We start from the raw sequence: 144,179 nt of genomic DNA on the forward strand, positions 1-144,179 counted from the left end.
TATACTATTCTCATCCACATGCCCTATGAACACACATTCTCTATGGAGTCCGAGTCAACAACACGCTGGTCGCTATCGATTAACAATCATTATGGGTAGACATGGCTGACCAGTTCATGATCACGATAACCACAGTGAGCTTTGCCATTGTGATTCACCTGTCAACACACCACATCCAATCACCATTCGATATTCAGTCCGCTTCGTCAACGGTCGGTCAAGATCACCATACTTGCCTCGACCTGATTTGTGTAAGGAGTCACGACGTGCTCATTACTGGGACAATCAGTCCAAGTGATAGCTTCGAAGATTGCACACGAGAATAATAGCTGAGCGCAATGGAATCGGTTCAGTAACTTATTCAATGTCCAACACGGAACAATTCACCCGTCGATGATTAGACAGAAGTTCAGACGAGTCGAAGCACCAGTCATCAACCAGTCAGTTGTCGTGCAGGTCACTGCGCAATCAAGTGAACATGACAAGCACTGGTATTAGTAGAAGCATCAGCATCGGCACCGACTGCACCAGTGGTAGAAGCAGCATCGTCGGGTGCAACATAGAGTTGAATAGACGGTTGTTCAAGTGATCACGAGTACGTCAGGCAACATAGCAGTAACCTCAGTCTGACTGATCGGCTACATTCAACTGCACTGATATGCAACGTCAACAACTCAAAGAGAAATGATGTCCACCAATCGGTGGTTGTGAATGTGATTGTGAATTATGTGTGGGTGGTCAGGTGGAGAAGAAGTAATCTCAGTCTGTTCGATCGGTTGCAAGGAACAATTCAGTAGTGGTGGTGGTGCTGGTGGTGGTGCTGCCGCTGCTGCTGCTGCTGCTGCTGCTGCTGCTGATACTTCCGTTACTACTAGTACTACTAATACAAGTACTATTCTTCTTCCTCTTCTTCTCATTCTTATTCTTCTTCTTCTTCTTGATAATGTTAGTATTATTATTATTATTATTATGACCACTACTACTACTACTACTAGTACGACTACTACTGCTACTACTACTACTGCTACTGCTACTGCTGCTGTTGATGCTGTTGCTAATAATGATGGTGTTGACGAAGGTGAAGTTGACGATGCTCATGGTGTTTGTTGTGTTGTTGATGTTATTGTGTGAATGTGCCCCGATTCGACCGGTTCAATGAATCTGGTTTGTAGTGTGTTGATACTGTGACGAATAGTATATGATAGTGTGTGTGTGTGTGTGTATGTGCAGTGTAGATGTTGTTGATACTGGTGACTGGTGAACGTGTAGAGTGCAATAAATGTGTTGTGTTTCACTTCGACCGATGAATAGCGTGCACGATGTGAATGTTGATAAATAGTTAGTTGTTGTTGGTGGGAATGGTGTTTTGATAATTCAAGGATGATTCGATGAGAATGTGGATGTAGTTGTTGATGGATGATGGGGAATGAGGAGAGTAGGATGTGAGAGAGTGTAGGAATTAGTAGTGATAATCATTGTTATTGTTAGTGTGTGTGTTGGTGTGTATCTCATGTGCATGTGCATGTGCATGTGCATGTTCATGTTCATGTGCATGTGTGTGTGTGTGTTGTTGCGGAATACACATTCGGGCATCGGTGGTTCAGTGGTAGAATGCTCGCCTGCCACGCGGGCGGCCCGTGTTCGATTCCCGGCCGATGCAAATCGCCTTTTAATTCGTCACTGTACATGCTCTACACAATCACAATAACACCATCACTCATCATCCCATCTGCATATAGGCAGATATCACTGCAACATCATTCCCGTCGGGAGACGTGCACGCACAAACTCAGCCGCACCGTGCAACTCCCACGACAAACACTACCAACTATACTGACTGCATGTGACCAACGCTCACAGTCATTCGCATTCAGTATACTATTCTCATCCACATGCCCTATGAACACACATTCTCTATGGAGTCCGAGTCAACAACACGCTGGTCGCTATCGATTAACAATCATTATGGGTAGACATGGCTGACCAGTTCATGATCACGATAACCACAGTGAGCTTTGCCATTGTGATTCACCTGTCAACACACCACATCCAATCACCATTCGATATTCAGTCCGCTTCGTCAACGGTCGGTCAAGATCACCATACTTGCCTCGACCTGATTTGTGTAAGGAGTCACGACGTGCTCATTACTGGGACAATCAGTCCAAGTGATAGCTTCGAAGATTGCACACGAGAATAATAGCTGAGCGCAATGGAATCGGTTCAGTAACTTATTCAATGTCCAACACGGAACAATTCACCCGTCGATGATTAGACAGAAGTTCAGACGAGTCGAAGCACCAGTCATCAACCAGTCAGTTGTCGTGCAGGTCACTGCGCAATCAAGTGAACATGACAAGCACTGGTATTAGTAGAAGCATCAGCATCGGCACCGACTGCACCAGTGGTAGAAGCAGCATCGTCGGGTGCAACATAGAGTTGAATAGACGGTTGTTCAAGTGATCACGAGTACGTCAGGCAACATAGCAGTAACCTCAGTCTGACTGATCGGCTACATTCAACTGCACTGATATGCAACGTCAACAACTCAAAGAGAAATGATGTCCACCAATCGGTGGTTGTGAATGTGATTGTGAATTATGTGTGGGTGGTCAGGTGGAGAAGAAGTAATCTCAGTCTGTTCGATCGGTTGCAAGGAACAATTCAGTAGTGGTGGTGGTGCTGGTGGTGGTGCTGCCGCTGCTGCTGCTGCTGCTGCTGCTGCTGATACTTCCGTTACTACTAGTACTACTAATACAAGTACTATTCTTCTTCCTCTTCTTCTCATTCTTATTCTTCTTCTTCTTGATAATGTTAGTATTATTATTATTATTATTATGACTACTACTACTACTACTACTAGTACGACTACTACTGCTACTACTACTACTGCTACTGCTACTGCTGCTGTTGATGCTGTTGCTAATAATGATGGTGTTGACGAAGGTGAAGTTGACGATGCTCATGGTGTTTGTAGTGTTGTTGATGTTATTGTGTGAATGTGCCCCGATTCGACCGGTTCAATGAATCTGGTTTGTAGTGTGTTGATACTGTGACGAATAGTATATGATAGTGTGTGTGTGTGTGTGTATGTGCAGTGTAGATGTTGTTGATACTGGTGACTGGTGAACGTGTAGAGTGCAATAAATGTGTTGTGTTTCACTTCGACCGATGAATAGCGTGCACGATGTGAATGTTGATAAATAGTTAGTTGTTGTTGGTGGGAATGGTGTTTTGATAATTCAAGGATGATTCGATGAGAATGTGGATGTAGTTGTTGATGGATGATGGGGAATGAGGAGAGTAGGATGTGAGAGAGTGTAGGAATTAGTAGTGATAATCATTGTTATTGTTAGTGTGTGTGTTGGTGTGTATCTCATGTGCATGTGCATGTGCATGTGCATGTTCATGTTCATGTGCATGTGTGTGTGTGTGTTGTTGCGGAATACACATTCGGGCATCGGTGGTTCAGTGGTAGAATGCTCGCCTGCCACGCGGGCGGCCCGTGTTCGATTCCCGGCCGATGCAAATCGCCTTTTAATTCGTCACTGTACATGCTCTACACAATCACAATAACACCATCACTCATCATCCCATCTGCATATAGGCAGATATCACTGCAACATCATTCCCGTCGGGAGACGTGCACGCACAAACTCAGCCGCACCGTGCAACTCCCACGACAAACACTACCAACTATACTGACTGCATGTGACCAACGCTCACAGTCATTCGCATTCAGTATACTATTCTCATCCACATGCCCTATGAACACACATTCTCTATGGAGTCCGAGTCAACAACACGCTGGTCGCTATCGATTAACAATCATTATGGGTAGACATGGCTGACCAGTTCATGATCACGATAACCACAGTGAGCTTTGCCATTGTGATTCACCTGTCAACACACCACATCCAATCACCATTCGATATTCAGTCCGCTTCGTCAACGGTCGGTCAAGATCACCATACTTGCATCGACCTGATTTGTGTAAGGAGTCACGACGTGCTCATTACTGGGACAATCAGTCCAAGTGATAGCTTCGAAGATTGCACACGAGAATAATAGCTGAGCGCAATGGAATCGGTTCAGTAACTTATTCAATGTCCAACACGGAACAATTCACCCGTCGATGATTAGACAGAAGTTCAGACGAGTCGAAGCACCAGTCATCAACCAGTCAGTTGTCGTGCAGGTCACTGCGCAATCAAGTGAACATGACAAGCACTGGTATTAGTAGAAGCATCAGCATCGGCACCGACTGCACCAGTGGTAGAAGCAGCATCGTCGGGTGCAACATAGAGTTGAATAGACGGTTGTTCAAGTGATCACGAGTACGTCAGGCAACATAGCAGTAACCTCAGTCTGACTGATCGGCTACATTCAACTGCACTGATATGCAACGTCAACAACTCAAAGAGAAATGATGTCCACCAATCGGTGGTTGTGAATGTGATTGTGAATTATGTGTGGGTGGTCAGGTGGAGAAGAAGTAATCTCAGTCTGTTCGATCGGTTGCAAGGAACAATTCAGTAGTGGTGGTGGTGCTGGTGGTGGTGCTGCGCGCTGCTGCTGCTGCTGCTGCTGCTGCTGATACTTCCGTTACTACTAGTACTACTAATACAAGTACTATTCTTCTTCCTCTTCTTCTCATTCTTATTCTTCTTCTTCTTGATAATGTTAGTATTATTATTATTATTATTATGACTACTACTACTACTACTACTAGTACGACTACTACTGCTACTACTACTACTGCTACTGCTACTGCTGCTGTTGATGCTGTTGCTAATAATGATGGTGTTGACGAAGGTGAAGTTGACGATGCTCATGGTGTTTGTAGTGTTGTTGATGTTATTGTGTGAATGTGCCCCGATTCGACCGGTTCAATGAATCTGGTTTGTAGTGTGTTGATACTGTGACGAATAGTATATGATAGTGTGTGTGTGTGTGTATGTGCAGTGTAGATGTTGTTGATACTGGTGACTGGTGAACGTGTAGAGTGCAATAAATGTGTTGTGTTTCACTTCGACCGATGAATAGCGTGCACGATGTGAATGTTGATAAATAGTTAGTTGTTGTTGGTGGGAATGGTGTTTTGATAATTCAAGGATGATTCGATGAGAATGTGGATGTAGTTGTTGATGGATGATGGGGAATGAGGAGAGTAGGATGTGAGAGAGTGTAGGAATTAGTAGTGATAATCATTGTTATTGTTAGTGTGTGTGTTGGTGTGTATCTCATGTGCATGTGCATGTGCATGTGCATGTTCATGTTCATGTGCATGTGTGTGTGTGTGTTGTTGCGGAATACACATTCGGGCATCGGTGGTTCAGTGGTAGAATGCTCGCCTGCCACGCGGGCGGCCCGTGTTCGATTCCCGGCCGATGCAAATCGCCTTTTAATTCGTCACTGTACATGCTCTACACAATCACAATAACACCATCACTCATCATCCCATCTGCATATAGGCAGATATCACTGCAACATCATTCCCGTCGGGAGACGTGCACGCACAAACTCAGCCGCACCGTGCAACTCCCACGACAAACACTACCAACTATACTGACTGCATGTGACCAACGCTCACAGTCATTCGCATTCAGTATACTATTCTCATCCACATGCCCTATGAACACACATTCTCTATGGAGTCCGAGTCAACAACACGCTGGTCGCTATCGATTAACAATCATTATGGGTAGACATGGCTGACCAGTTCATGATCACGATAACCACAGTGAGCTTTGCCATTGTGATTCACCTGTCAACACACCACATCCAATCACCATTCGATATTCAGTCCGCTTCGTCAACGGTCGGTCAAGATCACCATACTTGCATCGACCTGATTTGTGTAAGGAGTCACGACGTGCTCATTACTGGGACAATCAGTCCAAGTGATAGCTTCGAAGATTGCACACGAGAATAATAGCTGAGCGCAATGGAATCGGTTCAGTAACTTATTCAATGTCCAACACGGAACAATTCACCCGTCGATGATTAGACAGAAGTTCAGACGAGTCGAAGCACCAGTCATCAACCAGTCAGTTGTCGTGCAGGTCACTGCGCAATCAAGTGAACATGACAAGCACTGGTATTAGTAGAAGCATCAGCATCGGCACCGACTGCACCAGTGGTAGAAGCAGCATCGTCGGGTGCAACATAGAGTTGAATAGACGGTTGTTCAAGTGATCACGAGTACGTCAGGCAACATAGCAGTAACCTCAGTCTGACTGATCGGCTACATTCAACTGCACTGATATGCAACGTCAACAACTCAAAGAGAAATGATGTCCACCAATCGGTGGTTGTGAATGTGATTGTGAATTATGTGTGGGTGGTCAGGTGGAGAAGAAGTAATCTCAGTCTGTTCGATCGGTTGCAAGGAACAATTCAGTAGTGGTGGTGGTGCTGGTGGTGGTACTGCCGCTGCTGCTGCTGCTGCTGCTGCTGCTGATACTTCCGTTACTACTAGTACTACTAATACAAGTACTATTCTTCTTCCTCTTCTTCTCATTCTTATTCTTCTTCTTCTTGATAATGTTAGTATTATTATTATTATTATTATGACTACTACTACTACTACTACTAGTACGACTACTACTGCTACTACTACTACTGCTACTGCTACTGCTGCTGTTGATGCTGTTGCTAATAATGATGGTGTTGACGAAGGTGAAGTTGACGATGCTCATGGTGTTTGTAGTGTTGTTGATGTTATTGTGTGAATGTGCCCCGATTCGACCGGTTCAATGAATCTGGTTTGTAGTGTGTTGATACTGTGACGAATAGTATATGATAGTGTGTGTGTGTGTGTGTGTGTATGTGCAGTGTAGATGTTGTTGATACTGGTGACTGGTGAACGTGTAGAGTGCAATAAATGTGTTGTGTTTCACTTCGACCGATGAATAGCGTGCACGATGTGAATGTTGATAAATAGTTAGTTGTTGTTGGTGGGAATGGTGTTTTGATAATTCAAGGATGATTCGATGAGAATGTGGATGTAGTTGTTGATGGATGATGGGGAATGAGGAGAGTAGGATGTGAGAGAGTGTAGGAATTAGTAGTGATAATCATTGTTATTGTTAGTGTGTGTGTTGGTGTGTATCTCATGTGCATGTGCATGTGCATGTGCATGTTCATGTTCATGTGCATGTGTGTGTGTGTGTTGTTGCGGAATACACATTCGGGCATCGGTGGTTCAGTGGTAGAATGCTCGCCTGCCACGCGGGAGGCCCGTGTTCGATTCCCGGCCGATGCAATTCGCCTTTTAATTCGTCACTGTACATGCTCTACACAATCACAATAACACCATCACTCATCATCCCATCTGCATATAGGCAGATATCACTGCAACATCATTCCCGTCGGGAGACGTGCACGCACAAACTCAGCCGCACCGTGCAACTCCCACGACAAACACTACCAACTATACTGACTGCATGTGACCAACGCTCACAGTCATTCGCATTCAGTATACTATTCTCATCCACATGCCCTATGAACACACATTCTCTATGGAGTCCGAGTCAACAACACGCTGGTCGCTATCGATTAACAATCATTATGGGTAGACATGGCTGACCAGTTCATGATCACGATAACCACAGTGAGCTTTGCCATTGTGATTCACCTGTCAACACACCACATCCAATCACCATTCGATATTCAGTCCGCTTCGTCAACGGTCGGTCAAGATCACCATACTTGCATCGACCTGATTTGTGTAAGGAGTCACGACGTGCTCATTACTGGGACAATCAGTCCAAGTGATAGCTTCGAAGATTGCACACGAGAATAATAGCTGAGCGCAATGGAATCGGTTCAGTAACTTATTCAATGTCCAACACGGAACAATTCACCCGTCGATGATTAGACAGAAGTTCAGACGAGTCGAAGCACCAGTCATCAACCAGTCAGTTGTCGTGCAGGTCACTGCGCAATCAAGTGAACATGACAAGCACTGGTATTAGTAGAAGCATCAGCATCGGCACCGACTGCACCAGTGGTAGAAGCAGCATCGTCGGGTGCAACATAGAGTTGAATAGACGGTTGTTCAAGTGATCACGAGTACGTCAGGCAACATAGCAGTAACCTCAGTCTGACTGATCGGCTACATTCAACTGCACTGATATGCAACGTCAACAACTCAAAGAGAAATGATGTCCACCAATCGGTGGTTGTGAATGTGATTGTGAATTATGTGTGGGTGGTCAGGTGGAGAAGAAGTAATCTCAGTCTGTTCGATCGGTTGCAAGGAACAATTCAGTAGTGGTGGTGGTGCTGGTGGTGGTGCTGCCGCTGCTGCTGCTGCTGCTGCTGCTGCTGCTGATACTTCCGTTACTACTAGTACTACTAATACAAGTACTATTCTTCTTCCTCTTCTTCTCATTCTTATTCTTCTTCTTCTTGATAATGTTAGTATTATTATTATTATTATTATGACTACTACTACTACTACTACTAGTACGACTACTACTGCTACTACTACTACTGCTACTGCTACTGCTGCTGTTGATGCTGTTGCTAATAATGATGGTGTTGACGAAGGTGAAGTTGACGATGCTCATGGTGTTTGTAGTGTTGTTGATGTTATTGTGTGAATGTGCCCCGATTCGACCGGTTCAATGAATCTGGTTTGTAGTGTGTTGATACTGTGACGAATAGTATATGATAGTGTGTGTGTGTGTGTGTGTATGTGTATGTGCAGTGTAGATGTTGTTGATACTGGTGACTGGTGAACGTGTAGAGTGCAATAAATGTGTTGTGTTTCACTTCGACCGATGAATAGCGTGCACGATGTGAATGTTGATAAATAGTTAGTTGTTGTTGGTGGGAATGGTGTTTTGATAATTCAAGGATGATTCGATGAGAATGTGGATGTAGTTGTTGATGGATGATGGGGAATGAGGAGAGTAGGATGTGAGAGAGTGTAGGAATTAGTAGTGATAATCATTGGTATTGTTAGTGTGTGTGTGTTGGTGTGTATCTCATATTCATATGTGTGTGTATTTGTGTTGCGGTGTGTGTTATCGGGCGTGTGTCCATCGCTCACAGTCGTTTGCATTCTGTATAATATTCTCATCCACTTGTCCTATGAACATTGATTCTCTATGAATTCCTAGTCAATATCACGCTGGACGTCATAGATGAACATTCATTCAGTGCTTGACTAATACTACGCCTTTTTGTTTAATTTTTTTTTTTTATTTATGTGGGTCATTTTGATTTCGAAATTTTTTTCTTGCGCCGGTTTTTTCATTTTCTTCTTCATTTTTGACTTTTGTCATTCGTTTTTTCGTTTTATTATTACGTGTTTTCTCTGTTTATTTTTATTCGTGGATGATTTCTATTCATTTTTTCATGTTTATCTCAATTCTTATCTCTTGAATATTCATCTTCTTAAAGTTACTCTTGATTATTTTTTGTTCTGTTTGTTTATTCTTTGTATATGATGAGCATTATTTAAGCGTGTAAGTTTTCGCTTGCTTTTATTTTCTTGGTATTTATCAAGGTAACCTTCATTCTACACTCACGCTCGCTATAAGCTACTCGCAATCATTTTTTCGTTTCTTTTTCCCTTTTTTTTAAAATTACTTCTATCGTCTTACCATAAAGCACTTTTTCTGTGTTTCTATATCTTTCCAAAGGGTGCATTGGGTCAATTAGTTAATTTTTATGAGCATTTAACAGTTAAGGTAATAAATAACTGACTGAGAGAGAAATACACTTTTTTTTTCGTCATTCTATTTGACGATCGAAGTTAACGGTTTAGATTATTTTGACTACAATCGATGTTTCTTTTCGGTATTTAATAATATATCACGAGAATTTTGTCAAATCAATGAAACCGTGAATTGCACTCATAAATTAACAACATATCAACAATGTTATTCATGCACTTTGGCCATGAAAAGCAGCAAATGTTTAGTAGAGATAATAATCAGGGTTTTTTAGCGAACGTCTTTCATTTAATCATTAAGAACAGATTTCTGTGAGTTCATTAAGAAGTCACTTCAGAAACAAGAGTCCATTGAATTCTACATAGTAAAACTTAGAATTATTTACCGAAACGCTTTGTAAAACCGTAGTATCGGTTACTATGTTAAGCCCATATACCATATTCTAGCTTCTTAACAGGCCAATTTATTTATTCTTCTTTAGTCATGTTTCGACCTTGTTAATTATTCACTTATCAACCTTGACTGTTTTTATATGAGCATATGCGTGTGTACACTTCTTATTCTATTCATCATATGTCTGTAACTTCTTTTTGTGTGACTATAAATATCGTTCTTAATTATTGTATTTTATAACAAGCCATCACTTTAACATTTATTAGACTACTTCTTATTCTAAGAAACATAAAAATAAAAAAGTAAATATCCACTTTAACATGAATTTTATCAGGATGGGGGTTCATCGATATTGTAATATTTGATGGTTGAATCCATGAGTTGATACAAGGTAGACCACCATGGAAAATCTGGAAGCACTGAAAGACCCTTTCGTCCCAGTGCATGACTCTTCAGCAGCGCGCGTCCACGACACCGCACATGGGACTCGAACCCAGGACCTTCAGTCCCGCGCGCGAACGCTTAACCTATAAACCACTGAGCCGGCACCCAACAGTGATGTCTAACTTCAACCAACCCAATCCACCATTGTCTCCACTGAGTAACTGCCTCTACATCAGACACGGTTGAGCTCCACTGGCCACGGCTTCTCACTAGAACACCAGGAAATACCTCTTGAAGCCAGCCACTAGTGAGCACATGATTATTATTATCAGAGTGGGGGTTCGTGGATATTGTAGTAGAGTTATGCATTTTGTCCAAAATTACAAATAAAACTTTTAGTTGTGTACATGAATAGTTAATCTGTGCATAATATCTAATGTGTAAGAGATAGCGTTATCAGATATTCAAATTGAAGTATATCAACTGTTAGCCAATTATCCAAAATAACCAGTCATCTCTTAATAAACTCAACAGTATGAAGGTAAGTCAACTAATGATATTGTAAATATTCCAAACCGTGTAATACATCTGGTTCTGTTATTTATGAGTATGCAGATTATACAAAACAATGTAAACTTCTAGAGAATAGAAGGGGTTTGTGGAGATTTTAGAAATTACACAGATTGAAATCATGAGTCAGTCGAAACTAGACCACCATGGAAAACCTGGAAGCACTGGACGGCCGTTTCGTTCTAGTATGGGACTCCTCAGCAGTGAGCATCCACGACACCGCATCCCACAGGATTCGAACCCAGGACCTGCGAGCAAGCACTTAACCATTAGATTACTGAGCCGGCATCCAATGGTGTTAATGTCCAACTTCAAACAATTCACGAAGTTGCTCCACCGTAAACCATTGTTTTCACTGAGCTGATATCTCACAACAGACCTGGTTGAACTCCACTGGTAACGGCTTCCCACTAGAACTCCAGGAGTATCTCTTGAAGTCAGTCACTAGTGAGCAGGGTCGTGGATGCGCACTGCTGAGGAGTCCGATACTAGGACGAAACGGCCGTCCAGTGCTTCCAGGCTTTCCATGGTGGTCTAGTTTCAACTGGCTCATGACTTCAATCTGCGTAATTTCTAATGAACAGTAGGATAAATGGTAATTACTACCAAAAAAATTTGTGAACCAAATTAAATTGAATATTTATTATATTTTATTACAGATAAGTGACAATAATTGGATAAACTCTGTAGTGCAGAATTTTCAATAACAAAACAGAAGACAAAATAAAACAGTAATGATAATGGTAACAACAAATAGAGATAACAAAGACTTGAATAAGGTGAGGTAGAATTTTGTGTTTGTGCAAAATAAAAATAAATGCACAAATCAATATATAAATACCCACACAAACAGACTGCTCTGAACATAATGAACCAAATCCAACAAACTATTCAATACAATATTTTGTTAAAAAGATACAACATAAAAGCTTCCATTGCTGTATAGACATGTTCAGATATTTGATTCTTACTCTCTCCATCATTTTATCAAATTACACTAAAAAAATACAAGCTTTACAATCATAAAAATATCTTGCAACAGTGGATTCAGCTAAATATGACAATATGTTCATGATCTAGAGAAACAACAAAGGGATATATATCAGAATATTTCGAGTATTTTCACTTTGGTATTCAATTTAGAAGAAAATAGAGAGAAATAAAGAATAATTGAACAGTGGACATTGCACACATTAACATAGCCTCTCTGTAGACATTATAAGAAACGAAGCCGAAAGTGTGTGTGTGTGCATGGCGAAGACTGATTATTACCAAATAATAGTAACTAGTGGATAGAAAAAGTATATTGTTAACTTCAAGTGACCAGTGAAAGAACAACTCTAGATAAGCATATCATCCATTGCATGTATTTGTGTGTGTATACATGGCTTCCGAAAGTAATTACAGTACAGAGAATAAAGAGTTAAAACGAAATAAAGATATTTTATAATGTAGAAGTAAAAAACGAACTATTCAAGAAAGTACAGAAAGAAGATAAACTTGAATTAGCATATTAAAAAATAAATATAATTTTCGAAAATGACCAACAACAACAACAACAACAACAAATGTTTGACAAATGTGTAAAACAATTACACATCTAGATATAAACATACAGATAAAAGTGAAATAAGAATAATTTGTAAAATTGCTAAAAAATAATCAAATAGATTGTAAGATAAAAGAAAAAAACGATATTTAATTTTGTGAATGAAATTTATTCCTTTGGTAATAATAATGAATCAATCAATGAGATTATTTATATCATATGTGCGTATAGATGTTTGAGAACTAAACATTTTAAAATAAAGATAAACCCCTTTTATAGGATATTGAAGAATTTTCAATGTTTCATTTACTTTTATACATAAAAATATACATTCATAGAGATAAATGGATGAGTGACTGTAAGTAAACAAACTTGAATATATATATATATATATATATATATATATATATATATATATATATATATATATATATATATATATATATATATATATATAACACTAAAGGGAATGCAAACAAAGAAACAAAATCATTTCACACTTTTCAAAGTTAAAATGTATTCGCTAGTAGAAAATCAAATTGTACTACTCATTACATGCTAGAACACATATAAACACATTTGTTCATCATCTTCATAATCATCATTACAAATTTGAAGCAAAATCTAACAAGTATGTTTTAAGAAGAAGATAAATTTTTCATTAAACAGTTCCTAATTAAGATTAATTAAAGAAAGAAAAAAAATGATTTTACTGACAGAATGAATTCAATTTTTAATAGCTTCATATTTCAAAAATAAAAATAAAATAAAATCCCTAAAACAATATTTAATATTAATAGTTTAAAATTGAATGTTCACAATTGGCACTTTCAAATACAGAACAATCTATAAACTGAAGATAGATGAATAAGGAGAAAAACGACGATGGCAACAACAACAACAGCGACAACAATGAAACGACTTGGCAAAACAGATGAAAATTGAATCATTATTTCCGTTTTTAAAGAGAAATGCTGCATATATATATATATATATATATATATATATATATATATATAACAGTAATTTCTATTTAGTAGACAAATAAAATAAATAAAACGAGAGAGGATAATAAATAAAGGAAATTTACATTAATAGAATAAACAGAATTATTCAATGTGTTTTTATTATTAATATTAATATAATTGTCATTATTCTCAATTTTATGATTGCTACGTTGTATTGACTCATCATGATTAACTAATAATTGTCCATGATTTTGAGATAAACTAAGTTCGTGTTCGGAATAACCATTTCGATCGAGTGTATTAGATGTTTCAATATGTGTGAAATCATTCGACTGTACAACTAATGATGGTAGATCAAATTCAATTGAAGGATTTGATTCGTCTAAACCATGATTTGATGAAGAATGACCGGTAGAAGAGAATGGAATAGAAGATTGTGGAAAATAATTAGGGTAGAATTCATGAGATGATGATGATGATGATGATGATGATGATGATGATGATGATGATGATGATGATGAAGAGGATAAAGAATGTGAAGCGGCAGAAGAGGAGGATGATGAAGAGGAGGAAGATAGTGGTGCTGAAGGCGGTGGTAATGACAGAACAGAGATCGTTGGTATAGGTGGCGGTGGAGGTGGAGGTGGGGCTTGAACAGGTGACAAACTCTGGTATTCACTATTCCAAGTAGGCCAATATCGATAAGAGTTTTGATTGTTTAAATAGTAAAATGGTGGATAAGGATAAGAGTTTTGATTTTCCGATGAACCAATAGAACTATGATCACCATTTTCTTGATTAATAGGATTTAAAACAGAATCTAAGGAATAGTGCTTTGATGTTTCAATGGATTTTTGTTGAGGCTGTTGTGAAGTTTTAGATGAATGAAATTTGTCTTTCTGTGGATCAATCCATGTTTTTTGAGATTTTGCAGAAGGATTCGACTCTTGATTCCTGGGAAGTTGTCTGACACCTCGTCTATGCGAAGAACTTGGTACAGATGGTGGTGGAGTATTTGTTCCATATAAAATTAAGCTCCAATCATGAATCAAAACTGAGCAAAAAGAAATAAAATATAACAAATAACTTTCAGATAATTATAAAAAACTTTGTCTAACTTTGAACGAATAGTTTCACAGTAGTTGGGCATCGAATTAATGTAAAACATAAAGGAGAAAAATAATATTTGTAAAGATCTCAGCGATCGAATTTTAATTACCTTCAACGTTTCACTTGGTAATCTGGTCTAATCTTTTTCAAGGGAATATCATCATGGAAAAGCTTAGACAAGATTGCCAAGTGAAACGTTATGATTCAAATAATTAGGTAGTAGTTAAATTATATAGAATTGTATTAGTTGGTATACTTTTGTGATAACTGAAAGAATAATTGATGTTTAAACAACGAACTAGGTAACAGTCGAAATAAAATTATTGATATTTACATTATCGGCTAAGTGTTGTCCAATCGTTGGCTAAACGATCAAAATACAATGGCAACTCAATTTTGATTTCATATCAGTTAAACAATTACATGCTGATGACATCTTATATCCTATCTGATAAAACGACATTAGGTTATGATGAAAATGTTTGCTTTAACTCAGGAAATGTTTGCAATGATTTTTAAAGGAGTCAGAATCCTGAGGAATCATTTTCAAAAAACGGATTCCAGAATAATCTGTTTTCAGAATATTTGGTAAATAAAGAAAGAACGAATTGAGCGAAGAAATTTATTTTCAATTAGTTCTTCATCATGGCTCTACACTAATATATATATATATATATGATTTACAATAATGATATAATACTCATCGAGTGGATACGTTACGTAATAATTACATAATGACATTTAAATTAACATAGAGTAATTGGAAGAAAGAGGATTATTAATATTCAAAGTAATCAAGAAGTTGCTACGTTGCGTAATATATGAAAAGAGAAGGAAGAGAAATTTTTAATGGATGGTCAATAGGATAGTAGTTACGTAAGAATCAAGAGATGAATGTTAAGAAGTTATAAAGTTCAAAAGCAACAGAAACAAAATTAAGAGAAAATTGTACTTTCAAGCGATATTTAGGTAATTTTATAGTTTCGAATTCCAATAGAAACGCTCAGATTACAAAGTGGGACAGGATAATTTAGAAATATCATATGGCATTATTGTTTATCGTGTATGCCAATATTAGACGCTTCAAAATAATAGACAAGAAATATTTTACATTTAGGCTTCGTGTTGCTTAGGATTCATCCTAAAATCAGAGAAAACCATTGTTTATCGAGGTTTCTGTCTTATACTGTTCATGTCCATAATGAGATATGCTGCATATGCGTTGACAGGGTTGAGACAATTCCTTAAAAGGTATAGTTTTGCAACCGATCCAGTACATTTAATTCTGTCGTTGTATACGCTTTAGAATAAGGTCAGTTGTTATGTGCATAACTCAGAAGTAATGTCTACGACAGAGATAGTGAACTGCGCAATAGTTAAAAATTTCGTGTAAATTTTGGCATATCATACTGATACATTTACATAGGCTTTAGCCAAGTTTGTTAGCCAAACTAAATGCATTCTAAAGTATGAAGATAACGCTCTTTTTTTAAAAAAAATAACATAAAGCTTACCGACAGCATTTCCCGATTTAACTGTTAATTTCCAAGTACCATTGGCTAATTCACCCCAATAGTGTACAGACATAAATGGCCATGCATGAAATCCAGCGACATCAATATCTTTTGGCCTTTTGCTTAAAAGTTGTGAAATAGTTCCAGCTGGAGACGTTAACCACAATTCAATTTCACCTCGTTGTACACTACTTAGAGTTACCTGTAAAATGTAAAATTATAAACGCTTTGACATTAAATATGGCAATGTATATCTATACATACTTCACCATTTAACTTTTCAGATATTTTATGATTAAATAATAATACGATATAAAATGATATAATCAGTTATTGAAATAAATAAGCAAAAAGTAACAAACAAATATCTTCATAAAATTACTTCTTATGGTTAAATCAAGTGAACTCATTTTATTCTTTTCACTTTATATCATCAACTACTGTATTAATTTTATGGACAATGTATAATTTTATAAGAACAAGTGGTGAATAATCCATATAAATCCTGAAAAAAAATTTCTTTCACAATTACTTTTTACTACGATGAACGAACTTGTAGAGATGACTTTACAATAGTTTTAGTAAGAAACATCAAATTATATTGGATATACGGATAAGTAAGTAAATTGTCAATTCATAACATAACAGATAGCTTTTTGTAGGTTATAAAAAAATAGATTATTTCAGTAAGTCACTTCTTCCAACCACAGTTGTCATTGAGATTTTTTCGCATTAAAAATGTATTAGACATCAATTTTTTCCAAGAGACGGAAATAAGTACTACATGTAGTGTTTTAATATTGAGTGATAATGACAAGCGAAAAAATTGATTACCAGAATAAAGAAACATAGGTAACATAATGTTACAGAATAGTATATATATGGAACATATTACGGAAAAAATGTAAGGTAACGGTAACTTATCTATTTGGTTTCATCCAAATATTTTTGGCAAATTTGACTTCAGTCTAAAATATAACATAACCAATTTATTCTTGACATTTTTTACTTTAGACCGTGCATCACTTTGACAGAAATAGTACAGACATCAACAATATATAGGTTATAATAATAATAATAATAATAATAATAATAATAATAATAATAATATGAAAATGCAAGTTTTTTTTTATTTTTATCACGCTTAGAGGATTATAACACATGATTCTTGAACTCTTCACATAGGAATATAATTTTCGCATTCTTGTCAACATTCTTTTTTTCTTTTGACCTATGACTGATTTTTGAAAATGTAGTTTTTATTCATTTAAAGAATGTTGTTTAACCATTTTATTTATTTGTATTAAGGACTGATTATGATGTTAAATAGAAAAAATACAGAACAGTAGTAAAATGAGAACAACACATATAAGCGAACAATTGTTTTCAATTAGATCGTCATCAAGCTTTACTCTAATATACATGAATATTTATACGAAAATTTCAAACCAATCAAGGCAATATGGGTCAATAATCACAATGAAATAGAATAAGTCACTACACATAATAGGTAAAAGTACAAGTTGATAGTAGGAAGACAGGTGAACTGATAATAGTGAGAATAATAAAATACAATAACAAAACTCTTATCAATAGTTAATCGTTGGAAATAGAAGGTCAAACAAACATGGGTAAATAGACTAGGAATAGTAATCACAAAACATTAAAATCATTACGTAATAAGATGTGTGTAAATAATTAGATAGTGAAGAATACAAAGAGGCGGAAAATTACAAACAAATAATGGATGTGGAAATAAGGTTAACGATAACACAAATAGAATAAAATAAATAATGATAATAATAAAATTATAAAAAAATTGTTAGTTAAGTTATAACTGGCCATGGAAGGGATAGGGGGTCACGTATTTCTTCTGTACACATAAATTGGGGTTATATGTACGAATTCCAATGGCTTCAGCTATATATAGGAGACGGGAACGGACTCCGTCGGGAAATGATGGAAGTATACGATAGATAACGCGAAATGATTTCGATTTATCTACTGCATGACCGCTATCAATAAGATGTGCCAATATAGAACTGCGAATAGATTTTCTCTGGCCCTTTATGTACCAAGTTGGTAGATGTTCACTCATTCGTTGGTTAAGTTGCCTGGTAGTACGCCCTATATAGCTATCTCCATAGGAGCAGCTGAATTTGTAAATGCACATAGAAGAGGCCGACTCAGGTAACTTATCCTTCGTTTGAGTAGACATCGCTAGTCGACAAGAGAGGGTCAACGCAAGATTGGCTGCGTAGAATGTCCTGGTGATTACTTTGATTAACCTATATTTCAGAGTGTCACTAGCCACATCCCCGTTGAATTGCACTTTCATGTATAAAGGTTTCTTACGAACAGTCGAAATCTCCGACTTCTTTATTATATCATGCATGTACTTCTTAATGAACGCTCTGGGGTAGCCGATCTCGGTCAGTGAGTTGTTGATAAATTCAAGCTCCTGACTTAGAGTGTCTACTGTACAGATCTTTTTTGCCCTGCTAGTGAGACATCTGACCAAATTTCTCTTGTAACGGATGGGTGTGAAACTGCAGAAGTGAGTATATTGGCATGAAGAGGGGTTTCTTCTATACACGCTTCTACTTAATGTGCCGTCACTTCGTCTGCTTAGTGTGACGTCAAGGAAGTTCAGCTTCTTATCATGCTCGCTTTCACCAGTGAAAGTGATCGCTGTGGAACATTGTTGAATTGGTCTAGGAGTTCCTCTTTACTAGTGTTTTGATCAGATACAACCACGAAGAATACATCGTTTTATGTATGATAATCCAATTAACCAAGGAAATTAAAAAAAACCTTCTATAATTACTATTTTTACTGTTGCCAAATAATATACTTAAAGATTATCAATAAACATTGAATTCATTACTTCAATTTTGGTGGTGATGGTGAAGATTTATTCCCTAATCTGAATACTTTAATTTTGAACTATTCATTATTGATCTGGACAATATCTTCAGTGCTATGTGAAGTCATTAGTGCTTCCACTGAATTACATCAATCAGTTTACGACAAAACTATTATTATAAGTTTATATGTATTGGTTGTTTGAATCTTCCCCCTGATGTTTATGACTAAAGTTGGTCAGCGTCTTTTGGCATATATGCTTCCTGTGCGGATTGCCCCGATATTGCCACTAAGTCACAAGCATTTTTAAGCAGAGACAGATGGTGCCTAGCAGTGAAATCCGGTTCAAGTGAACCGATACCATTATGAAACTTGTTTAGTGTTATGTGATTGGAAGTTAAAAGGATAGGAAATTACTGGAAAGAAATTTGATAAAAGATGGCTGTTGTCACACCTAGGGTTATTACTAAATTTGATGGGTTCGATATAGCATTGTGGGATACACGTTCGCAATCATGGAACTCTTCTTCATTTCCCATCCTATCAAGCTTAGTGGGAACCAGTTATAATATTTCGTTCGGGAATGGACTACGCATAGACCTCAAACGATAATTTTGTTTACTGATTTATATTACTTATAAGTAGAGTGTACACCCAAGTGAATAAATAGCAAGATCATGGCTTTCGAAAGTATTCTACATTAGAGTGGTAAAAAGTGAATATTCTGATTTATAAGATTTCACATGAACTTAACACAAAAGAAGAGGCCATTACATCACAATATTTCCCGTCTAGTGAAAGGAAAATTTATGCCAGATAAGATGATAAAAATGAACGAAATGGAGAAATAAAAATAGGATAAAACAAAATATCAGAATAACAGACGTAGAATCTTTCGTTTACTAACGACTAGTCTAACAGCGGAAATCCTGGATAGATAACTTTATATATATATATATATATATATATATATATATATATTATAAAGTTAGAAAAAAAAATAAACCCGAGTAAAAGGAATTGCGAATGATAAATTATCATTTGACGTGGACAGAAATGGAAAACAGAAATTTTAAACAAGATAGTGAGGTTTCATTATTGCGTCCTCTCCTTTTCTCACATGAAACAGAGTGGATACAGATATGAAACGAATGAAGTGTTCAGTGAACATGAATAAACAAAATGCATTCAGTTTTTTTGGTTGGCATTTGGTGGCAGAATTCAGGATGGATACCACTTACTACTAAAACACAATGATAAGATGTAGTGAAATAAGGTAGTGGTTACAATTAGCAAAAATAAATTGAAATATTGTTTATAAAAAATTTCACTTTAAGAAGAAATAAATACAATTAGTACGTGGTTATGAGAATTGGCGACGGTAAGAAAAGAGGTTTGTTAAAACACAACACAATACAACGAATAATATTACAATGGTGAACATAAAAATGATGGATGAAACAAGAAATAAAGAGTGAAAATATTCATATCAACTAATGAATGGCTCCATTTACCTTAAAAATGTAAATAGTCATTTTGAAACGCATTGTAAATACACTTTTAAAAAATTACTTTCTTAAATATCGGTAAGTATTAATTAACTACTTTCCATTATGATTCTACATTTGATGGAAATACAAAAAAAAGAAAAACTAATGAACTTGTCCAATGATTGAATAAATGATTAATTTTGAAAAAAAAAGATTATTAGTAATACAACTATTTTAATGTCAACCATATGAACATAACAAACAATCATGTTTTCTATTTGCGAATACGTCTTTAGAAAAAAAGGATTAAAGCATACTCTCTCTCTACTATTCTATAATCGTAGCCAAATTTATAGAAATGTAGTTGATAAATAAGTTGTTATGATGTACAAAGAAAGAAAATACAAGACAATGAAAGATTCCAAAACAATGACTAAGTCAATTAACACCTGGTTATGATCATTAATGTTAACTAATTAGTTTAGATAGAAACAATTAATGTTAAATGTAACTTCCATGATAGATTCAAATTAACTGTGATTCTAAATAGATGCTTATCAATAATAGAAAATAATGAAAACTATAAGATTCCTATAATTTGTTGAAATATAAATCTCTTCATGAAAAATCTGCTGAATGACAATAAAATAGGATGGAATAAATTTTAAATGTTGTGTGATTTTCAATAATTCTCTAAATGATTTCAGTTTACAATGAAAAACTATTTTAAAATTATGCTGAACAAAGTGAAAGTTTTTTTTTTTTTTACATAAGCGACAATCAGTATATATGAATAATACCAATCCCCTTTGATACTAGTCAATGCATAAGATACTTAACTTTATAAAAGGTAGGTTGTAAAGATTTTTTAAAATATTATACTCGTATGAAATTACACCTAATCTTTAGTAGATGCTCCAACCAGTCAACTCAAAGTTTTACACGAAGTACTTTAGCACCTAATTTAATAAAAAGATATCTGACTATACTTTCATTTATTTGCATTCATGAAAGTATACTTGAAATACTCAATATCATATACTATATCTGAATTAAAATGGAATAGAAAAATGTTATCTATTATGAACAGTGACAATGTACGTTACCTAGAAAGAAAAAAAATAGTCGAACACAACAGTTAATATCTCTTTTCATTACCTAATTATGTCAATTATAATCCCATTTATACTTCGATCTCATATAAATATAATATCATCATTATTAATGGCTTTATTCAATATTTAATTTTTGGTACAATATAGAATTCTTGGCATAGTATTTCCTTTTCTTATTTCCCGATCTATCCTGACAATAAATACTGAAAGATCGTCAGTTAGATGTTAAGAGTCCAGCAATCGACAATTAAATAATGTTCATTTTTTTCAATGCATATATTAACAGCCACCATGATGTTTCTAATTGTAATTTTTTGTTACTTGTAGGGTAGTGAACTTTTCATAAGCACTCCTAAATAAATTATGCGATGAATAGACATAATGATATGTTAAAACAAACAAAAACAGATAACTTGTTGAAATATCTAGATGGCAGGAACAGGTAAACCAGATATTCAAGCAAGCGCCATAACATCATGACATAGATATTGGATGTTTAATAATATACACTAAATATAAAATTGACAGTTGTTTCAAATGTACTATTTCTTTTATGATGATAAAAGTGCAAATATGGTTAAGTAATTACACCTGTAAAAACAATGTATAACATAATATAATTTTAAAAATAGTTATACCCTATATATATATATATATATATATATATATATATATATATATATATGGTATATATCTTCGAATATGTGGTTTTTATTAAACTCTTATTTCAGCATATCACTATCATTTCCCTTTTATTCATAATTTATTTAAATAATCAACTAAGCACAGATGTGTAGTACAATTTTCAATCTGTTATACACAGAATAAAAACAAAATAGAAATTAAATCAAGCAACAAAGAAAAATGTGAACTCATTAAAGGAAATGGAGAATTAAAAAGAAAAACGAAATATTGAAATTGTTTAGGTCATTTTTTAAAACAAAATGTAAATATGTATTTTCTTTAATAAATGCATGGTTAACAAACCATAATTTCACACACTTAACTATTTTGTTCTAGAATATACATGATAAGAAGTCGTATATTGACTTGGTGTTCGTGAAAAAGAAGCCATATCTCTGAAGTATATCAGTTTTAATTGTAGTTTGCAATAATAAGTGATGTAAGTAGAATAAGCAGAATACTATTGAATATAGTTTAGAGGTATTTAATTATCTGAAACTATCGTAAAACAGTCCGATTTAAGAACAAAAGACAGGAATGAAAACGAAATAGGAAAATACTGAGCGAAATAAGTGAACTAATAGATCATAAAATTTGCGGTAATAGAATCTAGTGTATCATGAAATAATTGTACAATGCAATCATCCTCAACCTCTATATCTGTCGTCGTTTAACAACAATTTATTTTGGAAGACTGCTAGGTATTCTTACACTAGTTCACCCGCTTTAGATTGTTGACAAAATCCTATTTCATATTGAAGTCAACAACAATTATCAGTATGGTTGAGACCACAGAATATTAAAGGACATTGTGTACCTTTTTTGATTCTAGTCTAAGGCTCATCAGTATTTTATAAATAGGAGCAAACACATTATTCACTAAATCAGTTTTATATGTTATTTGTACTATTTCAACCTTATGATACATTGCAAATGATACTCATACAGTAAACTAGTTATTAATCAATGGCAAGTGTGTTACTCAATTTAATTTATTCAAAATTTAACTAATAATCAAAGAAAATAAAAACTGCGAAAATAAGTGTATTCAAATACAGTTATGATATATTTTCCGATGTTTAATATATATATATATATATATATATATATATATATATATATATATATATATATATATATATATATATATATATATAGTCTTTGCTTTCTTTCTGACATCGAGTCAAATTAGTTTTGGTAATGTCATAGTCGACACAGTCAATACAGTGTTGTTCAATTGTAACAACTAGATTATCGAATGATAAAAATTATTTTTTCCTTTATTCATTTATGAAGCTTAAAAAATAATTATGCAGATGTTAGGGGAATAAATTAAATGAACTAATATGAGTTAGTGTAATTCAGTAACAAAAATATACGTTTGGGCACCTAGATTTGATGCAAATTTACTGTATTTGAACTCGAGAGATTACTCAGCTGCTCAGACAGAAAAGATAAAATTTGAACTTATGATTCAATACTTAGTAAGTAAAGGGGTAAAACACTGAGTAGTTATCGTTATAAAAGTATACATCTAGTGTTTATTGGGCATTTAAAATAAGACTGTCATTGTAACGTGTCAAGTCAGTGGTTTATTTTGTGTATGTTTTGCAGCATTATTTATAAGCTTGTAAATAAAAAGAGAATCTGTTATAACTTGTCATTTGAATGCTTATTGTCTTGGCTCTTTTAATGCTACTTTTTGTATCTGGTCGTCGCTGATTGTTATGTCGGAAACGCTTATCACTTATACTCGGAACGAGAGACCTCTGCAATTCCCACGACGCGAAAGTTAGAACACAAAGACTAGTATAAGGGATGATTTATTAACCCCAAAAGACGACGACGACGATAACTCTAGTAGAAAATACACTCATTTATTGACTGTACACTCATTTTGATTAATAATTAGGATGACAGCACATATATGAAAAATACTTAGGGTTATAACAAATCACATACTAAGCATAGTTCATGCCACTGGAATACAAGAATATCGCATATTATACAGAATAAAATATTATACGAGAAATGAAAAACAAATACCACATTGAGTAATCATTACATCGAATCAAAACGGAAGTAATCTTGAACAAAACTCATAATGAGTAAATCAATCGAAAATTGACTTTTCTTTCCATCATATGACAATCATAGAATGATCATAGGGGAATTCAGTATTTATGAAATAGGTTGCAATTCCTTATGTATTAATTCAGATACCTAAGCATATTTTCATAAACGAAGCTAGCATAATAATGTTAAATGATGATATAGTTTGACTGATAGTTACAGGTAATAAACGAAAACGATGTGACTTTTCTTTATCGGAGATACAGCTGTGCATTCATGAATTATAAGTCATGACTACCAACCCATGGGAAAGTTATCTCCTAGACGCAAGATATTCAACGAAATATCAGTTGGAACAGTTAATTCTCGAAAGAAAAACCTGATACATCCAAAGTGATGGAAGAGAAAAAAGAAGGTAGACAGAATACAAATTATGTCATGAAATTGTACACAACAGTTCAGAAATATCTGGACGACTTGATGACAGTATGGTCGGAAGTGGGAAACCTGGCAGCAGAAGGCAAAGATGATCGAGTGGAAGAGAATAGAAGTGAAAATAGAAGGGAATTGTGAACTGGAAGACACATACATAATGTGAAGGACAAATGATGGAAATTTACTAATGAAGTATTCAGTGTATGGTTATCATATTTTAACAAGATATTTTGTAATTTTGTATTAAAAATACAATCGGTTTTCTCCACTTGAATGTTCTTTCACAATATGATTACTGTGATATACAAAACGGTATAACGTATAAATTACTGAAGAAAAATTGAAACAAAAATGATGATGTTATTCTGTATACTTTAGCGTTTATCGATTGTTGCCATTTCATGAATATGTGTTGCAACTTCACAAACCAAAAGCAATTATCTTCTGGCTTGTGGTTTATTAAATTCAGTAAGTCAAATGAGAAGACTGGAAACTTGAATACTATTTGATAGTCAAACAAATGAATGAACAATGTAAGTATTAAATTTTTATCTACGAAGTTAAGTCATCATACTTTCGCGCATTAATAATAATGATAGCTCCGCCTGGAGCCCCTCTGGGGCTACTGTCGGTCCCAAGCCCGGATAAAAGGGGAGGGTTGGGAATGGGGTTAGCGACCCCATCCCGTAGAACACTAACTCGCTAAAAAAAAAAAACGCTAACCAGACAAAATTATTCAAACCACTTAAGTAATTTCATACTTATAGTTAAGAGATTCTTATTCAACTAGTGTATAAAGAAATATGTATACTTCGATAAATTTTAATTTATTCAACAATACTATTGAATTAAATTAGACACTAAAGAAAAAAAAGAAATTTTTCATGAGAATAGAGATATATCTTAAATACTGAATGATTTTCATAGAAGCATAAATAAAGATATGGAAAATAGGGAATTCAGATAGAAAAATTTATCAGTTGATGTAATGAAAATGTACACTTCAAATTTTTACATTTATTTATTCTTCGATCATAGTTTTGATAAATTATCGAATGTGAACATAAAAATACATTCAGAAACCCAATGTTATGACTATATGTCCGGCTTTTTATTTCATGATTTATCCACCAATCAAAATACGACTTATACAATCTTAGCACTGTGCCAAACCAATGACTTTCGACCGGTATGGGCAGCCTAGCGTCCTTATTGGTCCTATATCCGCCTAGCCTGTCCACTTGAGTCCAGAACACCAATACCAGCTACCACTATGCGAATCGAATCGAATCATTTATTTCAGACAAAGCGGGTTTATATATCAATCAAATAGATCGCAACGTACCATAAAATAGGAAATAACATTTGTACACAATAAAGCCAAAAAGTGGCTGTGAACGTGGGAGGCAATGGTCAATAAACTGAACATAGCTTAAGAACAGTAAATCGTATAATAATAAATTATAGGTCAAAATAAAGCTTATAATAAGAGGAATACAAATGTACATAATCTAATTATTGAATGGTTATACCATAAGAATGTATAGATAATATTAGTCAATCAATATGTCTCAGAAGTTACTCGTGATTTAATCTTCGCTCGGATATAACACCCAAGCATACATAATCATGGATAGATGTATACATATACTAACTGCTATCGCGATTAAGTACGCCTTATCAAATAATACAATTTGATTCACCTGTGTTTAGAGGATAATGTTAACATGAATATGAGTGATGAAACTGAATAGACAATAAGATCACTTTAATTCATTTTTTTAAAGAACAAAAGTTAGTACATATTATGCAAGTAACAAATTTTAAAGTATTTCTATAGGAGAAAAAGCCTTCAGTAACTAAAGCCTAAGATATATAAGTATATATGCACCAGTTTGTCGAAATCACATTCAAGTGATTTAAATAACTATCTAAACCGAATTTCTTAAGGTACATTTTTGCTAAACGTAATCACGAATGAAACGAATGGTTATTTAGTATTTCAAAAATTATTTGGATATCTTTAGATCGATACAAACAATGCCCAACCATTAATGTTACTCAATATAATATTCAGTCGTAGTTTTCAATATTTATAATAATGTCTAGTTTAAAGATAGTTTACGTCATGAACTAACACCAGTTAGCGAACTATTGAATGTTAGTGAACAATAACACAGCTGATACATTTTAATTCGAGACTTTCTAACAGTATATACACATAACTTCACATAAGACCGAACCTACAACTTTAGGGATTCCCGCTGAGGTGGAATCGAACAGATTTCATTCTCAACCTAAGTCACTTTGTAACATAGTATGCTCATCACACAATGTCATCAATGTCTTGGTGTTTCACAGCACATTGATAAAGAACTAATCTTTTATTTTAAAGTGTATCTAAGACGAAAACAACAAAGTCATTTTAGATTAAAACACGAATATACGTGACATTTGATTAATTCAATAGAAAAAAATAAATATAAAGAGTTGTACTTATACGAAATAAAACATACAGAGAATAAATTGAATTAATTTAACGATAATGATGATCTTTTCTGTCAAGTTATGTATGGGTTAATTATACATTCACTCCCTACTATAAGTTTGAATACCATCAGATTAATATTACAGCTTAACAACAATTGTATGTCATTACATAAAGTAGGGATTCTAAATCTAATCATACATAAGTATTAACATGTCCTTTTGCTATACATGCATTTCTATTTTGATCTTACATACGAAACCTACCATAATCATATACTAGGAAGTTTAGTAGAAAACATCAATCATTAAAAGCATATCAATAGATTAGATTTCTGTGATAAAAATAACATCAGTTTATATTTTTACCATATCATATTTTGTTATCAATCAAGAATACTACTAATACTAATACTTCTACTGAAAGACAATAATAATTATTCTCGTTTTTTTTTTCAAATCTTTACTTATTGTTTATTCTGACTAGTAATTATATATTACTAATTAAACATTTAACATAATGGTAATTAATCATTCTATTCAGTTATTATAAACAACAAAGATGATTTATATATAAGGTAATTATAGAATAATTGCGTGTTATGTTAGATTTATCTTAATTACTATTGTCAATAATTAAACATATCGGAAGGGGTTTTGTGGAGATTTTCCATAATTTAATAGTTTAAATCATGAGTCAATTAAACCTGGGCCACCATGGAAAACCTGGAAGCACTGGACGGCCATTTCGTCCTAGTATGTGACTATCCAACAATGCGCATCCACGATCCCGCTCGTGAGATTCGAACCCAAGGCCTATCGGTCTTTCACGAGAACGCTTAACCTCTAGACCACGGAGCCAGATTGGTTGGAGCTAGACATTAAGATTGTTGGATGCCGAGATCGTGAATGCGCACCGCTGAGGAGTTCCACGTTAGGACGAAATGGCTGTCCAGTGCTTCGAGGTTTTCCATGGTGGTCTAGCTCTAATTGACTCATGATTTGAACAATTAAATTAAACATATGTTGATTATTAAAAATAATTCAGAATGCAAGTTCATACATACTACTGTTTATGACTTAAGATGAGCTTATAAATTCCTTATAAACAGGTATGAAACTGGCAATCAGTATGAATTTGTTTTTATAATATCATTTAACAATGTGGATTGAAAATATTTAGAAAATATCAACCGTTAAATGTTGAAATTGTAGATCTATAGTAAGATTTCTTCTATCTTGCCTATAATTTCATATATTAAATCAGTGAGGGGAAGCAGTTTAAGATCAGTGACAAATAAAAATCTCGAAGTACAAGTATGAAATAAACATCAAAGACCCTATAGTCTCCATAACTCCACATGTAGCCCTTCTAGGATTATTGCCAGTCCCAAGCCCGGATAAAGCATGAGGTTATCAATCCCAGCCCATAGAAATCTTTATGATTTGAAAATTATCCAACAAATTCAAACTTTTTCCATTTTAGCATGAAATCACAAAAAAAAACGTGATTTTTCTTAAGACCAATATATACTTTTGACTGTGCCAGTTACTGTGTATTTTAAACAAACATTTAATTTAACATGCTTCACATGAAACAAGGTTAGTAAATAAATATAGAAAAAACAAAAACAAATTCAACTATATTCATTAGAAAAATCTTAATTAAATCATTCTAAGTGTAATTCTATTTACTAAGTTGTAAAAAGTTTGATGTTTTTTCGACAAAAATAAGTCTACCCAATAAATACTTAACCACTCATTCACTCACTTATCATTAGCATATTCATCATTATTCATCTCCACCAGATTGAATGAATTTATAATTCAAAGTTTAAAAAAAGGGACAAGAAATAGATTCAAAATGACGATTCATGAATATTTTATATTCATAGACTACAAATGTATGAATTAAAATTAATCTATGTTATAAACCTATCTTGGTAGGTATACCAACATCAGAATGGAACATAGTAATGATTGTTACCAGATTATTTGAGATTACTTGAAAAAATTAAAATACACAAGGATTACAGTAGATTAGAAACTAATATGCATCATATGTTATCATTTATAGTCTAATTTCGACATGCAACTTCAATATGATTAGATTTCACCATACAGTTGTATTGTACTGAAATAAATTAAATGCTCAATATTTTTCGATAATGCAATCAGAAGACGAAGATTATCAGAACTATGTGATATATTAGCGCAATACATTTCGAACAATCTGGTCACACATATACTTGTTAAGAGCATTTATATATAAAAATAAAAGGTCAACTAGACAGGAAACGGGGTAAGAGGAGATAAGGATAATGATAAGAGTAATAATAATAATAATAATGTGAACACAATTTGAAACCTAATCACTCTGGATAATAAGTCAATATTACCAGGGTAGGTTTAAGGTAAGAACAAACTGTTTTTGAACACATAAAGGGGGTTTGAATTTTCGTATGGCTAAGGCTTCAATGAACCTTAGTATACGCCCTTTTACACTTTTATACAGCACTACAAAAGCTGAATTTAGATCAATCTTGTGACCTGTTTCAATTATATGTTTAGCAATAGAGGATGATGGATGTTTATCCTCTGCTCTTATCGGTTCACTTGATTGTATTTGTTTCTGAAGCCATTTGGGTACATGTTCACTCACCCTAATGTTGAGATCACGATTACTCCTCCCTATGTATGTGTGACCACACACACATTTAAATTGGTAAACACAGTGGGATGTGACGCAATCGTTTCCATGTACTTTAGGTTTTGAATGAAGCATGCAACTTGTTCTTTCTTTGATGATGACCTTTGCTGCGCAATAGGTTTTATTGATGACTGATTTAAGTCGTTGTTTCAGTAAAAGGCTATTTGAATCACCTCTGAATGGTAAGGTGATGTAGACAGGCTTTTTTCTCTACCAAGGCTACCAAGGCTCAATATTTTACTTTCCTATCAAGATGATATTGATAATGATGAATAAAACTCCACAGAAATCAATCAATTTGATAAATAGAAATTCCATGAATAAGTTGGATCTGCAGAGATTTTAAAGAAGCTAAATGTAAAAATGAAACAGAATTTGAGGTGAGACTACAATATATAGACGAGCCAATCACATTTAGGGTTACCAGGTCTTGGATTTTGGAGTGAAATTTATTCATGCATTTGTTTAGACAGTGTTTTGACATTTTAGCTGATATCAGTACGTGATGAAAAACCTAAATCTAATTTATAACCCCAACTATCAACTGTAAATCATAATCTTTATTTTTCACACTGTTTTATAACCCACATTTAGCCCTAGCAAGTAGATGGATATTCTTAAGGTCACTTTAGCTCCGCTCAAAAGGTCATCCATAAATTACAGAAATCAATGAGACGGGCTTTAAACATATTTATCAATATTGTTACTCAAGAGATAAACATGAAACAAACCAAAAACAAATTACGAAAATTTATAGAATTTTCGTTTTTTTTTTATATCTTGCTTCTTTAAAAAAAATAAACTGTATTGAGGTAATGCTCAGAATTTGCATTACTCTACTGATTACATATAAATACTAACAATATATATAATTAATAGTTCTATGTATTTGTCTAGATAAGAACGTACACTTCTATGAATAAACTTTTGGATAAAATTTGTCATTCTAAAAGACATTGAAAAATAAGAATATCTTATGTATATTAGTATAGAATAAAATTACATATATAACATTTTTTTATAGTTTATAAACTACACAAATTGAAATCATGAGTCAGTCGAAACTAGACCACCATGGAAAACCTGGAAGCACTGGACGGCCGTTTCGTTCTAGTATGGGACTCCTCAGCAGTGAGCATCCACGACACCGCATCCCACAGGATTCGAACCCAGGACCTGCGAGCAAGCACTTAACCATTAGATTACTGAGCCGGCATCCAATGGTGTTAATGTCCAACTTCAAACAATTCACGAAGTTGCGCCACCGTATACCATTGTCTTCACTGAGCTGATATCTCACAACAGACCTGGTTGAACTCCACTGGTAACGACTTTCCACTAGAACTCTAGGAGTATCTCTTGAAGTCAGTCACTAGTGAGCAGGGTCGTGGATGCGCACTGCTGAGGAGTCCGATACTAAGACGAAACGGTCGTCCAGTGCTTCCAGGTTTTCCATGGTGGTCTAGTTTCAACTGACTCATGATTTCAATCTGTGAAATTTCTAAAATCTCCACAAACCCCTTCTGTTTATAAACTAGTTTAACTCAAAATCTGATTCCTATTAGTTTGTAAATTTTAATGTTACACAGATTCATCCTTTTGCAACATATGCATTATAACACAACATTACATCAAGTTATCTAGCGCTTAAATATTTAGACGAAAGAAACTTGGAAATAAAATGAAACAGCTGTTAACTAGTAGTCTGTGTTTTCATTTACTATTTTATTGCAAAAAAAGGTTATATAGGTTGAAGTAAGTTTTTATTTTTACAAGAATAACTTAAGAATAATTCAAGTAAATAGTGTTAAACATTAGTACATCCCAAAACTTTTGTATTTACGCAATACTACTTAAAAACAAATTAAAGTTACTAAACAGACAAACTTATACAGTTTTATAACTTTTCATAAATTTTGAAAATTTTTACTGATTATTTCTGAACATGTTTTGTTTAGATATTTTGTGTATAAGAAAAAACCACTTGTACGAATTAACACTAATCTCCAATAAGTAAATAATGATAGACAAGTTTAGGCTATCCAAATAATTTTAACAATATTGAATAGTTACAATTACATAAATTCCTTGAAAAGTACATATCAACATAGAATATAAAATTAAAATTGCTAACAGTCAATAGAACCGCAAGATTAGACAATAGTACGGAGAGTTATTATTGTTCAATACCATTAAAAACATAGACAAACAATCTGAAATAAAATAGTTCAATTAGATCAATCAAAATATGATTCCTAATGTTTAGTTGTTCCAAGAAAATCTTTATTTTTCAAGTAAACTTATTTATTTCATAGGCTTTGAGATTAATCTTTAAATCCGGTTATGAAAGAAGGAAAACATAAGAAATGACATACATAGAATCATCGTAAAGTGAAAGCTTATATATATATATATATATATATATATATATATATATCTTCACAGTATACACATATACCAATAAGAAACTGATCGATTGCAAGTCTAAACATCAATGGGACGATTCAAACAAACATACAACACGAAGTTCTACAATTATGTATCTAAATTAATCATCAAAAAAGCGGTCATGTTTAGGGCAAACTGCATCGTTTAGAGTCAGAACATGTGAAGTTAGTATAGTGAAATAAAATAAAATTGTTAATGTTGATATGACTTAGATGGTATGTTAACTTGAATCAGTTAAATGAAATTATGAGAGTCTCTGCCAGAATAAATATGGGTCAGATAGGGTGAGAGAAATAACAGTGTAATTGTAAATTGGGTCAAATTTTTGTGTAGAAATTTATATGAAATTAGTAATAAATAATAAAATGGGGTGAGGGCTAAGTAGATAAATCATGTATTCGGGAGATTATTGGTGATATTAAACCAATAATAATAATAATAATAATAATAATAATAATAATAATAATCTTCGTCTTCTTATTATACTACCGACATTTATCAAAAGGGACTAATTGCTTTAAGTAATACAAAGATAAGTAAATAAACGTAATAAAGCTACTTATATTTGAATAATATAGGTTGTAAGTACATTTGTCATATTAGGTCATTCAGTAGTTAATAGTATTGTTGATTGAGGTTGGCCAAGGTAGGAAAAGGGCTTGAAAATATTCCTTTCGTACACACAACTCCGGTTTTTCAATCCGAATGGTTATTACCTATCCCGTCTAAAAGACTTTGGGAAAAAATTACTGACCCGATAAATAATTGAGAAAAATTGGCTGTGGACAGTTCGCACTAGGTGAGTCAATACCGAGACGTCCACTTTCCTCACTAGACCTTTACTTAGCCAAAAGACAAAAATGCTCTATTTACAAAATACGAAAAGGATATAACTCAACATTTTCTAAAGTAGTAATTTAAAAAATTGCCTATAACAAGTTAAAGAACCTGAGACAGTAAAAAGTCATAACAGTTATTAACAACTTTTAAAAAGTATAAAATAAAAAAGATTATTAGATGACAGTAGTTTTAACAAAAGGATTTCATGAATAATATGTTGGGAAAAAACAACGGTGCACTGAAGTTTCAGTAAAGTGATTAGCAAATCTCTCCATTTTGTTGTGTTCATCAATTAATTTAGTAGCTGGAAAATATTTAGTCACGAGGGGAAGTTTACGAAGACAACTTGACTTAGAGTTGGTTTTTTATTGTGTAATGTCAGCTTGAGTTACAATATACTGAAAACTGTGCCGGACTGATAAAGCTACTTTATCCTAGTTTACAACTTCCCCATCAGTAGCTAAGACCCATGACCCCATTACGAATAAGTCAAATGCGTGATGTAAACTAACATTGAATTCAAAAACATTTTATAAATATTTACAGTAATCAGGAAGGCAGTAAAGTAAACAGATTACTTGCAATTTTCATAACCTAATGTAATACAGTTATCGTAGTTAATTTGATTAAACATCAATCAACTGATAAAGATATTTCGTCACTGTAAAACATAACTCAACTAGGATTATTTTATTACACAATATCAAAAACCCAATTAAGTATATTGTTGGATAAAATGAGTGATTATAACTAATATATGTGTGATCAGATTGTTTGAAATGTATTGCGCAAATATATCACATAATTCTGATAAACTACGTCTTCTCATTGCATTATCGAAATTTATCAAAGGGACTAATTGTTTTAAATAGTTAAAAAGATGAAGCTAAATACCACAAAATCAATTAATACTTACTTTAGCTTGTACATGTTCCAAATGTACAACACGATGTGATAGATCACCTGCAAGAGCTGCGGCTGATTCACAACCATCAGTAGTTAAAGCTAAATTTTCTTTAGACATTTGTCTAATAGTAATTGGATCACCGGTCATTGGAGCTTGAGCTTCGCATACACGTTGTGGTGGCACATTAGTCCAATTCAAAGCTAAATCAACCATAGCGGCGGCATCCATTAAACCATAACTAATAATGATTGATAATTGAAAATTTAAAAAAAAGTATAATTAATACAACTTATGACTACAAAAGGTAGATTGAAAAGAATATCAGTAGTATATGAAAAAACTGAACTAGGAAAGTTGTACCATTAAGATTCAATGAAAAATTTTCAGATGCATTAACCAACTAGTTTCTGAAAAAAAAATACCGGTAGAAGTAAAGTAAATTTTACACCACTTATATACATATATATTAGTACAAAGGGTTATCGAAATGCATATGCGCCACACAATAAGAAAATGCGATTCCTAAGTGGTGGAGAACGGAAGGTGAATATAACAAAAAATAATAAACGATTAAAAATAACTAAATAAGAGTAGAAGAAATGATGGTGATAGCAGTTCAGTTAAGAAGAATACAACCAGAAAGAATTCTCCCAGTTAAAGAGGTTACGTCCACTTTGATGAAGAAAGTAAAAGAAAGTTACAGTACGATAGCCATTGGTTTCTATTCTGAGCCATGTTTGATAACGCCTCAAGCCACTGTGTTGTACTATCTCCAGGACCCCAACCAAGGAGTCATGAAGGTCCAACAAAAGCCAGTCCCGTATAGAGTTCTTTTATGCCACGACATTATGTCATACGCTGACCGCCTCTCCACTTCTTCTAACCAGTCCCAGAAACGGAAAATAAGCCACGATGTAGAATTCAATTAATAATCAATAGAAGCTTCTCAGAGTTCTAAAAGGACAATAGATTATTTGTTCGACGCTTCTAGAATATCTAGACAATATATATCTATAGTTATTCTCTTTTTCAGCAGCAGAAATAACCATGGAAGTAAGGTTGTATTTTAGAATTACAGCCTTTTGCCTTCGACGTGAGGTTCAAGTACAGATATTTTTGGGACTAGAACGATAATGAAGTCAATGTTGAGTGTTCCAATACAATATATTACCAAGTAATTACAAAATTTTTTCCTTATGAAAATCACAATTTCAGTTGTATTTAAATAATTCGCGCGTAACTTGTGAACAAATGCCCCCAAATGCCATAGTGCGGTCCCTCTCAAAATGTACTCACTTGGCTACATTTATACATCTACTGTCAAGGAAGTCCTACTCACTGACTTCTTGCGGCACCGCTGTTGTTCACGAAATTGAGAGGACGAAAAACAAATTTTTAGAACTTTAACTCGACTTGTGGATATAGAGGAACTAACTAGGAGAGTTATAAACCCCTGATTACAAACAAATGGTGCACATAAGCTCAAAGATCCTGAAGGAACAAATGGCGTATGAACCAGTTATCGGTCACCGGCTACCATGGGACTGCATCTCCTAACGTTGTTCCACCGCCCTGCAGACTAGACCTCTAGGTCAAAGGCCCGAGGAGTGGCCTCACAAGAAAACCACCTACTTCGGTTTGGGAGCCCGGACAGTATTTCAGCTTTCATACAAACCGAATAATGAAGTGTGGCGCAGATATATTTGGTTCCTCCTTATATTAAAAATGTTTATGTGTTTAAATAAATAAACTAATATGGACAAACTCAAGGCTGACTTTGATATTTGGAAGTATTTTAATTACGGATTATATTTATGATAGATTTTGAGATGATGGAGAAGACAGATACGTATTGGATAGAGAAAGAGGCCATAATTCTCCCTAGCTTTCACTTTGTGTACTATAATAAACGTTTAAGCATACCATTCAATATTGAATATTTTAAGAGTGGTGCCTATTGCTAGATGATATCGCCTGGTGAACTATTGAGAACTAGGAAATATTAGATATTCTTTTAGTCTATGACTCCTTTCGCAATGATTGGGTATGTGTTCGACCTCAGGATTTTCAATTCTTATAACACTCACTCATAATGATAGCTATCAGTGAAATAAATGAAATCCCTCTACAAAATGAAATTATTCAATTTATTACTTCTAACCACTATGAATATTGAATAGCAGTACTGGTTTATGACTGTTGTATCTTTCTAATAAATACAAAAACATTGATTTAAAAATTTTCCAATTATTCTAATTTCATTTATTCATGAAAAAAACACGTCGCCATTATGACATAATAACAATGCTATTTCATATTCTTCTTATACAACTCAACTAAGAAACAATCTATTCAATACTTTCCTGTTATCGTTGTTAGTATATTGTTTATTATTAGATAATTGATGAACAGTTTCTTCAATTCCAGTTTTTTTTTCTTACATAAAGACATTTAGCAAGTAATAAAAATTATAAAATTGGAAGAGAATAAAACTAAAGTTGTCGCCTAAAAATCAAACACATAAGTAGAAAAAATAGGGATTCAACTAATTAAACATTTTATACCATGAAAAACAACCATTTTTAAAAAAAAAACTTTTTTTCCTTCTAAATAAACAGACGCCAATAGACGATGACATTGTAAAGTCTAAGAGTTAACCGGAAGAAATCCTTCGCTCCTTTTCATTATGAAAGATGATTTAGTGAAAACTATTAACACACAATAGAACATAGAAAATGATTGAGTGAATACATAATTAGATTATAGAATGTTTGATATAATTTTTGTTAAAATGATAAAGGTATTCATAAGTTTATCATAAAATCATTTGAAAAAAACGAACAAGTTAGTTGCTTTTTGTAAAAATAACTAACAAAACATCTTCATAAATACTGCTAATTATCAACTAATTAACACCGAATAAGTATGTTTGACAATCTTTGAGATCATACAAGACAATATTGTATCGTTTATTGTTTTTATTTCATAGAAACGTAAATTGCCTTGTTATTTATACATAAAATTAAACATAAAAGAATAGATTTTATCAGTTAAATGATAGAGAAGATAAAAAGAACTGAGAAATGATATCTTAATATTTACCTCCCCTCTTCAGGTTCTCCCTTTCGTCTTTTTCTTTCCACAATCAAAATCTTATTACCAGCATCTGTTTAACATAAAATCATTGATTATAATGATAATAAGACTACATTTTAACACAAAATATCGAAATTCTATTTAATCAACCAATAGCACTATATATTTCAATTCGGGTATGCTAAGTACTATCATCTTGTGTATTAAAATGTATATACTTGGATGAATAAACAAGATTACGGAATTCAATAACAAGTAACCAAATATTTCTGCATGAATGAATACTTAACAATAAAGGAAGGATAGTGGGATATGTTAATAACTGTTATCATGGCATAAACTGATATTCAGAATGAAAGATCAAGCCCAGCTAACTAAATTGTATCGCAAAAGAACACATGAGACAATAGCGAACTAAGGAATCATTTATAAAAATATAAAGATATGATGTGATAGTTTCGATACATTTATTTATTAGTTAGAAATTTCGGTGCATACTGGATTTCATATACTAGTATTCAGTGAGTTAGTCGATATTCCCAGTTCTCATGAGAAAATGTCTAACTTCAAGCTAAAAAAAACCCGGGTACACTTTGGACATAACACAGGAGCATATAACCTATAGGAGAATTATGTAAACAAGTATCTTCCGATAGTAAACAATACATAGAACGAGTTACAAAATGTTGAAATTAAAAAGATATGAAAATACGGTGGATGGAAGAAGATAGAAACAAATGAGGTAATAAATAAGTTTATGTTAATACTAAACGAAGTTTAAAAAAAGCCATAAATTTTTATATTAAGTAATAATTGAAAGAGAAGAAAATTAATGTGTAGGAGAAGAAAAGCATCTGATTTAAGGGAACATCTCTTACCAGAATTGTTCATGAATAATTAGCAAGAAAAATTAATTTTTATTTTCAACCGATTTAATGCCTGATGTCAATCTGAGGGGATGAAAACGAAAGTGAATGAGGAAAATAAGTTAACGGAAAGTTAAAACAAAAAGCAGACAGTATAGTGACAAGATAAAATTCACTGTGGACAAATTGTTAGCATTTTTAAGAAAAAAACAATGAAAAAACAACAAAGATGAGAAACTATTTAAGAAATAATTGAATGTGTTCACTGTACATTTTTGACTAATTGGAAAAGAATAGTGATGACTGAAATGAATTCTTTATCCAGGGTTACAAATTTAAGGTCAAGTATGATACAATAATTCAAATAAAGAACATTTTGGTAATAATTTCCTCAAAGTATTTCCAAGGAGCGTACCATGAGATCAAGTCTGTCGATTAAATACAATGTTCGACACAGTCCTATTCAACTGACGAATTAGTTGATTTACATTTCATCATTAGTCACTGCTTAACAAATACCTGCCGAGTAATAAAAAGATTATCTTAGCTGTTTGCAGCTTGAATGCAATCTTATATTTACCTGTTTGTAACTCTCGTTCACTTTATTGGGAAAATTATTAGTTGATGATAATTGTGAAGGTAAAGTAAAATAAAATAACACACGTGTAACCTAAACATGTCACTATGCAAATGATACAGTACCACAGAAAGTTTAAAATACTTGGTTCAAGAGAAAATGGGTGAAAGTAATGTTTCTGAGGAATCTTCCTTGTACACTGACGTCAACTGGAGAACTGTTGAAGAACAGTAAGCACTGAAAAAGAATTTCCTATTATCTAAAAAGTGACTAAGTAGTATTGAGTTCCATATGCAGTCTGCACACTATCAGTTCTATCTTAAATATACAGGTGAGGACTTTCGAAAGTAGACAGCAATACCTCTCTATAAATTCCCTGCTTTTTAACAACTTTCGGTTTAATAAAGGGTTACTGATGATTACATTTAGGTTAACATTCCTCTGCATTACTATTGACCTATGGTGAAAATGTTTCACAGCTTTTTGTACCAAAACTTCACTAATATTATCCTAACTCACTTCTTTCGTTAAATACTACAGTCTGAATCAAAAACAAATTGCCTAGGTTGCAAGATACGACTTTAGGGTGAACAAGACACAATGTATGGTAGGTGTTTTGACCTAGCCGAAGATCATTGTCCACATATACACCATTTGAACAATGCCGAATAATTGTAAATATACATTAATTAAAATATCATTCGACACACAGAGATTCCTAAGTAGGTTTTTCTTTTTAAACTAGAACTGTTCAGCTGTTCAGCTTAATAGTTTATGTGGATATCTAAAAATTAGCTAAGTGTGCCAGTTGAATAGTTAGTGAAGAAACAAGCAAGATATCATAGGAGAATTACCATTTATAACATGTCTAATGACAAGACAATTGTGACACAACCTAAAAAAATTAATGGGGAAAATCAACAGTATTCATTCTATTGATATATTACAGAATAGATTTTCACAAAACATAAGGTGTCTGCAAAGTTATAAACTGAAAATTAGCGTTAACTTAATTCAGCACATATTTAGGTCGTAGCTAAGGTCGTAGCAAAGGAGTTCAAGAAGTAAATTTTGACCGATTCGGGATTTAGTACCTGTACTTATCCTATATCCAAGTGTTGATATTCATTCCGAGAATTCAGCCTAGTATCTATCACTTCAGAAGCAAGTTCGTTTTTCATTAAGCCAGTGATCCCTGAAGGTCGAGTTCATGGCAGATATTTCATATACAGACAATCAACTAAAGATACACATATGTCAACAAAAACTGGTCAAAATTTGGTCATAACTATAAGTAACGGGGTAATATGAACCCCTTGCGAATGATTTATTGGAGTCAACATACATTTAATTATATATTTTGTCATGTAGTTTCATACTTCATAAAACTCCATTATTCTATTCTCCCATTTATATTTAAATATAAGAAATGTTAATTCTAACTACTGAAGTGAATAGGTTATCCAGTTCTCTGAAGATTTACTATTATTTGTTTGTCCACTTGTGTTGATTATTATGAATGTCTCAAAATTCTAGTTAGAAGAATCAGCAGAGTTAACCAATTCAACGAATAACTCGCTGACAAAATTGGATATCGTATGCAATATAATGTAGATATACTAAAGTCAAAAATATAAGATATTCAATTTCAACTAAATAGTCGATCGATATTATATTCTTTTATTGCGATGTGAATGAACACTGTCAGTGATGAATTGGCGGTTCCATATATATTACCTTATTTAGTATACATGTATAAGTAAAGATTTAAGGACAGACATGTTGGTAATATCGAATGCATCTCCAACATTACTAATGATATTTATTCGCTTATCCAGAAATAGAAATTATAATTCATATATTTATATAATGTGATAAGTTACATAATACATAAACATGATTATTTTCTTTTTTTTACATGAAAGAAATGGAACCAAACAAATCAGAGATAAATCAGTACAAAAAAATGTATGTAATAATTTTAATAATAAAAAGATAAACAATAGGGAACAAAAAAGAACAGAAATAATAAAAAAAATGACAACCGAGAGAAAGAAAACGAAGAATTATATGACTAAATATTTAAACAATACTGTGAATAACATAGAAATTTGAAGATGCACGCAAACAAACACGAGTAAACATACACAACTATAATAAAAACTATTTTCATAACAGAATATAACAAACAAATGACAGAGTCAATTTGCCTAGAGTATATTAAAATAGAAACCAACTGAGGTGATTAAAATCTTATGAAAATGTTGTTAACTGATATCATCTAAACAAATTTAAATAAAGGCAAATTTACTTTCTGCTGTGTGAAACTTGATTTTCCAAGGTATTCAACTAGCGTTTGTTATGAATTATGGCAAAACCTTACAAGCATGAGGTGTTGATGTCTACAGTCATATCACACACCATAAGCTCTCTAGAAGAGGTTTACAATAAAGTGAAAATTAGTGTCATAAATTTAAGTCCGTACATTATTTCCGCTATCCTATTTCTCCAATAACAAACCCTGTTCTGGTACAATTGTTTTCTTTTGTTATATCATATCATTTATTGGTTCACTCTTACAAAGTACGAAAGAATTGCAACACAGTGAATTGGTTTATCTCGATCTATTCTGTTTGATCTTTGGCTGACGTTACAATCACATATATATATTGAAAAGATGTTTTATCGGAAAATGTATACACTTCAGTGGAAAATAACATTGCATACAAATTAGGAGAAACAACACCGTAAACTTCACAATCTCAACCAATAGAGGATTTTAAGTGAAAGCCACGGATATGTAAATAATCTTTTAAATAAAAAGACCCCCCTATTAAGGAAAACCAAATTCCTTTTTCTCCTAGCCTGGTAAAACGTTTTTATTTTTGTATTTGGTAAGAAAATGTATTTGATTTGTAGTGATGAGACAAACTCTTCAAGGTTTTGCAGTCTCATATTATTCACCTAGATCATATAATCACTCAGGCTTATTGTTTTTTGAATTTGTTTAAAGTCGAACAACAAGTGTTTAGTGTCATTTTAGTCTCATTAATTATTTAGCATTTGACTAATTAATAACTTTTACCTATATCCACTCTTATATATATGTGTGACTGCTTCTGTGTCTTTATGACCATATTATTTCTTGGGTTACATAAATTACCACAACAAATTATACAACAGTTGATCACTACATCAATCAACAGCATCCAATTCACAGTCCCTCAACCTGTGTAGTCTAAACATGTGGTCTATTGGGTTAATTTGTCTGGAATGTATCTTTTCTCAATCGAATTTTAAGATCGCATTGTCAAGTTAATCTGATTTCACAATGGGTTGGGTCTAGAAAATATATTAAAATAAGATCTAGAATAATTGGAGTTGGATAAGCTTACAAACTGGTGAGCCCAACAGAAAAAATCAACACAACCTACCTCATCATTAAAACTGAAACTATGATAGTACGTATGATAAAAAATGAATAAATGATAATCTTCACTCTAAATCAAAATAGCATTCCATGAACTGAATTTGAAAAATTATTTTTTTTAGCTTTATCGTAGTAACAATTATTTTTTATTTGTAATCTGCAGTTTTGTGTTTATCTATTTTTCTGTAGTTTTCATTGTTAGCTGTACCACCTTACATAAGAAAAAAACTCTAGGAGAATCCATATAGAAAATGTCTCGTTAATGAATGTAGACATACGCGTACAGAATGCAAAAAGATACAGTGCATACTTGTCATATTTGATATTGTGGCAAGGAGTTATTATATAATAAAATTTTATATTTAATGGTTGTTGTGACATGGAAGAATATCATCCTGTTAGCTATTCAATAATAACTACAGGAAACTGTAATATACAATCCCCAAGATTAATAAACAAATCGTGCATTTAGATTTACAGACGTTTAAGTAAAAGAATAATATTGAATTATTATCGAAAATAACATCAGTTGAAGTCTAGTCTATATTGCTGGTTAAAATCCCGAATATTACTGAAAAATATTCATGGGAATTATTACTTATAACGTGCAGGGTTAAACAAAAAAATCAATGTTCAAAAATCAAATAAGGTTTTACAGTTGAAAGATTATTATTTAGGAATTATGAATAAACTCTAGAAATATTTTAGGCATTCCTAGTGTTAGGAAAGGGGTCAAGTGTGTGACTCATTAGAAAATATTATTTAACTGCGACATTTTGACCTTACGACATATAGTTGATTGATCAAAACAGTAGTAAGAATTTAACCAATTCTGACCAGCTAACAGTGTAAAAGCAGCCTATAAAGGTGAAATATTCTGTCAATACAAGTTATCTGTATTTAGATGGTAAGAAATTTAAATTTTCCAGTCTTCGATGTTCAAGAAAATAACTTGTATCGCTTTTAGTCAGAGGAAACTTAGTTATCTATTGGTAGTTGTGAGTAATCTAAGTTGCTATTAATAATTTGTTTTCAATTTAACTTACCAAATTGAGAAGTCAAGTCACCTAATGATGTATATTGGTTTACTAATAGATAATTAAATACGTACGTTCTATTGTAAGTGAACACCCTACTTTATTTATGCTTTTCCGAGTTACCTAAGTCTATTTTCGTTATATACTTACAGTATACTCCTAATGTTATCATAATTTCCTTCCCTAAATAAATTTCTAAGCGCAATTAAGGACAATACACTGTTTTGCCAGTTTTTAATATTTTCTGCCTAATTAGAATACGACCGCATTGAAAGGTATTACCATTGAGCTAATCAATTTGAAATTGATTCTTTTTAGAAGTAGATAGATTCAAATTACTAGCCAATATAATATTGCTAAAAGAAAACAATCACTACTGATGATAAAGTAGTAATAATAAAAAGTCTATAAAACAAAGAGAATTTCGAATCGAGTTAATCATCGAGAAAATAGAAATTGAAAATTTTTTTTACCCGAATGCATGTGATACACGTCGACCAACACCATTCACATGCCAATCATCTGCATATAAACCATCTGGACGTGCTGTATAAACAACTAAATATTGTAAATCTCTCCAAGTTAAATTAGGATTGGCTGACAAGGTGAGAGCGCATATACCAGCAGCTAATGGTGCACTAGCCGATGTACCAGAATGATTATCAGTACAAGTGTGATTTAAATCTGTTGTAATCTATTATTCAGAAATGAGAAGAAACAAAACAAAATAAACAAATGAATGAAGAAACAGATTTATGTAATTAAGTTAATTCGAACGACTACAGAATGAAAACACGTTGAAAAAATCCCTTAAAGAATTAAAGCATAATCTTCATGATAATAGTTAGCTATAATCTAAGTTAAGATCAATTTAGTAAACACTTGTGAAAAGTGAAGAGAACAACCGGGTATTTCAAATTTAAAAAGCAAACAAAAATGACAATCGCAGCTAAAAATCCTTTTTCTGTAAACGCTTTCTTTCATTTGCATAAACATCAGTAACAAAGAATGGATCCCTCATTCTGTGTACATTTAATACTCAAAGTGCCTTATAATAAATATGATAAAAACGAAGACAAATATGGAGTATTGTTCATCCATTTGATTATAAGTAACTTTTCGTGAAAGCAAGTTATAAGTAGTTTTCACCAAAAATTATTAAAAATCCGAAACCACTGGTTGGCTGATTTACTGCAAAAATTCCAATAAATTGATTAATGAATGACAAACTCGTCATAAGACCATACAAATGAAGGATCGTGTGTAAGAACTATTGAGAAGTTACGAAACTAGAGAGGAAAAGTAAACCAATAATTCAGTTTTATTTAGTTATCCAACATATATCAGTTCACTGAAAGGGCAACTTAAAAAGTAAATGATACTTTATTAGAAAGTAGCAGTTATTCACACTAAAAAACACCACAGAAGTACAATTAAAATACCGATGAACAGTGAAAAACAACAGAAACAGAAAAGACGTTAGAAAATCACTAGCAAATTTTCAGTGGTCAAAATAGGTAAAAGGAGAAGTAGAAACCTGAAGAGAAAAAGACAAGAAAGTACACCGTCAATAGTTTTAGTAAGAAACATCAAATTATATTGGATATACGGATAAGTAAGTAAATTGTCAATTCATAACATAACAGATAGCTTTTTGTAGGTTATAAAAAAATAGATTATTTCAGTAAGTCACTTCTTCTAACCACAGTTGTCATTGAGATTTTTTCGCATTAAAAATGTACTAGACATCAATTTTTTCCAAGAGACGGAAATAAGTACTACATGTAATGTTTTAATATTGAGTGATAATGACAAGCGAAAAAATTGATTACCAGAATAAAGAAACATAGGTAACATAATGTTACAGAATATATATATGATTAAGGAAAGATGTGCTTAAAATTTAAGAGAAACTACTTTTCTAACAAATACACAACAATTAGATGGCTATCATAAGTAGAAAAAAATGGCTTGTTGGTAAATTATATGATCTCCTGTATAATGTGTGATTTATATTGCACATTTAAACCTATGTTTAAGCTAATTAACGACCACAGTTTCAGTATTGGGGCAAATAATTACATTTCCAGATACAAAATTAACTATTTTGCTAGATTTGGATATTATTAAACCGAATACCGGGTCTGTTACGACAAGTGGGTGAATACACCCAACCTCAGTAAGTCAGGATAATGTTTATAATGTTAGCATTGGTATCCCTAATGTTTTCCTTAATAAGAATGGAGTAGATTGAATTCGGTAGTTAGTTTGATAAATCGCTTTTTAAACTTCCTGAACGTATTCTTAAAAGATCCTATCGATTACCCAAACGTCATTAGAGAGTTAGAGGTATTGCCATTCGAATAAATTAAGTTTATGCAGATGAAAAGGTGAGTTGATGTAAATGCGAGTGTAATTAAATGTTGTGAATTTTTATTACCATCCAAAGGTTATACTGAGGCAAAAGAAGATCCTCTCGTAGAGGTTTGACAGACTATTAAAGGTGATGGGGGACTGCAGATAGACAAATGATGATTCCAGAGACCTTATTATGTATGTGGATGGCCTGCACTTTAATATCATTAAATATAGAACAGGAATTAAATTCGATATCTGTGGTGGATGTTATGGGTAAGAAACTGCCTACTTCCTTTGAATGAGAGTGGATCAAAAGTTTCATTGACAACCGTACAGACTGTAAGGATGATTCAGCAACAGAAAAACTGTCGACCACTTGTGGTGATGAAAACATAGAATAAGTGTGGTATCCTGTGAAAATTGTCAGTGCACGTAATTCTACAAAATCGTGAAACAAAGCAGCTGACGAGACAGACTTCTGAGAATTTCCAAGAATCTTTTAAACAATGAAAATGAAGATTCGACAAATTATTAACCAGAAAGGGATACTACTATGAAGGGGATAAAAATGATGGACCAAAACGAAAGGAAACGTACCCCTTAATAATCAAACAGACCACACAGTTTGTATTTTTAACTGATTACCTCAACTAAAGCGTCAATAGCATCATAAATTAGGCTTTAAGAAATTCAAAAGCTTTAGACAACTCCAACAACGATTGCATAATCTTTTGAGCAGTTTTGGATTATTGTAATCTTTTTTGAAATATTTGATAATCTACTATTAAAGGCAAAGTCCACTGTCAACTGATTTTATAATTGAAGATAGCTATTGGAATAGCATGTTCTATATTTATTTCAGAATGAAGACTATTTATGGAAAAGCAAACTTACATAAATTTTACGATCAATCCACTCTGCGAAGTATAAGCTTGTTAATCAATTTTATTGATCACCTGTGAAAAGAAACTAGTTGATATACCGTAGAAATATTAGTTTTTCTAAAGCATTCCATAATAACATAAAGAAACTATCAATCTCGTCCCATTAGAACATCAAAGTATGTTGTACTTTTCACAGGACTACATATTTTCGGTTGTGTTTGGAAATTCAAATTAGTTTAACTTTGTGTCTGAATGGACACAAGTGTCAAATAAATGTGTAGCCCATTGATCAAATAAACCACATTAGTGTGAGATTAATCATTTTAGTCTGAATATATGAGTTTTCCTAAATATTATTTGATCTGTGGTTTATATTAACGAACTTGACTACAGAAAAACTGAGAACCAAGGATCATTAAACAGCCGTATAAAAAAGGTATGGGACTCCTCAGCGGTACACATCCATAACTCCACTAAAAATGAAACGTATGACCGTCAATATCCATTAAGTTTACTCATTTAAGATCTTGTTTAAGTGGTTAGAAATACAGGTATTCTCGTCTTTAGTACAAACAGGTCATAGTGCCAGTATAAACCAATCTTTTTCAATTATTTATAAGGTAAGTAATTTATTGCCAAAACTGGTCAGACTGAAAGTCCTTCAAACGGCTGAAGCAATAGCCATCCAGATGAAGAAACCGGAGCTTTACGTACAGAAGAAATATATTCAACCACTCCTCCTCCCCTGGCCAATATCAAGACCAATTAATCAATCGTAATCTTAACTATTGAATGAAATAATTTGACTATGACCTTTCGTAGTCAATTATTATTATTATTATTATCATTATTATTATTATTATTGGTTAAACATCATTATTAATCTTTCCTATACATGATTCATTCACTTCGCATTCATCCCTCCGTATTACGTCTTACTTATTTGATCGAATTGTAATTGCACTATTTGGATGCCGGCTCAGTGGTCTAGTGGTTAAGTGCTCGGGTGCGAAACCAGTAGGTCCTGTGTTCGAGCCCCGCGTGGTGCGGGATCGTGGATGCGCACTGCTGAGGAGTCCCATACTAGGACGAAACGGCCGTCCAGTGTTTCCAGGTTTTCCATGGTGGTCTAGCTTCAACTGACTCATGATCTTAACCATTGAAATTACTATTATTTCTGTCTCACCCTATTTGACCCATATTTATTCTGATCATGGATCTTAAAATTTTACTTAACATATATGCAGATTCAAGTTAACATTCTATATGAGTCATATTAACATTAACAATTTTATTGTATTTTGTTTATCACAATCCTAAATTCATATGCTCTCAACGATGTATTTTGCCCTTAACCTGGCCATTTTTTCGGATTATTAATTTGGATATATAACTGTAGAACCTGATGAGAATTTATCGAAAAGAATATTCTTCGTTCAAATACTAGTCTTATAAAATGAAAAGTTCACACATGAATAACGTTTTCTTTAAATATTTTATAAAACTTATCCGATTAAATAAAGTAATATACACAAATAAAAAACACTTTAAGATCTTTAGTATACACCAAAACACGTTAAGAAAAAAAGAAGCCATAGTAATATTGTACGTAAAAACCGATACATAAAATCCCCACAAAATAAAAACGAGGCATAAATCGAATAAAAATTAATTTCTCATCAGTAAACAAAAAAAAAACACACTTAAAACACACAGAAAATTATGTGCACGAACAAAAACAAAAGATGCCCAAGATTTGTTGTTATTGAAGTGAGATAAATTTAATTAACTCAACAAACCAATATACAAAATACACGTCTTTAAAACACAAACAAAACATGTATATATAACAGAAACTTTATATATTAGTTTATTATTCATTGAGAAAAAAACATATCAAAGGTTTAACGCAATAGGGCCAATGAAACATACACACACAAACAAAGCGTTTAAACAAAATAAAATTCCAAAACTTGCCGCCAAATTTCTCCATTGTCTGTTCTAATTTGTGTTTTTATCCCAACAAAAAATGAAGAAGAAAATAGAAGGAAAATTTATAAAAATATATTTTATGAATAAATATAAGTCTACACTGTCGATTTCTAATTAGGTTATCACGGTACCATAAAAATCATTGCAGAAAAAACGAATAAATGAGTATGTTGAGTGATATCGAAGTGTGAATATAAGACGATCACTTATATTTTCCATAGTAGCTTTAAATAGAGTCAGTATGCAAAAAAAAACACTATCTAAATGTTATGACGGGCAGTTTCCAAAATCTGATACTGATAAACGACATGCTATGCGCTAACTCCCAACTAACTACTTGGGCGATAACACAAGAGCGAGTATATTGGGCTACCAAATCAAATGCACAAATACTCATTTATATATATGTACAACTCTACCTCTTAGGAAATCAATCTATTTTTCAGTCAATGAAATTCACTTGTCCTTCTGTTCACTTATGATTGGCATCCACTGACCTTCTCATTTGTCTACATCAGATATCAGATAGAGATACTTTGATATTTACTTCTTGAGTAACTTAAAGTGTTGAAAGATATCAAATTAATGGATTTGAATTTAGATCTTACTATTAAATAGAATGGTTAATCAGAATGATAATTTCTTACATAACAAGCAACCTTATAAAAATAAAATGTTCTTTAAAAAAGACTTTATAATTTATTAGCATTTTATTACAGATAGGAATATTTCTCAATGTTCTAGTAAAGAATACCAGCCACTGTCTCTAATCAGAACGGTTACAGCAGACCTAAGTAATAGCCAAGACAGAATGAATACCATGAAAAGCACTTTGAAGTGGGAGTGAGACTACGTATTACATGATGACTCGAAAGATAAAAGGAATTTTCGATGGTCATTTGTCCCAGATAAAAGAAATGCTTGAATTTATCATGTCCACAGTAGGCTTCTAGAATATGCACATCGAACTTTTATTCAATTTATTAAAATTCAGGTTCTCACCTCTCACCGCTTTTTTTTCTCTCTAACACTAGACCCCATATATGAACTATAATGATAGGAACTAAAGCGTTTTATTTTTAACATAATTCTTGTACCCACACTAAGGTTTTTGATTTCGCTTATAAATAAGCAGCAAATTTTATACAGCTGAGGGTGGGGAGAGTCCACTCTCCCTCTCGAAATGCTCTCACATGGCCACTTGCATACAAACATTGCCAGGGAAGTCCTACTCACTACCTTCTCGCGTCACCACTGTTGCTTACGAAACTGAGAGAACGAAAAGCGAACGTCCGGCGCTTTAATTGGATAAGTGGACATGGAGAGTCCACCTAGGGGAGTTGGAAAACCTTGATTCCAAACCATTGGTGTACATGGGTTCCAGTATCCTGAAGGAACAAACAGAGTGTGAACCTATTGTTGTTCACCGGTTACCATGGGACTGCATCACCTAACATTGATCCACTGACTTGTGGATTTGAACTCTACTTCAAACGCTCGGTGTGTGGCCCCCTAAGGAAACCACCTGCTTCGGTTTGAACATCCGGACAGTATCCAGCTCTCACACAAACCGAGTGATTTGTGTGGCGCATATATATCTGGTGTCTCTTTGTACCAATGTTTATGTGTTTAAATAAATAAATAAAGATATGAAAAGGATATCGTTAAACCAGTGCTTTGTGCTACGAATGACCTAGTAATTCTAACTTTGTTATTAAAATAGTCTAATCGAATAAATATACATTGTATATTTTATGCTGTGGTCAATTGAGTATCACCATTGCTTTCTAAAAGATGAATCAAACGAAGTTTAGTCTAAAAATCTACACGTGATTATCAAGTTGTATATACTCATATTTATGTTTAAATATTTATTGGCTTTCAAGTTACTGTATCTTAGAGAAAACAAGTTTTATTTATTCATATCGATTAGTGTATTAGCAGTATGGATTATCAATTATTTTGAACTTTTGATAAACAATGTAAATAAAACAAAACGAAAACAAGATAGACATTTTATAGATAAAATAAGGTGTTATTTACAGATCAGTAATAAACAATTTAGGCAAAACGATGATACAAAATAATCAGGGATCAGATAAAACAAATAATTAGCATAATATTAGTCAATTTGAAAAGAGACCTGTTCATAGATGTATTTTTTTCTTTCATACATCAAAACCTCTTTATATGAATGACAGATCAATTGTTACTCCGATCAAAGATTTCAACGAAAACTGGCTAAAAGATTGTTTTAAATATGTGGAATCGAAAATCCGAGAACATTTGAGATATGTACCATTTAGAACAATATATATATATAAGCGAACAATATTGTTTTCGATTAGATCCTCATCAGGCTTTACTCCAATATACAGTAATATTTATATGTATATACGAAATTATTAAACCGATCAAGGTAGTTTATGAATCAATGATAACAATGGAAAAGATTACATAATAAGTGAAAAGTACAAATTGATAGTGTGGTGACAATTCTTATTACGTAATCTTATGATTTTTATAAATGTTATCTCACCATATTTTTCTAATCATTGACTTATTTCTGATTATGTAACATTGATTTAAGCCTTTATTATTTTTATCAAAAGTAGTACACCTGTCACCACACTATCAATTTGTACTTTTCACTTATTATGTAATCTTTTCCATTGTTATCACTGATTCATAAACTACCTTGATCGGTTTAATAATTTCGTATATACATATAAATATTACTGTATATTGGAGTAAAGCCTGATAAGAATCTAATCGAAAACAATATTGTTCGCTTACATATATTGTTCTAAATTTACAATATGGGAATATTTCAAATGTACCATTAACTAGAGAAATGTTTAATTTTTAAACTCTATTAAAAGAGAAAACATTATAAATAAACATTCAATTGATGATTCTTTTGATATTTTTTATACAAAGAATAATCAGATAGAGTATAATTTTTTCCAAGACAGACTATACAATTAAAAATTATGAAACATAATAACCGAGAATTAATAAACTAAGGGTAATCGTTTCTGAACCATTTGAAACCAATATTTCACTTTAACTTAAAAAAGATATTTGGATTATGGTATTATCTACAAATACCTCTTAGTATTAACTATGAAAAACTGTTTCCTCATAAAAAAGAACTTTTTGAAAAGCAATAAGTGGAACTAGTTAATGATTGATACTAGTTAGAACACCATTAAAAAGTTCTGGAGCACTGTAAAGTGATCGTGTTTTCTTATGTGACTTATTAACAGTTTGTACTTATGAGCCAACCAGAGATGGAAGTTATGTCTTTCAGGTTTCCCAGGGAGCATGTTACGCTTTTAGATAAGTGATTTGTAATCCAAAAGTACGTCTTCCCGACTTCAGTCAATTACCAACATATAGAAGGTATAATTCAATAACATCAGTGGAGATGGCCTTACCATAATTGTAGCGTCTTTTTTAAAGGCAGAATATTACTAGACAGAGATTTGCATGAACTCAGAAGGAAGTAGTATTTTTGGAATGAATTCGAAAGAAATCAGGTGAAAATCTACTACTTTTTTACATGAAATAAAACAAGCAACATTGCTATACTCATGTCATGTTACAACACCGACAAACAGGAAGCGAAAATCCTTTAAAGTTAAAAATAGTCAATGTTACATATCTAGAAAACGAGATATTTAGGGCTTCCTTATATCCAACAATTTCAAAATACCAAAACAACTTTTCAGGAAATTGAAAGCGGATAAAAATCTATTGTCCATTCATATACATAAACACTCACTCAATTTCTTCTAGTTGAAATGGAAAATGGAAAGTACACAAAGAAACAAAATTCTTCCTGACTAGAAATCTGAATAAGGGAATTGAGAATTATATTGAAATATTATAATCATTTTCAGAAAAGAACTATAGTTCAATTACCAATAATGATATTTTGCATATTGTTTGGTTAAACAATCGTTTTTGGCTACTATGTTAGTGTTTTTTTTTTTATTTTCCCATAACAAAAAGACTTTATTCAATATTTTATCCTAACTTAGATTCAAATAAATATATTCTTGATTGGTTCTACGGAATTTACGTTGATCTGAACTTGGTCAATCATACAAATATCAGATGGATGAATTTCTTATCACTGTGATTCGTTTGTATGTTTCTCAACAGATTCTAAAAGCTTTTCAATGAAAACACAGCAGAATTCATAGTGTCAATGGAAAAAAAGCACTAAACAAGTTCATTACTTTGATTTACTACTCCCTTTAGTAAATTTGATGTATACGATAAATTGTGGAATGTTTTGAGTGAGAACGTGAATCGATCAACGTTAGATCATCATTGAAAACCTGAGAGCACTTGATCTCCGTTTCGTATTAGTATGGTACACCTCAACAGTGCACATCCATGATCCTGTACGCAGTATTCGAACCCAGGACCTATGGTTTCCAGCACGAACGTTTAACCTCTAGACCACTGAGCCGGCGTCCAACAGATGTCTAACATCGACGAATGCACGATATTGCACGACCATCTTCAACTGTCTTCAGTGAGCAACTGCATTCGCACGCGAGACCTAGGAACATGGGTTACAATACTGCGTGCGGGAGCGTGGGTGCGCGCTGCTGAGGAGTACCATACTAATAAGAAACGGCAGTACCGGGCTTCGAGGTTTTAAATGATGGTCTAACATTGATCAATTCATGATCTCAATCAAAACTCAGCAATCTCCACAACCCCATACTATAGGATGTTTATTCGGATTTGAAACATACATGTCGCATTTCAACAACTGGATCACGAAACAAATTTCTGGTTTTTTCAAACATGAATAGAATTCTGAATAATCTGTAATTCAATAACTATATCACAGGATATACACATGATGCATATACGCCAATAAAGTGATCAAAATTCAGTCCGGAATAACGAGACAGTAAAAACGCTTACTATGAATGACATAATTGTCAAACTTGTTGAAAAATATAGAATATATCTAGACTCAATAGCTCAATGGATAGATAAAGCTTTGAGCGTTCGAAGGGAAAGGTAACAAGTTAGAGTCTCAGAAAGGATGTCAACATTAAATGAGGGCATTCTCGTATTACTAGTCCTAAATAGGACGAAATGTGAATACTGGATTTCAGTCCTGACGACAATCTACTTTAAACAGACAATTAATCCCATAGTGAAACCATCCTTCAATTAAAAGTGATTATTTTATCTTAATCTTGACTGTATTTCCTCCACATGTTACAATGTTTCGTTAAAACGGAATAGATGAAACCAAGAGGGAACAGTTTTTCGGCGTTTTCTTTTTATTTCTTACACTTATCAAATTGAAAAAGAGCCTTGAAAAGTACCTTCAAAGAACATTCAACGCTAAAGTTAACAAATTATAATATTAAATTATAGGCTTCAAAACACTTTCCATACACTTAAAGGTACTGATATCGAAATCAGAACTTTCATATAACTCAACATAGATTCAATGAGGACTAACTAGATGAATGACGTAGCAAACCTTTCTCATCATAAAACACATTAAAACTGCAAGAACATGAATTCATAAATAAATAGATTGTTCATTATGTCAAACGTTTACTCTCACTCTTATATTATTAAGATTGTTTTGATCCTATACAAGTTGTAAACACTATTCGCTTGCTTGAAAACATAAATCTTACCATGATCTTCTGTACGATTCTAATTGTGGTGACCAATGACTGAATGACAAACATAAATAGATGATTCAGTAAAACAGACTACATCAAATGTTAGTGGATTGTGTCATTTAAAAAGTTACACTTAAAAAACAAACGAATTACATAATATCAAATTGAAGCTAAGCGTTTTTCTCAAATGAAAATGATCATGAAAACTTACAACACCACGTTCACCACGTCCTCCACTGCTATAGGTAACAGCTAACGTTGAAGAGCATAATTCTGCATACCATGGAACAGATCCATGCTCTGAAACTGATCCAACACCTAGTGTATAAATGCTATTTGTATACCCATCACAATTGCAGTTATCATGACTTGTACCACCATTCCCACTGGCCCATACAAAAATTGATCCCAAACCACGTCGACCCTGTAAACATAAAAAGTTAATTCAATACATACTTAGAAACAGTTGACAACAAATAATTTAGACGAAATAAATGTATATTCTAGATATTTCATCGCTTTATGGAACTCAATTATTTGGGAAATAAGATTTCAAAAATAGATATCATATCTTTTGGTAATCAATAAAAAACTCAAAAATTTATTGTCGGTTTTTGGATACACTAACACGAAATATTGTAATTCATTAAGTAATGAAATAAACAATCTGATGAGTTGGGTTAAAACTAGTATAAAGAATAATAGTCTGAAGTAATCTTGTGAAATTTCAGATGCCCGTAAAGATATTAACAGTAAACAAAACGATTTATGCATGATTGGTCAAAATCGGATGAGTTGTAGGTCTATTTCAAAAGCAGTAATAAATGGTAATTTATATCAGTGTCTAATTAATTTCTAAATATCAAAATCATTCAATAACCAAAAGGTTGATGGATCCTGAACAAAAAAAGATGTATTTCATTTTTAAGTGCTACAGAACTGAACGGTGCGAAATAATCATATATTGTTTTAGTTTTAACTTTTAAGAAAGCCATTGACGTTTATACATATACATATATACTACTTGTTGATTTTAATAAACTTCATATACCATTACATTGATCTTTACAGAATGTTCTTATAATTGATATGTCCATTAAATCTGTAGGATACTGAACATTAATATAACTGATTTCATCGTGTCATTTCTCACTTAATATTTTTACGCATATGACCAATCGATAACCTCAAATCGATACCTCCGAAGTATGAAACCGTTGTCATAATTTCACTAATCATGTAATTATATATTGGTATTTGGATAAATAATCGATAGAATAAGACAATATAAAAGTGGTATTGTAGGAGTCCATGTAATTGTTAAAATATATTGATCATGTTCCATAGTGTTAACTGCAAAATACAAAACTAATTTTTAATCCACAACAAACATATTACTAATATGAAGCTACTAGAGATGGACAGAACAAAAAAAACTAAATAGCTTTGATATGTATTAAGAATAGAAAACTTCCGACAGTATGTTGTCTTCAAAAAAGAATGATAATGTTGACTATAATCTAATGTTTTCTGAAAAAAACAAGTGGAAATGTGTAGTGTTTAATCTAACTGAGTAAACAGTTATTTACAAATTAAATTAAAAACAAAACAGCATTCAAACTACTTACCATTTGTATTCCATTACGAAATGCCATTTGAGCAAGTTTGCCTGGACCATCAACTGTTTTACCGTCATCTTCCGGACCCCATGATGCAGAATATACATCAATATGTTGTAGCTGATGACTTAGTGAACGTGACTCCATTGCGTCAGTCACATCACCATCTAACATACGTACGCCACCTATACGAGCTTTATAAGCTATACCTAATCCACATACACTATTATTTGCGGCAGCAGCCACTTCGCCAGCGCAACGAGTACCATGACGGCTGAAGTAATAGAAAATAGGAAAGATTGATTATGTAACAAGTGTTTATTTGACTTGTTTGTTATTCAATAGGGAAATACGAGCAACAATTACAATGGTAGTTCTTTTTGCCTATGTGATCGAAATAAGAAAATTCTACAGTTGGATTACAGTCAGATGACAAGTTCGATCAACTTATTGAAACTCTCCCTCTTTGTTTAACGGAAAAATGCTAGACATTAATTTACTATTACTCGAAGTAGAAAAAATGCTATTAGTCAAAAAAATTTTATTTAGAATCTTTTATTTACTTTAAAATTCCCTCCATTCATAAATCGAGCAACTCAACTTTGAAAAAAAGAATGATTCACATAATCTACTCTCAATCCATGCTCTTAATCTATGTTAACCGCCCTTACGTTTCCAAAAAGACGTATCAAATAGTTAATAGGCATACTTCAATTAATTTTATAGTCAGTGGAACATATCAATAAACCGTTAAAAGCTATTGGAGAAATGGAAATAGGTGATAAACAAATATATAAAAGAAGGGTGACTGTCTAAACAACATTATCAATATAAAAGATTATTTAGTGTTGCTGACTGTACGCAGATTGATTACTGATTAGGCACAATACAACTTATTTCAAATCACAGAGATACAATTCATCACATGAAGGCAACAACAAAATATGCAACATTTTTACAGTTATATCAGAAATCGATTCATTAGTGTACGATAAATTTCACCATATATAGAAAAGACTAACTTATACTGGCTTGCAAAGTTAAATGAAGATTACATGCTTAAAGTTGAGAGGAAAGAGTGACAAAAAAGCACCAAAATGATTGGGATTTATCTGAAAGTCTTCTGATACTCCTTTGGTAATCTGTTAAGTCTCCTGTGCATGAGTTATTTTGAGACAATAACGAAAATGAAAACAGTATCAGATAAATTTCATGTTTTATTTCATAATCTCGAATTACTAAAATAGTGGTTTGTTATATTTTAGTTACTGTAAACACTGAATTGTACCTGTATAAACGTTTATCCGCGGCGTGCATTAGAAATATTTAACATTAACTACGCACAATAGTTATAGTTCAAGATGAAAATAAAACAAACAAACACAAAATCAGTGAAAACATGTGATTATTCGCCTATGAATTTTAGCTCCCAAGTTGAGAAAGATTAATGGATAGTTTTCGAACTAATTACAAGCATACAAAACGAAAAAAAAGAATTCTAGTATATGATGTGGCAAATTTCATTTGTGGACGTAATCTCAAGTTTTTTTCGGCTTTCAGACATGAACAATATGAAGCATGAAGCATAAATTGCGTTGAAAGTAGCTATTACATTTCTTAACGTATAAATTCAAACAAACCTGAATAAGTGAATAGTGTCTGAATCAACCAAGTATGTTATTTTGTACGTGATGAAGACCACCACCTTATAAAAATGTTAATTTTACTCTAAATAGACCTTATATTTCAGACTGGGACAGTATAATTCTCCATATTATGTGCAGTCGAAAAAGTTGATGCTTGTAATTTAATGTACACCGTATATACACAAATACATAAAGAACTACCACACAAGTGACCTTTATAAAACAAATCAATAACATTATTTGTAAACATACAGATATATTAATAAAATTATATAGGGATAAACTTAAGTTATTTGATAAAAGGCTCTAAATGAGTAAACATCATCGTGAAGATTGTTCGATCCAAGTATAGTTCACACCACACAATAACCTTAGTTTACTAACTGAAAACTCAAAGAGTACCGAAAAGCTATTTCATCACTGCTTGTAGCTCCATGGGGGTGAGCAGCTAGTTTCGAACTAAAGAAATAAAGACTAGTTAAGTAGAGCCAGCGCTATACATTGTTTCTAAACAGTTTTCCACAAACTATTATTTGCTAAATTCCTGAAGGCAATCGATAGAAAATCTTAACACTATGTTTCTTCCTTTTAAACAAAGTAAATGGTAGATGAAACAATAGAAACCGATTATAAAATTTAAGAACTTTCACAGTATCTTACAAATGACGATTTCTCATCTCAACATTTACAAACAATCCTACAGTTATGTCTTATTAATAAAAAATACATTTTTGATTGAAAATTCAGAAATTTATTAATTTGAACTAGTATATGTAAAATCTATTGTAATTCAACTGTTACGTTTACATATCTTTGACAAAATACATATTTCCAATTCAATTGATATACTCACAATCATATTCAACATTCAATGTAAATGTATAGTATTAAGGTATGATTATTCAATCAACTCTTTAAAAATGATTAGATGCAATAAATATATTATCATTGTAAACTTTTAAAGATAACATTTCACAAATCATCTTCACATATATTCATCTTTTATTTTAATTAAACATAAACTAATAAATTTCAATATTTCAAATAGTCAGACAATTTGACATAGTCGTTGTTCCAATATTAAAATGAAAATTAGTTACATAAACTGAAGTGATCTGTATGTTAAATGTGAATTGGCTAATTAATAATTCATGTTTAAAACTATGTAACTTTTTTCTATTGTTGCAATGCTCTCATCATGAAAACATGTAGATAAATACATTTGTTAATTAAATCACAAGACACGTTATATGTATAGGTAACAATAAATGTTACATAAAACAGCTGTAAAATGTAATGAAATATAAACAGAGTATTAAACGAGAACAAAGCAATAACACGAAGTTAATGTGTATTAAAAAACATCTATCCGCATACACGTGTATATTTTTATGTTGATATTGCAAGGATCAGATAATGCAAAACGAAACTAATTACGAAATGTAACAAAAAGTCGATTCAAAATAGCGGGGTAAAATATATATCTAAAATTAAGCTTGACTTTGGAAATTCAATATTTATTTTGACTTGATGTTGTAGCGGTAAATAAATCCCCAAAATAAATAGCTCTGTACATCTTCGTTATTGGATGTTAACCACATTGGTTTTAATGAACTCACCTAGCTGAAGGCGCTACAAGGTAGAATAAAACAGCAAAAATGGCGTCTTGTGCACCTAACATCTGTCGCTTGTTTTCTAGCCGACTTGCAGTTACTCTTCAGATAAAGGCTGAGTTAGCCGGCTATTTCATATCCACGTGCATCAATGAATTCAGATGCTTCTGCCGATAAACCTCTATCGGGCGTACAGTCAAACAATTGAGATAATGTGTTAGTGACCAATGTCAAGTGCATTAGGTCCTTCATACTGCAGACCGAATATATCCTATCGATAAAGCTGCAATGTAGTCACTAGTCTGAGTGACTCGACATTGCGTGTATTATGTTGAGATGTAAGGTGGTGGTCGGAGTAAGTCGACAGGAATCCCTAAACCTGGGTTTCGTGCTATATAGCACTTGTCTGGAAGGTGTACCTGTAATCTTGAGGGGATCGATGCTCCCTAACGGATTCGATCTCGTGTCAAAGAGCATCACAGTTAAAGAAGTTGCAACTGAGCTATCCAGGCCACGGCTGATCTTTTGTAGGACTGAGATCTATTTTAAAATGACTGATTACTGGGAACTGACCAATGTCACGTGTATCAAGTCCTTAATAGTGCAGGTTCAGGTACACCTTGCTGACGAGTGCAAAACAACACGAAACGTAGGTCTATGGTATTTTGTCTACTAACTCCAACAAACACCTCACTTCTTATTACGTAAGATTATAATTTCTAATGAATGTTGTTTCAGTGTCTATAGTTTTCAAGTCCTTGACCTACTTACTACTATAAAACATTGATCCAAGTATTTATTATTCTTATCACAATTAGTACACTTTTCCTCACACTATTAATTTGTACTTTTTACTTATTGTTTATTTATGTAATCTATTCGACTGTTATCACTGAATCATAAACTGGCTTGATTAGTTTAATATTTTCGTATAAACATTATAATATATTAGGGTAGAGACTGGTGAAAATTACATTGTTCGCTTATACACAGCAGAGATTTATCCAAAAAATAAATCTTAATTGTTAGATACATAATGTTTCATTCTTCATACTAACCCATCTATCATTAGTTATACGCGCAGTTAATATTCAAACTGATTGAATATGTAAAAAAAAATAAATAAATCTCTAACTAGAAAAACGCCCAACCACCAAGTATCTACATTAAATTAAAATCAATTATACTTTATAACGAAAATTGATGACCTCTAAGGTAGTTGAATAAATAACTCAGAGGAATTGAAATGTTGACTCAACAAATAACAAATTAAACAGTAAATCATTAATTTAATCAAAGACTTCCAGGTTACATTAAAAGTAGTAATAAAATGAAAAATTGAGATTAGCCAGTTTTCGATAATTATGATAGGTCACTTAGACATTGCATAAGTTTCCTTGACGAGATGACTTCAAACGAGGTCAATCAGCTAGTCATAAACACTCTAGAACCGGACAGTACTTAGTCTACTTTATTAAGCGAGTTGAAATAATAATACCGATAGTAATAAAATGCAATTTTACACATAAGTTTAAAAAAATAAATGAATATGCAGTTGTTTGAACATGACATTCTCTGTGTTTACACTGAATGTAAATAAACAAACATGTAGCACAGAAAAATTAATTCGAAAAAATTTATACAAAAACAAATTTGATGGAAAAGAACCAAGGTCATTTCTTTGTGCGTCACCATCGATACATAGTATTTATTTACTTCTACACAATTCTCTGGTCTTTAGATTTTTCCTTATTTTCTATTAAGTGTATGTCTAACACGTTTTGTTGAAAACCATGTGTAAGTAGTGGAATAAACAAGTATCTTTTAGAGCTATTATATCCTATAATAATGGACATCATTTTAATTTAGGTTTTAACAGAATTCACAATTTTGTTTTTTACGTGTTGACTCGTTTAGAAATCTTTATTAGTATGAGTGATTAAAAGTTGACTGGGAAATTTTTGTATAATATCAGTTGATTTTATAATGCAATGGTCAAAGGAAGAGGAAATCAAAGGGAAATTATTAAAATTATTCAATGTAGATATAAAAGGTCTGGATTCAGATTTCATCCCCATTCGATATTCATTAGAGAGGAGTTTATCCGCGATGTTTGCTAAATGAACGCTCGATTAGATTTCCTAGCTGCTTCTAGCAACTACAAGTTTAATCATAATGGCAAGTTGAACACAAGAGAAAAGGCTCGATGTGCGAAGAGAACGCTTTTATCTACAGATAAACGATGGTATATATGCAGTTACACATTACCTTAATCTTCTGGAACCATACTAAATATAGTATCAGTACGGATAAATATCCAATAAAAACTGTAGCACGTGACTCTACATTCTTTAAAATGTTTACGCAAAGATTCGACTCAATGCCGACTGGATAAAACGTTTCTAGGAATTTCTGGGCCCCTAGGAAGTGTAAAGAGGGATATTCTTAGGATTTCCCCAACGATCCGATGGGAAAAAGTGATATCGTAAATTTCGTTTACTTAAATATACAATTCAATTCAATCAGTATCGGGTACTCGATCAAAATAAAATTTTAAATAAGTGATTAGATAGTGCAAATGACCAATATATAAAAAATATTGACCTCATCGTGAATAATCACTTGGTAATGTTCCTAACTGGTGTGGTGGGTGATCCAGATCTCTGCATTAAAAAGCTTGACTTTTGAAGATTGAGCATAGAAAACATTGATGAACAGAAAATAATTCAGGTTTCCTTACTGATATCCATCAATTATTTTACACTGTAATGCCCAGACATATATCATGGCAGCCACATCGTAAAAATTATGACTGCGATTCTGCCAGTGATGAGAATATCATAATTACCAGTATACTGATAGATAAGTTGACCGCTTCGATTAGGAACATCATAGAAAAATGTACTGACAGATTCAATACACAAGGTTAGGCTGAAGATCTTTAGGTCATCTGGCATCTATGATAACTTTAGATATGCAATTCATAGTCTAATAATCCACATTTCTAGCATCAATCAATTGTTAATATTGTGCTAAGATCAGTGAGATACATCTTATTCTAGATATACTTGGAACTCACCGGTTACAGTTTTTTAACATACCGGTTTCACCAAAAGAATGAATCCTAATGCATAACAAACACTGACTACATGTAAAGTGAATAAAATAATTCAGTTGTGACGATGAAATTCAATTCGATAATACGTTCATTACGTATTGAAAAATTATTAACGTTAGTTTAGATAGACGATGAGTACCAATAAATTGTATACGATATAAACGAATTAGTTACTTTCCACTGAGATTGACAAAGAAGGTAAGTTGATAAGCCGCCCTAAAATATTTAATCATAAATTCCAGACTAATCCATCAGACACGACCGTAAATTCTAATAGATTTACTAAATCAATTTAGTGTGTAAATATTGACATTATAATTTCGACCACAAATGAAGGTTCTTTTTGGAAAAAAAGACAACTTCAAATATGGCCAACTGATAACTTTGTTTAAAGAACTAATCAAACATTGGATTTCTCTTAAAACCCAACTATTTATTTGAAAAACATAGGAATACATTTAAATTTCATTATCACAGATTACCATCATCATCAGTGTATATGGCATACTAACAAAAATCCTGTAAAAATAATATTATATGATTAGAAATGAATGTCATCGTAAACAAAAAATGCAAATAAAGAGAATACAAAATAAAAACGATTTAGAAAGAAAAAAATCGTTGAACTGAAATAAAAAAGTAGGTAGAAAGCATGTTGCATTGATTTTATTGTTTGAATATTTTACGATAAATAGACATATGGCAACATCAAACTATGGGTAGAGAGAAATTGTTTTCATAGGAAAATGGAAATAGTGTGGTGACGACAAGTAAAATGGTGAGCAAACATTCTCACAACACAATGAATATATATATATATATATTCGGTCCATTAGCTATATAATATGGGATTGAAGACAACTGGTAAAAGAAATGAGTAAAACTGAGGCTCGGATGTCAATACAAAGTAACGGTAAGAATATTTTATTCAACACTTCAAAATTTTAGAAAGGTTATGATTTTAAAATAAAGTTTAGCCTTTCTTAGAATAAACTTTTAAACCAAGAGACCTTCGGACGCATTGCCCTACTCAGTACTGTAATCAAGAAGAACTCGACGTCAATCTTATGGAACGTGTATCAGTTGCTGAAAATAAATTGTTGAAGTTAACACAAATAAATAGTAATCTAACCCGCTGGAGTCACCAAAATAACAGTTACTTTTATACACTTTCACACATTAATATTGAAACCACTGTGACGCGACCCCGACAGGTAATCTATACTCATTCCTATTGGTTATTACAGGATGTAAAATATTACGTACTTTGTAATATTGACTAATCTTAAAGCTTTCCTAAAAATCCAGTCACAACCATTTATATTTGTGTGAGATTGTATCCGTGGAGTTGTTGTCATGTATTAATCCTCCCATTGATCCAGTTGTATTAGATCCAGTTTACTTAAGAATCTCCCATTCATTCTCGGTTTGGACTCAAAGAATATGTAGTTATAGGAAAAACGTAGCTGAACTATCAACAAGTATACCATAAAATTCACATATTCCTGACGCTTATTTATTTCATAGCTTTTTACTCTAAGAATTTTTCAACCATTTCATTTCATTTTGAATAAAATTCGGACAGAATTATTGTAACCAAAAAGCTTACTAAAGATTGAAATATCACAAACATTGTTAAACAGATATCACTAATATTACATGATGCTTAAATTGAATAATCAGTAATTGAGGCAAAATAGGTAATCCATACATAAACAGGCATGATAGCACAATAAAATAATCATCAGCAAATACGTTGAATTTAGTCAATATTTTGATTTAAAAATAAGACAAACAGTAACGAGTGAAGCGGTTTAAACTGTATGCTTTTAGTTTCAATTCTCAGATTGTCGTAATTTAAGACTTGTATTGTTGCCAACTGTTGTCTGTTGCTTCCCTCATTAAATGTAAGCACAGTAAGCGGTACCTAGGTCGTCGGCACACTTTTTCATCTATCCTCGCTCACGTTATTCTGTATGCTCCCCTAGTACACAAATCACCTTCTAACTAAATGTGGAACCATACACAATTTATTCAGAAAAATATTAGTTTAAACAAAAGAGAAAGCTAATTATAGCCATCCTGAGTTGAAAACAACTCAACATTAATAATAAATCGAATAGAACTATGAAGATGTTTTATACGAACAACGAACAATGACTACTGACAATAATTTTTTCTGCAGATAAACTATACAACAAATTTATGCCAACTCTGTTATTTTAATCAAATAGACTGTAATTAACGGACAAACAAAATACACTTACCAAGTTTACTGAATTATAGACAATAGGTTTTAGTTAAGTAAAAGAGATATTATTAACGCTTGAAAAATTAATCTCGAGATTTATTATCATTAGATAGTTTAGGTAACTAGAAATTATCGATACTGAAACAAATATTACCTTCTTTTAAATTATTAACACTTTATTCTTTATTTCTCCTACAAACTTTCTCATTCAATTTTCTCTTAGTATTGTTGTTATTATCATATTCATTCCATCATTTTTTTTTCTGTGATTTACCTCACAAATTATTTGTCAATTTTACAAGTAACCTACACAGATAAACATCTATGAAAAAGCTTAGATTATTTTATCTCTGTATAATACAGAATTTCTATAAACGAGAAAAATAATTATGATATACATATGTCTTTATAGAATTGGGGCAAAAGCAAAATCTACTGATAACCTTGAAGGATCTATCAGCCAATTAGGAAACAGAACCTTGTTACAAAAGAATTAGTGGTAAAAACTTAATATTATAACAGTGGAATAATAACTCAATATTTAACCATCATATTTTTTTGCAGTAAAACAAAAGGGTAAAGTTTTGCAGATTAATAGTTAGGATACTGTTGTATGTTAGAATTACCAATCCTTAAAGTTTTGGTCAGTGACTATCACTAGCGATAACACAAAAAGCTTAGGTTTAGGTATTAGGAGTTAAACTGGAGTTCTGAGGTGGATTTACAAATAAAGGTTAAGGTTTTCATCACAAACTTACACAAGCTATGATGCAAATTTTTGTCACTTTTTTTACACACTTATGAGATTTGTGACTGGAATTTAAAGTATGGTTTAGAGTGGGGAAATACTATCTAGCCTAACGAAGCACTCATGAATACGTATTGAATCACATCAAGTACTTTACCACACATTCTGCATTAGGAGCAGGCCTGTTTTGTAATTTAGTTTAAGCACCATTTTAGATTCACTTTCCGTTGATTTCATACATTTTAGGAATCAAGTATTGCCAATATTTAATGCGCTTGTGATAGAATCTAAGTTATCTAGCATTGCACTTTAAATATCGTTCAAAATACACAAGGCTTCATCGTAATTCTGATTAGTTAACTCAAGGGTGTCAATATACTACACTGTAACTAAAATTTAAATGGTTTTATTGTACTAGATTTTTCTTAACAAAGTCATCTCTAAAGTCCACACATTTTTTAGAAAGAAATTTGTATAGAAATTATTAAAATTACGATAGTATTAAATATATAGAAATAAATTTACAACAGACTTACTTGGTATTACTTTTATCTCTTGTTAAATAACGAGGTTCTGGATTATCATCATTACTGTTCACATCATATGATGCAAATGGATCCTAAAGTCGGACAAAATCATAATAATAATAATAGTCAGAATAAGTAGAGTAAAAACTATGACACGAATAGATGATGAAATGTATAACAGTTATGAAAAGACAAAGTAGCTTAAAGATTATTCAAATCAGTCAAAAGATGAATGAAAAGCGTATAGTGTTCGACAGTTATTCAGTCCAAGCATGAGGAGAGAGATTGTAGTCCTTTAAGTCTTTTAACAGAAATATCAAGTCAAGGAAATGAAAACATGTCCACGGAAAACAAATGGCAAACAACATTTATTTACAGCGAGCGGTGATGATGCCATCCAGAAGCACTGTGTTGGTATCGTAATTAAATTGTTGACTTCAATGGATGCAATATTATAGAATAAATAAAATATTACAACTGAAAATGCTGATACACCATAGGTTTATATTTTTTCTAAAAAATAATCAATAAATATTCAATTTTGATACATGCTTTCATAACCTATTCAGTCAGGAGGTAACTGAAAAGGAAATTGAATCAGAGGTGGTCTTAGTGATCTGAGAGCGTGATCGCACTGCATATGGAACAACTGATTGAGGCCGGGCACACACGACTTTTTTGTGAGTAATTTTCGTGTTAGCTCCGTATTTGTTAGCACCTTACCATTGGAGACGGAAATCCGTGGGATAAGGCGGGGTGCAATTTTAGGGTGGATCTCTTTTAACTCCAGTCTTCCTTGTGCGGCTGCAACATCGCTGTTATACTGGTTATCTGAAGAAAACACCTTACTGCCGTCACACCATGGGTTTGTTGCTTTTAGTCTTAGCCCTCTTCAATCGACCTGTGTGGCATATTAGGACCCTGAGGAACAATTGTTCCAACCAGTATAGCTCGACTGGTTCATCACGATAGGCAAGCACGATCATCAGCACGTCAAGGTAGCAGTAACGGTCGAGTTCATAGTTTATTCTATGATCGTAACTAATGAATTATCTTTAAGTATATTTGAAAATTTGTTTTAAAAGAAAAACAAATACATAATTAAAAATGTAGAAATGAAAAGTTCAATCGAACAAACAATATTCTCATTTGATATTTTATTCGTCTCTTTTTTAACTTTGTAAAATAAATAATAAATGATGAAGTGTTTCATTTTATACTTTTTATATTTTGCGATGACTTAAAATGTTTAATGACTTATGAAAATAACAACACTTAAACAGTAACCAGAAGTAAGTAAAATGAAATGACCGTAAGTAAGAAACTATATAAATTCATTTCAAATATCTGTTTATATACTACTTACAGAATGTAAGTTGACAAGAGAGAAAAATAAAAAAATATTCTCGTATTAAAAAACAAAGAAAATAACAAATATGATCAATGAAACAGTTGGATTATTAGACTAAAATGAAAGTATATTTTGACTAAATTAAACTTTAAATGTATACAGAATCTAACGATTCAATGAACAATTTTCGCAAAATGGTTCTTTTTTGTCACGAAGTTGAATTTTCTTATGTTTAACAAAGTTCATAAGATTTCTTCTATTTTTTTTTCTGTTTGGCTTTTCCTTCACTTCATTTATCAATAATAAATTATTGAAAAATTAACTTAATTGTTAGTAACAAACTGTTATTCTGGGTCATTCTATTTTGCCTTTAGCTAATGTCAAATAAATTTATTAACATTTCTCTTTTTTTATTCGATTAAATAATGATTTGAAAAATTTAATGGATGTATGGAATTTATTTTCAAGAGTATAGATCTAGATATTAGAAGTAATGCTGAAATCATCGGGGCTACCTTTTTTGTTCAGTGAGAAATTTCAACAAATTGTTATAACCAGAAGTGGTTTTGTGGAGATTGCAGTCATTTTATAGTTTAATTCATAAGTCGACCGAAGCTAGGCCACCATGGAAAACCTGGATGCACTGGACGATCGTTTTATCTTAGTATGGGACTCCTCAGCAGTGCGCATCTACGATCCGGCCCCGCGAGATCTAAACCCAGGACCTATCAGTCTCGCGTGTGAACGCTTAGCCTCTAAACCACTGAGTTGGCATCCAATGGTGTTAATGTCTAACTTCACAGAAAACAATGGTGAACTGTGGCTCAATTTTGTTGATTAGTTGAAGTTAGACATTAACACCGTTGGATGCCGGTTCAGTGGTCTATAAATTGTTATAAATCAACAAATTTTTTTATAGAAAATAAAAATGTTAAATAAAGTTCTAAATAACTTTCATAGTAAAGTGTTATAGAGTTTATCATCAAAATAATTTGTAAAAACACTGTTATATAATGTTAAATAAAGTGTTTAATTCCGTAACTACACAACATATCGCTTAAACTATTTTAATGAGATTTTAATAAATAAATGAAAAGTGAAATGAAACTGAACTGAGTTTTTTTGCAAGTAAATATACAAAGCAATGAATTAAATTCATTATGTAGATAATAGTATGTAATACAAAACTACTTAGATCACAGTTGAAAATTTGAGATGTAGTAGAAGCCGTAAATTAGCAAGTATTTTATAGTCCAAAGGGGATTAGACAAAAAGTGGGGTATAGTGCAACATAAGCGACTGATCAGTTTTTAAAACAGCTATATGAACCCAAAAGAAACAACGGTATGACTCGTATACAAAAATTGGCAATAACTTAATTCAAGCTAATAATGTTAATTATTCACTGACTTACTTATTTAAATCAGTAACATAGTTATTAAGTAAAGTTCAGAGTCAGTCTACAGAAGATTTAGATTTTTTCCTGAAAGATAACGAAATAAACTGAGAGAGATTACCAGTATTTCTGTACTTTATAAAACTCTTCCCAGTCGTATAAGTAGTGGTAGCCTAGTGTTTATATCTCTTGACTATCAAACACTGAATTGAATGTATCAACACCTACTTGGTAAACCAAAATTTTCATAGACGTTCAAACAAAATGTATGACTCAATACCGATTAAATAAACGAGCACTTGATTTGATAAATTCATCTCATCGTATTGACCTAGTGTATTGAGAAAAATCCTGAATTTTAAAACAATTCCTCAACCCATTAAACTAATTATTATTATTAAGACTTGTCAAGTAGTTATGATCAATTATGATTTTCAAAATATTATTCCCACCATTTTATTTCAACTCTTTTACATCAGACACAAGAACATGTATTACACATAAATTCCTAAATGTCATTCATGATCAGATATGAGTGTATGTGTGTGTGTTCATGGATGATAAAAGAAAATTCTCGATGGAATGTTAAAAGAAGAAACAATAAACTGATAAGTTTAAACATTTAGTTTCAAAACCAAAACCAAAAACAAAAAAAAAGAGCAAAACATTGTTTGAATGGATTTCCATTAAAATGTTAACTAACTCAACAAACATGTTAATGTCACTAAAAAGAATTAAATATACGCATATATTAACCAACCTAATAAATCATTTTAGTATAAATAAAAATTAAGCTTACATAAATATTTTTTCAGGTTTTATTTGAAATTCTCCATTTCAAAACAAACGACAAACCATAAATGTAAATTAATGATTTTATGAACTTAAAAGAGATGCTTCATAAATTTATTATTTATAGTTATTACTAGAAATTACTTCTTTATTTACCTTTTACGATAAAATTGAAAGTAGAAATGGCTTATTGAACAAACCACACAACTTTTAAATCATGTAGACGAAATTGAATTTTGGGCGAGATTATAATGTATTAATGACCTTTGAGTAATGTTAAAGTGACCTATAAAAAATTTGGCCATTTACTAAGGTTACAAGAGGATTATAAACTAGTATGAGAAAATAAGATTAAGATTCGAAGTTAAAAAACAGGTTTAGGTGAAGTTTTGTTCTCTGAATTAAATGGTTTGGTTATGAAGCTTTCATTGTTCCTCTGAACAATAACATCAGCACAAACGTCGGATAGAAGTGAAATGTTTGAAATTCTTCCTTAAACCCTTTAACAAAATAAGATGGTTCAAATAGAATGGGTAGACCAATTCGAAAGATGGGTCTGTATAAACGATATGTAGACGACATAATAATCATAGGTGATAAAATTGAAGACATAAGCCACTTGCTAGAAGAATTCAATAGTAGTCAAAACCACATTTCTCTTACATGTGAAGAAGAGAAGAACAACCAACTTCCTTTTCTTGACATCCTGATTACTAGGAGAGATGATGGTTCCATCAAACGTGCTATATATAGAAAACCAACATGGACAGGACAATATCTTAATTTTCATAGTCACTGCCCTATTCATTATAAACGTGGTTTAATAAAGAGCCTATTCAATAGGATCAATCGTATTTGTACTAGTGATACTATTGAAGTAGAGGTGAAGCTCTTGACTGATGCGTTAATCAATAATGGTTACCCTTTGAAGTTCATAAACCACTGGAAGGGTTGCAATATGACTAGACCTATGACGCTTCTGGCACCCAAAAAGCGAGTTCATATTACGCTACCATTCAGAGGTGACATAAATAGTCTCATGTTGAAACAGAGACTTAAATTAGCTATCAACCAGACATTTTATGAAGCCCAACTTGTCATCATCGAAAAGACAAGGTCTATGTTTCACCAAAAGCCCAAACAGCATGAAAACGATTGTGTCACATCCCATTGTGTCTATAAATTTACATGTATGTGTGGTAACACGTATGTAGGGAGGAGCAACCGTGATTTGCAATTAAGGGTGGGTGAACATATACCAAAATGGTTGCAAAATCAGATGAATTCCAATGGTGAAATAAGATCACAGGATAGACAGACATCATCATCCATTGCGAAACATTTGATTGAGACGGGTCATAAGGTTGATATCAAATCAGCATTTGTTGTGTTGTACAAAAGCCTTCAAGGACGTATACTAAGGTTTATTGAAGCCTTGGCCATGCGAAAATTGAAACCCCCTTTATGTGTTCAAAAACAATTTGTACTTACACTTAACCTACCCTGATAGTACTGATTTACTATCCAGAGTGGTAATCACATTTGTTTTTGTGTACTTTAATATTTTTTCCTTTGTTATGACTTACCCTTAACCTGTCTAGTTGACCTTTTAATTTTTCATATATAAATGTATATGTGTGATCAGATTGTTCGAAATGCATTGCGCAAATATATCACATAATTCTGATAAACTACGTCTTCTCATTGCATTATCGAAATCAATACTTGATTACCTAAAAATACCTACATGTAAGTGAATACAAAAAATATCAAAGCTGATCAGAGATCTTAGGATGTTGCAGGTATTTTTCATCATATCTAACGACAAATTTTGAAAGTATGACAAATAATATTAAAAAATAGTAATAAGTTTGAGCTTTATTGCTCAATAAGTCTAGGCGTACACATTTTTCGTCCGAGCAGCAAATTATATCTAACTGCAATTACACTTGAATCTAAACTACTGATTACTAGAGCATATTACTGTAAAAAGTTAATCATTGAACAAATTATTATCTTACTAAGATAACAGATTATATCATTTTTACAATTCTTAATATTATTGGACCACAGGTTTGAGAACAATGAGGAAAGGAGTGGAAATTTGATCACTAGTTTAGGGATGGATATGAATTATAAAATAGAAGCACAGTTGTTTTGGTGTTATTCTAAAAGCCAACTTTTTAGCCGCCAGACATTTTAAATAAAATATGAAGTTAGAACAATGTGTAAAAGTAATTAACTTGTTAAACGCTATGGAGACTTTTGGGAGATTTTGTATTGATCAAAGGTAAGGTCCTGTCTTAAACTGACATACGATTACTGCACCAGCGGTCTGTTGAAACTTCTGTGTCACCTATTTTTCGACATGGATTTATTGCCGGAATTTTCTGTTTTATATTTGTTTTAACTGGCTAATTAAGTATGATAACTGCATGTACTTGCGTAATATCATCAAATGTTTTAAAATTATCGCGAGTTCGATTGCTGAAAACTTAAAAAGGAACCATCAAATTGGTTTATATACTTTTCTTCTTATCTGTCCTTTGGAGAAATTAAAGATAATTTCAATGTAATTCACGTACTAAATATATAACGCGAAGAAAAGAGGTATCATGGAAGCGGAATTACTTGTAAACATTTACGGACGAATATTAATAGCAGCCAATTATTGTCGAAAACCGTCTTTTATAGAAATCTCTTTTTAAAATTACAAATTAAATGAATATAAAATGGGAACTCAATACAATATTGTACATTTTATGTTAAAGATTGTTTATCGTAATCAAATATAGGTTACTGAATGAAGCAATTATCATTATTACTAATACCTGTATTCAGTATACTAATAATAGACTACTTATAATCTAAATTACCACTCAAATTAAACACGCTGTATAGTGTTTCGTAGCTAAAACATCAGTTGAAAGGTTATATTTAGAATTCTTTCCACCACATCTAAATGTCTTGTTTTAGGAAATAATCATTAAAATTAACTTATATCTCTTACTAAAGACTATAAATTAACAAATCATTAAACACATAATAACTAAATGTCAGATATAAATACAACAGATAGAATAATACTTCAACTGAATTTTCTTGAATCTACTTAAATCAAATCAAGAAGCAGTATATATTTCAGTAAACCAGTTGAGTTTTTAGTGATTGGTTTATCGAGAATATAGACTTTTTTAACTGGAAATATAGAGACTAATATTCTTAATATCCATTAGTTATACTCGACTATGTATCATATGAAGTGATTTTGAATAGATCCATAACTTCAATCAACTATAGGCATATAGTCGATCATAATATGAGAAGTGTATACGATATTATCCACAGTCATTGATCCGACTTTCCTTAATTATAAAGGAAATGCTTTTTGACAATAAAACCAAACTGCGCATAGAACACATAGTCTTTTAATTAAGACACTATTTGAACAAAGTAAGTAATTACTACTGTCTGAAATTGAGAAAAAATCCATATGATTGTCAGTTATTATGCAAAAAACAGACGCAAATAATTTTGGGCATCGAATTCATATAAATATTGATGAATAAAAAGCTTCAGTAATTGAAATGAAATTCAATCAAGTAGAGACTGCCTAATAAAGGCTAGAAACTAGATATATTTAAAAGCATAGTTGTTAGAGACGTAGATAACTAAGGTAAGTATTCATGAAATTATTTATCACAATGGAACAAACAATCAACAGTGAATTTAAACAGAAACGATTCAATGAAATAATGTTTAGAAAATCAGTACCTAACACTACGACATGTTACAAAACATGAGACGTTTAAGAATATTTTCTATAAACAATGATTTTTTTTCCCTATTATTACAATTTAAGAAACATTAAAAGACAATGTAGGCTATAGTTACATCATCAAAAGCAAAACAATATTGTGTCATAAAAGATATTTTTCTTTATAGTTTCATTTCAAAAAACAGAAAAGTATAATCAAGAAAATGTCTCAGAAGAAAGATTATAACTTACGTAATTATCTTTCAAATCTGGATGATCTGTTTCTAAACCATCGTCTAGAATAGTAACCACGACACTTTGACCTGCATAACCACGTGCCCAAACTGATTGAACATTCATATCAAGACCACCAGGACCTCCACGATTCTAGTTGTAAAAATAATATAATAAAGAACTTGTATAATAACGAACAAATGAAAGTCTAAGTAGAATTTATTTCGAAAATTCTGAAGTTAAACTGAACTAACAGAATGTTACTTCTTCAATCATCTAACTAGAATATGAAATGACTGGACATATTATATAGACTAACCTGATTAAACTGCTATAACATAAATGATTCATTAGAACAATTTATTTAGCTAATCAAGTGGTAAACACATACAGTAAATCAATTTCATAAACCATCAAATGATGCAACATATTGAGTAAGTAAAACGAGTTGTAATCATGAAAGTTTATTTATCAGGAGATAAATATCATCTACAAAGAAAATTCCAACAGTAACAATGATTCTGAGATATATTTACGGTTATTCTCGACAATTTTTTTCACTGGTCGCTTTAAAAGTTCATTATAGTGATGGATAACGTACATCATAGCATGAAGGTATAACCAATTTTCATCTACTTATTGAGAAATATTTCCCACACCTATAAAAGCCTAATTAACATTGATTATTGTTGAGTATATAGTGAGAAAACAAAAACACAGTTAATTAAATACTGAATTCAGTTGTCTCTGGTAAAAGTATAGTATACTGATAGCCTCGAGTTAACAAATCAGAAGATAACCCTTCACGTATTTTACGCGAAATTTAAAGTACAATGATAGATAACTTGTATGTTCTTATCAACTAAGTGAAAAATGGCAATAATAAATTATTACAATACTGGCAATCAATGAAAATATCCGGTATGCAACTAAAAAGTGAAGTTAAGATGGTGCAAAGTTACAAAACATACTTGCTCCTAAGCCAGATTGTGTGTTAAAGTTCTTGATATGATTCAACGCGCAGTTAAGTGTTTAGTGAAGCTATATAATATTCCCCTTTTATAACACTTACTCTAAATCTCAACACTAAGTTTCTTAAGTTCGTAAAAATAAGGATGGGAAATCATTATGTTATAGCTGATGTTAGTTCGTGATGAAAACCCTAACCCAAATTTGTAAACTTAACTATAAACTCCAGTGTAACTCTAAATATTTAATCCTAGTCTTCTTACATTATAACTTGTGTCAGTTGGTGACGGGAACTCCATGAGGTAATAACCTTAACACGCAACACTAACCAGGCTCCTAATAAGTGCATCTGACCTTTTACCGTTATTATAAAAGACAATTTGACATGTGAAGGTTAATTATTCAAATCCAAGCCATTATTCTACTGTTATTTTATCGCCTTATCTTGTTAATAGCTCTACAACTAGAAAGAGTTTCCTGATTGGTTGACAAGTCGCCCAAGGTCCCCAAAATGGTATACTTTTGCCTTATCTACTTCTCTTGAAACGAAATCTGGCAACAGGATCGGTGAGACTATAATTTATGGACGACCTTAAGAATGTCCACCAACTTACTAAAGCTAAATGAGAGTTATAAACCTGTGTGAAGAATAAAGATTATGATTTACAATTGGTGGTTAGGGTTATAAATTAGATTTATGATTTTCATCAAGAAATGACATGCTAAAATGCCATAACTATATTTAGCCAAATAAATGAATAGATTTCGCGCCAAAATTCAAGACCTGGTAATCTTAAATCTGATTTGTTCGTCCATAAACTATAGTCTTGCCCAACAGAAACTAAATTAATAAGCAGCTAAGATATATTTCAGTGAAATAGTAATTAGTAAGGAACAAGACCGGTACCTACTCAAAGACTTAATTAACAACAACTTAGTAAAACGAAGAAAACGACAAACACTGGGTGTTACTATTGTATTTTAAAAAGGCTTTGCGTTCGTCGTTTATAGGTTGACTACTCATTTACGGCTTACGACTGACGTCTAGCTAACCATGGAAAGTCAAATCATCTACTTAACTTCCCTGTTGGGATTAGTATATAATCTAATAAGGTTAAAACTTGAACATTAAACTGAAAATGTTAGTTGTTTATCAGCTATCTTATACAACACAAATGAGAGATTTACAGGAAAGCAATGAGGATATTAGACTGATAAAATCTGAACACTAAAAAATGGTCAGTTTACGTCATCAGTTAATCCTTCACTAAATTCCACAATATTTATGGCTGAAAAATCATAACAATTATGTTTTACGTATACATTTGTTACAAATCATATGTATTTTCGGGAGTACTAGGTAGAAAAATGAAAACACCCACTAAAAAAATATAACTCATTGCAACAAACAAATATAACTCTACTCAGGTATATATATCTAAAACTATAAACGATATTAGATAACGTCAAATGACAGGTTTGTATACATGACACAACAAAGGAATTAGTAAATTTTTCCATACATAAAGTAACATCTGAGACTTACTCTAGCGTCTAATGAACGGATTTATTAAAAATAACTCAGATTACGTCAATATCATGACTGTGACAGGATGTCCAATGATTCCCTTATTAGATGATCTAAGTCTGATATATCATAGTGTTAAAGATACAAAGATTTTTTGAAAAACAAGAATGTACTTAGAGTTGTAGACAAAGAATGCGTATGTGTTGGAAGAGTGGAAATATTTTAACATCAACGGGGATGAACAACTATTCTTGTCTCATATCTAGTGCGAATAAAAATAGTAATTTAAAATGTGCAAAACATATCTTAGTATTTCAATTACTACATGTTTAGGACAAAATATGCTTCATTTACTTACACTAGGATTTTACATTCAGTATTGGTACTACTTACGCAGTGTAGTCATAATATAAACCATTTAACCTAAAATAATAGTCTTTGTTCAATTGCATGTTAAACAATAACACAACATGAAGACATGTACTACCGAGGTGAATTACATAATAGTCCCGATGTCTGGCCGGATTATAAATAACTCCAGACCTCTCTAACTCACTCAACACGTAGTATCCTCATTGAAAACACTAAGTAGATCGAATGAACATGGTCACCTGTATCTGAACTAAGAGATTGAAGATATAATGAGTGTATTATGTAATTGGCACGTGTGTTAATCAAGTACATATTTGGATAATAATTAGTTATTACTAGGTTATGAAACTTATCAGGATCAATGGGAGTAAACAGAGACAAATAAGATTAACATTTATGTTTTTGATAACCATAAATGCAAAAAACAGAGACAAATGGAACAATGGAAACTTGAAACACCGAAAGTATACTACTAATCATAACTCCCTTTCTTTAATGAAGCAAGCCCATTATAAATCATCTCTCTATATGAATTACTTTACCTGCAGATCTTCCAAACTCTAGAATAATCTAACACAATCTAGCCGTAAGCTAAAATCACTCCTACCCTTTGTTCGCTGCAATGATGCATACTGCTCCTCTGAAAATGCATTAAATGTTCTAGCACTTCTAAGCGTAACATACTCCACAAGTGAGATTATAGGAATTTTAAACGTTTAGCCATTCGCATTACTGAATTCCCTAAGTAAAATCACCTACCTGCTGTTACTTTACGTTAACACTGATCCTGGCAACCCTAACTAATTTGAATAATATCTAACATGAACAGTATATCACCGAGTCACATGACATATACGTTATGGTAAACATGACTGAAACATTTTAGTAATTATTGCCTTGTTGTTCCATGCTCACTGCTTCCATTTTACTTTCCCTAGTTGTAGATTATTATAATTAATTCGTTATGGCGCAAGAAATGACCTTAAATGCACCGTTCATAAATCAATAGGATGTCCACTCAAGAAGAGTTAAAAGTTCCCGGTCGATGCATCTCATTGCTGTAAAACATGTCATAAATGTACTAAATAAACAATTCTTGAACTAGTAAACTTAAAACAATCTTATATCACGTTTGTTCTCTACATTTAATGTTATTATTTATGTCAAAATGATCATGTCTGTAAACTGGCATGAATTATGTAATATACTTTGATAGCTTACTGTTAAATTGTATTCGATCTATACAGACTAAATTGATGGATGAATTCACCCAAAAAATCTGTTTCAGAATTAAGACATTCTCATAAAATACAACTAAGTACATAAGGTTCTAATAAAGAAATATGTTTCAAATAAAGAACAGAGACTAGTCAAATACATATTTATGTATCTACACGAGGGTACACCATTTAATGTAGTTAAATAACTTAATTTTCAAGTATTACACTTGAAATTAGAACCCCAGTTTCGTACGATGGCTCAAGTACTTATGTTATCAACAGTTCTGACATCAAAAGTGTTACTCAAAACTCCAATTAATACACTTCTAACATATTTAGTAGGTTACATTACAGAAATGAATAGTTAGTGAAATTACACTACGTCTTAAAAATCTTTTCGAGAAAATTGGAAAACCTAAATAAAAACGATGATTATAATAAAACTAATTTATAGTCCAAATGCTTTATTGATAATTGTTACTACACATGAGATATTTAGATAGTATACAGTTCTAAACATTTTATTACTCTAAACTTTCCAGTTACATTAGTTGTATCTTCTGTCACTTAAATTTGGGTTATTAAGAATTCCCATGACATTGAACAATAAAATATGGATAATAACGAATTAAGAAAAAAGAAGAAAAATGAATCTTTCCAATCCACACCTCTTATATTCTACTTTACACTGTATATATTCACTTTAACCAACTTCGAATTAGACTTAACAACTCATTGTCAAAATCAGAAATCTAGTCTGATGACAATGTGAGAAAACAAAAATAGATATTTATGAATCCGATATAAAATTGAAAGCGTTTTAATTTCAGTTTATATACATCATATTGTATTTTCATTCACTTTGAACTTATAAATAGAAAAAAATTAACTGTAGACTGTGAGAACGAAACAAAAATAAAGAAAAACACCAACGAACCGGAAGAATAAACAATATGACAAAGCCGTTACATACTAATAAACAAATTTATTAGTTTGCTCTTTAATAAAATTTAAAGCATAACACAACTGAACATTTAGAAAAGACCAACGAAGCATAAATCGACAATAGATAATTTAAACGATAGACAAGAGATAATTGTACTTATAGTATGAAGTTCTCGAAGGATGGTTTTTCTTCACAACAAATACTCCATAATTACAATGGTGTAATGGACGCTACTCATAAGAATGTGAGAAGTAGCGGAACGTGGTATCGAAACTCCAACAATTTTCAGACACAGTGAAGAGTTTCAGTGCATCAAAAGCACGGCTTTCGCAGAACACTTGGAGACCATATGAGAAGACAGTTTAGATTGAATACACCAGAAGATTCAAACGGACGATTGAAAGCTGTGTATTTGTATTACGTAAATATTTCGTAACCGACACATTTGTCTATTGTCATGTTTTATAATGCTAACATGAAAAAGCAATAGATCTAGCGCAAATATCTTAGGAAATAAATCATTTAAGCACTAGTTTGTGAGCTGAAAATATAACAAGATAAATGGTAAGGAAGGTTCTTTCAAAGTTAGATTTACATTATATTCAAGAGTATTACAATAAGCACAAGACAATGCCACTTAAATGACTAAAAACCATTGATTCAGTTTTTTTCCTCTCAAAATATAATTACATTCTCAAGGAATAAATTTAGAGGGTAAAGATAATTTGTACAATCTACTAATGACAATTAACCTATAGAGTACTGAAATTTCATCGAATAATAGCGAATATCAGAGATCAAAACAATGATTCAAAGATTATGGTGATAGCTATAAAACTGTGTCCATAGGGTCTATTCCAAAGGAAATCGAAAGTAATTTAGAGTTTTAGATGAGTATTTGTAGATTGTTTGAGTAAATGTAAAAATCTACCTAGAAAGCATCTAACTTACATTATTAATATTTACCTTAATGTAGTGATGTTACGCGCAATCGTTACTATAATATCACATCATATGTAATGACAGAGTCCAAACAATTTGAGATTACAACAGTAAGAAAGTGTCAAGATTGGAAGTTTTATAGACTAAAAGACAGAAAATTTTCTCATAAGTTAAAAAATGTTTTTATAAAATATTAAGGAAATGATTTTCGTTTCCGACTACATACAATTGCAAACAGATTCACTGGACCTAATGATTTATCAAATGATCCAAATCAAATCTAACAAATAGTTCGAATAAATAAGTTTTATGAACTGCATTAAAGTTTGAGCATCATTGTATATCTTGAATGATGATTGGATTTACATAAGAAAAACGTAAACAGTCTTCAATGGTTCATATTACAATGTTTCAGTCTATAGAAACAAGTAGTGATACAAACGAAACAAAACTGTGATTTATTTGATTTTAAAGCAATTAGTCCCTTTTATAAATTTCGATAGAACAATGAGAAGACGGAGTTGATCTGAAAGATGTGATGTATTAGCGCTATACATTTCGAACAATTTGATACTCCATATACCTTCTATATAGAGTTGTCTCACTAAGATGAAAAGTTACTGACTGACACATTAATAGCAAATGGTTATCCACTCAAGTTTATTAATAGGTGCAAAAGTCAGTTAATGCCAAGACCTCTAATTTATTCAGTGCCAAAGAAGAAAGTTTATATCAATCTACCATATAGAGGCGAATCTAACAGTATAGTCTTAAGGCAGAGATTGAAAGCAGCCATCGAGAATACGTATTTTGCTGCTCAGTTGGTTGTGATTGAAAAGTCTAAGGTCATGATTCCTAATAGACCCAAACAATGCACTAATGATTACGTCACATCCCATTGTATTTACCAATTTACATGTTTGTGTGGACACACATACATAGGGAGGAGTAATCGAACAATGCAACCAAGGGTCAATGAACATGTGCCTAGATGGCTTCAAAATCAATGTATGTCAAATGATCCGATCAATGTAGGAGGTAGAAAATCAAGCTCATCGATAGCAAAACATATAATTGAGACGGGGCACAAAATTAACATTAATACAGCATTTAGAATGTTGTATAGAAAGTGTCAAGGTCGGATTTTTAAGTTTATTGAAGCCTTGGCTATTCGTAAATTTAAACCCCCCTTATGTGTACAAAAACAATTTGTCGTAACCTTGAATTTACCTTGGTAATCCTTAAGTCATTCTATGGCCTAGGATAACGCGACAATTTCTTATTCTTTCTCTCCCCTTAGTTATTTTAATTGTACTTTTATTTGTTTGCCCTTTATTAATTTTCATATAAAAATGCCCTGACAAGTATATGTGTGACCAAATTGTTCGAAATGTATAGCGCTAATACATCACATCTTTCAGATCAACTCCGTCTTCTCATTGTTCTATCGAAATTTATTTGATTCCCAGAATAGTATTGAATAAATTATAACGGGAAATAAAATAATTGGATACTAATTACTAACTCATTAACACGGTACAGATTCGTATACTACCCAGTTTTTCAAACCCAAGGAGATAGGCCTGAATTTGAATCTGCGATCTAGTGGCTGCAAATCGAAAGCCTGTGAGTCACCGTTCCGTACTGAATATATTAGTTGAACAACAGACTCTAGAGAACTGAAAACGTCTTAGTAACTTGACTGTATTTAATATTTGTTAAAAGTAAACAAAACTAAAGGTATTGTGCAAAAAGATAATATGTATCCCTACCAGTAAAGTGTTCATAATCATATTGTACATCTCTATATAAGCTAACCAAACTCTGTTGGCCATTCTATGGTTATCTAGTCATACAATCGTAGTCTAATACATAGAATTGTATAAAATACTTTGGTTGAATGTTCTTAAAATGAGCATAGTTTTATTAATATTACTGATCAACCATAGACCATGAGAGGAAATTTTTAAATAGGTGATAACTTCAAATATAGAGTAGAAAAACGTAATATTCAGAAATAAAGTGTATTCATCATTGGCAGTCATTAAACACTTTGAAAATGATATAACCACTGATATACTGTGTATCAAAGAGACACAGTGTTGAAGGTGGGTATAGAGTACGTTAAACAAACTAAACAAATGCCACCGAATTTAGGATTTAAATCAAACGGAAAGATAGTAAATAAGAAATAATTATCTAAGTAGTCTTCTAATAAATTCTTTAAATAAAAATACTCATAATGTAAGTATTGAAAGTTTTCAGATAAATTCATTGACATGAATACGATCAAATGTAATTCAATAAAACTTAGATGGGTAATAAAGGTATAACAAAATACTGACACATTCTCTTGAATGAATCATGATATCAATTTTGTCGAAAGAGACAATTCAGAAATGAAAATGATGGTAAAACTAAAATGATAAAAATGTTCTTTAAATACAGAAAATTATTCAAAAGCTTGCTTTGTGACGCCATGTAATCTGATCAAAATTTTTGTTTAGGATGTTTAAAAAAATTCGGTTTTGTACATATATTTTGTGTTCAATGAATAAAATGTAGGAATTCTTCAATTATTTTTTGGTTTAGTACAGATCTTTGAAAATGGTGTCGCCACATGTTTTCACCTTTAAGTTTAACCTGTAATTAGGACAGTAGTCACTAAAACGAATAGTTGTTTTGTAAAAATTGGAGTCAGGCTAATAAAAAAGCAACAATATAGATATGTAGTACCATCTGGTCAGTAGTGAACTAGTCAAATCTGTGAGTAAAATTAACGATGAATGGTTTTGTTTGACGGAGAATATTGCCTATAGAAGCAAATAATAGCCCTAATAATATTAATTTATAATAACATATAACTTGTAAATATGTAAAGAATGGAAACGCGTATCAGATTATATAATCTCCTATTATCATATCGAAGAAATAAACAGACCAATATTATCAAAATTATTCTTTTAATAGTCTAACATTTGGTTGTTTTCAGACGTACTTACAGTCATAAAATGAAGCGTGGTGATTCTGTGAAAATTCGAATTCTGGCAAAAAGAATTAGAAATAAAGATATTCCGTAGTGCTTTATTTCAAAAAGATTAAGTTTAGAAAAATAAGCTAATCATCAAAAGAATACGTTGTTTAGAAACTTCTAATTTCCATAGGACGTTGTAATGAGAATTTACAAACAATTGGTGAAAAAGAATTGTATCTGAAAGTAGCCTATATTCTTCTTAAGATTTAGCTTCATCCATTATCTAAGGTCAAGTCATCAACATCAATCCTTCACTTCAGTTCTTCATTTAAAAAGTTTAATCAAACTTTTTAGATTAGTGCACCTCAATGTTAATTTCGATTTATGACTGATAAGCTGAAACAGCATGGAAACGATTCATAAAGTCACCTCTTTTTTGTGATGAATTCAGAAATACTTTTTTAAAATGAAGTTTGCGAACAATTTTGTTTGTCTAGTAAAAAAAATGTAAACAATGTAGTATGATTATTGTCCGTTAGATTTCTAAAGAAAAACAAGACTGAAAAAATCCTAAGGAAAATAAATGTACAGAAATTAGAAACGACATCAAAACTAGTGGCAAATAATAATCATAATATAAATTATAAGGTTTGAAACTTCCACATACACATGTAAATGTATGTAAATATCTACTCATTGAATTATATTTATGGATACACTATAGAATACTGAAATGAAAAACAATAACTGCGTAACAATTATTTATCATTAAAGAAAAAGCCAAAAAACAATTTGTCAAAATTTAGTATTCCCTAAAGATTAGCATAAATTATTTATCAAAAACAGCAACCAGACATTGAATAATTGTTAGACTAATGAAACAAATACAAAGCTTAAAAAAATTATTCTCGTGAGTTCGTGTATGTATGTTTTCCATTAAGGGATATATGCTCAACTGTAGAATGTTTAACGTACAACCCCTATTGAGCAGGAGATGACAACTTTGAAAATCTAACAGTAAAATTCATATAAACAAATAACATTGAGAAATGGTTCCATAAATACATAACCTAATGTATTCTTTACATAAAAAGTAAACGATAGGGTGTTCAATAGTAAAACAACGATTAAGACATGTAATAAATCGAAAGTGATCACGGTTTGTAAAGTCTTCGAAATACTGATGTAATAAGTTATTCAATAGTTCTTCGACTCATTTCAGTCTTGAGTACTGTTAGAGGTATTAGGGCGGTTATCACTTCCCGGTCGCCCACACCGTGGAAGGGTTCTTTTGGAGGTACCTGAAAAAGAAATTGAGTAAGAGGTGATCTTAGTGACCTGAGAGCGTGACCGCAGTGCCCATGGAACAACTGATTGAGGCCGGGCACACATGATCCTTTTGTGAGTAATCTTCATGTTAGCTCCGTACTTGTTAGCACCTCACCACTGGAGACGGGAGTCCGTGGGATAAGGCGGGGTGCAATTTTACGGTGGATCTCTTCTAACTCCACTCTTCCTTGTGCGAAAGCAACATCGCTGTTATACTGCTTGTCTGAAAGAAACACCTTACTGCCGTCACACCTCTGTACAGCCAACAGTACGACTTCGCCCTCGGACATTGAATTTGTTGCTTTTAGTCTTACTTACCTGGCATGGTAAACCTTGAGGGACGGTTGTTCCAGCCAGTATAGCCTGACTAATTCATCACGATAGGCAAGCCCGACCACCACGTCCATGTAGTAGCAACTCATTTCAATTTAATGCGAAGAGTCCTCAAGATAACTGATTTGATGCATACTAACAAAGTGAATATTTGATTGAATCAGTTTTACGGGTTATGTTATAAACTTTGTATGACTAACAATAAACAAAACAAGTTACCATATTTAGCTATAAGATTAATTCACCTGAATAATTTCTCTTACGAATTACACTACAACAAACAAAATCAGCAATTTATTTAATTTCCTTTTACATAATAAGCCAATCGTGCAGAAATAAAGCTATCCGTATTATAAAAACAATACCTTTTTTTCAAAAAAGAATATTAGGATAGGCTAAATGATTGACATGAGCATGATACTATCAAACTGTTTTGTTTTCCTTCACCAATAGATAAAACATACAAATAAAAAAGTTCTATTATTAAAGAATGAACTAATAATTTCAATGATTTGGAAGTAAACGAACAAAGTGGAAAGGAAAAACAGAAATTCAACGAGTTTTTTTAAACATAAACTTTTCAATTTTTTGCAGATGTGTTAAACAAAAGAGAACCAGTAAAAAAGTTGAAAAGATGATCCATAAATGAATAGTCTGTGTTCAAACACAATTCTATGTTTAGGATAGTTAGTTTGTGAATATTATGTAGTCTTAAGATATTTGTTACAACATTGAATACTGTTGGATGCATTATTGAAAACCAGGAATCCTTGGATAGCTGTTTCGTACTATTGTGAAGCTCCATAACTAATTCATAGTGTGAAACTACCTTTAAACTGAACAATTTTAGTACACTCCCCATCCTGATAAAAATCATTAACTTACTAGTTAGTGGCTTCGTTAATAATTTTTGAAGTGGTAGTTAGGAAGTTTCGACCAGTAGAGTTTAAGCACTCCCAGAGTAAGACATTTATTACTGATCCCAATTAATGAGGGTCACTCAATATTTAATTTATAAACTTGAACCACTGAGTTGTCACTCAGTGGTTTGAGGGTATCTAGATCCGAACAAGGCTTGATAACCTTATACTCAGTCCACGACCGAATTGCGAGTGCGCACTCCTAAAGATGTTCTTACGAGGATGAAATGGTTATTCAATGACCAATGACTCTCTTACTTATGTCAGTTCACGATGATTCCATAGCTTGCAAAATTTGAAAATACAGTTTTGAACATGCAACAAAATTAAGCTCTTCGAAAACTTAATGAAACGTCTATCTTCATATTCTAATAAAAGTGATGGGATAATGCGTGCATTTGCACGAAATCTAAAAAAACATTATATTAATTTCTGGTCAATTTATTCATACGCTTTTTCAGATTTTACGCGTTTTGGCAGAGGAGTTCATCGTTACTATGGTGTTTGAAAAAAATGAAAATTATCAAAAATTGAACCGCATTAATGTCAGTCATTAGTAAAGTAAAAATGAAGCAATTAAAGATATAGAAGAATATCAAATACGATTACTATATATACACACAAACTAAAGAACTTTTCCATTTAATCGTTAATATAGTAAAATGGGGATATCTCATCAATTAAGATACACCGAGTTTCAATTTTTTTTTTAAATAAGTTAAATTCAGATTTAATCTAAGTTAGTTATATACCGTAACTTTAGTGTTAAAAAAACAATATACAATAAGATAATTCGTTGGATCTCAATGTAGAAAAAAAACGGTTACACGAAATATTTTGTATTGAAAAAAGTCAGTAGAATAAGGAAGCAATTTTTAAAATGGCTTCTTTAAAACTTATAAAGTGAGTACTTTAAATTAAAAACCTAATGATGATAACCCAATTGGGAAAATACCAAATTTTAAAAACAACTTCAATCAATTTAAAATAATTGGTGTATATTCTCGAAAACAATATACGTAAATTCAAAAAATTAGCTTCCATTGACCAATAAATCACTATGAACAAGGAAATATTGAATTCAGACCATCGGATACAAAATCTATAGTAAAATGATCGAGGAAACGTGTAACTAGACTGGATAGTGTTTTACTTAGAACGATAACGAAAAACTTACAATCAAACCGTCCAGCTCAGAAAATTCAACACTACAATGATTATAAAACACTATACGATGAGTGTTATTTTCATTACGAATTGACGTTAACTGAGAAAATGTTAGAAAATAAGGGTTGTGCAATATCGTGAGTTGTTGGAATTTAGACCTGTACCCCGATGAATGGCGACTTAGTGATCTAGAGGTTAGGCATTCGTGTGAGAGACCTGAGGTCCGGATTCGACCCCTGTATATGGATAGTGGATATGCACTCCTGAGGAGTCACATGTTGATTGGATAGAAATCCAGTTCTTACATGTTTTTTTAATGGCGACGTAGTTAAACTATGAAAATTATATAAATTCCACAAATCCCCACTACATTAATATATAATAAACATTGAGATATTTGATTTACAGTTAACAGTCAAGAGGATATTAAATAATCGTTTGGTAGTAATTAGAGAAAAGCTGAAGACTACTTATAATATTATCACAAAATTAATATATCAGAAATAATAATTCACTTTAAGTGGAATGCGATTCCTACAAATAAGAAGTCATCTAAGACACAAATCAACTAGTTCTTTTGTACAAAGATATGATTGTTGAGACATATCATGAAGTTATAAGCAGTAGTCAGGAATCACCCTAAATGGAGCATCTTATCAGCCATTATGAAATACGTGTCTTCAGACAGACTGGATATGACTCAAAATGCTTCAATGGTTTAAGTTATTCCAGTCAGTCAATCAGCCACAACGTAGAACCTAGCACGTATGTACATCAGTTCAAAGTTCTATACCCCATTAGTACAGAGAAACAAAATTGTCAGGCGAAATCCCAGAATAGTGGTGGTTGGGCATACCTAACACATGTCCCAGCCATCTCAAATGATGAAGATTTTCTACTTCATCAATTAAATTCCCATCCTTAACTAGTACCCTATTCGTAACACTGGCATTGCTTACTCGATGGTCCAAAAATATATAAGCAACACTTCGAAGACACCTATGGTTGAATTTTAGTAACCTACGAGTATCCTCTATTCTTAGTGGCTATATTTCACAGTCATAAAATAGGACAGGGAGAACTACTGTGTATATAACTCGTCCTTTGGTTGGCAGACGGATATTTCACCAACGCCACATATGAAGCAAGTTGATAAAAGTCAATTTAGCATTTCGAATTCATCCTGAGATTTCGTCAGACGCCAGAACATCAGGACTGATGAGACTCAGAAGATAAATGAAGCCGTCGAAAGACTCAGCTACTTCACTCCCTATCATTAATCCAGGGGTTGACTCAAGATCAAACCTGATAATCCATATGAACACTATATGACTGCTTACGTTACTCTGATTATGGTATTTAGCTTTGACTGGATCAGTTCTTACTAACCTCGTAGTGAAAATTACAGAAATGTGTTATCACACCACTCAGTAATAAAGAAATGTTGAAGTGAATTACATATTAAACTCGGAAAAAGCCAAACGATTAAATGAATAGCCGAGCAAAAAAGAAAAAAAACATGAATATAAACAAGATAAACACAATTTATCCACAATTGATTATTGAATAAAATGCTAAACATTCATTAACACACACAAAAATACTTACTAAATACCACATCTGAGGCCATTTCGGATCTTTAACTGGAATGTGCACATCTCGTTTAACTCGAACCTTTGCAACTTGTTGTTCTAACCATACTACCTATAGATAACAAAATAATGATAGACATGGAAATAATGAAAGTTAATTAAATGTATAATAAAAGAAGAGTTACTGAACACTACAGCATAACTCAATGACAATAAACAAGTGGATTTCGTAAAGCGGTGCCTCAATTATCGAACTATTTGACTTGTAACCACTAAAAATACAGATTTAGGCACATCTATGCTTATTTTTGGATTTGATTAAAGACAGGGAAGTATTAATAACTTGTAAAGGCAATATGTAGTTTAGCCAGTTGACAAAAACTTCCTGTCAGTTCTTGCAATATATTTTCTTGAGATCAATGGCATAAATCGAAAATTTAAAAAATGATCAGAACACTCAACAATTATTGACAGAAATATGAAATAATCAGGGATACTAAAAAACGTTTAAAATGTTCTTGGAAAGTGTGAACTTGGATGTATCATCATTACTGGTAATAAAGTAGTTGTTAACTTTAACAACCTACTAATGTATACTACAACTGTAGTGTTGTACACATAAATTGAACACGGAACTTCACTGGTGATACAAATTTAAGATCAAACTATGCTTTCAAAATAGTAACTGTAACACCGTTGAGAGAATCCGATTGAAGGACGTTTAATAAACAGATTGTGAAGATGATTAGCTTTAACTACTCGATGTTACATATAGAGAAAAAGGTAACGTATTTTCTGATTAAAATTCACGTAAGAAATAAACTACTTTAAATATAATTTGGAAAACTAAAATTATGACACATTTTCTAATTTATTTCATGTTATTTATCCCAGCTCCATAATCATGCACAAGATTATATACTTAGACTTAAGTATAGTAACATTATCCAATTGTACAGACCGAGTTATATCCAGAACGTTTGTTAGGATTGACCAATATCAATGTTATTATGACATGTTAGGGTTACCATAATAATTATTACAGTAGCTTATCCCATCTCCATGTTATTATGACCTTCGTGATGTGGTAATTCCTGATTTGAGGATTGGAAACGGATGGATTTCGTAACGGCTGTTGAACAAAGCTGAATATAATGTCAATGTTAGCAACCACTGTATTACTGATGTATGCAATTTACAAGAGATTTGAACGTGATAACATTTAGTTTGAATTTAAGTGTTTTAACCGCTAGTCTACACTCTTCAACTTGATAAAATGTAAATGATCAATCATAATGAACAATAAATTTGTTTATAACACATCAATTCACGGTGGTAAATTTTGAATTTTCGACTCATAATTTCTTTCTCTAACTAAATCTATCAAGCTGATAACAAATTTGTTTTAACTGTTCATCTTCGTTACATAATATACCGAAATATAACAAACAAAATATTTTAAACATTCCAGACTATTATTCAGCTTTCTTAAAATAGATTTTAGAGAAAGAAAACTAACAAATTGGATATTTTTTAAAAATTATCTTTACCAGAGGAAAATGCAATTAAAATGAAACATTTACAGAGATAATAAGTGTGATTTTTTGAAGAGTATCTGCTTTTGAATCAAGTGATTTCTAGAAGAGTCAATTTTTAGTGTTAGCAATAACATGAATGATTTAAAATGGTGATCATTTGAACAATGCACTTCACGAGTCAATGAATATTGAAAATATAAATCCAATAGAACTCGATTAATTGATTATAATCCTGATATTGTGAGATTTCAGTTGAACAAGAATCGAGTCTTCAAAGAACATACTGCTGATAGATTCAAGTGGCAAGTGACATAATTAACCAGCAATTATTTCTATTTCGACATTTCTTCAATTACTATAAATTTATGATGAAATTATCTACTAATTTTGACATCAGGAACAATGAACTGATTCACATATTTCAATAAGTTAGTATTTTCAGAATGGGGATCTGTGGAGGTTGTAGTAATTTCAACAGTGGTATTCATGAGTCGATCCAAGCTAGACCACCATTGAAAACCTGGAAGCAGTAGACAGTCGTTTCGTCGCAGTGTGGAACTCCTCAACAATGCACGCACATCCACGATCCCACACGCGGGACTCGAACCTAAAATGTACGGTCTCGCGCGCAAACGCTTAAGCTCTAGAATACAATCTCCACCTGTACGTGTATCAAATCCCAGAGTGAACATCAACACTGAGATGCAGATACATCCAAATGACGAATCCCAAATAGGACAAAACGCGCGTCCTGGATTCCACTGCTATCCACTATCCATCTTTACTTATAAAAACAATAATGTATGACTAAAAAAGGTTATATGCACATTTATCAAATTGGGTTATTCTATAATTAAGGCTGAAGGAGTCCTAAACTAGGAAGGAACGGTCATCCAGTGCTTCCAGATTTTCCATGATGGTCTAGCTTCAACTGACTCATGGTCTCAACTATTATAATTAATTACTATGACATTGATATGGAGTATAGATACAAATCGGTAGAAGAACTTCTTTTTTAAAAAATGTTATATTTCACTGTCATAAATAAAATAAACATTTGAACTTTTAGCCCCATTTCATTTTTCATGTTAATATAGTCAAATCATTCATTTTCTTAGAAAAATAATTGCTTTATTTTAATAAAATTCAGTGAAACAACTGTTCCATATTTTATTATTATTATTATTATGTGAACAACCTTACACTATAAACATCCTTATTGATATATATACATGAGAAATATTTATTTATTACTACCCTACATTATCCTACATAGTATTTATGTTATTGCTTAAAAAGACATCATTCCATTTTTATCGGAACAGATATATTATAAACTGAACGAAGAATATATTTTTTCCAAATCAATTCTCATTTATAACGGTAGAATCTAATGAGAATATATTAGAAATAATATTACTCATTTAGTTGAAAAAGTTGAATAGATTTACAAAACATTGAAAGTGAATGTTATGTATATATTGACTATGATATTTCAATATATCGAACGAAGTGTTTATCTAAGTAATCCAATAAATGTGCCACACCTAAAAGGGGCGTTTAAATTAGCTTACTTAAAATAATAATATTAATACTATAAAATAAATAAATAAATGAGTTTCAACAATAATACAAATACAAAATTGTCAACTTAGACTTTCAAAAAAATTAATATATATATACGCCTATGACTCCCCATCGATAGTCTACTGTAATTATTTAGAAGTAGAAGGAAAAAATTGAAAATAAACACATACTAAAGTGTATTGAAATAGATCCTAACCAGTTAACTTAACATAATATTTATATTTATAATATGAATTACACATACACATACATTCCAGAGAACAAACTTTTCTTCACATTTTGATAACATGACTTTATTTACATCAAATTACTTAGAAAAAATTTACATCACTATCCTTGATATCCCTGGTAAGAGAAACGATAATTACTAGGTTACTATTGTAATTTCAAACAAACGGTCATAAAGAATATACATATAATCGACATCTGACTTTAGATTTCATCATCCTATGATACCGAAGCGTGAAATTTATTTTGTAGTCTTACTTTAGGGACAGACGTTAGTTAAAACGCCACTGACAACCAGGAGGTACTGGACACCTGTTTCGTCCTACTGAGAAATAAATTGAATTAAAAATACAAACCATTGGATGACAATTCAGCATTTGTAGAGTCAGCGCCCACACAAGGTCTGGAGGTCTTGGAATCGATCTCTAAAGGAGTCGAGGAGACGAACTGCTGAGGAATCCAATACTATAATGAGCCATCTGTCTAATGCATCATGGTTGTTAACGATTATCTAACTAAAGCCAATCTGTCACGTAAAACAACGAAATTCAATTATCTCTACAATCCCTGCACTATTAAGTTTATTGGTTTTACAAAAGCTTTCTTTGAATAATATGAAGAAAAGGAAAAATTGATTCTTAACGTAAAAGTCCAGTTTTTTTAACCTTTCAATAATTTAATAGTACATCGAAGTAATAATTATTTTGCCCTCGGTTATTAATGTAGTATTATGAAGAGAAAAAAAGAATATGACCCACAATCATCAAGATTTCATACATATGCAATATGATGCCCTACTGTTTAGTTTATGTTCATTTCGTAGATCTGCAAATTGACATTATAAGAATTAATAACATGAGAAACATGATCACAATATACCCCCTTCATATATTTAACATTGAAATAGTAATTAGGAAAACAGTAATAAACAGAAGTACAAGTTTATTTGGCAGACATTAGATAAAGGTTATTTCATAATAGATGCCTATATAAAAGGAAATGTGTTTTTCTGCACAATTTTAGGATACTACAACTAAGAGTAGTCCAAAATTTACATTAAATAAGGTTTAGAATGCAGCCGGTTTGAAGATCGCATTCATTATGGATTAACAGCAACTGGAAAACTATTGAAGGTCGAGAAACATTAAGCAGCTGACTAATCACACCTAAAACCTTCAGTTTTTGTAGTGAACACGATACCACTTGAATAATAACTCGTAATCCAATAGTTTACCTTTTTCAACATTAGATCGTTTGTGACACGACGTAATTCTAACCCAATATTATTGGGAAGAGAATCATTTGAAAACAAATGATATTGAAATTTCAGAGCAAAAATATACTGACTTAATGAGCAAAAAATGTTTACCTCGCTGTAAGAACTTAAGATCAGAAATTTTATCCGCACAAACTAATGTCATGTAATCCATAGGAGTCCTATACAAGCATTAAATAACTATCAGCTCTATAATCTTCATTGATTCTCCGGATGATACCAAACAGTCACAAAAAAACAACTACAAAAAGCAGGTACCACTAAACAAAGAGTCCAATTTTGAATACTGAATAATTGGTTGTATCATACCATATTTATTACAAGAGCTTTATATCTAAGGTTATAAATGATAGAATGTTTCAAAACTGAACTGAACACCAACTCAGTGTTAACATTCATTTATAATGATTTTTACCGTTTGGTGAAAAGTTGTAGAGAGATAGTTAACTGTAACTACGTTTAACAGATAAAAGAAAAGTACTCAGAATCCGATTGATAAAACCAGATATTTTAAACACACACTTCGATATTTATATGTATACAGAATTTATCTAATATGTTAGTCATATTAAATAAACCAGATAAAAATTTACTCATTAAATTTATTTATGTTTTGAATAAATGCTTGAATATCACAAGAATAAAATTCCAGTTCATGCATAAAATTTCATGTTTACCCTTTGTAATTCATCGTGTAGAACAGAAATACAAATACCAATACTTACACATACCACCAACGTTATTATTACTAGCTAGCTATAACGTTAACAGTAAAGAGAAACGTGAGAGAGGAAAAACAACACTGAATGTTATAAAATCTTAAATCATTTTAAGCAACAAATTATTATCAACAGTAAATAATATCAACAACAACAAAAATTATTATAGACCAATTGGAATGTAAAAAGGGTATAAAAAAAAAAGAAAATTATAGCATAATATGCGATAACAACAATACATGATGAAAATGATAATACAAAATAATAAACATACAATAGAAATTTATTATTTTTTGATACAGTGTAAAAGTATAATTTAAAAATGATTTAAGTCATATATGTATCTATGCAAGTATATCATGAATTTAAGTTGAAAATTAATTTATATATTTTCAGTACTGAAGATGAACAAATAATAGTTGAAGGGGTTCTCTAGGAGTTGATATAAATTACTGCTTGTAATGTGTTGGGGACGATAGATCCCCAAAACTCATATTTTGTAATTTCATCTTATCGATGAACTAATCGATTAAATGTTTAAATAGCAGTCAATTGATGAACTCATTGATTAATGTTTAAAAATTTCCCATGACAATATCGATTATATAAATATTTGTATATATACGTTTTAAATTGTGTTTGTGGGCTCGCTCGTTTTCTGGCTGTTTGCAGAATATATTTTCCATACCAAGCTTGGACTTCTCCTTCTAGATAGCGGGGCTGGGACGCATCAATAGCTAGATTACTGGTTGTTGGTCACTGAGTCTTGTTCTCGTTCGCAGATTAAGTGAAATTGTGAAGCTTCAAACCTAACATAATGGCAACAATGCACAGATAACTCCATTAGGAACCGAGTCGTACACTAGGACGAAGTAGTTATTCAACCCTCCTTGGTTTCCAGAAGTACCTCAACCAGAATTAGTTTGTGGCGAATACAACCTAAATGTTAGTGTGAATTGTACGGTTTTTTTAGGTTTATAACACGAACGGAACATAGCTGAACTCCAGTTGAAGCTTTACTGAAGTTGTAATGAAAAACCATGATCGTTGGAGTGTAATGGAATTTATATTTGAGACAAGTGACATTGATGGCACTGAAAAATGGAGCACAATAGTATAAAGTGAGTGAATTAAGAAATGTAAGTCGCTGTGTGCCAGCTCAGTTAATGCGTTCATTACAGAGCACGAGGGTCTTAGGTTAAACTCCTATCAAGACTGTTGGGATTTACTGCTAAAAAAAATAACAAATGAACAAAAGGGTTGCTCAGAACTCCCTGATTTTAGTAGTTTTTTAAAAGTTAGACTCAATATGCGATTTAAAACTATAAAACTTACATAATAAATCGAGAACATTAATTCCACCGACACATAAAATACATATTTGACATATTTTTTGGACGATATATAAATATTTTGAAAACCCATGAAATTAGCCTAAACTACCGGAGAAACAACCTGAGTATTGGTATAAACCATTGAGTTTTAAATAAAACATCATTCTTACTACATGCAAATATACATGAACTCGACGATGCAAATTGTTCATTTAACAAAACTGAGATACACTTTTCAGAGTTTTTCTTTTAATAATTACAAATGAATGAAATATCAGATTTTTTTTCAAGAAAAAGAAGGAACCACAAAATTAGCCGATCAATACATGACAATTTCGATAATGAAGTATTTATTAAGAAAAAATAAATAAAAATGAAATCGTCAGTAGAGTAAATGTTAAATTTTATTTATTATGATGGAGAATGTCAGTAAATGTGAAAGTGATTTTATTGGAAAAATAAAATAAAAACAAGAGACTTTTCATGATCAAATTTATAAATTAATAACCGAAGAAAACCAGTTGACATGATTTTTTGTAGATAAGTAATACATATAAACACAAGTAATAACATTTTCCTATCAGCAACATATGACAAGAACAAATTATTATGCAATACATGAATATTTATGTATAAGTGGTATGACTAGATGATATGACACTTGGTTTTATTACAAATAATAATTCCACCAATAAACAGTTTATAAAAGGAGTAAATTACACAATCACAAACGGAAATAATCAGTGATGAACAAAATATCCATACACTTAAAACACTATACATGAACAATAGGAAAAAACATGATATTAAAAAGAAATTCTTCTAAATTACTTACACATATACACGATAATCAGCAATGGAATGATACACACGAATATATGCATTGGACACAAAACACTGACAAAGTGACAATACAGTGAAATACAAAAAAATAAAACAGAAACCCCAATAGACAAAAACAACTGCTTTTCAACTTGTTTTTTTCCAACTATTATTGTCATTGATTTTTTTCCGTTAACATGTTTTTCAAAGCAAAAAAAATGACAAAACAAAACAGAGGGAACGACATTAACAACAACACTCGATCATGGAGACAAAAAATTTCCTGTTTTCCTTTATTTCGACGTTTGTGCGCGTATGTAGTCTACTCACAGAGAGAAGGGAGAAGAGAGGAATAAAAGAGACTGGGAATGAACAGATTTTGATTTTGTCAAATAATTTAATGAGGTGAATAACTAAACCAAAAACATAACAAAATTGGCTTTTGGAAAAGTATTACTGATGTATACAAACATGTAGAGGAGAAGGAGAACAAAACAGAACGAAGAAATGTTGAAATGATCAAAGTTATTGATGAGTAAATCGAAATGAAAACAAAAAATATTTTCATGCTTGTGTGTCCATAAATGAAGTTCGTCATCCGAGGATGAGTGAGAGAAAGAGAAGGTTTAGTGTTGATCGTGTGATGGCAATAACAAAGTGACATAACTAGAGGAAGAAAACAGGCCAGTACCCTTTTTTATTAACTTGCGTATGTGACTAATAATATCGAAATAAAAAGAATTGAAGTAGTAAACTACTTGTGTTGTTTACAACTACAAACATTAAAATTTGACCTCTAGGGAATAAAATACAACATTATGCTGACGATGATGATTAAAAATTGTCTAAACAATACATGAAGATTCAACACATGTATTTACAATTTATTGATTTCCAAGGCTAAATATTCACGAAATTTTAAGGACATTAAAAATATCCATTTGAAATAGCCGGTTAGGAATAAAGCTTATATAACTTATTATGGTTGTAGCGAACTATGTGGAGGGATTATCGAAACAATGTAATCTAATGACATTTTCAATTTAAAGTATCTATTTATAAACTTACTGAAAATTAATCACTGATGAACTTGTATATTTTAAAACATAATCATTATGTTAGTAGACACTATATTCTAATTATATGACAACTTATTGTTAGTTGACCTATGACTTTAACTTTCACAAACTCTTCAGTATTGATGTTATACATTTGAGTAAGGTTGAACGCAAAAGACTGGGATTAAATATTTGTGATAATAACTAATGAATTGCTTGAAAACCTTGAGAAATATACGGAATAGAAGTTTTCAAACGAAACAGCTAGAAGAATTCAACTAATTTTTAATAAGTTAGTGAAATAGTAAATGAGAATGCTCAATGTATACCTAATTGGATAACAATCTAAAGAGAGAAAAGCCTAAGTATATGATATTGCTAAAGCTATGAGACACACTTAACATTAAGACCAGTGAGTATGTCACAAGAGATTACGAAGTTGAACTAATGTTTATGGTTTCCAGAGTAAGATTAGTAATTGATACAAACACATTAAGTAGAAATCAGATGCGTGGTATCAATAAACTGATTATATTAGGAGCTGTTCCACTAATATCCAATAAATTTTGTCCATTTATAATTACCAAAGGAATTTCTCAAATTCGGGTATATTTTTAACTGGTGAGCCGTGATTTCAACAAAATATGGTTTGAAAACTATTCAAGAGTAAATAAGGGTGATAGTTTGCAGGTTTAAGTAAATTTCAATAAAACAAACTACTTGGTAGATATGAGTAGTTAAATATTACTAACAATTGGCTATTAGTAGACCTTATCAAACTAACGAACTGAATTTCTCAGTAGCCTTCTTTTCATATTCTATACATATAAAAATATATTATTTGAGCAACTTAGTGTATGAAAAGGTGTTCGTTGTAACATAAAATTAAAATGGATTGGTTAAAAATAACCAAAAGAAATCTACAAAAGATTATCATGATGAAAAAAACACCAATTTTATTGTTATTCAAAGAAATGAAACCCAATTTGAGACGTTTTACAGTAATTCCATAAACCATAAAATCTCAATAAACAACAAAGAGAAAAAGAGGGTGAATGGGGAGGAAACGCAACAAACAAAATAAAATAAATCAAAAGGAAGGTAGAATATAAAAAGCATTGGAAACTTGAAAAGAAATTAGCATGAAATCAACATCAACAACTTTAGGACTTTCATTTTGTGTCATTGATTAGTCAATTGCAATTTAACAAGTAACAATATCATTGGTCGAACACTGCATTATAGACGATAGCTTTATTTTTACAATAAGAGTTCAGTCAGTTAAAAAAATTATTCCCTCTATTGAAATCTGTCTCTTTGTGACTTGAAGATTGGTAGATCCTATGAGAAAATTATCAGTTCTGTCAGCAAAAACTGATCCCAGTATTTCCGGTCGGATGAAAACCAATTTATAGCACAAGTTGATGTAACTTAATAAAGAAAATTTACACGATCTAATCAAATAGAATGAAATAGATTTCATTTCATTTTTAGACAGTTCTTTACAGAAGACAACTTTATTTATTAAAGAAATATGAAACTAACCATTCATAAGTTAACAATTAAATAAACAGAAACTAGTAAAGAGTTATTTTATTGTAATTGTTATACTTGAATGCTATTACGTGTTCACCTTACTCGGTAAACGGAACGAAGGTCAAAGATACAGTGACACGATAGGCTATTCTAATCCGTTGTCCCAGGCCCTGCTAACTAGATCAAGAAGTCTTGATGAGGCGTAGAGAATACATTCTACAAACACCCAGAAAATACGAGGTCACTAAGCACACAAATCAAGCTTATTTATACAATGATAGAAATGCCCTTGGGAGAACCATAAAATAGCGTACTAAAAATTCTTCAACCAATGACAGTCAAGGATTCCCGAGTGGGAAATGTGAACTGTAGGTCAACTAAGCGTCTCTTGACGCGAAAACATAAAATTCAAATTTTCGGAATGAAATTACAAAATTAGGACTTTTCTGGCGATCTAACGTTCTCAATAGTAATATAAAACAGTTAATACAATACTGAAATTCTCTTAAAAATTAATATATTTCTAGTTTCTAATTTGACGTTTCGAATTTAAACTTACTCTAACAACGAGCAAAACTTGAAACAATAAGATAATTGTAACATCTTGACATATTAACAATACATAATACAATTTAATAAAAATATCGAGTTGAATGCTTTCAATAATGCTTTATATATAAATAACAGTCTACATGAATATTTTGACGAGACAAGTACAATAACTAAATGACATAAAACATAATTTCATTTGTAGTACATAAACATGTAACTGTCTAAAAAATATGTTAATCGTTAAGTTATTCTCTTTTTGTTTTAAAAATATACAATTATGAGTAATACTGAAAATAACAATAAAATTATGCTTAAACTGTTAAATATACAAAACAGGATATAAATTAAATGTTTTATAATTTATTATGTATCATTATGAATTTAAGTATACTAATATAAACATTTTCCATGAATATTTACCTATCAATCAAAGTAGTTGAGATGGGTTGTACGGAACAATAATACTAATAATAAACATTACTATGGTTAACGAACAGTAATCTAAGGTATAAATAAACAACATATTTAAAAATAATAACAAGTAGTTAGTGATGAATCACTTTCTATGATTCAGCTTTTATTCTTTTTCTATGAACATAGTAATAATGATAGTCATTATTATTATTATTATTATTATATTCTCCAAACAAATACTAAGAAACAACTGTTCACCAAAAATCAGTAGTTCTACCTCTCACTTTCTCGCTCCTTTCGCTTGGTGTCAACCGGTGCTCTAAACTAATGAAATTCTTCCAACTAAACGAAGTTTTTTTTAAAAAAAAGACAGAAAATCAGTAAAGATAAAGAGAAAGAGAGAGAGGAGGAGGAGGAGGAGAAACAGCAAACATATAAAAACCACATTTTAAATTCTATTGAAATCTTCATCCTACCCAAAGAAGACAATCCCATTCATCAACAAAATACTAACTTTTTTCTACTTTCAACTATTTCCTCTTAAAATAATTTTTTCTTTCAAAATTGACGATTTTATTGTTTTTTATATGTTGACTGACAAATTAAATTAAATTTTTCTTTTGAAAAACAAAAAGAGAATGCTTAACAGCCACTTTGATCAATACAGATATATTATTATAAAAATAATAAAAATTGGCTTTATATGATATATTTCTTAAGAATTTTTTTTAACTATTTCGCTATGTTTTATTCTCATTTCTTAAATTTGATAAATTAGACATGTTACATTTGTTAAATTGAAGTTAGAGTCAATCTGATTATGATTTAGTGAATAATTAGTTACAACTGACGCATAACCACCAAGATATGTGAGTAGGTTCAATTCGATATATCATAGAATTATGGTGACGTAAAGATTAAAAGAATGGATAGCAAAAGGAATTCAGTAAATAGATAATAAGAAAAACTAAACATTGATAATATAGTTCGAGAAGAAGAAGTAAAAAGGTGTGTATGAAGGAGTACTGGAGTTCAAGATCTGGAGAATGATTAGGAGTGAATAAACCTGCATTACTGAAACCAATTCAGAAGCATAGTATCCAAATTCTCTGACTACTGAGCGAGGTTATTACGCAGACCACAATCAGGTGATTTAGACCTACCAATATAATTCAATAGAATTGACACAATTTCCAGTGATTTATCCACATCAGTTAGGTAGGTAATTCCTTCTAATCATTTAACTTTCATTATTGTAAAGTATGTCCATGTTGATGTCTACTGGGATATTCTAAATAACTAAATAATTTATATGCAATTAACATTATCAAAATAGTATTTGCCAAAAATCATTGAACAAGAGGGAAATATAAGATAGTTTATTCTATTATCGAAATTTCTCTTTTATTAAAAAAGTGGATGACGTCATTTGAAAAACAAAAACTGACAGCAGAACCTTCAGTCATTCGATCGAACATACAAACTTTTTAACTGTTTAGCCTAATTACAATAATAAATATTTCTCACATTCACCAACTCATGATATACCATAATTGTTATCTCCTAAAATAACAAATTTGTTGTAGTTCTCATGTGATATCTAATCGATATCAAGAGAATTGACTAAAATACCTGACACATATCAAAAATTTATCGACCTATGGATAATAAATTACTTCCATTTTTAATCAAACAAAAAAATTTTCAGTAAATAAATTTTTAATCCGAAGTTAAAAGAATTAAGTGGGTACCATTTAAATAATAATAATAGTGAGTCAACTAAGAAATTAGGGTAATCAACCATGAACTAATTTGCATTTAACCTATTCAATAATAATAATAATGATAACAATAATAATAATCCCATCAAGAAATATCTAGAGAAAAAATTTATTCTGGTTATTAGAGTAATCCAAAGAAGACTTAATTTAATCATCATCGTACTTATCAGTTAGCTTAGAAATCAAACACTATGGAAATTGAATGGAAAACAAAAATTGAGTTCATAAACGTTATGAATAAGTTGTAGTAATTTACTAATTAACTCATAATATGAATAATTTCAAATGATCATTTTATTATGCTGAACCCTGTATGAAGATATAACTGGTAATAATAATAATAATAATAATAATAATAATAATAATAATAATAATAACCAGCCAGTCTGTCAGTGATTTTGCCCCCAAATGCTCTGGTATGGCCGAGAGTGGGGTGGGCCCGCCCTCCCTCTCGAAATGCTCTCACACGGCCACGCGTATACAGCCTCTGCCAGGAAGTCCTACTCATTGCCTTCTCGTGGCGGGGGTGTTGTTTACAAAAATGAGAGGACGAGAAGCGAATGTCCGGCGCTTTAACCGGATTCCAAACCAATCGTGCACATGGGCTCCAGTATCCTGCGGGAACAAATGGCGTATGAACCAATTGTTGGTCACAGGCTACCATGGGACTGCATCTCCTCACGATGCTCCATTGCCTTGTGGATCAGACCTTTAGGTTAAAGGCTCGGGGTGTGGCCCCCTAAGAAAACCACCTGCTTCGGTTTGGGCACCCAGGCAGTATCACAGCCCACACACACACAAATATGGTGTGGCGCATATATATTTGGTACCCTCTTGTACCAATATTTATGTGTTGAAATAAAATAAAAATCTGTCATACGCATCGTAGAACCTGGCACATGCGTATATCAATTCAGGTTGCCAAAAATCATTAACACCACGAAATGAAATTATTAAGACATATCCCAGGGCAGTAGATGTAGTAACCGTATTAGTGGTGGAAAAAACGGTTAGGGATCAAGAATACGGTTCGAAAGGAAAATATGAATCGGTACAATAAAGTTTTTTAAGATTTTATTTATTTATTTAAACACATAAATATTGGTACAGGAGGGCACTAAATATATATGCGCCACACAAAACGATGAGAATTTGCAGAGAAGGAAAAAAAAAGGTAAGGAGCGTAAAAAAAAAACAAAAAAACGATAACGAACAGATTAGTGTAAGGTAGTGTAATAATAATAATGGGGGAAACAGAAACGTACACTCAGAAGAGATCTTTCAGTTAAGGAAGAATCAACCACTTTTTATGAAGAAAGTAAAAGGTTACAGCAGGATCGCCATTGGCTTCTATTCTGAGCCATATCTGATAACGTCTCTACTCGAGAACGTTTAGATAGAACCGAATTTCCACCATAGACGAGCTGCTATATAAGTCGAAAAATAAGGATAGACAGAGTAGGAATAAAAGAGAGTGAATAAATGACGTAGTAAATATTAACAATAGTAATAATAATAATGTGAATCGTTTGATTAATAGTTGAAGCAAGAAAAGTATTTGCCATAATTATCGACAGTTCATCATATTTGTGTGCGGGCTGTGATACTGCTCGGATGCTCAGACTGAAGCAGGTGGTTTTCTTAGGGGGCCACACCCCGAGCCTTTAACCTAAAGGTCTGATCCACAAGGCAATGGAGCATCGTGAGGAGATGCAGTCCCATGGTAGCCTGTGACCAACAATTGGTTCATACGCCATTTGTTCCCGCAGGATATTGGAGCCCATGTGCACGATTGGTTTGGAATCCGGTTAGAGCGCCGGACATTCGCTTCTCGTCCTCTCATTTTTGTAAACAACACCCCCGCCACGAGAAGGCAATGAGTAGGACTTCCCTGGCAGAGGCTGTATACGCGTGGCCGTGTGAGAGCATTTCGAGAGGGAGGGCGGGCCCACCCCACTCTCGGCCATACCAGGGCATTTGGGCGTCGGTGGTTCAATGGTTTTTTAAGATAACTTAGAAGATCAGGATCCAGAAAAAAGTGAGTGAATCCACTTGCTCTCTTGCAAAAGATCTTAAGCTTCGTCAACCACAGTCTCAAACCAATGGTTATAATAATCATGTGAACCCTATCCAGGAAGTCTGCACCTACCTATATGGTCCAGTCAAGCAGTCATTGTTTTCATGGTCTGACACTATGTCTTGGAATCATCACTCCAAGCTTTATTAGAAAATTTGAGCATATTACTGATTAAAAATTAAAGAACACACAAATGTGTATTAGAAATATCAAAAATTGTAGGTACTTTTTTTCTACCAATCCAACTATAGTGTATAAATACAGAAAAATAATTAGATTTATGTGTATTATTCCATTGCAGAATGATCCACTGAAACCAAATTATTATAAAATTTAGTTTTTTTCTCACACACTATTGAGTGAATTCAATAAGTTAGTTGATAAAGCCAAAGGAATAAATGGAAGTCTAATTTTCTCAGAACTTTGAGGGGATTATTGTATGGTAGAAATAAATTGTAGTTTTGTACAGAATTATAATCCGATAAAATAACTGCTGGTAAGCAACTTTGATTTGGATATTCAATTGATATCGACTCTTGATGAAATTTTTTGAAAACAAATGGAATTCATTAATTTAATGTTAGATTTGACAAAGGTGAACAATAAGCAATTTGAATGCTTCAGATTCGAATCTTATTTCATTTATTATGATTTAAGCGGAAAGATAAGATACATCATCATCTCTCGTTAACAATAAATTTGTTTCACAGATTATTACAAACATTAAAACTAGTTTAATAAATTGTATATCAGTCTAAGAAACTTTAAGGACTGATATATTTAGCTTAAGACATTTTAATGTAAATGTATGGAGAAAAAGTTAATTTACAGCTTAAAAGAAGACAAAGATATAACTAATCTATACTTTATGTAATACGTCAGTTGGTACTACAGCTAATAGAACTATAGAGAATATATTTTCAATGTATTAAATCCCTCATACAGATCCAGTCTCAGTCAGTTAATCATAAGTGACGTAGAATCTGGTAAATATATGCGTTGGCTCTCATACCACCTTCATCACTGCAAAAAGAAATTATCAAGACAAATGTCAAGATAGTAAAAGCAATAACAATAACAGTGTTAGTAGTAATAAATGTAGAAAAGATTACGCATGGTTTGAGAACAACCAACACATTTTCAGAATAAGTTTACTAACTAGTTGTATCCACAATAATTAAATATTCAATTATCTATCAAATAGACCTTTAATTCTTTTCCGTTTTATTACCTATCATACTTTGTTGATATGGTATGGAAACTTGAACCGATATACATATGTGCCAGGTTCTAAGCTGCGTATAACTGGCTTACAAAAATAAATACTAGCCTAACATACTAATGAATTATTTACATCTTATTATCAAACGTTATTCATAAACTTAAAGCATCTGTAAAGCAAACATTTATGAAATGTGGATTGTGTAATGAACAAGTTTTTAATTCTTCAGAGTCATAACAACCATTACTGTAAACTCTTTCGGTCATACCATGTATATATATATATATATATATATATATATATATATATATATATATATATATATACGTATATGATGGGTGTGTGGTACAGTAATATGTATTTAACTTAAAAAGAAACAATCAACACTGCAAACATACATATGTAGTCACATTGTTTTCATATTTTACTTAGTTTAGAAAGAAATAAAATTTCTGTGGTATTAGGAAGAAACAGAGAAAAGTGACAACTACATATAATAAGAATAAAAATTATTATTATTATCAATATCATCTTCATGACGGATAGATGTTAGTGCACGGAAGTTTTTCAATGAATAGAAAGTAGAATCAATTGACCAACTTTATCGTGATTGATGTGACTGTTAACAAATGAGAAAATTGTAACGTTATTGACTTTTTTTCTTAATTTTCTCAAAAATAGATAAGGATTATTTTTAGTTTGGTAAAGAATAACACTATAAAGCAATGAATCGGTAAGTATAACAACAAATTCTGTGTTCTTGAATATTTCATGACTATAGCTGTTTTGAATTTATGGAGGTTATAAAAAAGGATAAGTTGGAAATGTAACTCATATGAAAGCAATCATATTCTTCAACATGATGTAGAAATACCCCTTAGCAGATACTATATATATATATATATATATATATATATATATATATATATATATATATAAACTAAAAGAAAAATACTTAAACAATGAAGACGTACGTGACAGTATGTTTATCATCTGTATCCAGCAGCTAACAGATATCACGCATTTTACCAACTTGATAGACTATAAGTAAAGTGTTGGAATGATGTAATCTAGGTTGAACGTTATTTATACACATATCCTGATTTTAGGACATGAATTATTTCTATGGTTGTTTTTATTTATTTTTTTTTTAAAAAAAATTATAATTAAGCAATCTAGAAATTGTTAACAAGGCAAATGATTTTACAAGATATCGTAATATACAGTAAACGTTGATTTTATAATAAGAAAAATTCTTCGGATTTGTCAAACGATTAGAATTATACAATGTCATTTCGTCTTATAAACAAGTAACAGAATTAATAACTAAAACTTTGAAAATTCTATTCATTCAACGAATTCATTTTACTGTAATCATACTATCAAGGTTACCAAATTAAATAATAGGAAGTATGTTGCATTGAAACGGAAATAATCAATAATTGAAGGTTAGATGGATAAATGATAATTGGTACATAGTGTCCAGTACTATAAATTTTTTTTCCTTTTATCCCGGATTATTCTAAAGGACAAACTGAATCAGTTAATTTAATCATATACATCAAAACAGGAAATAGGCAATATACAATGATTATCTAGAAACTAATTTACATAACTTTAACCAATAATCATGCTTTGACAATTACCTCACTTCAAGCCTTTAAAAAAACAATTACAGGAAAGAAACTTAAATTCAATTCTCTTTTTTTATACTTTTCTTCAACTTTATAACCTGAGAATAAGCATCCAAAACCTTTATTATTTGTGAATAGTTTCGGAAATCAAATTTTATGAAGTTCTAGATAATTGACATATGATTCCAATTTAAACATTAAAAACACAATGTTCAGAGAAGGGATCTGTTTTCAACGAATTTATTATCAAGTTGTACAATCGTATATATATGAATTTTTTAAAGTTAAAATACTAGTTTCGTGAGCAAATATGAACAAGGATAAAACATGGTGATGCAATCGAAAGATCGTGATACTAGATTATGTAACATGAGCAATAACAATACAGATAATAAGTTAGTAACGAATTATAATGTAAATGCAGTAAGATGATTAAAACGTTTTTGTTACAATAAATGAAGGTAATTAAGAGTAATTACAGGTAATAGATGTGAAAAAAAATAAATCAAGTGATATCATGAACAAAATCATGAGAATCTGAGGTATAAGTAAAGAGAGAAATGCGGTAATGATAACAATAATAGATTAAGGTGAAGGCAACGATAACGATAGGACGTATTTCATTGTACGTGCAATTCAGGATTGAGCTCATGGATGGTAAGAGCTTCTGCTATTTTAAGGAGTTGGATACGAAGAAATCGAGGCAAATTTGGACGAATAGTATACACAACATTAAAATCAACTTGTGGATCAGCGGAATGATAAGAGTCGATTAGATGCTCAAGAACAGAACTTCTAAGTGCTTTCCTATCACCCTTGTGGAATCGCACTAGGACTTATTGCCGAATAAGAGTTGAAAGAGAGCGCTGGCTACGGCCAATGTGCCTTGCTCCACAACAGCAGGTGAGCTAGTATGTGCACATGGAAACGATCAGACGGGGAAGCTTATCGTTTATGAATGCAGAAAACAAGTTCCTATTAGTGAACGTTATTCGCAGTTGTGCAGCGTAAAATGTTCTTTTTATCGCTGCTGCTAACCGATTTTTAGTTACATCAGATGTTCGGTCACCTTTGGTTTATATAAAGGTATCTCTTTATCTTCTTCTCTAAGAAGAGGCTTGGATAGTCGTTTTACGCGAGTTTTCCTGAGGAATGCGAGTTCTTCGCCAATACATTCTGTAATACATATCCGATGTATTCAGTAATATGAAGAGTGAATAAGATTCCTCTTTCTTTTTAAAGGAACCCAGATATAGAAGTTGGTCAGCTGGCCATCTCATGTTTTTTTTTCTAAAAATGGATATTTTTAAGGAATCATCACTCCTCCTCGTCAGACGCACATCGAGAAAAGAGATTGACTGACCTAGCTCACTTTCTAACATTAAGTCTATGGAAGGGCAACATGTGTTGAAGGAAAGTAAAACATCTACTAATTCGATTCGCGTCACAAATGACCAATATGTCATCTGTATGTCTTACATATAGATTAAATCGATTGATAATCGAAGTTGGTTGTTTTCCAGCTTTGTTATAAAACAGTCTGCTAAGATTGGACCCAATGGAGACCCCATCCCTTTGTCTATATATTTCATTGTTGAAACTGAACTGGACATTAAAGGTACAGCGTAACAATAGTTCTTTCAAGTGGCCAGTCGGCAGACCCAGATCTATGACATTAGAATCAATATACCCACATATATAACATAAAGTCTCGGTTAAAAATACACTGATGAGCAGAGAGCTAACGTCAAGCGAGATTATGAATTTTCCGGAAGTACTAGCGTCCTTAATACTTTCAATAAATTGAAAAGTATCATGAACAGAATATTTAGTAATAAATTTTCCAAAACTAAAGTAGACAAAACACCGCAAATTGAAAAATAACTAATGTTAAAAATCTAAAGAACAAAAGGACAATAACCCCAGACTTGTATGATCATATACGTTCGGTGGGTTCTGTCATCCCGCGCTTATATGGATTACCGAAAGTACATTAACCTGGTTCACCGTTACGACCTATTTTGGATATGTCGAATTCGCCACACCACAGAATCGCCCGATGGTTGACGGAAAAATTGAAACCAGTTAGGAGGCACGTATCTAAATATTCTGTTCATGACACTTTTTAATTTATTGGTAGTACTGATATCCAAAACAACATCGTCCACTTTAAGACAGTGGATATTCTTTTCTGATGAATGTTAAAAAGCTTGAAACCTAGATTCAAACCCTGCTTATTATTATCTACAACCATTCCGCATCAAATATACAGTATGTATTATGTTGCCAAATCACTCAGTTTTTAAATGAATCACGAACGTCACCTGCCTTCTGTTGTAATTCAAAATATTTATTTAAAATATTTGATGAATATGATAATACTTTAGAAACTATTCTTATCATGTAAGTATCATTATCAAGGTTTGACCTGATAATTTCTAATAAACTGAGCATTGGTTAGATTGTTATAAATTAATTAATATATTTGTAATATCCCAATGAGTAGAAAAATTAAATTTTCTGACGTTTCGTGACTCAGTGTAAGTCAATTCTTCAGAGAATGAATAACCAAATCAAAATTAATCCAAGTTTAAATAGTACAATGGAACAACAAGAATATTATGTGACCAATCAAAAAACAGGTTTGAACAAATCAATGTCATGTCATGAACTGAAGCAAGCTAGAGAATCACGGAAAACCAAAGGGCATTGAATGATCGTATTGTTTCTGCATGAGATCTCTCAGTAGCACGTATTAAAGACCCTACCTGATGAATGAACACCCACGTAGTAATCTAATATCACTTGTTGATAAGCTACCTTCAAAATATTTGAAAATCTCCAAAAACTTACTATACTTAATAATATGAATAATGATATTATTAAACAACCTGGTAAACAAATGAATCCATATACAAATAGCATGGCTCACCAAACCAATAAGATTTTTGTTCAATTACTTCATTTTAGCCTAACATCAACTTAATTTGAGAGGGCTTTTTAAATTTTGCTTCATACTTATTCGATTTATGTATATTTTTAGAAGTTTCATTTTCCTTTGAAAAATAAAACAATTCCAAAGAGAAAATTCATTCTCTAATCACGTATTCGTTATTCCTTATATAGTTTATAAGACCTATACAACCTCAACATATTAATTGATTAGTAAATCGGATTTTTTTAATATTAGAAGAGACAAGGTTTACGCTGACGATCTTGTCTAATATGGCGACGAAATTTCATTGGTTAAACCAACCAACATAACGATAAGAAACAGTCTAATTACATTTTGAAAAAACACCTTACTAGTGAAATACAAATCTACCTCATATTTATAAAATAATTATCGCTGTAATCAAATATCCATTGCATTCAACTAGCAAATATAGAGCATACAAAGACAAAATGATTGTGTGATTTCAGAAACCCATTTTTAACTTTCTAGAAAATTCTGAATGAGACAAAAGTGGAAGAAAAAGCACAAGCCGAATTCAATTAAAACTATTCTCGATAGAATATTTCGTAGACAACATAAATAAGAAATGAAAAAAAAAGTGATAAAAGGCAAGGAAATCTTTTCTCATAGTTTTCATTTTTCCTCTTGGTGTCTTTTTTCATTTGTCTAAGAGTAAGAAGCTTCAGATTCTAGTGGTTACAGCAACAAATTTTAAACGGTTCATCATTTCACTTGTTCAAATTACAACATCCAATTCATATATTCAACACCAATATAATAAATGTAATCTGAAATTCAGACTAGGAAACGTTAAGTGGTTATTGGAGGTAGCCGACAGGAAACCCTGGATCTAGGTTTCGTGCTATTTGGTACTCATCAGCAAAGTGTACCTAAAATCTTAAGGGACCTAAAACACATGACATTGGTCACTACCAAGTGATCAATTAATTGTAAAGACTAAGAAACTGTATTTAACTAATAGTTAATTTTCTCAATATGTACAACTGTAGTAGGTATGTTTCTGTGGTGAAATATCGTAAAATAAAATTAATAGATTTAAGGTATACTTTTTAGGATAACTCACACAGAAAAGTTTTTTTGTAAAAAAACATAAATAACTATATGTAATACAAATAATTATTTGATTATCTGTTTAACATGAAGTGAATACACACTGCAACACCGCTTTTACTCGGAGAAGTAAAAGGAAATACCTAATGGACGTTTTTCTGAAGAATAGATGTCCACAAAAATCGAACAAACGTTTATTAAGACGACCATCATACACAAAATCAACAGCAAAAGTCAGCAAACAGACAACATCAATCTGCATGAATAGCGAACCCGAGGTCACAAACGGGTTGTTAAGGCCCCTAGGAATAGGTGTAGCCCACAAGCCTATGAAATCGTTGAAGTACTACGTAAACGAAAAGACACAACGACAAACAAAGTAACCGCCTTAAACCTAAATCAAAGAATCCTTAGAAGCCTGGTGCTCCGATCAAACATTAGTCCATAGACATCTATTAGCTAGTAAGAAAAACGATGAACAAACAATCAAAACGAACATACAAACAACGATCACATAGTTATGTAAAACTAAGTTGCAGGTCAACAGGTAAAGATGCTAATGAATGCTGGAGATATTCACTTTCTTAAAATATGTACTTACGATGTTGTCCAGGAGGACCATGAAAAACCTCAGAAAATCCAACACATCCAGCTTGAAAATAATTTATGAATTAAATAGCAATCAGTTAGTAGGATAAAAGGAACTAATGATTGCGGAATAGCTATTATACGATATATCTCTTAAATTTATACAAGAAACTTCTACTGAGATTTAAAAGATAATTAGCAGTATGCGATTCTCATTAAACAATACTTTCTGGATAACCATCATTGTTGTTAGGAGTTGAAAAAAATAAAAAAGACCTATTTTTAATTGCACAAAAAGAAAGTTGAATGTATGTGTGATCTTTGTCAAAGAACACAAACTTTTTTTCATATGTGACAACTCTTCATATGTTGACATTAATGAATAAGGGCACAATTTTGTTCAACATTTCCCATTTCAAATACTTTCACATCGGCCTGTCATTTTACAACATAATTCAGGTCATCCATAATCAGTTTATAATTAATGATTTTTTGTTCACTACAATTTCTGACAATCAAACTGAATTCTCTTTCTGTACTGACATATATTACAAATAAACATTTGATCAATAACATTGTGAAATTATAATGACATGAACAGTAATTAATAATACTACAATTTGATTATATAGATTTTACATTTTAAGAAGTACCCAGATTTGGACAGTTTTGTAATTAATTAGCCTTAAAATTTTATGTTCATTCAAACAGTTAGTGAAATGTGAATACTTGCCTAATCATTTTGTACCACTTGTTAATTTCAGTGTGAAAATATTTTTTACATACTGTGTTATGAACTATTTTGCAGTATAAAATGCTATGTTTCTATTGCAATGCTTCACTATTTTATCTCTGTTTACTTGTTATTAGTTGGCATTAATTATCTTTTAAATCTCAACAGAAGCCTCTTGCATGAACTTTAACTGATTTAAGAGCAGAGCGAAAGAAACTTATGAATTGTCAAACTTATTCATGGAATAACTAGAAAAAAAAGGATCTTGGACTCTAAAACAACATCAATTTGGACATTAAGACTAACACTTTATCTCAGTAGTATAATATATTAATTTTTTATCTGGTTGTAAATCATATTGTAGATACATATCGACTCCACCTTTTCTCTACTTTTTTTTTCTCTCTCTCTCCCAAGTTTACCCTCTTAGTTTTATCTTTTTTTTGTTAACTTTATATTTTGTTTCATTAATCAATTAAGTTGTGAATAAAATATATGATGTAGTGAGTATTTAGTTAAGTTCAGCTAACTGGTCAATGAAAATCAATCCGAATGAACAATTTCTATATAGCATTTCTTTATAAGTGACTAATAATGAAACATTAAAAGGAAAATAATAACAATGACTGACAAATATAACCAACTAATTATATACTCAAATACAATGTATAAAAAGAGGATTATAATTACAATCATATTAATATTAATTTTTAAAAAACACATTCTATAAGAAATAGACCTGATATCACTGTTGTTTAAATATATATATCAACATTTGTTCAATTCTTTTGAGTTTGAATTGATATTATGAAAAGACTATGAATTAAAAGCTGTAAAATTATTAAGGAAATGAATGTTTATTTGTACATTTATGTCGGAAATAACTTAGAAAGTATACTAATAACAACCGGTAACACTTCATGTAGTCTTTGTTTCTACTTTCTTTCACTACATAAATAAAAAAGGGCATTATCTTTTTCGATATTGTAAATAAAACCCAAAAATTGGCGGCAATTTAAAAAAAAAAACAATATTTCTTAATAAGTAGGTGAAAGAAGACAATGGTAACACAGCAGTAAGTTAAATAAATTTAAATTTATCGTTTAGCAACATTCTAAAAACAGACTGTAATATATATATATATATATATATGAATGGGTTAACAATACAATGCTTACTTTTAATCCTAGTTATAAGTATTATCAGCATCAGTGTGTATGTGCGATTGCAAACGTTCCATTTGCATTATTATTTTACAACTTTCAATATCTTATCATTAGTTGGTTTTTCACTATTTTCAAAGAAATGTATATATTAATCGTATTTAAACAGAAGCCACTTTTTGCTACGAGCTTACTGTCAATAAAAGCAACGAAGCTGAATATGAAAATTCTCACTACTCTAAGATGTTAACCAAAAAATATTGATCAGTAAAAATGAAACCAACATGAGTCAGGAATAAAAAATAAAAACATATTTTATACTATTGAAGAAGAACAGATTGTAGTGTAGCATTAATTATAAATAGTCTAAGTGAACTTTTTACAACCAGATAAACTCATAGTATGAAAGTCATAATCTAAAAGTATTGCAAAGAGATACTGTAGAACAGAGCAGTATCAGTCAAATTAATCATAAAATGCGTGAGATTAAATTAGTTTGGAGTCCTAAATAGTATATTTAGACCACTCAAAGATACCTTTTGTAATTATGGACTGTTATAACTATCCGAGAATCGTTCGGAAAAACCTTCAAAAGCCAGGAGGAACGGAGAAAATACGTCGACCAATCAGAGGGCTTTTGAAACTACCAAGAAAATCTAGAAACTGGTTAATCGTGTTTTCTTTATCCTGATTGGCCAGTTGCTGGAGTTGTCGGCAGTTTCAATGGGTTCCAAAATCTTATAAAATCCCTAGACTACGTAATCCTATAAACTTCCTCTAAACTTATCACGGTTTTCTGTTCACGATTAAAGTACTTCTGGAGACTAGGAAGTGGTTAGGAATTCGGTGTCTAAGCGTGCAAAGAACAAGATGTATCAGGACAAAACACAGACAAATATTCCTTAATGTAGTCTTGTGGAGAGATTCATTAGTGGTTAAAGTACCTGTCTTCCAACTTTTAAGACACAATTTCGAACCCCACCCCGTTGACTTCAGTTTGTGAAGACGAACAGTATTAATGGACAAACTACGAGTGTACTTCAAAACTGTGTACTTAAATCCCTACTTGGTTAATAAAATACTATATATTAGTTTATATATTTCATGAAGTAGTTGATAATATATGCTAAGTTCGTCTTGTGTTGATTTGAATGTTGATCAGAATGACAAGTCTATTATACTTACTTAAGCCTGTTACCCCTCGTGGAGGAGCATAGACTACCCACCAGTATGCTCCAATGAACTCTGTCCTGTAGCTCTAACTCTACGTGCAGCTCATCTAGGGCTACTGCTGGTCCCAAGCCCGGGTAAAGGAGGAGGGTTAGGCATGGGGTCAGCAACCCCAATCTGTAGTAAACAACCTTGCTAAAAATCGCCAACCAGAATGAACAAGTCTATTATGATGAACACTATTAAAACAAGACTTCTCAATGAGTGTTGTATACTACAACATGATTTTTATTGGCTACAAAAAATTGAAATTGTATCATTTCTACGTTGAACATGCATTATTAACACGACTTTTACTTTTTATGAATAACGATGGTTAGTGTTTTTCCGATATCCCAATACCAGATGGATTCATAATCTGTATAATTTACCCACAAAGATAATTATAAATCACCTATTAGAAACTAATGCCAAAGACACAACACATCTATTACGTCAACATGATTCATAAGGCGAAACCCTTATTTTGTAACTAGCAAAGGTTTTTCGTATTGGCTTATTATAAACAAAGGACATTTTCTCCATTCAAAGCTGCCATAAATTTTAAAATAACTAGTAACACTTGCGAACAGATTTAAAATCACTGAGCATATCCAACACAATTATATAAATTACTGAACACTATATATGCAGTTTAATAAGAGATTAAACCTGCAGAATCAATAAACTTCCTCCCGAAATATAGATATTAAAGACGGACTACATAAAGACCAATCACGTATGAGAAATATTAAAATGGATAGTGCTATTTGCAAATCTGCCAGTGAGCATAGTTAAATTTATATTAAAAAGCCATACCTATAGTGCAGAAAAGTCCAAAGGTACCAGTGAGAAATGTTGAGCTCATAATTGATGCTCATTAACTAGCATATGCAAAGCCACTAAGTCAACAGTGTCATATATACTCTTAGCAACAACTGTATTTATACTAGTACTTCTGTACTTAGCAAGTCCTCATAGGTATGCAGATGGAGTTTATAGGAGAGAAGAGAGAGTAGACTTTAAATTTATAACACTTTGTGGAGACAAACGTTAAATTGTTAGAAAGAATGGATAAATTTTGGTACAAAATAAAGTAAGGTGTAAATTCATCTGGTATATATCGTCCAATATTTCTAACTGAATCTTTGATATCGTTAAACAGAAATAAATAATATTGTATACTCTAATCATAATACATAGTGTTTCATCTAAAGTAAATTAAAAACTTAACAGAACTATCACTTCCCATTTGGTATCAAGTTAAATATGATCGGAATCTATAATTAGTAAACTGGCTTCAGTAATACAATTACAAATAAAGTAACTATTATTAACGACATAAGCTACATGGCTCATTTTTAACTAACTGAAAGTCTTATCCTACCAGGACATCCGTGTTTCTCAGTAGAACACTAAACATAATAAATTCATATACTTTATCATTTCTAAAAATGAAAGATAATTTTTGTCTTGATCGTACCTTATTAGGTCTATTTATATAACAAATACCTCAAAGTTTTATGAGATGGTATTTTTTTCTTCTTAAACTATTGTTTTTATTATCAGCGCACTTTGTACACAATTCAAGATTTGTGAAATTCTAAGAGGCGAAGTATGTACAGAAGAAACCCTTTTTGGAATACACTCTTTTAGGTAAGATTTCGCGACATGTGACAAAAAACTTAAACGAGTTTTTTTTAATTTTATAGGTATTTTCCCACTTGCATAGGCCTTAAATCTGGTTCACAATTATTAGCCTTGATCACATAATTATGAGAAATATCTCAATACGAACAATTTGCGTTTACATTTGTTAAACTATGAAGACAGAAATGTATTATTCTGAAGCCATTGTAATTTAATTCCTAAACGACTAATAAAAAATAAGAAAAACCCATTTATGTCTTAAGTTTTGATAATTGTTACTGCAGTTGAATAAAAATATTATGCTCAGCAGTTCCCATTCCCTGATGATATTAGGTTAATTATTTTTTCAAGTTCTGGAAATTTGTGGAGTTTATTTTCCCTAGTAGATGAATTCAGATAGAAAATACCGAGTATTACTAGACTGGTGTTTAGTCACATTTCGAAACTTTCTAGTAATGTGCAATATCGAGCCAAATTATGACGAAATCTGTTTAATCCTTCTCTAGTTAACGTCTTCAGTGATAATTAACTCCAAAATTTACTTTCTACGGAGTTAATTACGAATTCCCAATAAACTTCATGTCTTAGAGAACGATATACTTTATTTATTTCTTAGTACTAAATATTTATAGCATCAAAAGATTCCGTTGAATAATGATTTAAATTCGATCGATAATTTTTGCCATATCGGAAAAGTAAGCATTCATATGGACAAACAAATGAACACAACAAAAATAGTTTCATCAATCTAGAACACTAAAACTAAATCTACCTGTTCATCATTAGCTAATTGATCATGATAATAATTGTTTTGTCTCAAAGATCTTTTGGAAATACGATTATGCTTGAAATGATAAATTCCAGGTAAAATCTAAAATAAAAACATAGACAAAAAATAAATGACCACAACCAATAGTTGCTACATAAAATATAATGATAGATGTTGCTTTATAAGAATAAATTTAGAAGACGATTAAAAATTGAACCAAAGTATATGATAACATTTACAGCTTTCCAAATGATATGGCCAAATATCACTACATAGCATACAATTCATATTGCAAATATGTAAGTAAAATAGTAGGATTACCCTACCCAGAAATTAGGCTAATTGACTACAGCTTTGATTATATGTAATCAGACAACTAATAATAAGTTTGTGCATTGAGCTTTGAAACACAGTTATCTACAAGACCTGGTTATGTTACTGAGATTCCGAAACCAATGTAAGTTGAGTACGGTGTGAACTCGGAATCTGGTGATTGAAAGATGACTGCTTTGATCACTAAGTCACATCACTAGACAAATATTTAATCAGACTAGACAACATGAGCCAAAGGAAATAAAACTAATTTATGTAATACTACCGCTATTTGTCAGAACTATTAAAACTAGTTTTTGATTTCACTAGGATAATAAAAGACAACATTCAAGAGCTTAAAAGACTATAATAGGGAATAAAATGTTACTCATTTCACTTCTAAATGTTCAATTTTAGATTATATAAGACTAGCGAAACTAGATTTGATCATGAACAATTTACTAAAAGCGTATAAGAAGTTTCACTGGCCTAATACTTTATTTTGTCCCTCTAATCTTTTCATTTTGACATTAACTTATTATAGTACACCTGTTTCGGGTAAAGGAGCTTGAAATTGATAGCTGAACAATCTGATCAGATTGATTCCCTTAATGCCTAAAAATAAAAAAGGAATAAATATAACGGTGGGTATGTGTGTGCATGTCATATTATGTGAAGATCTAGAAATTACCGACCATTCTCGTGATCAGAACACGACAAGTCTGACACCTTAAATGATCATCTTAACTTTAGTCTTTAACACTGTCTCCACTTGGCAGTGACATGTTATAAAATAGTGAGAGATAACACAAGTCTTCAGTGTTCGAGTCATTAGGAGAGAATCTACCTAAGAGAACTGATAAACACTGATTAAAAACCAGTGATGCACATTAACTTCGGGACTTCGAAGAGGTAAGCGATTTATGTGTGACTTGGTCGCCTACTACCGTCAGAGTAAGTAATCTGAAGTTCTGTACGCGTTTATCCTGGGATCCTGGGACGCTAGTACCGAAACATAAAGCTGACAGCACTACCCTAAGCCTATGAGTCAAACCTTCACTAGTCGATTTACACTAGGCACCATTTATTAGGTATTTAGAAAACCTCAATTACACTAGGACGTAACTAACTGAAGTAGCTATGTCTTTTCATATTCTCTACCTATGATTTAACATAATGCAGCAGGGATGCAACGACGGGTGATATGCTCTGGACTGGGTGATTCGACGAGATACACTTAACAAACTTTTTGGGTTAGGAGATTTTCGAACAAACAAGCGTGAGTAATTGTTCATCATCACTGTAACAGAATTACGGCAAACGAAAAGTTATGTTCAAACATATTTGCAACTATTAATTGACACATAAAACAATACTTGCTTCCTTAGACCTAAACTATTGATGAAATTCAACAAGAAATGAAGTCAAAGCACCATGATAATAAATTTTAAAGTTAAGAACGAGTACATTAAATAAAATGAAAAATGAAATTTTAATACTAAAATCCTTGTTAATATGCTGTTGGATCATAGTACTAATAAAATAAACGCCGACTATTGTAACCAAAATGCACTTACAAACAGCTGTTTGTAAGATTTCCTAAAACCCAAGGATTAATTTCGTAAAAAATTCCTCATGATTATAATGACGACGCCGTTTTCAGAAGATAACTACGTTTTGTGATATATATATATATATATATATATATATATATATATATATATATATATATATATATACAACTTGAAAACATTAATTTTACAAACAAAAGTAAATTAATAATAAAAATGTATACGATCTGCTAGACAACTAATGCTTGTCCCAAGGAGACGGAATGAAAAAAAATCCTAGTTTACACCCGTCTGTGTAATCGCTTGTCATTCCCATTTTGACTGATAAGAGAAAAGCTACCGGAATTTATTGGGTATGTTGTTGGGGTTTCAATAGGATTCAGTTCTTGGTTTACTAACACATTTGCAACACCTCCCTACTGTTTCTAAACCCAGTATAAGGAGTTTCATATTTTCTAAACTACGTCAAATAAAGAAGTCTTTACACAGAGCTTTATATGAAGGACTATGTTTTAAGACGATGTAGTGGATTCACGATTAAACTCTTATACATCAAACAAAACAGGCCCATTGAGTATGATCTGAGTGGGATAGGTAGTGGAAAATCCAACCTACAATTAAAAGCCGGTTTTCCCAGAAGAGATTATAATTTTTTAGTTGACTGAAGACTTTTTCGATGAACACATTACGAAGTCATTTCGTATTTATAAAAAAGCTTGGATGTATGGATAGCCAAGATTCTGAATAGAAATTTATCGAGCCCATGGACATTTCTTCACCTGTAACATAAATCTGCTCATGTATATCGTACAAAAGCTGCCGGATGTTAATCATATGCACATGAAAAAATTTTTTGCCTACAACTTAAAATAAATTGCACAATTTTTCTCGGTGTTGATAGCCCATAACGTGGTTACCACTTACCTCTCCAAGATATAGAAATCCGTATTTTTCGGCTATAGCACGCGCAGCCTTTTCACCTCCTTTGATTTCTACAGCCCAATATGGAGTATACAGTGCTTTTCTTTTGTTATGAGATAAGTCAGATAGCTCAGGTGTGATTGGAACACTTTGTTTTGGTATAGTTTGATTGTTTGTAGCGCAACAACAAAGTCTGACAGTGATGAAAATTATACAAACAAGTGAGCATATTTTATAAATTTGAAGAGAACGAGTAAGGTTCGGTGGGTAAGATAGGAATATATATTCCATTGTAAATTTCGTGAATCATAATATTAATCACAAGCATAGCTTTAGTTCATTTCTTCACTAATAGAATTTCTAGTATACTAGGAGCGAATAAAACAAGAGACGATGTGACCTTCTCATTGATTGGAGCTGAATCTACAGAACGTTAAACAATTGGTTAATTTGAACAACTTGAAATAAAAGTTGTCCTAACCAGTGATTACTTAATTTTATATGATGAAGAGCTCAAAGGTTCACAGTGTTTATTATACATTTGGTGACACTTAAGATATTTCTCTTTCTGATACTATAGGTGGATGAAATTACACTTCAGTAGATCTTGTTTATTTGTCTTTGTGAAAAATGGACCATTTGGCAACACTAGCGGCTATTACTCCATGGACTTGTGTGCAACAGTCACAAAAGATAATTCTGGAAGAGGGACGGATGATGCTTTCAAAAATGATAGGGGTATTGTCCATGGATTTAGATTTCTAATATATCCCGTGTTCTTAATTTCAATAACAATCAAAACTAGTTCATACCCTGGTCAGTCTATATCACCTCAATAGTCTGTGACATACACGTCAAAATGTTCCGTCTGAATTCCTCCAGGGGGCTTATAGAGAACTTTCTACGGACTCAAACCTATGATCAAGTCACGAATCCGTAAAGATGAAAGACAGATCTTTCTAAAGTCGTTAGCTGATTTTTTTAACCATAAAAAGTTTGTTTCATTTTATCAAACGGAGCCAAACTCCTGTCTTACCTTCTTCCCTCCCTTTTCCTCTTCCTATTTCAATATCTGTTTAAGTAAACGAATGTCTGAATTAAATTCATCCTGATAAATCCGTATTTCGCTTGATATCATTCGGTATTTCGAACTGGTTTAGTCATGGTGTAGTAAATAGGAAATAAACGGAGGATTTATACTCGCGAAATATTCATTCATTCATGTGAATCGGGGTCAGATCAACGGGCTACTGAATTAATGGGTCAACATAAAATGGTGGACTACTGAAGATGTCAAGTGTATTTGAAGTTAGACAACGTCTTAACCGTGACCTCCTTTATGATCAAAGTATGCCAACCCAGTCAAGTCAGAAATGAAATAGTTTGCAGATATGTTTGGAGGGCTATCTGTATGTTTGGTCTGAGCTAGCTGGTAGTTGAAAGGAGTGTGTAAAACGACGTATCCACTAGTGACTTGGTATGGATGCGTGATCAAGTGCCTTTATCTAAGTGAGTCCATTAAAAATAATACATACAGCATCAAATGTCGAAGACTTTAATAGCTATTGATTTTGAGGATTTATTTACCGCTACACTACCATGTCGTTTTGACCCTCAATAAGCTTTCAAAGTTCATGCGAAAGTCGCTTTACATAAAACTCATACATTTGTTTGTTTATTTTTCAGCCCGGCTAAATTGGATTGATGAAGAGAAAAGTTCTTGATTATGACCACTGTCTGAAGGTATTCAATCAAGCATCGGTACCATACAATATCCCAATCATACTCGAACCACCTGCCTATTCCAGACAGCCACCATTAATATTACATCTTTTTAACATCAAATATACATATTTCCACTCATCAATGCCTTCCTCCCTGCTTGTTTTCGGGATAACCTGTTTAAACATACTTGCGAACCGTTATTGTCCAAATCCATTTCATGCAGTATGTCTTCAACCCTAAACATTTTAAATTCTGTTATCAAAATTGGTTCAGTCTGTGCAATTGATCAGTGCGGTATGGCTCGGCCATGAAGGCGTGGTCATTCTGTATAACCCATAATTTTCCATTTTAAATATATTAATTTTTCCCTTGCTGAAATGTGCTCATCATATTTGCTTAACATCACATTTCTGACTGTCGCGTAGGATGAGTCAGTATAGATACTGATTTGACTTTCACGCAAAATCCTCTAGATGAGGTATTCACATCATCACAAATCAACGACTTTGAGACTGAGTTTATCTTTATGGTGGCAGACATAAATGTACTGATAATGGAACTTTCTATAATTCTACAAGGTAATAATGTACATTCAAATTATAACAAAATTAATAGTCGTCATTTGCCCGAATATTTTGTTTTCGTTTCGATCGGGTGATAGAGCCTAAACAGTTATTCTTCAAGCAAAACTGATTTAGCTTGAAGGTCATGGCGTTAAATTCACACACAGTACTTGTACAAAGACAATGGCTTTCCGCTAACCAATGGCATAGTAGTCTTTATTTGACTAATAACTTCATGAAAATGGGATAACGACGGGGATTAGTGAGTAAGTCCTTTTTGCTATTTATCTAAACTCGTGCTGTCACTCGCCAGATAGCCATGATTAAACAAAGGCATAATAATGAGATAAACTTCTGCCGTTCTGTTCAGTCCATGATAAGAAATTCGTGTGATAACAAAAACTAATTACCTGACATCACAGGCAGCACAGATGGTGAATATAACAGGCATATAACTACACCATAAGTATTGGAAGACTGAACACAAAATTAGTCGTAACGCAAGGACAGTTATACAGAGTAACTTTATAGACATCCGACAAAAGTTTACAAGAAAACATATATACACAGTAATCCAAGTGTCTAGCACTTAGGCAATGAAATATAGACAAACAATTCTTCTAATGTCTTGTAAAAACTCGTAACATTCGCTCCTTCATAGCATACTTGTACCTTTTTCTTGACGTACGTAGGGTTGGAGCATAAGTATATTGGGGTATTGGTTTCTCAACTTCCCTGCATCCTTCTCCAGTAACTTAATATTTTTCATACATTCCTTCTTTGTGGACCATGGAAGAGAGATTCATGGTTTCAACAATGTTGTCCAGTTTGGGTATATTTTGGTGATTCTTAAATGCAGATTGCCAATAACTTTAAAAACATTCTCCCGGAAATATTTCTCTATTAACGATTCTGTATTTCTAAATTTTCGCACATTTACTTTCCAGAAGTTTGGACTGGCTAAACTTGACAAATTGTTTTTGGTAGTGATCCGTCATACAGTGGTACGATTCATCTATTTCAAGCTTCACCAATGTAAAACCGAAAATTCTATACCATTGCCGCGAATTCTGGAGGTCAATTGAAACACGTTGAATGCAGTTCGTACAATCTCACTAGAACAAAGTACACACTAAGCTGACTAACACTGCTGATAAAACAGGCAATAACAATGCCATGAAAATTCAAAAGCAAACTACTTAAATAAATCGTATAAACCTTGAATATGAGGGGATGAACAAAGGGTTTTTGTCATATTAAATATATTCAGAGGATTTTTAAGAAAAGCACATTTACAAAGACAACAATTGACAAGCCAACACCAAAAATCTCACCGAGTAACACAAAAGTTTCTCAGACACAATTGTAGTTCATCCTAGTGACAGCGTGTTCGGAAGGATTGGCAGGATCTACATCATCATGCTTACCCTCCCCTCTTACATTATGGTGCTATTCATCAGTTGTAGTCTTCAGTAGAACAGAGTGTACAGATATCTGTTTTAGTAACACTATCCTTTTTCAGCGTCGCTACTTCCGCAGTCCTATGACCATTAACGTTCTTATAAAGTTTGTCGGCTCCTATAGGCCATCAACCTCAGCACAATAGCCACCAAATCACCTTTCACAAAGCCGCGACGCTTCACCGAATGTTTTAACGGTTTTCCATGAGTGGTAAGTATCCTCTTACCCATCTTTTCCAAATTTTATCCGCGAAGTATCAATAACTTATCTGTAGTGCCTGCATATTTATCGTTACTACTGTTTTCTTTCGTAATTTCAGCACCTCCTGGTAATGACAAACTGTTCAGATAAAAGGCTAGCCAGTTATCAACATCCTATGTAGCGGGAGACATAAGGTATTTATCTAACCTGGTTTTCACTTCCGTTTGATAACCGAACAAAGTTTACCTATTTCAGATTTACTCGCTAGTCATCATCAGTAACATAGAGCATTCTTTCTTCCCATAAAAACTCATCTTTTATACAGCGCACTCATGCTATTTTTCAGGCATAACCACCAATTTACAACATCGATTGAAAAATTAGATGGTGACTTCGTAGTACTATTGAAAAGAACAAATCGGCAAGATTATAAAACAGAATTTTCACAGAGTGGTGAATCGGTTTGTGTGATAGAAGAATTTGATGGGTTTACAATTGTTGAACAGACTTAAAAGGGATTCTGATATAATCGCGACCTTGATTTGAGCGTGTATTACGTATATTACATAAGTTTAGGTAGAAGATGATGACAAAGTGGTTGAATGTATTTCTCCTCGCAACACGACTCTTACCTTAGCTAATCCTATGAGTATTCATGGAACTACCAATTGCGATTTATGCTCTAACCTGCTTCACTATGATGACTCTGAGTTTCTTATTCTTTCGTTCAATGCCTGCTCTCTGTCTAATAAAATTATTCATTTTAAAACTCTTTTATTCCTTGTAAATCCAACCATGGTATTTATTACGGAAACGTGGTGTAGTTCATCTATATCCGATCATTCCTTGAATGTAGATAACTACGTTTTCTTTAGAACCGATAGATGTTATGGAATAGGAGGCAGTACAATTATCTATGTCCGTTCAGACATTCAAGCGTGCAAATTTGAGGATAAATCCCTTGATGCTATAGACGACTCCACTTGGGTTACTGTAAACTGTGGATCCCAAAATTATTTACTTGTGGGATGCACATATAGACCACCTCATGCGGATACTAAGTTTAACAAATTACTAACAAACATATTTCCATTGCTTCGCACCAACCGCATGCTTTTAAAATCATCGGAGGTGATTTTAATCTGCCAAAAATTACATGGGGCTTGACTCCGGTACCAGGTCGATATAACAAGCTAGTTGAAACATTAGAGATTTGTGGATGGGTTCAACAGGTCCGAAGACCAACCAGAGGGAATAATACACTTGATTTAATGTTCACAATCAACATAGACTCTATCTCAATACATACCAGTCATGAGTTTTTTATGAGTGACCATAGAGTTGTATTGAGTATTATTCACTCTTTAAACGCCATACAATTGAACTCTAAAGCTTCATTGATGTACCAAAGCAGACATTTTGATCAACAAACATGGAAACGGACTGGAGCTCTCATTCAATGTTTACCATGGGAAACTTATTTTACCACGAATAATGTTGACATTGCGCTTTCCAATCTATACCACAACCTGATATATTGTCTTGACTGCACTGCTCCAGTTATTGACCGTGTGGCTTATAATGCTAATAGGGGCCAAAATAATTTTAAAAGAAAGCTGAGGAAATTAAAATGCCGCTACTACGAGCAGAATGATGTGTATACACTTCAGAGTATACTTAAATTAATCAACAGAAATGCTTCATCTAAACGTAAATATTTTATGAATATAGAAAATAAAGCTCTACGTAGTAAAAGCCCAGAATTATCAATACTTCGGCTTTTTAAATCCCGTGTAAAGTCAAATTCCCTTGGCACGACTAAATTCTTCATAGTTAACGGAAGCATTGTTAACGACCCGAATACTATATGTGAACAATTCAGCAAGCACTTCTCGCAGTGCTACAAAACTGGAACTGAAAACTCCATCATTACATTTCCAATGCTGACATCCAGACATCTGTCGGAAATTGATTTTACACCCTCCAACATCAAGCAGGCCATAGCTGCCCTGAAAAAGTCTTATGATGGTGGACCTGACGGGATAACTTCATCATTTGTGAAATATGGAAGTAGAGAATTTCCACTATTTTGTTTGAAACTTTTCAATCTATCTATGGAATATGGGACCTATCCATCTGTATGGAAAACATCCCTTATCACCCCTAGATTCAAAACAGGATCACGTAGTGATATTGTTAACTATAGGACAATTAATTTAACATCCGTGCTCTCAAGAGCCATGGAAAAGATCATCCACAAACAACTATTAACATTTTTACTTTCGGCTAGTCTGATCAGCCCATCCCAACACGGGTTTATGACTAAACGCTCATGTTTTACATCGCACCTTGAGTTTTTTGATCAAATTACCCAGAAAAGAGATGTGGGTCAGTCAGTGATAATTCTTTACTTCGATTTTAGTAAGGCTTCCGACAGTGTCTCACACAAACTTCTTCTTTTAAAACTCTCTTCAGTTGGCATACAAAATCCCCTTTTATCTTGACTCAAATCTTTTTTAGAAGAACGTAGCCAAATCGTCCGCTTTCGATCTTGCTACTCTAAACCTGTGAATGTAACCAGTGGGGTTATACAAGGAAGTGTGGTTGGTCCATTACTCTTTCTCCTTTTTATCAATGACGTGTGTTTCCTCTTTCAGTATGGTAAGCCTTTCCTTTTTGCTGATGACCTGAAAGCAGTTTATTCATTCTCTTCTCCCGCGAAAGAAAGCTATATTTCAGCGGTAATCCAAGAGGAAATAAACAAGTTGTACGAATGGGCTGTTTCGTGAAAATATGCCACTTAATGTTGACAAAAGTGGATTTATTCACATTGGTCGCTGCCTTAACTTAAATCTGACTTTACACACACATACACTCAAACCTCTCAACACTGTTCGTGACCTGGGTTTAAGATATAGCAACAGTCTGAACTTTTCTGAACACATTATATCTCAAGTATCCAAAGCTAGAAAGCTCATCGGATTGATATTGATAAACTTCAATAATATCGAATCGAGATTGTTACTATACAGAAAATGTGTCTTACCCATTCTTGAATATGGTATTTTAGTTTACAGTAATTGTAGACATAATGACCTGATTAGAATTGAAGGTGTTCAAAGAAAGTTCACCAAAGCTGTTCTGGGGTATTCCGATAACAAAGACTATTACCAAAGATGTCAACAACTCAGCTTAGAACCTCTTTGGATCAGACGTATCAAATTAAATCTTGTCTTTATCTACCGGCTTATTAACGGTTTTTCCTACTCTTCGGTATCCACCCCTTCATATCTTATGATATCATCCCACAATCTACGCAATAAGGAGAATATTCTAGCGATCCCAAGAACCCACACAAACTTACGTCAGAATTTTTTCCTTATTCGCTACTCAACCATGTGGAACAGACTGCCAGTGAACCTCCGTTGCAGTGAAACTACAACCCGGTTCAAAAGTCTCCTTGACGATTTTCTTTCCGAAAGTGGATTATGTCACCTATTGAATATCAATGTATTCAATAATGATTTATACAAACAAGGTCCGTCATCCATTTAATTGCTTGAAAAGCAAAATAAAACCTTTAAATCTTTCCACGTCTATTTTATTTTATTTCTATTTATCTTAATATATAAAATCTGCTTATGTTCGTGTTTATCATTATTTCCATTATTAATATCATTAGATATTCTTTTTATATCTTCTTATCCTTCTAAACATATTTAACTCCAGATTGTCCCTTGAAATCAATTTTGACTTTCGTAGCATCAATCTTAATTATTATTGCACAAATATTTATACCAATATCCTGGTTTCACTCTGTATACTATTACATAAATCTAAATGTATTCATCCGAGTGCTTTAACGGATTTTTATTTTATTTTTTCAATTGCTGGTTTCCTTGTGAGGTTGATATTCAAAACTTTTCACTAAGTGTTCACTTCTTTTCTCTCTCTTCTTTCCTTCTAAATGAATATTATTCTTAAGATTACGAAGTTTGTAATTAAAACAATAACTTGTGTTACATTTAAATTAAATTCTCAGACCCGTTTTATCTTCACTATGCATATATGACTCATACATATTGATATTTTATTATCCTTTTCATTTAATTGTAACTTTCATAGCATCACTCTAAACTATAACTGCACAAACATTTATTCTGGCGTCATATCTTACTGCAATTATAAGTTATTTTTTCTTAATTATTTTTTGTTACTAATTTAACGATATATACATAGTCGTTTGTTCTTGTTTTATGTTCATAAACACGCCAATTAAACTGTTTGCGTATTTCACGTCTCTTTTATTTCTATTCCCTTATTTTCTCCATTTCCTTCTTTGAACTCAATTCAATATTCTTCTCAATTACACAGAACCGATTTATTATTATTAATATTCTATTATTATTACTCTGAATTTTTTTTTAAATATGGCAAGTATAATGCTAACATTATTGAAACTTGTGTATTATTGCATTTTTTGAAGAAACCCGAAATGGTTTCCTCACAACACTTATGTACCCATAAGATGTTTGTGAATAATAATAATAATAAGACCTGCAGCTGCCAGTTACAAACACGTTACTGGTAGAATAAAATGGGAAGGCTAGGAGCAATAAGACTAATGGCTAAAAATGGTCCATAAAACCCGATTCCTTGCAATCGAACAAACTGATGTATATTTAATTAGTCAGCTTTCACTTAAAGAAAATAACATTAAAGAAGCCACATATATTGTGAAGAAAGAAAATAAGCAGGTCTATATTGACAGAAAATCATTTAAAGTGTATGGCGAGAAACGTATTTGCGATAACATAGACGTAGTGAGAAAACGTAAAGTGCTTGGATACCTGAACCACTCTACCATTATTATAAGCATTTATTTATCGCGTTTATTTTCTATTTTTATTAAGCGCAACCCTCTGAAGGCCAGTTCAGTGTTCTGAGTCTTGACAAATCGGCGAAAGCCTGAAAATATAATTCTACAAGGTGGCAAGCGCAAGCGAAGCTATAAGTTCCATGCCTAATTAGGAAGCATGTTTTTTCGAATTGCGTGTTACGTGCATGTCGGACAGTTGAAACTTATCGAGTTTAGACTAAGTGTGGCAACACTGGAATAGCACTGAACCCTAGCTGCATGTAGACTCAAGCTGAATACTCTATGACTCAAGAGATTCACTCTTGAGCATTGAGTGGTGTGCCTATTAAATACGACGTCAGCGGTAGCTGAGCGGCGTAGTGAGCAATCTCAAATAAATATCTGTCTGAAAACTACTGGATTAATAATAATAATGATAATTTATTCTCAAATAACAGTTTGTTACATGAGGCATGCCAGTTAACAGGCAAGAAAAATTTTTTACGAATGATACAATTTTCACTGTAGCAAATTACTCAGCTGGGTTAATATTTTATAAGATATGAATTTAGATAGTTTAATTCAGTACCACAGTTAGCGCGCTTCGTGAAGGTTGCGTTGCGACGTGCAACTGATTGTCGAGAATAGATCCATTGAATTTGAGGGCCTCTAGAAACTGCAACCTTATATCCCTCTGCAATATCTGAGGCTTCGATGATGGCGCAGGACGAAATCACCCGCTCCATAACTGTAATATCCCAAGGGGGCTGAAAAAGGGTGCAAGAAAAAGAATGGACGAGAAACAGAGCAGACATTGTTCATGAAGGAATGGTTAAGGTATGACTACTGAATATATTTTTCTTTCATTTGTATTTGTTAAGCAAGAGCATTCCGATAGTCTAGAGAAAATAAGTGTAAACAAGTCACGAGTGGATAAACAACTGAAAAATGGAGGTGGTTCAGAAAGAAGCTGAGAGTATGGGATTATGTGTAGCTACAAAATTAAGTGCTGAAAACAGTATTATGATACACAAATGGCGCTCCTTTTTTTCAAAGCCATTTGAGCCTTTTTTTCAGGTTTTATAGGGTCTTGAATAGGCTTTGTCTTTAGCGCATTGTCTAGTTTGCTTGTAGTAAGGTTAATCGATAGGAAGTGAAACCAATTCAACGTTCTAAACACGATTTTATGAGGTATTTTGCATAATAAATCAGCATCGATACCATTACTTCGTGACATTCCACCAGAACATAATGAGCCGTAACAAAAAAAATGTTCTGCCCTACAGACATGTGTAACTCCGTTTGAAGTCCCCCCGGGGGCTACTGCCGGTCCCAAGCCCGGATAAACAAGGAGGGTTGGGCATGGGGTTAGCGTCCCCATCCCGTAGAAAACTAACTCGCCAAAAAACGCTAACCAGAAAAAATTATTCAAACCTTTTAAACTCTGCCCTGGGAGTCAGAAGGTCTTAATTTAGAAGAACTATGACGACTCATGATGAAAGCCAAATTCCTCTGGAAGTTACGGGGCCGATGCTCCTTCTGACAAACAGAGCGACCATTTATTTAAGTACATGGAATGTTCGTACAATGTGGGACACCGGGAGAGCCTTCCAAATTGCTGCAGAAATGAGAAGATACAACCTGGAGGTACTTGGGATCAGTGAAACACATTGGACACAAGTTGGTCAACAACGACTAACTACAGGAGAGCTCCTGTTATACTCCGGCCATGAAGAAGAAAATGCACCACATACACAAGGAGTTGCATTGATGCTGTCCAAACGAGCACAAAATGCACTTATGGGATGGGAATCTCATGGACCAAGGATCATCAAAGCCTCGTTCAAAACAAAGAAGGAGGGTATTTCAATGAACATCATCCAATGCTATGCGCCTACCAACGACTACAATGAAGACGCTAAAGATCAATTCTACAATAGGCTGCAGTCAATCGTCGAGAAGTGCCCAACAAAGGACCTGACCATTCTGATGGGAGATTTCAACGCCAAGGTTGGAACGGACAACACTGGATATGAAGACATCATGGGACGTCACGGACTGGGAGAAAGGAACGAAAATGGTGAGAGATTTGCAAATCTATGTGCCTTCAATAAGCTGGTCATGGGTGGCACCATATTCCCACATAAACGCATACACAAAACCACATGGACTTCACCGGATCACTCTACACAAAACCAAATCGACCATATTTGCATTAACAAAACGTTCAGGAGGACTATAGAGGACGTGAGAACCAAGAGAGGAGCTGATATAGCATCAGATCATCACTTGCTGGTCGCCAAGATGAAATTGAAACTCAAGAAGCACTGGACAATGGGGCGGACAATATCACAAAAGTTCAATACGGCCTTTCTTCAGGATACTAACAAACTCAACGAATTCAAGATAGTCCTCAGCAACAAGTTCCAGGCCTTTCATGATCTACTCAATGGAGAAGGAACTACTGTGGAGAGCAACTGGAAGGGGATCAAAAAGGCAATCACTTCAACATGTCATGAGGTCCTGGGTCACAAGAAGCACCATCACAAGGAATGGATCACTGTTGATACACTGGATAAGATTCAAGAAAGGAGGAACAAGAAGGCAGCAATCAATACCAGTCGAACAAGAGCAGAAAAAGCCAAGGCACAAGCTGAATACACAGAAGTAAACAAACAGGTGAAGAGGAGCATCAGAACCGACAAACGTAAATATGTGGAAGATTTAGCAACGACGGCGGAAAAGGCTGCAAGAGAAGGAAACATGAGACAATTGTATGACACGACAAAGAAACTCTCTGGAAATCGCCGCAAACCAGAACGACCAGTGAAAAGCAAGGAAGGCGAGGTAATCACCAACATTGAAGAGCAACAAAACAGGTGGGTAGAACACTTCAAAGAACTGTTGAATCGACCAGCTCCACTGAACCCACCCAACATCGAAGCAGCACCCACGGACCTCCCAATCAATGTTGGCCCACCAACAATTGAAGAAATCAGCATGGCCATCAGACAAATCGAGAGTGGCAAAGCAGCAGGACCGGACAACATCCCAGCAGAGGCACTAAAGGCAGACGTAGCGGCAACTGCAAAGATAGTCCACATTCTCTTCAATAAGATTTGGGATGAGGAACAAGTACCAACAGACTGAAAAGAAGGACTTCTGATCAAAATACCAAAGAAAGGCGATCTCAGCAAGTGTGATAACTACAGGGGCATCACTCTTCTCTCAATACCGGGAAAAGTCTTCAACAGGGTATTGTTAAACAGGATGAAGGACTGCGTAGACGCCCAACTTCGTGACCAACAGGCAGGATTCCGTAAGGATAGATCGTGTACAGGCCAAATCGCAACTCTACGGATCATTGTGGAACAATCAATTGAATGGAATTCATCACTCTACATCAACTCCATTGACTATGAAAAGGCATTTGATAGCGTGGACAGAACAACACTATGGGAACTTCTTCGACACTATGGCGTGCCTCAGAAGATAGTCAATATCATACAGAACTCATATGATGGATTACACTGCAAAATTGTGCATGGAGGACAGTTGACAAAGTCGTTCGAAGTAAAGACCGGTGTTAGGCAAGGTTGCTTACTCTCACCCTTTCTCTTTCTCCTGGTGATCGACTGGATCATGAAGACGTCAACGTCTGAAGGGAAGCGCGGGATACAATGGACATCTAAGATGCAGTTGGACGATCTGGACTTCGCAGATGATCTGGCCCTTCTATCCCAAACGCAACAACAGATGCAGGAGAAGACGAACAGTGTGGCAGCAGCCTCAGCAGCAGTAGGTCTCAATATACACAAAGGGAAAAGCAGGATTCTCCGATACAACACAGAATGCACCAATCCAATCACAATTGACGGAGAAGATTTGGAAGATGTGAAAACCTTTACATATTTGGGCAGCATCATTGATGAACAGGGTGGTGGATCTGATGCAGATGTGAAGGCGCGGATCGGTAAAGCAAGAGCAGCATATTTACAACTGAGGAACATCTGGAACTCAAAGCAACTGTCAACCAACACCAAGGTCAGGATTTTCAATACAAATGTCAAGACAGTTCTACTGTATGGGGCAGAAACCTGGAGAACTACGAAATCCATCATCCAGAAAATACAGGTGTTTATTAACAATTGTCTACGCAAAATACTTCAGATCCATTGGCCGGACACTATTAGCAACAACGTACTGTGGGAGAGGACAAACCAGATCCCAGCGGAGGAAGAAATCAGGAAGAAACGCTGGAAGTGGATAGAACACACACTGAGGAAAGCACCGAACTGCGTCACAAGACAAGCCCTCACATGGAATCCTCAAGGCCAAAGGAGAAGAGGAAGACCAAAGAACACAATACACCGAGAAATGGAAATAGACATGAAAAAAATGAACAAGAATTGGACGGAACTAGAAAGGAAGGCCCAGTATAGAGTGGGTTGGAGAATGCTGCTCGGCGGCCTATGCTCCATTGGGAGTAACAGGCGTAAGTAAGTAAGTAAGTACAGACATGTGTGGATTGAAGTTATCTCCCCACCATCATGTTTGCTGGTCAGTAACGCCACCCTCCCTCCTTTTGTGATGTTAGGCTCTCTTACGTTTGTGGTAAATATGAATGCTGCTTTGATCAAAGCCCATATTTGGAATATACTGTCTCTACTAGGTCCACGTTACAAGCAAATCAGATGGTTAAAGCATTTTTATTATGGGTTAGACATCCATTTAGTATATCACACTGCTATGAAGATAAGTAATGGTTAAAGTTAAAAACAACAGGTTAGATTATATGTGGTTTAAAGATGGTAAGGACTAATAGCAAATCAAAGGATATGAAAGAGTATGAAATTGTAAAATTTTCAGGGTAAGAAAAATAAAACACAGAGTAACTCACAAGACTTTAAGACATTTTGAGCTTCGTATGATCGACCTTGGTAGATCAGCATCTATACGATTAGTGAGTTATCAGTCTATTTGCAATAGAAAAAAAGAACAAGACACTTAGGAAGAATATTGTATCTTCAACAATTACAGAGATTTGGGAACTGAAAGTGAAGGTTAGGAGCATAAAGCCATGATTAATAAACAATGATTAGTAGGAAAGGATAAACCATATGTTCTGTAACTTAGTTATATTTATATTATTAACAATGAGCCTCGTTATCTTCTTGTTCCGTCTAGATATTAGGCGGTCCATAATAAAGTGCCTCATTTTTGAACGGGAGTTCAAGGAAATGTTGAAGCTCCTTAGGGTCCGATAACAGGGTTATTAGCCTTTTGAATCCGGTAAAAGTATCACAGTTATGGATAGGTATTGGCAACCTGTTCCACAATAAACTATGGCGCACTGTAAAAAACTCACGACGCATTTGTTTTTGGTGTTTTACGGTAGGCAGTGTATATAAGTTGTTACTTAGTCTATAGGCTAGGTCGTGAATCATAGTCGGGAAGGAGGTTAGAAATGAGAGTTCATATATCGCTTTGTAGAGAAATATTAAATTGTTCTTTAGCCTTCGGTGCCATAAAGGTTCTAAAGAGAGTTGCTTACATCTATCTGTGTAATCTAGATTGAAGTTACTTCCTAGCAGTTGGCGTGTGAAGCGTCTTTGAACGTCTTCTACTCTTATTTTGTCTATAGTATTCATATTAGAGAAGATAAAAGAGCAGTATTCAAGGAAAGGTCGTACACATATTTTGTAGAGAGTAGGCTTAACCTCTGTTGCGAAGAAATTTATCATGATGGAACCATGCTTCAGAGATCATTATAAGTGTACAATCGAAACTACAGTTTGGACTGAAGAATAGCCGTTCAGGTAGGTTAGACACGCGCCCTTGCTCGTCAACATCAAAGCAAGTAATCGGGTAAATGACGGTTCTATAATTCATCATAAATTTAAATGTACATCGTTACCTAGACAAATATTACCACCCGGCTATTCAACCAATAATCGTTCAATCAATCAAATCGAAATTACAATAAATAAAGAAGTTGATAAAAGAAGCAGGAAAAATTACCAGTCACAACAAATGAACGCTATTTTATCCTGACTGGATAGAACACGCACAAAAGGAGGAACAAATCAATATGGCTGCCGCCAAGAACAAGTATCAAGTAAAACAACATAGATGCAGTTCAGGAAGAAACACGAAAACTTAGTGAAGGCGTAAGAAAAATAAAAACTATAATAAAAAATACAAGTATTAACAACTCAAATGTAATCAAAAGATTAACAATGTACAACTAAGGAGATCAATAGGAACAAAGTGCAAGTGTATACAAGGAGGGATTTTCACACACACCAAACATTCCAAACGGATCATACAATAAGTGATGGTTTATATATGGATATAAACAGGGCTAAATCTGTCTTTTTATTGCCGATCGACCTAGCGTTGATAAGACATATTAAACTAGGACCTTTTCGTTTCTTGACTTACATAAGAGAACTTCCACAACAGGTATCGTCTGAATGATTGTCTTTTGCTGATGATGTGAAACAGTGGAGAGAGATACTCAGCCGAGAGGATATACTGGCACTTCAGCAGGATCTGCCTCGAATTAAAAGTTGGGCAGATGATAAGGGACTTACCTTTAACACTTCTAAGTGCAAAGTAGCCCATCTGAGACATGATGTAGACTACAGTTAAAACTTAGGAAACTCCTCTCTAGAAGTATCCCAAATTGAAGAAGATTTAAGAGTGCTGGTACTTTACGATTTGAAGTCTTACACTAACTGTGAAAAAAATGTTTTTCGAGTAAACCTTGCACTGATAACATTGAATCGCATTTTTGACTAGTTTGACGGTAAAACATTCCTCATAATCTTAAACAGTTTTATTCGTCCCCATTTATAATACGGAAACATAGTATTTCCTCCCTCACTCAAAAATGATAAGGACACTCTGGAGCGTATCCAACGGCGAGTCATGAAATCAGCTCCGGGACTCAAACTCAAGCCTTACGAAGAGTGCCTCCAATCACCAAACACTTACCCATTACAGTACAAGAGTCTTAGAGGTGACCTTCAATGACTTAAAGCATCCTAAATACTTCTGGACATCCCCTTAGACACCTACTTAAGCTTGGTCTCAACACTAACCTAAGGGGTGACACTCAGAAACTAGAGACACAACACAGAAGAACGAACTGTAGACACAACTTCTACTCTTTAGGAGTTGTCAAATGCTGAAATTCGCTGCCGGCTGAGCTGGTCCAAGTGACGTCTCATGAATCCTGTAAGAGGTAACTTGACTTATTCTTAAGGACTAAGGATAGTATCTTACCATGATTTACCAATTTCTTTCCACTTTTTTATCGTTAATATACCTAGATTCCTGCCTGCGGGTATCGGCGATCCACTGCTACTAGACACGGAAGCCTGTTAAGCAAAAGCTTCTTGTATTCCGTCCACAACCATTTGAACCTTTTGAATTTTAACAAATCATTACATTCAATCGACATCTTGTTTAGACTGAATCTTTTCGGCATTTCTCCATAAACTCCTTCTTAACCATCGTAAGAATTTCACGCCTAGTGGCTTCAAGCCCATTTACCTCTAAACATACTGGATAAACCCATCCATCATGTCCCGGAAAACTTAAAACCCCTATAGATTCCATAAATCCTCTTTACCATCATGTAGCCTGAACTTATTTAATCTACTGAGAGAAGCGGGCCAGGATGGGAGAGAAATGATGTTTCATGCATTATAATTTGACTGCAATCATGGGGATTTTAGGCTTACTGTTCTTGAGAACAGGTTCCGGATAATTGGTAGGGATCTTAGGATATCTCCCGTCCAGTAAGGTTGGACATTCCAACCGAGTTGACGTATTCACGTAGAAGTTCAACAAGCCGGGTCATATGTGAGCCTCACATAACTCCGTTGCTTGGCAGACGTACAGTGATGCCCTATAGTAAGGAGGTTAACCATGAATGTACAATGCTGGATCTCGCGCTTCTCAATAAAGCAAAACACTATCACCGAATACTGCCGAAAATTTTCCCCACAGAAATAACTGCAAGGGCTACTTCTCAAAACTTCTGCTCCAACCTTACATGTTTAGAGTAAGTCCCTCGTTATCCTCCCAACTTTGATGTCGAGTCAGATCCCTCTGAAGTGCCAGATTATCCTCTCTGTTGCAAACTCTCCAGGGTTTCACACCACTTGTAATAAGTAATGAATCTGACGATTCCTGCCGTGGAAGATCTTCCATATCAATAAAGAAAAGAAGAGGTTCTAGTATAGAACCTAGAGGGGTATACGGGAACATTCCTACATTTGAGGAAAAAGTAAGTTAACCATAACCTTAAAAGACTAATTATTTAGATACGAAGTAAGCCGATCAATTGACGGTGACCTACCTAATCGTTCGGACTTCTTGATAAGACATATAAGGTTAGCCCTATCAAAAGCCTTTGAGAAGTCAAGGTAAATGATGTCAACCCTCCTTTTGTGGTTATGGGTGATTGTCCATCTGTTCACAGCGGTCCGTTAGTTGGTTACATAAGATTGGCACTTCTTGAAACCGTAATGTTGTGATGAAAACAGGTTTATGGATAGTAAGAAGTCATGCAGAACATCTCACATCAGGGAATCCATAACTTTTGAGGATATTGAGAGATTTGCTGCCAGACGATAGCTTGAAGTTTTGCTGCGTTGAATTCTCTCAATTTTCTGATACGGTGCCTCGGTTCGGCGGATGTGAGAACAGCAAACTAAGCAGTGCTGCCAAGATTAAAGCCACTTCTCTTAGTATAACGGAATGGACTATATCTGGGACATGAATGTTTTTTTCTAGATACTGCAGTTTCTTGTGCACGGTCCTACCAGGAGGTCGGCAGAGTCGCCATCGTCGCTGGTCGGACCATTACGACCCAACAACTGGGAAGTCTGGTTTCGGCTTGTTGAAGAAAGAATGCACCGAGAAATAAGGTCCATGGATCGGAGGCAAGTTTATCGATTAGCTCTTTCCGACCTTGAAGCCTGTCTTCCCTCGTCACCTTTGTGCATTAATTCCTCGCTTGTTTGAACTGCCTGCGTTTGCTGTTGTCACTGGTATGTTTGTATTCTGCACAGTAGCAAATCTTGTGCCTTAACTTTTGAAGGATGAGATTATTGATGACTGTACGCTACTTTTAGTTTTCAGGGGCCATTTGAGGGACAGACTATTTTGTAACACACAAGCTTGTATGCAGCAAGTAGTCCCAATGGTCGTCCATATCAAGTCGAGGGTAAATTTTCCAGTCCGCCTGCTGTAGATTTGCCAGTAAAGATGGCACATACAACCGTCTGAAATTCTAACGCCTGTTGTTGGTGGGGTGTTTGAGCCCGGAGTTGCTGGCAAAATTGTAGGCTATGACGGCATGACCGCTTTCATTCAGAGAAGTCAGGATTAAGCGGTCATCAATCGAGAATTCTTCATCTGTAAATATGCAGTCCAAACGTGAAGGCGTGTGACTATTTCTACAATGAGTGGCTAACTTCACATTTCCGAGTAATCCCAGAGGTCGAAAAACCAAGCTTTGGTAGAGTTGTCATCTCTGATGAACATGTGTTCAGCGAAAATGTCTTCAGGAAAATTGAATCATCCTAGAATCGAGACATTAGTGTATCCGAGACGAATGGATCAGGATGATTTCTCTAGTATATTGCCAAGTTTGAAGCGGTTACGAGTTCACTTTGACTGCGAACGGCACAAAGATTCGGTGACCAAAGACATCACAAAACCGTCCTTGGGGAGAGTTACGAAATAGCATACTAAAAGACAAAACAGACCAATAGCATTTAAGATTCTCCCAAGTGGGAAAAACAACATGAAGGTTAAAAGAGCGCTTTCGGCGCGAAAACAAAGAAATTCAAATTTTCTAAATGAAACTACAAAATCAGGTCTATTTCCAAGTGAGTTCTGGGGATCTAACGTCCACAACACATATTACTGTCGCATTCGGTGTCAGCAGTGGACTTACTCGTTCAGACACCTCGAGGTGGTAGTCAATCTTGCTGAGCACTATGATAAACCCTTGGGTGTACACTTGATGTGCATCCAAGTAAGATAATAGGTAGTGGGCTGCTCCACCCTCCGTTCCTGCGAAACAAAGGCATGCCGTAATTTGAGAATATACCCATGCTTCAGACTTTCCTGTCGGATGAATATTATTCGTTCTGCCTAGTTTGTATGACTCATCCATTTTGTTCGCTAAACTAGCGTCATCCGTATGTAGGCAGTTTATGGTTTGGATTTAAAACGCGTGAGCTTCCTCGTCCTGGTTATCTGAATGGGCCTAATGCGAGTGGAGAAACAGCGCACCTAAACGGGGTATTTTTGAGTTGGTAGTGCCTGACACTTCCAAGTTTTCTGTTCTTGACATTTCACGAGTAAAACAGTCCGTTCCAACTTGATTTTGCGCTTAGTCCATGGATCATGTGGCTTATCTGGATGCATGTGAACTTCACTTTGTAACCGGCGTCTCTTGGCACGAAATACTTCGAGGGTGGCATCCACTGTTCAAGAGGGTGCGAAATTTATCTTCATTAGGCAAGGTTTATAATCCCCGTCCTTCTTGGCTGATCTCAAGACTTGTCGTGTCGATACGTTCCTTAGCCGCAAGGACTGCTCTATGAATTCTCACTCTACAATATCATACTCTGCATAATCAAGATGTGTTTTCTGGGACACTTTGCACAAAGCCATTTCTTCCGCGAAAGAACATCTCAGGAGATTCTTTATGGATGTTGCGGATGAGTTTGCGCCCAGAAAATGGTTTGTCGGTCAGTTTCCTCTCATCACTTTATGATTTCAGCAGGTGACTGGCCAGTAGAATATGCTCCACATTAACAGTGTTCGTGAATGTCATTTGATGGAGTTTTGGATGGTTTTGGCGACCGCAATCTCTATTTAAAAGGACAGTGGTATTTTTCCTCAGTGAGTAAATTCTACTGTTTTGATCGTTTATTACGTATCAAGACTACTGTTTCCACTCCGATCAAATTTATTTCAGTTGAAGTATTTGATTAGAGTATCGTTTCTGTTTCCAAATTAGTTTGTCGTCGGTGTTTTGAAAAGGGCAATGATTTTGTACATGTTGTGATTAATCTTGTTTTTTGTGTAATTATTGCTTCGAAAGCATTCTTGGTCTAAACCAAAGTACTTAAGTTATGTTTCGAAATCTTTCTAAAGCTTGTCTTATGGTACCCTTTTACTCGTTGACTGGCACTGTGTTCACACTGTGATCATATTGTGTTTTACACCTTAATCTGACTGGAATGGTTGTTAGTACTCACAAATGTGGACAACCAAACTGTTTGTTCCTGTGGATGAAGGAATGCAGTGTGATGAATGCGAAAAGTGGTTCCATAAGATGTGCACCCGCTTAAGTCCCACCGCATACAAAAAGTGTTCGAAGCCTAACTCACGTTGGACACGCACATGATTTAGAGAAGCTGAGAGAATATATTCGAAGCATCTTACCAGATAACTCTAAAGGAAGTCAGGTCAAAAAAACTGGTTAGAATAGGCAAGAGGACTGAGGACGATGTTGAACCCCGACCATTCAGACTCCTTAAGGTAATCCTAGGATCGGAGAAGCAATGGGTTCTCCTGTTAAGTAGCGCTCGTTGCCACGACGATTCTGACATCCGAGTTAGACCTGATATGTCTCTCGAAGATAGAATAAAAAGGAAGAGAGCACTAGCTTAACTAGGAACCCGTCGTCAAAACGGTGAGGAAAATCCCCGGCTAGTGGGTTTTCGGATAGTCAAGTCTTGGAAGCAAATGCCACCAAGAGCTGTGTGGATAGACCGTTCTACTTATTAGTTTTATATGCCAATGCTCGTAGTCTAAAAAATAAGTTCTATGAACTAGAAGCATTAGTGGACAGATTAAAGCCACTCATTGTAGCAGTGACATTGTAACAGCTTAGGTTGGTTGGTTAAGAGTCGACCCCAAACAACCAAGCATATGCCAAAACAGTATTGTTCAAGTATTCATTCATACAAACAGGAGCAGGTCACCACAACGACCACGATCCAAGTCACAAAACAGGTCACAAATGTCCAAACAATCTGGGCAGTTTTGTTGGTACCACTGGAAGTTTGGTGTCAACTCAAGCAAGTGCATGCAACCATACGCCTGGCCTAAGCATAATGCTAAGACAGCGGGAAACGAGTAACCCCTCCCCAGGTCGCGACGACTGAGAAGGGGCGCCTAAACAGTCGCTTGTTTTATGTTAGAGACAGAAACTCGGGCTTGAATTTCTTGGTGGATACTGGCGCTGCTCTTAGCATCATCCCTCAAAATAAAACTGAGATTAGTCGAGAAACATCATCAATTACACTTCAAGCTGCAAATAAAACTAAAATCGCGACATTTGGGCAGAAAACCTTAACCCTAGGTTTGGGGTTCAGGAGGCAATTCCCTTGGGTTTTCACGGTAGCCGACTTAGATCTGGCAATACTGGGGATGGACTTTCTAGAGAGATACGAATTTCTAGTTGACACCAAGAAACGGCGATTAACACTAAAAGAAACTTCGTATTACACAAAAGGCAAAGAAAGTCACATCAGCTCTCTTAACTTGATTCAAACCCCTCCAGTAACAACAGCGAAATTCCAAGATATACTCGCGGAATTTCCAAACTTAACTAAACCAAACCCACGGCCTTCCAAAGAAGAACTAAAAGTAAGTCACACTATCAAAACCGAAGGTGCACCGGTGTTTGCAAAACCCAGGAGACTAGCACCAGATAAGCTCAAAATCGCTAGGGCCGAGTTTGATTATATGCTACAACTGGGTATTATCCATCCCTCTGATAGTCAATGGGCATCCCCTTTGCATATGGTCCCAAAGAAGAATGAAGGTGACTGGCGACCGTGCGGGGATTACAGAGCCCTCAACCGTCAAACCGTACCAGATAGGTACCCAACACCGCATATCCAAGATTTCACAAACGGTTTACAGGGTATGAACATATTCGCCAAAATTGACTTAGTCAGGGCAAATCACAATATCCCGGTGACTGATGAAGATATTCCCAAGACAGCTATTACTATACCCTTTGGCTTATTCGAGTTTGTACGCATGCCATTCGGCCTGAGAAATGCGGCACAGACATTTCAAAGATTCATAGATAACCTACTTCGAGATATGCCATTTGTGCAGGGGTATATAGACGACTTGTTAATTGCCAGCCCCGATTTGCAATCACACGAACAGCATGTACAAGCAGTGTTGAAAAGACTGGATGAACATGGAATACTACTATTAATAAGTGGTTTTCTAGACAAAACATTTTGGATTAAACCATGGCCAAGTACTTATTAAAGTTCTCATCATCTTTTTTTCATGTTTAGGAAACTTACGTAATGACTTAACCAGTTTTCCTGCAGCATGCTCTTTAGTGTGATCATATAACCCATCTTTATTGGCAATATTCAGTTTTTTTCTAATTTCTGACATTTAAGAATCAATAACCGTTAAGATATAGTACAGTGCGTTACTGTAAGATTACTATGTTAGCCGCGTTGATTCCACATACCTAATTTTAAACACAACTTATAAGGGAAGTAATCATAACACTGAAATGACGATATGAATATCACGGCTATGCTAACGTTAAACCAATTATTATTAGTGGTCCATACAAAATCCTGGAACTTGACACTAGCGTTATAAAAAAGACATGTTATGTCAATAGCTTATATATATACTTTTTTTCTCGTTCGTTTAATCATAACGTAAAATGGAAATCTACCAAACTTGTAGTTTTTTCTATGGTATTATTATCAATACAAACAAAGAACTTGTACTGTTCCAATATGGCACTTTGACATATCAATCCGTCCTCCTGTTATCTTTCTCTCATACTGAGCAACTTATGGCCAACAAACATCGTATTGAAGGGGTTTTTGGGTGAACAAAAACGCAGGCCCCACGCACTCGAACCTCTGCCCTCCTGAATGCTGGACCGTGTGCATAGCCATTAGACCACACTGCAATTTTTCCTTTAACCGACTAATCATTCATAATACTAATGAGTAATAGGACTTACACACTTCTAAGGTGCAGACAAATTCGTTACTTGGATGAATTGACGAAATATTGCTTCAGTATATCTTACATACTTAGATCAAACCAGAAAAGAGTATTTGACGCAACTGTACTTGATCCTCATAATCTACACAATTTTTTTCCTCCTTAACCGTATATTCTTTTTCGTTTTGTGGAGTACAATTATGCACCCTTGGTTGCGTACCTGGTTATAAAAGGCGGTCGTCATAGGCCCAAGGTCATACATTTGATCGGGTTTGACAATGAGTCCAACTTCTAGCAAGTTTACACTTTTACATATATGCATTATAAAAAAGTATTGAGATTAGATGGTGGTTGGAAGTAGTCAACAGGAAACCCTGGACCCGGGTTTCGTGCTACTTGGCACTCGTCAGCAAGGTGTACCTGTAATCTTGAGGGAACTGGTGCTCCCTGGAGGATTCGATCTCGTGTCACCCAGCTTCACAGTCAGAGACGTTACCACTGAGCTATCCGAGCCGTGACTAACCTCCTGTAGCACGAGATTGATCACCACCCAGTGATCAATCAATTGTGATTACATCTCAGTCCTACAGGAGGTTAGTCACGGCTCGGATAGCTCAGTGGTAACGTCTCTGACTGTGAAGCTGGGTGACACGAGATCGAATCCTCCAGGGAGCACCAGTTCCCTCAAGATTACAGGTACACCTTGCTGACGAGTGCCAAGTAGCACGAAACCCGGGTCCAGGGTTTCCTGTTGACTACCTCCAACCACCATCTAATCTCAATACATAGTGCCCGCAGTGTCGAGTCACCTAGACTGGTGGCCACATTGCAACATGATCGATAGCATTCGATCTGCACTAATAGGGACTAGACAAGCATGAGATTGATCACCACCCAGTGATCAATCAATTGTGATCATAAAAAAGTACTTTTTTTGTTTTCATACCTTTTCGTACACAAGATGGCTACACTATGTCTATTTCCTTCCAGAATACCAATCCTTTCTGGAGGCCAATCACTTACGTAGAACCGAACAATTATCAATTATATTTATGTATTTCCATTTTGTATCTTATTATTTTTGTGCAGGTAGTGGAGCAGTTCTTCAGGTTTGATTGGTTTTCACCATTACCTTTGAAGTAGATTCTTCTTTACATTTTACTTGAGGGCGACTCAAGAGGCAGGTGAGTAAACACCTGGTAGCCGGTCTGAGCATGGAAAAATCGTACCTCACCAACATGGTGTTGGGTAGCCCGCTCGCAGCACTTCCTCAGATATTCTTATTCCACATTCTCACGCTCTTTCTCTTGAAAGCACGCAGCAAACCGTCAGCGATAGTTGTAGAAAAGATCACATACTACAAAATAAGATGACAAGCTCGTAAATGGAGAGACATCCATGGACTATCGTTGACGGCTGACAGCGTTAGTCGTCACTGATTGTAAGTCAAATAGTGAGCGAGTTGATAATTTTCCCTTAGGATGAGAAATATAACTAAGGTGTTTTCGATAGATAGGTTAATTGAACCGACGTTCCTATGGAAGTCGATTCTAGGGGGAAGCTAATGTAACAGCTTAGGTTGGTTGGTTAAGAGTCGACCCCAAACAACCAAGCATATGCCAAAACAGTATTGTTCAAGTATTCATTCACTTCCTTATTTTTTATAAGCGTTATATTCCCTATTACCTTATATTGAATGTTGAGAGCCTTTGTTTGTCTGAACAGATAATCCCTCGCTCCACTGTGACTGCGCGAAGATCGAAATAAAGACCTATTCACTACTTGTCTGGTTTCTTCTGTCAATAGCACGAGGGTTACTTTGAGGCACGAAAACATAAACTTGGTTAGTCCATGACTTAGATATCACTACAGAATTATTAGGATACCATTACATCAGGAGTGATAGACATAGACATAGAAAAGGAGGTGTCGTCCTGTTATATATAGCCAATAATACAAATATCCGCTCCTCTGCTAGCGAATCCCATGATAGCGGTACTTATGAAGTCATTAGCTGTAAATTGGCTATCGGATTTATTACATTTATGCTCGGTGTCATCTATCGGAGCCCAATCTGCTTAGCTGATGACTTTGTTTTAGAGCACATTCATCTTTGGAGTGATAATACCAGATGCTTGATAATAGGATACTTTAATGCACCTGATATTAGTTGGACTGATATGACCACAGAAGGATCTATAAACTCCTTTGATAGTAGGTTACTGATAACAATGGAGCATGCACTAGTGCAGCATGTATCCCAACCCACACGTTTTGGTGTTAACCAGGGTTCTTCTCTGCTGGATTTGGTAATCACTCATGAGACTGAGGATATTGTCGACTTAAATATCCTTCCACCGTTAGTAAACAGCGATCACGCTGTTTTGTCATTCGCGTTTAGAACTAGGGACATGTTATACGATCAGGTTACACCTCGCCCAAATGTATGGAAAGCTAACATATCAGCCATTCAGGAATGCGCTGCTAAGACAGATTGGTTAGTAGATGCTAGCATATCAGTTGAAGAAGCATGGTCTGTATTTAAAGGTAAATTTAGACTAGTTACGTCCCCGTTCATACCATACCTGGTACCGCGAAGACCGAATAACAGTCCACCATGGATAACTAAAACGGTCAGGAAACTCCTTAGAAGAAGGAAGAATCACTGGAATATGTTCATCTCTACAGGCTTAGAACAATACAGATCCAGTTATTGTAAGATTAAGAATGCTTGTGAAGCGTTAATAAGTAAAACTAGATAGTCGTATGAGAAACATTCGTCTAGGGATTGTAAAAATATACGAAAACGGTTGTTCTCGTATATAAAAAGGCGAACTCAGAGAAGTGGTGGAATTCCATAACATTTGGTACAAGAAAATTCGTTAATATTGGGAAGAGATGATGACGAATAAGGTGAAGCTTTATCGGAATATTCCAGCAAAATGTGTTCTATGAGTAATGAGGAACGACCGACAATTCATTGTGATCGTAGCGACTTTCTGATGGACTCTGTAGTCATTGAGAAAGGTGCTGTCTTAAGGCTACTTCAGCATCTCAAACCTGATAAGTCCAGTGGTCCTGATGATATTCATCCTAGGATTATGAAAGCCATATCAGATG

The 144,179-nt window shown here is 33.1% G+C and overlaps 1 protein-coding gene across 2 annotated transcripts; it reads right to left on the reverse strand.

Annotated features, from left to right (window-relative positions):
* Nucleotides 1–13,035: 13,035 nt before the first annotated feature.
* On the reverse strand, nt 13,036–118,650 carry FUR1_1 (Uracil phosphoribosyltransferase, synthesizes UMP from uracil). Of its 2 annotated transcripts, XM_051215768.1 has the most exons (11): nt 118,215–118,650; nt 115,411–115,509; nt 87,507–87,602; nt 73,217–73,351; nt 65,678–65,760; nt 55,775–56,039; nt 54,358–54,570; nt 43,711–43,931; nt 34,241–34,469; nt 16,178–16,379; nt 13,036–14,607 (listed from the first exon to the last, which is right to left on the reverse strand). In XM_051215768.1, the coding sequence occupies exons 1-11, from the start codon at nt 118,500–118,502 to the stop codon at nt 13,619–13,621; spliced, it is 2,820 nt and encodes a 939-aa protein (XP_051066304.1). In that variant the 5' UTR covers nt 118,503–118,650; the 3' UTR covers nt 13,036–13,618. The 2 variants fall into 2 exon arrangements, with proteins under 2 accessions (XP_051066304.1, XP_051066305.1); XM_051215769.1 differs by lacking the exons at nt 13,036–14,607; nt 16,178–16,379; nt 34,241–34,469; ... (4 more) ...; nt 73,217–73,351; nt 87,507–87,602 and adding an exon at nt 93,244–93,932.
* Nucleotides 118,651–144,179: the final 25,529 nt, after the last annotated feature.

This window comes from Schistosoma haematobium, chromosome 4, assembly GCF_000699445.3.
Source record: "Schistosoma haematobium chromosome 4, whole genome shotgun sequence".
Lineage (NCBI taxonomy): Eukaryota > Metazoa > Platyhelminthes > Trematoda > Strigeidida > Schistosomatidae > Schistosoma > Schistosoma haematobium.

What these genes read in the sequence shown, in the direction of transcription:
- FUR1_1 (XM_051215768.1), bottom strand. Translation starts at nt 118,502, where the DNA reads ATGGAATATATATTCCTATCTTACCCACCGAACCTTACTCGTTCTCTT. An exon ending in GATTTCTATATCTTGGAGAG is followed by an intron (nt 115,510 to 118,214) that starts GTAAGTGGTAAC and finishes TTTTTATTTTAG; the next exon opens with ATTTTACCTGGAATTTATCA. An exon ending in TGGAACATGTACAAGCTAAA is followed by an intron (nt 16,380 to 34,240) that starts GTAAGTATTAAT and finishes TACATTTTACAG; the next exon opens with GTAACTCTAAGTAGTGTACA.